The 127,210-nt window shown below is 42.9% G+C and overlaps 4 protein-coding genes and 2 long non-coding RNA genes across 15 annotated transcripts in view; 2 read left to right on the plus strand and 4 right to left on the minus strand.

The window, feature by feature from the left end:
- The window catches only part of ttll10 (tubulin tyrosine ligase-like family, member 10), a 23,132-nt gene extending 3,744 nt beyond the window's left edge, over nucleotides 1-19,388 (minus strand). For 2 of the 6 annotated variants that reach the window (XM_064300758.1, XM_064300757.1), the window contains exons 1-12: nucleotides 18,893-19,383; nucleotides 18,128-18,474; nucleotides 14,543-14,714; nucleotides 14,311-14,429; nucleotides 13,768-13,888; nucleotides 12,668-12,753; nucleotides 11,414-11,612; nucleotides 7,692-7,863; nucleotides 6,436-6,576; nucleotides 5,308-5,424; nucleotides 1,438-1,531; nucleotides 140-742 (exon numbers count right to left, since the gene is read on the minus strand). In XM_064300758.1, coding sequence (XP_064156828.1) covers nucleotides 147-742; nucleotides 1,438-1,531; nucleotides 5,308-5,424; nucleotides 6,436-6,576; nucleotides 7,692-7,863; nucleotides 11,414-11,612; nucleotides 12,668-12,753; nucleotides 13,768-13,888; nucleotides 14,311-14,429; nucleotides 14,543-14,714; nucleotides 18,128-18,311 — 2,001 coding nt within the window. In that variant the 5' untranslated portion in view covers nucleotides 18,312-18,474; nucleotides 18,893-19,383 and the 3' untranslated portion in view covers nucleotides 140-146. Of the gene's footprint in view, nucleotides 1-79; nucleotides 743-1,437; nucleotides 1,532-5,307; nucleotides 5,425-6,435; nucleotides 6,577-7,691; nucleotides 7,864-11,413; nucleotides 11,613-12,667; nucleotides 12,754-13,767; nucleotides 13,889-14,310; nucleotides 14,430-14,542; nucleotides 14,720-18,127; nucleotides 18,475-18,892 lie in introns of all 6 variants that reach the window. The other 4 variants (XM_064300759.1, XM_064300760.1, XM_064300756.1 and 1 more) reach the window with 4 other exon arrangements.
- Nucleotides 19,389-26,136: 6,748 nt separating this feature from the next.
- Nucleotides 26,137-37,796, minus strand: LOC135235343 (uncharacterized). Of its 2 annotated transcripts, none has more exons than XR_010324352.1 (2): nucleotides 28,433-37,796; nucleotides 26,137-27,761 (listed from the first exon to the last, which is right to left on the minus strand). It is a non-coding gene; the product is annotated as an uncharacterized LOC135235343 (long non-coding RNA). The 2 variants fall into 2 exon arrangements; XR_010324353.1 differs by having other exon boundaries at nucleotides 26,137-27,767.
- A 22,603-nt stretch (nucleotides 37,797-60,399) lies between these two features.
- LOC135235098 (uncharacterized) lies at nucleotides 60,400-63,762 on the plus strand. 2 transcript variants are annotated; one of them, XR_010324273.1, is made up of 3 exons: nucleotides 60,400-60,895; nucleotides 62,205-62,350; nucleotides 63,215-63,762. It is a non-coding gene; the product is annotated as an uncharacterized LOC135235098 (long non-coding RNA). The 2 variants fall into 2 exon arrangements; XR_010324271.1 differs by having other exon boundaries at nucleotides 60,409-60,895; nucleotides 62,220-62,350.
- An 8,939-nt stretch (nucleotides 63,763-72,701) lies between these two features.
- LOC135235335 (RING finger protein 223-like) lies at nucleotides 72,702-76,946 on the plus strand. Its single transcript, XM_064300730.1, has 2 exons — nucleotides 72,702-73,035; nucleotides 75,108-76,946. The coding sequence occupies exon 2, from the start codon at nucleotides 75,174-75,176 to the stop codon at nucleotides 75,852-75,854; it is 681 nt and encodes a 226-aa protein (XP_064156800.1). The 5' UTR covers nucleotides 72,702-73,035; nucleotides 75,108-75,173; the 3' UTR covers nucleotides 75,855-76,946.
- A 744-nt stretch (nucleotides 76,947-77,690) lies between these two features.
- Nucleotides 77,691-120,673, minus strand: LOC135235336 (tyrosine-protein phosphatase non-receptor type 11-like). Of its 3 annotated transcripts, none has more exons than XM_064300732.1 (16): nucleotides 120,508-120,672; nucleotides 104,598-104,720; nucleotides 94,065-94,259; nucleotides 87,994-88,186; nucleotides 87,338-87,454; nucleotides 86,763-86,876; nucleotides 85,980-86,076; nucleotides 85,331-85,410; nucleotides 84,867-85,022; nucleotides 84,300-84,431; nucleotides 83,772-83,926; nucleotides 83,459-83,526; nucleotides 82,860-83,011; nucleotides 82,401-82,504; nucleotides 81,528-81,652; nucleotides 77,691-81,132 (listed from the first exon to the last, which is right to left on the minus strand). In XM_064300732.1, exons 1-15 carry the CDS (start codon nucleotides 120,519-120,521, stop codon nucleotides 81,571-81,573), a joined length of 1,782 nt encoding a protein of 593 aa, XP_064156802.1. In that variant the 5' UTR covers nucleotides 120,522-120,672; the 3' UTR covers nucleotides 77,691-81,132; nucleotides 81,528-81,570. The 3 variants fall into 3 exon arrangements, with proteins under 3 accessions (XP_064156802.1, XP_064156801.1, XP_064156803.1); XM_064300731.1 differs by having other exon boundaries at nucleotides 77,691-81,138; nucleotides 81,532-81,652; nucleotides 120,508-120,671; XM_064300733.1 differs by lacking the exon at nucleotides 104,598-104,720 and having other exon boundaries at nucleotides 77,691-81,138; nucleotides 81,532-81,652; nucleotides 120,508-120,673.
- Nucleotides 120,674-123,035: 2,362 nt separating this feature from the next.
- The window catches only part of LOC135235342 (agrin-like), a 334,070-nt gene continuing 329,895 nt past the window's right edge, over nucleotides 123,036-127,210 (minus strand). The window contains exon 38 of the mRNA XM_064300761.1: nucleotides 123,036-125,999. Within this exon, the coding sequence (XP_064156831.1) occupies nucleotides 125,842-125,999 (158 nt within the window). The 3' untranslated portion in view covers nucleotides 123,036-125,841. The remainder of the gene's footprint in view (nucleotides 126,000-127,210) is intronic.

Genomic DNA, 127,210 nt, shown 5'->3' on the forward strand with positions numbered 1-127,210 from the left:
CAGAGTCACTACGAAAACCAGCCGACCCTGTAGCTCTCCAGGACCAGGGTTGGAGACCACTGCTCTATGGTGACATCACAGGTGAAAACACCCCAAAACCCGAATTACAGGTCCCCGGTCCTCACTCCCCGCTGCCCACCTCTGGGTCACTGCCGGTCTCCGTGCTGCTCCTCCTCGCAGGGTTGGGTCAGCTGACCCTGGTGCGCGTGCAGCTGTGTGGACTGCAGGCAGGCGCTGATGTGCTGCTGGTCCCTCAGCGGCGAGGTAGACCTCTCGGCTTGTGATTCGCCGCCCGGCCCGGGGGCGGAGAGCAGGGCGACGTTGCCCCTCCCCCCCCTGTTTTGGACGTTCGGCCGGTGGAGCCACGGGGCCTCCGAGGGGTACTCCCAGGGGCCCGTGTCCAGGTGCACGGATTTCGGGACGGGCAGCCAGGTTCCCCTGGGCTTGTGGACTTTCACCACCAGCGGCCTGCGGTTCTCCGCCCCTCTGCGCGGGTTTGGGGGCGGAGCCTGGGCCGAGGGGGCGGGCAGGCTCCTCCCCCCATCCGCGGCCTCATTGGCCGCTTTCTGGGTCCTGGGGGTCGCGGTGCTCTTTTGGGGGGGCACCCTGTGGCGCACAGCGTTCCAGCCCTGGTGTTCCGGGACATGGTCGCCCCCGAAAAGCAGAACGAAGTTCCTCTGGCTGGCCAGCGGCAGCAGCCTCGCCCCGCTCTGACACTTACTGAAGATCTCCAGCGTCAGGTCTGAGGACGGGAAGTGCTTATTAAACTCGACAGACCAAAGGCCGCGATAGACGATGCACACACTCTCATATACAAAACAAATACACACACACACACACACGCTAGAAGCAATGGATCACTTCTTTGTTTTAAGATAGTTATCTGAAGAAAATAGCGTTGCCCCTCTCAAGAAAACAAATTGAAGTCGTTTTCGTGTTTTCTTAAAAGACTTACAGTTGTTTACGCTTTCTGTAGGGGTTGAGAACTGATTTGTTTGGATAGCTGGAAATTAACCCACCACCCCCTTATCTTGAATTTTTTTTTTTGCAGTATAACACTTGGTATAAGGTTCAACTCTTTCAAAAGTTTATCAGGTGTAGCAGGTGCTGATTTAAAAAAAACGCAAAACATACAAACCGTATAATCTGCAAATGGATAATAAGCCCCAATAAGCCTCAACCCTGCAAAATTCAAACTAAGCACATGTGCATATATTTGATTATCCTTGATACAAATAATAAACCAGCCAACCAAACAAACAAACAAAACAGATCATAAAAGCAAACACTGACTATCCAAATCCAAGCATCGAATTAGTTACAGAGAGCTTCTATAAAGCAACGTGCTAAATCTATCTGCAGATGACTGCAGCTGTGATTTATAAAGTCCCAATTTATATACATGTCAAGTTTGTAACGGACATGTCGACGCCTCACCAAGAGTCTCATCGACTGTGCTGGGCACCACCTCCTTCAGCACCTGGCAGTTGGTGGTGAGAGCAGGGTTGCAGTTCATCTCCAGGAGCCACACCTGGTGTGGGAGAGAGAGGAGGACAGGAAATGACATCATATCCTGGATATGCAGTTCTAGGATAGCAATACTGGGGGTAACAGTTACTGGGCAGGGGTGCCTTAAGGGGGGGGGGGGGGCACTGGGGGACTGACAGGGACCCACAGAAAATATTAGAACATAGGATTTTCTGGGGTGGAGGGGGCCCAATGTAAGCTCTTTTCATGGGGCCCAGAATCCCTGGTGGTGCCCTTGGTTACTGGCTGGCCACGCTTCGCAGACTGCGCTGATCGTCAGAGAGAAATTTGCTTTTGAACTTACCACAATGTGTTCTCATATTCTGTCTTTTTTTTTTTTTTTTTTTAAGCAGCCAAATGGTCATTTTACCATCAGACCCATAGCTGCATCATTGGAAGAGAACATGTTACTGCCCAATTTAATATTGAGAGAAAATTTGCTGCATTCTCATTCTTTTCTTCCTCTCCTCTCTCGCTCTGCAACTTTTGATGACATTTTGACAAATGATGTTTTCCTTATTTTATGGAAAACAGATCCCCTTGAACCATTTTTATGCTATGGCATCTTACCTCTAGACCAGTAGTGACCAGCCCTGTTCCTGGAGATCTACCGTCCTGTTGGTTTTCATTTCAACCCTAATTTGGCACACCTGACTCTACTAATTAGTAGCTCAACAAGATCTCTAGCTGTTGAATGAATTGCACTTTGTTATGGTTGGAGTGAAAATCTACAGGACGGTAGATCTCCAGGAGCAGGGTTGGTTACCACTGCTCTAGACCATTGGTTTTAATACATGGTTTAATGGCAGGTCTTTTCTAAAATGTATGCATTTCTTCATTGTCACCATAAGAGGGAGCTCGTACCTTGCTGTGGCAGAGCTAGTGTTTGCCGTCTTTTTACAGGGTACTGTAGTTGACCTATCAAGCTGTTGCTCCACATTTTACCAATGCATGTACTCAGACTGGTCATATGTGTATGTCGGTCTGTGTGTGTGTGTGTGTGTGTTCATGCTTGTGTGTGTATAATTCATAACACAGTGACTGAAGAATGCCTCTCCTTTTAATCCCTGCTGTTAAATCCTGTTTACACAGCTGTCTCGTCCATATATGCTATCGTCATTTTGACTGGTGGCTTTGTGTTTTATGTCAGGTCCCCTTCATAAAAAATATGTCTCGAAATAAATAAATAACATATAAAAGCTGTAAATAACCACAAGAGAATATATATATATATTTTTAAATAGCACTTGTTACACCACTGTGCCTTGTAGTGGTTTTGCCAGAATTAATTCATAAAGCATGAAAGAAACCTTAATCAAATTTGTATTCTGATTTGAGACATTAGCTCTTCATTTTCAACGTTTAACACATTCAGTTATGCACCACCAGTTCCTATTACCATTGGTTTTAGTTCGTAGTGTGAATGACAGAAGCTATTTTCATGGTCCCTTGTTGCTTGAAAGAAATACTTATGCTGAATGTGCATTCTTAATTGAGTGAGTGTATTTGTGATGGGGCTCAGTGCTGTAAACAGCATTAATGGTGTGTCAAAGGTTCTACATTTTTATGGCATTTTTTTTTTTGTTCTCCGCATTTTTAAACAGACACCTGTCCCTCTGTGCACCGGCTACCCTGAGCAACAATCAAACATCACGGGTCAAAGTTCACACAAAATCCCCGCATCGTCTGTAGCAACGATGCAAAATCCGCAGTTCAAACGGTATAAAGTCCAAGTCGATTATAGCCTTGATATGTTGTGAGGGTCAACGGTGAGGAGAGTTCTGCAGTGAGGAGAAATGCTCTGGGTATCTCATTAGACACGAACAGCAGTGTGTCAGGCTGGCTGAGTAACTGTATTCATAAATGAACTTGCAAGACCCAAAGCTCAAGAGGAGCTCTGCCAGGGTTAGAGAATGTATTTAACCTGGATTGTGTATACATTTCCAGCTGTTAACAACCAGATGGTAAATACAAGAGAATTATATGTACTATATGACTGTGGATGACCAGAATTGTAATCTGATCAAAGGAGTGAAGTTCTTTATATAGTGTTGAATATTTCTTTTAGGGCTGCACATGTATGCTTCTTCAGACAACCACACCCCTTTCCTCCCCCTCATCCCTCATCAAATATCATTTCTTTTGTCCCCCCCCCTCCCCCCTCCCCCAAGCCCCACCCATCTGACCTATTTGTGTTTTCTTTGTGTGGAAGCCATTGTCCCCGCCGCCATTTTGTTTATTGTTCCAACTGTATTTGAATACGTCGGGGTGATGTAATCTGAAAACAGATGCCTCGGGGCCTGGTGACACTGTGTTCAGTGATGTCCCTTATGGTCTCGCTTAGCAACAGGGTGTCTCAGGGTGGCTGGGCCTCTCCAAAAAGAACTGGCACGCTCGAGTGCAGAGCCATCCATATTTTATACGATCCAAGAACAATAGCCGATGACTGGCCTGTTCACAGATCAGCAAATACAATTGAGTTATAGATTAATAAATGAAGCAATGGGGCTGGTTAGTACTGCAAATGTAATATGTTGTTTTCTCCCGATACTAACAAGAAAACCTATAAAAAAGTAGATGTACCAAAAACTTTATTCAAGTGGTGAAGGTGAAACTAAAGTTTGAGGAAATGGTACAGTCTGAACTGTATGCTGAGCCTCATAAGAAACTCAAGAATTGACTCATACCTGCAAAAAAATCATGATAATAATTTTAATTTGTAGTGTGAAATGGTCCCCCAAACATTCAGTCCGAATCCAAAATCACCGTATAGATTAAAAAAAGCAGGTTTATAAACTGAGAGCTCAGTTTCTTTGTGGCTCGATTTGCTAGTTCGATTTGAAGCAGGATAGTTTTATCCAGGAGGGTCCTTGGTTCCACTGGCTGCCTGTTATGGCTCGCATCAAATTTAAGTCCTTGGTGCTTGCATACCAGGCAGCTAAGGGGTCAGCACCAGGGTACATTCAGAGGATCATCAGACCCTACACACCAGCCAGACCTCTCCGTTCTGCCACCTCTGGACGCTTGGCACCTCCCCCTCTTCGCGTCTGCACTTCCCGCTCCCGTCTGCTGTCTGTCCTGGCCCCTCGCTGGTGGAATGACCTCCCCGTGATGGTCAGAACAGCAGAGAATCGCACCACTTTCAAACGCAGACTGAAGACTCATCTCTTCAGGCTGCACCTCTCCCCACCCCTCCCTAGCCTATAGTTCAGCTCATTGTACCTAGCTAGGATAATTTGATTATGTTAGTGTATCTGGTAGGATTGTTTTTGTATGATTATGTGATTCCAGTGCTAGTTTGTACTTTGTACTTGTAAGGATTCTTGCTGCTGAACAAGCTTACTCTACAGGGTTGGAGTCCTGATCGATGTGGTCACTTCTGGCACTACGATCCTTACTTCACTCTAGTGTTTCTTTTGCGCCTCTACATCTTGAAACCTATGCACTTGTTGTACGTCGCTCTGGATAAGAGCGTCTGCTAAATGCCTATAATGTAATGTAATGTAATGAAAACAGCACACAAGGGAGTTGCTTCTATCAGTTACAAACATTCGATGAAAATCGACTTCCACGAGAGATGACATGTTGAGGTAAATATGTAACATTTACAAACTAGTCCCAGAATGTGAATCTTGAAACCGCCTCACGTCTGCCTCTCTGACTTCCCTCTCCCTGTCCATCAAGGCTACGCACTCCCCTCCAAAAACAGTCGCAGAGGTGAGAAAGAGGGTTTTAAATGTTCCTGCCCCCCCCCCCGCCCCCCCCAAGTCCTCGTCTCACCTTGAAGTCTTCGTCGATCATGAAGTCGCAGCCAATGAGATCGAAGAGGCCCAGCTTGCGTTCCAGCTTGGCCCTCACCGCCAGGAAGCACTGCGTCATCACCACCTGCATTCTCTTCTGCTCCGCACAAAGGAAACGCACAGTAAGGAACGACATCTCCCTAATATAAATTATCTCTGCACTGCGTCATGACCACCTGCATTCTCTTCTGTTCCGCAAAAAGGAAACGCACAGTAAGGAACGACATCTCTCTAATGTAAATTATCTCTGCACCGCCTCTTTTATTGAAGTTCGTCTGCTTGGTGTGGGTTGGATGTGTTAATATCCAACACACCTTTTGTGCTACTATTTTTGTGTTACTTTCAGTACATTTTGTGTCAAAGCTGCTACTTTTGTGTTACAATATACAATTTACTTGTCACAAAGGGAGACTTTTTTAACATAGACACAGGTGTTGAAAGTAACACAAGATGTGTTGTCCTTAACTAGTCATAGAGGGGTATTAATAATGACATGTGTTGTTTTTTGACACACCTCTTTTGAGGTACACTTGAAATTGTGCTTGAAATGGTTACTTGAATTGTAAAAAATAAGCAGTGTGCTCATTAAACATTCAGGTCATGATTTCAAGTCCAAGTTGTGAGCTGACCACTGCTGTGGTCCCTTTAAGTGGGGCTGCTTCAGAAAAACATATCCAGACATACCAGCCGATAATTTATACAAACGTAAGCGTTTATAAATTATGAATAAGGATGTCTGCCATGTAAATAAATTATCACGATGAATAATTTGCCAACCAGGGCTCAGTTTTATTTTTTATTTTTTGCTATAGTAGTCAGATTAAATGGATGTAGAAAAATGCGGCGCTTGTTGCTTCAACGCTTAACTGTGGCCCTTAAATGCTGCCCTTTAATGCCCCGGGTAAATAGCGTTGCTATGACGACCTGGACTCTGCGTCAACCCGCGTGCCCGACTTCCTCCTTCGCCAACCACCTGACCGAGCTCTCTCGGGACACCTCTCGTCCAATCAGGGTGACCCAAACACACAGAAGGGCGAGGGGGGGGGGGGGGTGAGAGCTTTAATTAGCCCCCGTCTGGCTCTCCTTTCCCCCTTTGCATGCGACTCACCGCGAAAGCACAGAGCACCCAGTCCTGGGGGAGCGCCTTGGCCTCCCTGAACTGCTCGTTAACGTAGGCATTGAAGCGCTCCATGGACCACACGGTCTCCTCCTTCAGCTCGCTGTACCGCGGGTTCTTCTTCTGCATGTACTGCTCCCGGCACCGGCAAGGGGGGTGGGGGGGGGGGAGGTGAGGAGGAGGAGGGGGGGGTGGGGGGGGGGGGGGTGGGGACGGGGTTTTTGAGTATGGCAGGAAGGGGGGGGGGGGGGAGGTGAGGGGTGGAGGGGGGGTGAGGAGGGGGTGGGGGGAGAGGTGTGGGGACAGAAGAGAGTAATAATAGGAGAGAAAGTTAAGTGTAGAGAATGAAGAAATGTAGCACAAGAGGTAAGAAGGGGAAGGATAGAGAAAGCGTTACATTTTGACGTTTTTCTATCTTCAATACATCAACAAATAGCTCTATAGCGCCTTTTGACAGCGGTACTTAAACTGTAAATACTTTGGTTTCTGAAACCCGATTTTAGCTGAATGTTTATGGAAAAGTGCTCAATAAAAATTTATGAGGTGCTGAAGAGGGAAGACTATAATCCAGTGGCGTTACACTCTTTCTTCTTTTATTCCCCCTCTACCTGTCATGGAAGGATCTGCCATAGGCAAATTAAAAGAACATTCACATGCTTATGCTTTTTACCCAGAGAGCCAAAATAAAAAAAAATTTAAAATGATAAAATGAATTAACAGTGGAAAAAAAACTATGTTCACAGGCGACAATCGCTGTTCGCTGCTTTGTTGCGTTGTATCTGTCCCTTGTATCATCCTGATTTGTCTGGTTTATATTTGCATTTCGCCTCAGGGCAATACTATCACTCCGCAGAGCAAGTTGTTTTTTGAAAAGCAAAAAAATGAGAAGTTTACAAAGTAGAAACATGCACGCGCACATACACACGCACCCACTCACACACACACGAACACACACGCACATACACACAAACATATACACACACAATCCCTTTCCAAATTATCTTCTTGCCTCTTGGCAACATTATCACTCTACATAGCAAGTTGTTTTTTGAATAATAAAAACTGAGATGAAAGTTTACTAAATAAATACACACGCAAACATACACACACACACACACACACACACACACACACACATACACGTACACACACGTATGTTGCTGAAAAGGAGCATTGAACATCTGTCCCAGGTCATCAGTGACATTTCCCTACAGTAGACAGAACCATGCGGTGGCTACGGGACTCACCTGGTTGGTCAGATGGGCGGAGAGGTTGTTTGAGTTGGGATCGTAGAGGTCACAGGTCAGCCTGACGTAACCGTGGCGAAAGAACACCATGTACGGTGCGGTGCACGCGATGAGGAAGTAGGACCGCACATCGAATTTCCTGCCTTTCAGAAGCAGGGGGTTCTGGATATACCTGTTTAAACACAGCAGGAATTACTTACAGGTATTAACACACATTCAGCACGGCGTGGTTCAGTGTACCTTGGGCATACTTAATGCCGAATAAGCACAGTCGGAAGCAGAACGTTTGTTCGGCTGCCTGAATGCAGCAGACCTTGTCGGAAAGGTACAGAACAGCAAAAAAAACGTTGTGATAAACATGACCACTAGAGGGCAGTGTGGTTTTAGAAAAAAGGGGGTCGTGCAAACACGGGGAGATGATGCGAGCGGTTCTGTGTGCCCGGAGATGCTCGGAATGTTCCGACGCTCCGTCTGAGGCAGTAACGTTCCAAAGGGGGCTCTGCAGTGTCGAACCTGTGGTACTATATATAAAGAGGGCTCCAGGCTGCCGGAGAGCAGGTTTCAGAAGGCATCACACCAGTGCTCCCATCTGAGTAATGATGACACCCCTGGCCTTCCGTGCGTCAGTCTCTGGCTCAAATGAGGCCTCTCGGTGAGTGTAGCCGCACGGAAGAGGAAAACCTTTCTTTTTTTTTTGTGATCGAATGTCTTTATTTTATACTGTATAAATGATTACAAAGTCAAAAGACAAAGACAATAAATAAATAAAACGAAACATAAAAAAAACAAAACAAAAAACAGCAATGAAATCAAGCAAAGCAGGCAAAGCAGACTGACAAGTATGGTATCCCCCCCCCCCTTCCAACCCCCCATAGGACCTCAAAGAGAACTACAAAAGACCAGTGATGGTAGAATATACGTCAGACCAGAATTTTATATTGGATCCACTGGCCCTGAGGGAAATGTAGTTCATGTGCAGAGAGACATGCAGAGAGTCAGTTCACCGAGCGGGTCAAAATAATGGCGGTTTACACTGGGAGGAGCTTCTGACTTTACGCGGAACTTTGTTCTAACGCATTTCAATTAAACGGCTGTAAAAGAGTCTGGAAACAGAAATAAAATATGTATGATGAAGTGAAAAGACACAGGAGCACTTCAGCACAGCTAATGTATAGAGGAGAGAAAGAAAAAACAAGCACACATCAACCTACATATATTAGCACATTTAATGAGCAGGTCAAGAAGAGACTGACATTTCCACCAATATGACACCATCCTCAGGAAACAGGTTTTTTTTTTGTTTTTTTTTTACATTTCAGAAGCAGATATCTAAGGCATAAAAATAGTTGTCCTTTTGTCCTTTTCATTAAATTTGCTCATTAACACGAAATCAGTGCTGGCTCTCCTCATTCTTTGAGTTTTCAGTCTTTCTCTGAAGTCGACATACTGCAAGGAGTCCTTTTGGACTTTTTGAAGTGCCTACTCTGCAGGGGCAGAACTGGTCTCTGGACATTAGGTTCTCAGTTTGGATCAAGAGACTGATGTTGATTGGGCCCCTAGATAAAGATGAATTATTCCACCCTTCTCCTCCCTGTTTCCAATTCCCCTCTTCCACATCTTCCCCAACTTTCTACCTTATATTCCCCTATCCCCCCAAAAAGACATTTTCTCTATATTTCCTTCCACGTGATCGATTGATTTTGATCAATTTTATTTTTTGGGTTAAAAAAAAATGTACTGTACATTGTACAGCCCAGAGGATAACATGTTACAGTGTTCAACGCTTGTTTCCAACATGGTCCTCGATGGAATACCTTTCCTACCACAAGCTAGCTTCTAGTGACACAGGATTGCCTCTCGATGGAGTGTTATGGCCAGCCATTGCACCTCTCAGTAATCGCTAAATTGTCATATTGGTGATTGGCGGATGAAGGCCTTGTTTTCCCCTGTACTCACTGTAATTTTCTCTGGGTAAGACCGTCAGCTAAATGCCTAAAATGTGAATGTTAAATATTTTTTTGCTATAGCGTCATCTGGGGAGGGGAGGATTTAAGCTGCCAATTTTTGTCCCCTGCATGAGCACTCTGTCAGAAAATGGGCGGTACCCCAGCACAGACACCGCAGCACAGCACGCACATTACAGAGGGGAAAATCGTGACCACTGTCGATGCTTTTTTTATTTATTTATTTTTTTTTGAGGAGTTGCGTGCTGAAACTGGGTGTCACAAATTGGCATGAGATGATGCAACAGGGGGACAGCGACAAAAAAAAAACATGAGCACATCTAGATAACGTTTGCCCCGAAAGAAAGAACCCATCAAAGTGCAAAAACAGGTGTAACAGCATGTCTGAAAAGGGCACAGGGAGCAAGAAAATGTCAAATATCGCACGCAAAGTTTTGCTTCTTCATTAATGAGCAGACGGGCAACAACAGCTGACGTCTTCCACTTCTCTCATACCAGGGGCAACCATGTAATTATTACCGTTCTATGAATAATTCCATCTAGAATTTACCCACGGCCATCGCTTCTAAATCTTTCTCTTTCTACCATAAGAAGATGAGCCCAGCCTATCTGTCTGATAGAAGAGAGAGAGAGAGAGAGAGAGAGAGGGGGGGGAAATGGCCAAGTGACATCTTCAAAGAGAGGCCAGGACACACCTGAATGTCCTGATTCATAACCGGGTGAAAACGTGAGTGAGAAAACCTCTCTATCGATTGAAATTTCTCTCCTGAGGAACAGATGTCACCTCATTAGTACCCTTGATAAACGCAACCACAAAGGGCTATAAAACAAAACAAACAGTAACGTGCTGTTTTTTTATTCTGAACAAAATATGAGAAAAATATATTACCTCTTTCTGATAAACTGCTCAGAGAATTTGTTAACAGGCAATAATTTCATTTCCCCATAGATAGTTGTCAAAATTATTTCCAGTACTTCTCTCACTCTTCCTTTGCAAGGATGACACTGCTGAGTCTTCTTCTTCAGGGGTTACGAGCTGAGCGAGCCACAGTCATAAATGCTTTATTCAGTCTTTCAGGACCACAGCCACTCCTGGGGCGCACAATTCAAGTTGTTTTGAAAATGTTTGGGCACTTTTTGGGGCCACAACAGCAGCTAGGTCAGAGCCACAGAAACCCCAGGGCTGGCTCTGTTTAAATCGTGGCTGAATACATTGGATTTGGTCTTTGATCGTTCCTCAGAACACGAAATCTTTCAAGATCTCTCAGATCCTTTTCGGCTGTACTTCTGCGCTTCATTTCCAACTGCGGATTTTTTTTTTTTCGATCGGGCTCAAGTCTGGGAGCCTGAAATTTTTCCATTTCAAAAAACAGCAATTTTGTGGTTAGTTAAGCATTTCTTGGTTGAACGCTGAGTTTTGATTGGAACCGGGCTCTGGTGGCGGCACCAGGCGCTTTTCTCCACCCCCCCTGGAGGTGTCTGATGGGGAGCTGGGTCAATGCATGGAGGTGCTGATCATTCTTCTTTTTTTTTCTTATTGAAAAATGTAAAATTTTAATAAAATGCTTGGAGGGAGCTGTGTCGGCGCTATGCAGATTCATGATGGAGCCCCTTCTTGCCCCCCCCCCCACAAACCCCCCAAACTTTAGCCACTTCTGGGTACTATGAGGACAAAAAAGTTGTAGCGTAAGATATTGCGTATGCGCTAGACTGGAAAGCGGCGGGGGGGGGGGTAGCGAAATCAGCGCCGTTCCTCACCTCTGCACGATTCGGGCCTGGGGGGGACGGAGGGGGGGCCTCCTCCTGCGGTTCTGGTTCTCCTCGGTGCTCTGCAGCTGGGCCTGGAAGGCCCGTAGCTCCTCCTCCGTGCGCAGCAGGAAGATGCCCCGCCCCTGATTCAGGCCCGTGGGCTTGCAGATCCAGGCCTGGGAGCCGCCGACCCCGCCGCCCCCGGGCGCTGGGGGCAGCGGGAGCAGACCAGGTGAGCGAAAACACCAGCACGCATACACACACCGCCGCCACACACACTCACCAGCACCACACAGACACGACCACAGACAGCACACACCACACAACACATACCACACACACACGACACACACACACACACGCACACACACACACACACACACACACACACACGTACACATACACACAGTCCCGTACTGCTATCCTTGTGGGGACTTCCCATTGACTACATTCATTCCCTAACCTCTAACCCTAACCCTAACCCCAACCACTACATGCCTAACCTTAACTCTAACCTTAACCTAATTATAACCCTAACCCTAAGTCCTAACCCTAAAACAGCCTCTTGGCCTTGTGGGGACCAGCAAAAGGTGCCCACAAAGCATAATGTTCCTCATCTTTCTATCCTTGTGGGGACATTTGGTCCCCAGAAAGATAGTATTACAAGTTCACACAAACGCACACACACGCATGCACACACACACACTTCTTGTTGACCTCTCAGACAATTTCATGAAATTCATACTCAGCAGTGGAAATATTTTAATATTACTGGTGGTATATGTACATTCATCATCTGTATACATACTGTATCAAGCAATGTCATATATAGTTCAGAAACATGACATACATATAGTATATGTTGCACATACGTTAAAGGTATTTACAAGCACTGTCTTAATGTTATTACATTGCACAATGTCATACTTGATGTTATTGTAGCATGACATCGAAGGGGAATGACTGCAAATATGTAAAATGTAGATTCCTGAAATAGCTATAAAACATCGGTTTGCTCATCACTCTAAATTTCTATCATTTTGATAAACGTCTTGCGTTTGATTTAATTTCATTCAGATCTATTCGTATGAACACAGTGATCTGCATGATACATTGCCATTTACACGCTTTGCCTGGGGCTTGAAAGGACGCATTGGATCTGAAGCTTGAAATCGAAGTGGAAATGGTGAAGAAGAAAATGTGACCTTTTTTAAAAAACAGAAAATGTAACCCTGGTCCTTTATGAAGGTCAGCCGTGTTTACCGTTGTGCTGAGCGAAGAAGGCCTCTTTCTCATCTCTGACGTCCATGCGGAAGGTGTCAGGGAAAAAGTCCTCCATCTTCAGCCTCCTGTGTGACAGGGCGACACGATCGGAGCCAATCAGATAACATCGTCGCCTTTCCTGCCCTTTACCAAGCCTCATTTCGCTCTTTTAGGGGATGATGGGTGGTGGCGGGGGTGGTGGGGGGGGGGGGGGGGGGGGAGGAGAGGCGCCATGGGTTGATCTTCCAAATCTGTCCTTGTGTGTTGTGGTGTGGGGTTATCAAGGCCAAAGTCTCCCTCACAACTAACCCTTAGTTGTTCCGCTTCGTGTCAATTTTGCCATCTGATGGCACGTCCCTGATTCGGACTCAAAGGCATGTCTGTTTTTTTTTTTTGGGGGGTGCAAATGCAGTTTCTAGTTTATTTTGTTTTGAGGGGAGCGGAATGCGCGCAGTTAAGGATGAGCGTGGACTGAATCCAGGCCTCGAGTTCCTGTCATACAGGGCCATTTTTTGATGGTATATGTTGAAAATCAGGTGCGGTGGCCTTGGTGGGGGTGGCATGGGGGGGGGGGAGTGTTGGGATTACGATCATAGACTGGAAGGAGCAGGGGGGGGCTGTGATTGCAAAGGGCACCTGAGGTTTAAAAAACTAAAAACTGCTGCAGCCAAACGGCACTTTTGCTCTCTCATGGGGACAGGGGGACAGGGGGACGGGGGGACGGGGGTGGGGGGGGGGGTCATATGTTAGTGTCCGTCTGTGCATGTGCCTGCTGTCATGTGACCCTCACTCTCCAAGTCGACAGTGTAGTATAATGGGTAAGGAGCTGGTCTTATAACCTAAAAGTCACAGTTTTGATCCCCGAGTTGGGCACTGCCGTTGTACCCTTAAGCAAGGAACTTGCATTGCTTCAGTATATACCCAGCTGCATAAATGGATGATGCAATGTCAAATGCTATGTAAAAAGTTCTGTAAGTTGCTCTGGATAAGAACGTCTGCTAAATGCCTGTAATGTAATGTAATGTAATGTAAAGTCGGCTGTGCCCTCCCGGTGATGTCACTCATACTCAGAGCGGCTCTACGGCGGCGCGCTGTCTCACCTCAGGCCGCGGCCGTGGTTGACCTTGCTGCTGACGCGCTCGTACTCCCGCAGGCTGCACAGCAGCCCGATCTTAGTGGTCAGGACCTTGTTGCTGGGGATCTGGAACAGCAGCTGCTCCCCTTGGTGAATTAACGAGAGAAATTCCTCAAAATTTCGTACAAAAAAAGGTAAATTCAGTACAGACGTTAGGATTAGATTTTTTTCACGCAGACAGAGAGTAGTCAGTGTGTGGAATAGCCTGCCAGGTCACGTAGTAGAGGCCGAAACTCTCTATGGGATTTTCAAGACTAGGCTTCATACGGTGTTAGATACCAACTAGTCTGTAGGTAATCAGAGCGCTAATTTAGTCAGGAAAATAGCGAGCATTGTTGGGCTGAATGGCCTGTTCTCGTCATTATGTTATGTTATGTTTTGTGATGTTCGTTCATATTAACGGCTTCCATGATTTATCAGCTAACGGCTCGAATTACTTATTTATCTTTGCGTTTTTACAGAAAGCCTTCGTTAACGATCTCGATGGAATTTCCTTAAAAGCCGTTACCTTCCCTGAAGTTGTAGTAGGCGACTTTCGACTTGACCTCGCACCACTTCAGCTTGTAGTCGTCCCGCGTGTTGTCATGGATACGCCGCCACCCTCGGCTCTCGCAGTATGATGTCACTCTGTCGGAGGAGAAGGGCGACCGTTAGTACAGCACATTCAGGACGTTTGAAAACATGGCCGCCCGTTCGGCCTGTCGCACACGTCACGGACCGAGCAGGTCCCAAACACTCACATGGCGGCCCCGTTGCCCCCTCCGAAATAGAAGAAGGGTCCCGACCCCCGCGCCTCCTCTGATTTTCGGGCCCGGTCCCGCACACCCCCCTGCAGGGGCGCCTCCCCCCTCTGGGGTCTCGATGGAGACCGCCTGCATTCTCTCGGGAGTCCCTCATCCTGTGACCTGTGCACTGATCTCTCAAACGCAAACATGCAAACACGCACACGCACACACACACGCACACACACACACACACACACACACAAACATGCAAACACACACACGCATGCACACACACACACACACGCAAACACAAACGTGTAAACACATGTGCACACACACTCTCAAGCACACACACACACACACACACACACAGGTGCATGTAAACGCACACACACATAGACATGCACAAACATATACACACACACACACACACACAATCAGTTCCGCAGTCAAAGAAATTTCATTTAAGATTATTGAACTTGAAAAACATCTTGTAAGAATTATTCTGTGCTTTATTCTTGTATTCAATACAAAATCATCAGTTTCTGGCCAGCCTTCATGGAAAATTGATCAACTGTATTGAAAGCCTGCAAAATTGCAGCACGTCATTCCTATTATCCTATTAGTGTATGCTCTATTTATACTACAGAAGTTGGAGGGGGTGGGGAGATGGGGAGATGGGGGGGGGGGGGGGGGGGGGTTTAGTGTATGAGGGACAATACACAGACTGGACAATTGTCTCACAATAATAGTCTCAGAATAATTGGAATTGTTTAGGACAATCACACCGCCTGCATGCTCAGTGTGATTATGGGTCCATTGCAATTTGCCTGTTCTTTTCCGGGTAGACAGTGTCCCTGAGATAGCACGGAATAGATCAGGGGAGTCCAATCCGAAAATAAGAGCTGATGTAGGCACAGGTTGTTGTGATAGACGAGATAGACACCTGATTCTGCTCATCGAAGTGTTGATTGAAGTCCATGATTAGTTAATTAGTTGAATCAGGTGTCGTAGTGCTGGGCTTAAAACAAAGGCCTTCACCCACACCAGCCCTTTTTTTTTTGGATAACCATCCCTTGGTTTAGACATATTTTTGTCAAACAGCAAAATTTATTTATATTACTTGCTTGTGACCTGATCTTTAGTTTTTAACCCTGACCCTGGTGCACCCCATGGTCCCTAGTTTTCATTCTACCTTCATGCATTCCATCTCTGATGTATGAAGAGCTGGCACGTGTTAGTAATTTCAAACTTTTCAAATGGATGATTTACCCTTTTCATGCCGCATTATATCAGAAACATATATTCATGTTACAAAGAATGAATATTCTATATTGATTTAGGGATATTTAACCAGTCTGATCGGTCCTCAAATGATTAATGCTTTCATCTTCTGTGATACGATGTGTCCGTTGATTCAGTCTGAAAAAAGAATACATTTCAAATTGAATAATTGATAAACCTACAACTGAAATCAGTGAATTCCTTCACACTGAAAATGTGGTTTTAAAAGTAAGGATAATTTTTCATTTTTTTTAAGGAATTATGCAAACATTAAATGCATACTAAAATCGTGTTTCGTATTGTTGTTTGTTTTGTATTGTCCTAATCGTTCCTTGTAATTATTTTGAGCAGTTACCAGCCAGGTTCTTTTCTTTTAGAGGTGTTGTAGAACAATAGAGACGCTTAATTGGTGGTCAGGGGCGTGCGATTACCACGGTAATGAGCTCATTGTGTTTTTGACCAATGGGAGAGCAAGCTGGGGTCCAGCTCCCCTTTAAGTTGAGCTCAGATAGCTTTGTGTTTGGGGATTTGGGTTCTTCAGAAGCTTGGGGCTGTATAGTAGTTGTTTATAAATAGTAGGGCATATGGTTTTTGATTTATGTAGTGTCATTATAGTGCTTGTACCTATTGACTTCAAGCAAGATTATTTGCATGTCCCACTGACTTGTGGTGCCACAACTATTTGATTTCACTTATTTTGTTTTGTTCATACTGCATTTGGGTATTTTTTCCCCCACTTTTTATTTTGACAAAGACCTTCACTCCTCATCTACAGAGCGTTATGGAAAGCATTGTAGGGCTTTATTTGATGGAAGCTACTGTGTACGAACTGGTAGAGAGAAGCAGTGTGACGCCAGCGTGCAGAGAAACTTAAAACAGCAGGGGCGAATTCATCTGGCGAAAAAGCCGCAGGGATTTTTTGCAAGGGCTTATGGGAAAGCCGGGAGCTTGTCGAACACTTAAATCTCAAACCCTGGACGCTGAGTTTCATCACGCTCTCAAATTATGTAGCTTTTTGTCTATTGAATGTATCAAGGGGCGATGGCCTTGCTGATGCAATACTTTCGCTTTGCTTGCACACAAGTTCGGTGCGGTCCTACCACAATCGGATTAAAACTTCGACAATTAAACACTCCGTTTTAAAATTTTTTTTATAAAACACTATTCCCCCATGATCAAATGTGGTTGCAATTTTGACTGAATTTTTGCTGCGGGAACCTAGTGCTTTATTTTTGTAAGTGGAGTTTAATGTGCTCTGTTTGAGCTGTGTGATTCCTATGCATAACAAAGGATGGTTAAAAAGCTAATGAGGAGCCATTGTTGCCCCAACGCCCCGCGGCTCTTAATGGGCATAATTGGCATGCTGGTTGGCCTAATTGGGGGAGCATTAGTCTTTTGTCCCGCGTTTAGTTGGATAAAAGGAAACTTTTTTTTTTTGGCTCTGATGTACTCAGCAGCTGGGTACAGAGATGGATGGGGTGTTTTTTTTTTGGGGGGGGGGGGGATTATAGCTGCCAGCGCTTCTCCAGACAGGTCTGTCAGACGGACAGGGCTGGGCTGAGTTTGACTGCCAGCCCCCTCCAATGGGGTTCAGCTTTAAGATCAAACTCTGCTTTGACCCGCGTTAAAATGGCCGCAGGCCTTTCCGTGGGTGGCCTTAGCTTCAATTGATTTCCAATAAGACGTGTTCAGAGCAGCCGTTGGGTTCTGCTGCAATCTTCATGCACTTCTTTTTGACTTTGCTCTTTTTGCTCTCTTTCATTACGTTACATTTAGCAGACTCTCTTATCCAGAGCGACTTGTGCAACATTTTACAGAGCATTTACATCTATTTGTTTATTGCCTTGCTACTCTGTAAAGCGTCTTTGTGACAGTTCTCTGTAAAAAGTGCTTTACAAATAAAATTTAATTTAATTTAATTGAAATTGTCTTTACGGGTGACCCGATGATCCAGGTCAAAGGGAATCAATTTTTTCGGTTTATCGAAACTTGTGTTCCCATGGCGTGTATCAACACTCAATGAATGAAAATGGCAACAAAACTCAATTTCCTCATATAAGACACTATGAGACAAGAAAATGCCCGTTACATTAACAAAACAATTTTTATCTACCGTGACATAATTGCATGACTGTTCTCTATCAGTTTCTGCACACGCTTTTGTATTTTGTGCAACATCATTGTAATTTGCAGGTCCAGCTGATTGATTATAATACAAGGAGTTATATCCCGAGCTGTGGCTAACGATTGCTGCCAAACATGGCTTCGCCCCGGGTCATTATCCGGCAGATCGGATCGCATCTGTTCTGCACATACCTTGGCTTCCTCTCGTCGGTGACAACATCGCCCGTGACGTCTTCCGTTCCGGCGGTGAGCGCCATTTCCGTGGCGACAGACCCTCTTCCGCCGCTGTCCTCTCTCTTACCGCCTCCTGCTGTTCAGCCTTCGCTTCTGACGACAAGTCTGCCGCGTTGGAAGCGGCGAAGTCGCTGCTGCCCATGTTCTGTCACACCCCCCCCCCCCCCGGATTCTTCCTCCTTTCTTCCTCTCAGCTCAGATTGCTGGATTCAGCCCAGTCGTCTGGTGACATCACCGTCTGCTCGGAACGGACTTGCCATCGCGGCTGTCGTTGGGCACGCTTGTGTCTATGATCTCTGAAATGGCTAGAAACAAAATACAATCAATCGTGGCAGTCGTGTTTATGTATTTATTTTTTTGTACTTACTGTAAATCGGCGGAGGGGGGGGGTGGGGGGGAGGAGCGGGAGCTGAGGAGCTGAGGTGTGGTCAATAAACAAGCTAGAATTTTCCTTCAGCTGTAATTACATTTTGCACGTTTAATACCAGTTTTGTTATTTCCCATTTAACTGTCTCCGTTTCAGTGAAAGTTATACTGTTTGTTTCTTAGCAAAAAATACACACTGAATCAATGCACAGCCAAAGGTATTTTTACCCACTGATTTGTCTATAAATGTTGAAAGGGTGATATGGAAAAAGTACTCAAGAATCTTATGATTGCTAAACAGGAACAAATTGCAGCAAGTAAATATGCTAATTTTGCAAACAAATGATAAATTCAAACCTCTGTGTCTGCGGTACTGCTGGAAGCCTGGAGGACTGGGTTAAGTGTCAAGTTCACTCAAACATGCAGAAGTTCTAACTCCACAGCGGAAAGCAATGCTAGCTTTCTGTTGCAGATACACATTTCAAAAGGCTCTTTGCACATCCACTCGGAGCTCCCTTGAAAAAACAAAAAATGTAAAAACAAAAAAAAGAACTGTACCATAAGTATGTGAAATTCTTTCCATATATTGCCAGTCACTTCAGGCGCTCAGGTAGTCAAAGTCAATGCTGAAGAAAAAAAAAAAATCTGAGGAAGTGCAAACAACTGCTGGTTGCCTTAGATATGGTTTCCAGGACAACTGTTGCTAATTGTAGACTGAATGTTAGAACAATGCTACTTCAAGCCGTGCTCTTAGTCTCTCTGAGCATGCCCGACAAACCTCTAAATTTGGGGTCATTCAATTATAATGGCCATAAAGCTTGAGGTTTGAGCCCTGTGGTAATATGAGAATGCAAACGCAATCGAGACTGATTACTTTTTTTTTTCAAGGCATCGTGTAAAACAAAGCCATGAAGATATACTGGGAATAAGGTGTGACTCCAGCCTTTCTGTCGCCCTAGGCGAGATTGCGGATGCGCTGCTTTCTGTTTTTTTTTTTTCCTTCGTTTGGTGCCCCCCCCCCCCCCCTCTCCCCCTTCTCCCCCAAGACGGATGGCGCCCTGGGTGACCGCCCCTTGTCGCCTATGCCCAGAGTCAGCTCTGCTGGAAACGGGGAGGCCACGTTTCTCATTGTCATGTAAATGGAAACGTGGCCCTGCCTTTAAGCGGCATATCCAGTGTTGTTCCTTTTGTTCGAGAGCGCTAAGCGCGTGCTATCGGTTTCGACAAACCACGGGTCTTTCGCAGCGCTTCGAGAGCAGCATCCGTAATTACAGCCAGGGGATTAACTTCGACAAAAACACATTGGTGAAATACAAAACTCGAAGCTCTTTGTTTCCTGGAGAGGATCGTTGTATAAGCCCGCTGATAAAACTAAAGGTTTTGCCTGAGGTGTACGGTAAATGGTAGGACTCACCACTGAGACTTTGAGTTCTAATTCAGTCACATCCCTTGGTAATTTTTCGGTGCACACAAACACACAAACGGTTGCCGTGCAACCGATAGGACTCCTCCGTGTGTGAATGGGACACAGCGAGGGTGTAGCAGCAGCAGTGCGATTTGGATCGCGAAACCAGAACCACCCCCAGAATCTGTTCCAGAGCGACCCGACGGTACCAGAATGTGGGGGCATATATCGCTGTTCAGGTCTCTAGGGAAGGGGCTTTTTATTGGTGCTGTACAATGCACACGCTCCTCGCAGCACCAAGCTAAAGAACACAAAGTCCATCATAAAATACACAGAAAAGCAGAAGGCACACAATGAACACAATGGCCTGTGGAGCCCAATAAATTGCACTAGAGTGTGAAATGGACATATGGTATGCACCTGCTGAACTCTGGTACCTGATGCCCAAGTCTTTATGAATTCGATGTGGTAATTTTATTTATCCATAGGATTATGACACACACCGGTACAATGAAAACTTCGTGATCCACTGCCAACCCACGCCCCCTCCTCTGTATTGTGGGCCTGTCCCTACGCTGGTGGAGAAAAACTGTGGGGAGAGTGGGGGTGGGGGGTGGGGTGTGGGGGTGGGGGGCAGGGGAGCGGGGAGGGCATCACACCGGCAGTGAATCTGATTACTGTAAATGATTAGCATTATGTACACACCTAAGTTATGCATGTATTCTTCATGTATTTAATCAATGGCTGTCCTAATTTCAGTACCTTGCTTAAAAGAGAAACAAGCCTTTTGCTAAACTGTAGTTCTTTTTTTGTAAATCCAGTCGACGTCTTGCAGACTGGACTCTGATGAAGAGGCTGGGGGAGTTCATACTACGCTCTTGCATTAACTGACGTGTATATTAGTAAACAGAACAGGAAGGGGATCTTCAGTTTATCAGTAGTTGTGAAGTTGTAGGCCTATGCAGAAAATGATGAGACTCTAACTGTCCTGGTGGAAATTCCAGCCAAAAGCCAAAGATGGAATCTAGCCGGGACTAGCTTCTGCTCCCGCTGGACACCATTTTGATTTTGGTGATGGTATGTTGGCTTTACCAAACAGGCCTACCAACTCGACATGGTCTTTCCAGCTTGGTTGCTATCGCAACCATCTTCAAAACCCGTTTCAAACCAGCTGGTCCTGTTTAAAACCGGTCTGGAACCAAGCTGGAAATTTCCACCAGGCTGTGCAGTCTGAAGCAAAATGTTGCACAGGTGAGAATGGGGTTGCTATTAGAGCAATAGCGGACAGGGAAGGGGGGGGGGGATGTAGGAGGTTGACGGATGAAAAGCGGGGTGGGGGCAGAAATGCGTAGACCCCCCCCCCCCCCCGCCCCCTTCCCCCCAACACACACACACCACCCATGTCACCCAGGCTACAACCAGCAACTGAACCACAGCAATTGCATATTTGGATACTCAGACTATAAACCTCACATTTGTAAAGAGCGTAAAAAAAAAAACGAACAGTACTGTGCACTGCGGATTACTGAAGTGGCACCCACTGAACAGAAATAAGTAATTAGAACTTTTAGAGTTATCACACACTGGTGATAATTATGATAATTACAGCTGGATGGTGATCAGTCCCAATGTTACCCATGTTGTTTCTTTGTGTTTTGCTCTTTTTTAAAAGTGTGATTATGCTGTGAATGCCACACTCGAGATTAGAGAACTTCCCAGAAAACAAAATTAAATGCTCACCAAGAGGCCTCAACTGCAGCTGATACTCACTTCTGAGGTCAGGTAGTTATATATCCAGCCTCCAGGGTGAAATGGCTGTGCCCACGCACCGCATAAAAGCAATAATGGAGAAGATCTATTGAAAATAAATGTTTTCACCTCTTGACCCACGTACTTTCTGGGTTAAGGCTGTCTGTGATGGAGGCACAAGCCACACGTAGGTTCAGCGTGTAAATTATAGTTCTTTCAACATCACTGTATTTAATTTTAAAATCTGTAAAAAAAAAAAATAAATAAAGAAGAAGAAAGGGATTTAAAACTATTAAATTGGCTCCCAACAGCAATCAATAAGTCACTGAAGCTTCTTCTATTGCTGAAATGACTCCACAATGTCAGAGAATTAATTCGAATTTTTTTATTTCCCCAATGTCTCTTTTCATCATGTACCTGTGCATGAAATTTCATAATACTGGATTTATTGTACAATATTGAACAACAGCTTGAATTGTATCAACCTTTTAAAATTAACCATTGAAAAATAAAAGCAATTATTTTATTCACAGTTAAAATTAAAGGACTTCAGCTAGAGTGTGTCCTCTCGAACAGAACAGAACAACTTAACTTTTTCCCGAGGGTAATGTCAGGAGAAGTAGCTGGCATATAAGCAATTTTAATAAATACGAATTACATTAAGAAATAAAATTACAGAATTGCCAGGTGTTGCTTAAATTAGATGTAGTTAATGTAGTACCTACAATTCTAGCTATAATTGTAAAAAGAAATAGGGGATAGAAAAGTTATAGAAATGCTAAAAATGTAAGTACTGTAAATAGTAAGTACTGTAATTAGAAGCTTACAGTAATTCTGTGATTCAACATTCAGGAAAAAATGCTGTTTTCAGACTGGGCCATTGATTCTGGATATGTATTTATTTACAAGACACATTTATTTGCTTGTCAGTAGTAATGAGCACATAATATCTATTTTATTTTTTTCAAAATCCTCTTCTGGATTCCAAATCCTCAAGTGAAATCAAGATGTTAGGTAGTTTCAACAACAATAAAATTGCCTTAATGAAAAAAATTCTGGAACACTTTCATATGCTATAGACAATTTATATTTGACGGTGTTTTGCATGAGAAGTGGTCTCGGTATTGTTGCATTATTTTGTTGCAGTATTAGCATTTCGTTTATTTTCTCTGCAGTAAAAACTGGTCGGATTTGTTTGCTTTGGGCGCGTCCCTCCTGAGAAATCCTGTAATTACCCCTCTTCCCCTCCTGTCTGTCAGAGAGAGGGGGGGGGGGGGGGGTTGGGTGGGAGAGAGAGAGCCCACCCTGTGCAATGCTACCAATTCCCTTTAACCTGCACAAATATGTCATTAGAATGTCCTGAACTGAACATACTAAAGCTGCTGTAACAGTCGCTTCTGCTCGTTGAAAGCAATGGAAAGAAGAAAGAAAAAAAATCCAAATTACCTACTCTGCAAAGGGTTAATCTAACACTCCCTCAGAATTCACCACTTTAAGATGACTGGTTTCCCCACAAACACATACAGTTCTGAGCAACTGCTATTTTTAGCTGCCCGACTGAGAGAGGGAGCTAGACAGAGACGGTATCAGATTTGTGAGGTGTCTTGTTGCTTTCTAAATTAGAAGTGAGAATGTGCTCGTGTGTGTGTGTGTGTTTTTTCTTTTCTTGCAAAGATGTGAGGATTTATGCTCTTTGAACATCCAGCAGACAGCAGAAAGCCCCGACATGCATTACCTGTGCTGTCAGCCAGGACAGGAAGTAGAGGCAGATAATCATAGCTGCAGTGGGCTAATTGGCTGGCGGGTGCTGTTCTGTCCAAACAGCCTGCAGAGTAAAACTCAACGCTTTTCCTAGCCTTTGCTGAAAGACAGCTGCTTCATGATGGACGTCGGTTGACTGTAGATCACTTTGAGTCTGTGGATCTTAAAGGCACTGAACAAAGGAAGTTCCTAATTATATCTTTGTTATTATTACTTGGGCAGCAGACATAAACTGTTGTCTTGTACATTTTAAGTGCAGTGGCATGTAATTCAAAATAATAATAATAATAATAATAATAATAAGACAAAATTAAAATTTTTCACATGAGCATTGTATTGATTTGAAAATCTGAAAAGCCTTATTATTCTGGAATGAAGAAGATGTGTTGACTGCCTCTGAAAAGGAATTATAATTATGTAGTTATTAATTTTTAAACCTAAAACACTCCGTGCGTAATTATGCATTAACCGAAGATGGCGAACCAGATGAGGCATGCTGCCTTTGAAGTAGTTTGAAGTATTTAAAATTCATATTTGATGATGATATAAATGTACGGAAAACACCTGAAACTGAAACATGTGGGTAAGGCATTTGTTGACCTAATCAAACTACATTATTTTGGTTCATGACCTGGCGGCTTGGTATTGCTCTTTACCTTTCATATGATGAGGCGCCGTCTGGCACAAATTTTTCTATTTCTCCCTGCGTTAAGGAGGAAATAAACTATATTTTAGAGCAGTGGTACCATCCTATAGGTTTTCTTTTCAACCCTATTTTGCCACCCCTTGATTCTACTAATTAGCAGCTTATTGAGATCTCTAGCTGTTGTTTGTTAGGGCTGTAGTGTAAACCTGCAGGACGGTAGATCTCCAGGAACAGGGTTTGGTTCGGCCTTCTTGTAAAGGTATGGGGTTGAGTCCGACCAGGGAGGATGGGTTAGGTTACCACCAAAAGATAAACTCCATCCTAGGCCTTGTCACGGTTCTCATTCATGATCTTACCCAGTGAGGGAGGGGGCATGGGGGAGGGGGGGGGGGGAGCTCAGAGAATAAAGAGGTTCCTATACGTTGGAAGAGGAGGTGTCTCATTTGTTCCTCTTTTCTTCTGGAGAGATATTTGAGATGGGGATGGTCAGTCACCTGAGATTACTTCTTACACTTGACCCTCCTGGTGAGAATACAGACCAACAACTGATCCTTGATTCCTTCCATGTTTTTTTTTTTTTGCCTCTAAAAATTAAAGTAACATACATACATTTTAACAAAGAAGTAGTTAGATAGAGACAGCGGCAAAGTTTTTTTTAAATTCAGCGGCAATGTGTGGAATATCTGAGCATTACATTATTAACATTTGTCAGATGTTTAAATCCAGAGGGACCAGCACAACTGTTTTGCTTTATTTTACATGTTATCCATTTGTACGGCTGGATATCTGCGCAGGCGATGTAAATGAAGTACCTTTCTCTGGAGCACAATAAGCAGTGACATGATGTACCTGGGAGTCAAACCTGCAACCCAAGCCCAAGCCGAGTAGATCACAGGCCCAGTTCCTTACCCACAATGCTAAGCTGCTCCTGAATGTGCTGCCCCGGTGTCGATGCTGACCTCACCCCTGAGAAGCGGGACGAGAGTGCGACCGGTTCCCCTGAGCCGCGGGATTTTGTTTCTGCGGCACTGCGGCGGTCACTAAAGCGCGTTTCGTGCCATCGGAAGAGTAGGCCTGCCGTCTCAGAACGTGTCTGCGCGAATATAATCACGTATATCTGCAAAGGATATTCGACATTCAAACTGGCGCCCCGGACCAATATTGTAAAATGGCTTCCTCCTCTCCCCAGTGTGAGTGGTGAGGCGCAAAATGGCGTTTATGAAATGATTAATAATCGCTGCTTTCTGTGAGTCCACGTATTTCACGAACATAAAGCACCTGGCAAAATCTCTTGTGACCTCTGGTCTGTGCAGTTGATAGCATCATGTATTACGCTCACCCATGCAAATATTCCTGGATGTCTGCATGTTGCATTTTAGCTGCCAGTAGCCACATTATTCCACAGTATATTACCATTCATCTCCGCAGTATGTGACCATTTATCTATAAAGTACCTTGTTATTTTTTTTCACTTTATGTGTGTTACCATGAAGTGACTTTCCCTGAACTGGTGTACTGCAGGTGATTAGTCAAACTTGTGGAAGTAGCAGCACAAAATTATATGACTTTTTTTTACTTTTAGCTGCAATAGTTATAAGGTTTCATAAGGCTGTGAGCAATAACAACGTGGAATAAAAAACACAGTAGCAAGGTACAGTATTTATAACTTCACAGCTACTTGGTAAATAGCTCTGGATCATCACTTTATTTTTCTGTGGAGAAACATTTTAACCAGACAAATGTTTTTCTCACTATTTAACCCTTCTGCACCCTGTGTCCACAATGATCAGATGAGTGACTCCACACCACGAGGACAACTGAACGAAAGCAGCGATTAACATTCCAGTCTTAGAGGTGAGATGTCGATTATGTACCTCGCTGGCAAGCTACATTAATCCCACCATAACATTTAACTATAAATACAAAAATTATTTGTGGATATTTGTGGAAAAATAAATATAAATTACCAAATGCACATTCAGTATTATACACCACATAATAACACTTCAAAAGAATAAAAGAGACGTGGTGGAAAATATGTTCGCATAAAATCATTTTATTTTTTCTCTGACCACATTTATTTTACAGTACATACATAAATAATTTGTGGAAGGTAAATATGTTATAAATGACCAGATTCAAGCTTAGATATTTCAAACCATATAATAACTTGTTAAAAGTAGGGAATAAAATAGATGTAGTCAAAAACATGTTCTCATTAAATCGTATTTTATTGTTATCATTATTCACACATTTTCAGGTTATCTTTAGCTCGAGGAAGCTAGCTGGTCTGGACAAACCATCAGGTTAATATGCTTAAAAGTCAGTCAGATGGAAATGTATGATTTGGTAACATTTAGTGTACAGTAGCTCTGAGCATTGACTGCTATACTGCTGCCTTTGTTCCCATGTGGAAACTTGTAACCATGACAACACCAAGGGCTCATTGTCAGGCCTAGTCTTTCTGGAGAGAACCAGATAATGATTTACGGAGATCGCTTTGCAGAAAGGTTAATACCATTAGAATTAATGCTCAGCTGACAAGCTGTTTTAGTGCTCTGCTCTGACCTTTACTTTCTAATTAGACTCATTCACAATTGAATTAAGTTATTTGTAATGGATTATGAACAAAAGTTGACATCAAAACTTTGGCTCAATGGGAAAGAGCTTGTGTTAAAAGATGTGGCCTCAAATTATCACATGAACAGAAATATTCATATTCATATGTGACAACATGTTCACCAAATGATAAAAGCAAAACAAGCTAATTCCTCTTACCGAGGTACTTGCACCCACAAATGTGAAGGAATGCATTTGTTGGGGCAAATATCAAACTAATTGCGTACATACCAACCATGCTGTCATTGGCGCTTGGGCACAAAGCAAAAATAAGCACTGAACGAAAAATTAATTAATAAATAAAATATATTGAGAGAGTAGTAGTAGATCAGAAAGGAAAATCAGAAAGAAGAAAACAAAACAGAAAGGCATCACCACATGAACCTATGTACAATAATAACTATATGATGTTATGATTTTATTACAAACAACAAACAGTGCCTACTCTTCTAAATAACATCATAACATCATCAGACAGTGCGGTGTTATTGGGCAAGGGCAGATCGTGGGAAGTTAGTACAGTACACAGTGTATCGTGCTTATTGCATATTCAGAATTCTGCCACAGCTAAGATGCACTTCCCTTTATTACGCTTTCAGAATAAGGTTTCTGCGGGCTGGTTTGGAAACACTGCAGCGTTGTTTCGGGGCTAAACTCTGACACCAGGCACATGGAAGTCAGAGCGAATATGCCACTCTTCCAGCGCGTGGTTCATAGTTCATTCGGTCATTATCTTCAGCGCGCTCGCCGCGGTCGTCACCCCCCCCTAGCGCCAACTGTTTTCACTTCCAGGTTCGCCTGCATCACTGTGCTGTTACCGTGCGGAATTCCGTGCATCTTACCTGTCGCTCACCGCATGTAGCTAATAACTGATTGTGGACGGAGCCTTCAAAGGCGTAAGATCACAAGTATGAGATTAGAACGTTCTTCGCTGAACATTCCAACGCTGATGTAACCGTCACTACTGGCAAATGAAAGCAAGGGAGTTCTAGAACACTGACTTGGAATTTTGAAGAAAAAAAAAAAAACCACTCCAGAAAAACCTACTCTTACTTACATCATTTAGCAGACGCTTTATCCAAGCGACGTACAAAAGTGCATTTTTCATGATCGTAGACAACTGCTGAACACGGGTTCAGTAAGGTACAATTACTATTTGTAAAGCTATTCTAGCCGAGAACAAAGAACACTATCCTGGTCTAACATCTGCAAAGCCAAACTAGGCAGAAGAATAAGCATAGGTATTAGGACAATACATTTACCAAGAGTGAGGCGTGGGGCAACATGTAACAAGTGACAGGAAAAGGTTTTTTTTTTTTTTTTTTTTTTTTTTTTTTTTTTTAATATATATATACACAGCGTGGTAGTGGTTATTCTAGGTATAGTCTGAAGAGATGAGTCTTCAGGCCACGGCGGAAGATGGATAGTGAGGGGGAGGTTCGGAGAGGGACGGGGAGTTCGTTCCACCACTGGGGAGCTAGGGTGGAGAAGCTCTGTGATCCCTTTGGGCGGGTGGGAGGGGTTGCAAGACGCCCTGCTGCCGCAGAGCGGAGTGGTCGAGCAGGCACATAGAATTGAGTCATGTCCTGCAAGTAGATGGGGGCTGTCCTGTTGGCGGCAGTGTAGGCAAGGGTCAGGGCTTTGAATCGGATCCTGGCAGCGACCGGTAGCCAGTGAAGTGATCGCAGCAGGGGAGTGACGTGGGAGAATTTTTTACTCTTCACCGTGTCACACAGAAAGACAGAGAGACGAAGGAGGTCACGCCTTACAATGGGCGGCATTACCAGGCAGTATTAGACACAGATATCTAGATCTAACCATGTCTGGTAAGACACCAATCGTCAGGCTCGGTCGCACTCAAAGGGGTTGTGCGGGCTGTTCTGTGACCTTTGACCTACAGCACAAGTAAGACAGCAGAGGAGAAAAAGAGTTTTGCAGGCACGCATATGTCATGATATGTACAAGTATGTAAAATGTATAATATATATAAGATATATATATATCTTCTGCATCAGCTATTCTGTTCTTCATTTAGCTGTTAGTTTACCCTGTTTAAATATCATAGTAAACATTCAACTATGTAAGTATTCGTTTTTTTATCAATCTTTGTTCTTTGTTCTGTTCACAAACAGAGGTGTACTATGTTAATTCGGAAGATATATTACCAAGGCTAAACATGAACAGACAGCAAATTATGAATAAATACTGTAATACTTTGAAATTGATATTGGCTGGCTGCGATTGATTCAAAAAGTGACCCAACGGGAAAAGTGATAAAGGAAAAACAGCAAGTGAAGTGTTGACAGAAGAGTGAGAGGATGGACAGAATGTTCCGACCAGCAGGTTAGGTTGTACCCGAGGGCCCCAGGCCCCTCCCTCTCGCGGAACTCCTGTCGTAAAATTTCAACGAATTGCCTTTATTGGCGAACTACCGTGTTCCAACTCTCATCGGCATATGACACACTGTACAGTGTTTAACGAAAAAAAAAAAAGGTGGACTACCTCTGCAAATAAAGGTGTGGTGCAGCCGAGCACACGGTGGAGTCCCTCCTTAAACAAACATGCTAATGGCCACGTAGCTGCTTTATAGCCTGCCAGTGTGTCTGCCTTCAGATGGGAGCTTCGCTCGCATGATTGTGATACATTTCTGTATCGAAAAGAAAAAGAGGAAATAAAAGTTATTTTAGACGACTTTAAGACAGCAGGACCAGTGAGGTATAGCTCTGAAACGCTCTCACTAAAATCGCCGCTAACCAGGTTTTAAACTCGCAGCGGAACGACAGCCGTTGATAGGCACAGTCGTATCGTCCGTTAGGAACACATCGAAAGGACAGGGCGGAGTCAAAGGTGATGATGTCATACCTATTATTGTCACCAAAGGCTCATGTGCTCAGATGTCAGTTTCAGTACGTGCTAAGTGGGGGAACGGAGGGAAAATGGATCAACCACAGCCACACATCAAAGAGGCATGTGCCCGAGGGGGGGGGGGGGGGGTTTATGGGAAGAGGAAGTTCCTCCTAACTCCCCCCTCCCTCCCCCAGCTTCCTGAAACACCTTTCAGGAAGCTGGGGGACCAACCGTCAGCAGACTGGTGCTCTTTAGCCAAAGCAGGGTTGGGTAGAACGCCAATAAAAGAAGCAGAGAAGCAAATTATCTTACGGGACAAAGAAGTCACGCATACAGCCCCAAATCTCTCCCTCTCTGTCCCACCCCCTCTCCCTCTCTCTCTCTAGCCTTTCTCTTCACTGGGGCCAAAACCGGAGCCACGTCCTTCCTCTCGTTTTCTTCTATTTCAATACAAACAGAACTTAACGGCCATCATTTTAAGCTACTGAACTAATGTCAGTGCACTTGCTGACCTATTTCAATCTTGGATATATAATTCAAGACTTAAATAGCGCATGGATACATTTTTGTATTAAAATTAGGTGATAAAATCAGCTGTCAGGGAAGTAATTAGTTCCTGATAAGAACAAAGACTCCATGTTCTATCTTACTGGAGTCTAGATCCACTTTTGCATGCATTACAGACTGCAGGGTTGTACTGGAGCTATGAAAGTTCAATGAGAAACTAACAAAAGATATAATGGGCTGCCATTTGTCTTCAGTCCAATTTTCTGTAACTTAATTTTCTTTGCCTTTTTGCTTTTATTGTGTACTGTGGTTTGAAGGCTGTTATGCTATACTTCTCACTATCTCTTTGTCTTGTAACCTGAAATTATGTTACCCGTTATTGTTACCCAAGTGTGGGCAGTTTAAACTCCTTTCGAGTATTTAGCCTTTTAGAATTTATTACATTTACATTTGCCATTTTACTTCTCATAACCTGATCTCCAAAGAAAAAACTGGTATAAAAAAAAAATCTAACAAACATCACCAAGAAAAATTGTCGCAAACTCCTGACATTTGTGTAGACTATTGACATAAAGTCTATAGGAACAGACTTATGTGTCAGTCTGTTCCTGTTTCCATAGAGACAAGGCCTTGAGGAGGCTGCATATTGGCTGTATATTTATGAACTGGACAGAAATGAACATGCTTTGGACACCATAAAAATTTACATAAGGGCTTGTGCATTAACAACAGGCCCACCGCCCTACGGATACTATAGGAGAAATAATAATTCATTTCATGATTATAAAATGTTAAGGTTAGTTTTTTGACACACAGACATAATGTATAAAACACAAGAATGACCAGAGAAAACCCCAACCTTGTTAAACCTGCCATTGGCCACATTAGTTAAACTCCTGCTTTTCCCTGACTGTAGCAGTAAGTAGAGCAGACAAAAAAAGAAAAAATCAGAGCTGCATGGTGATCCGCTGATGTCACTGAGTGCAGGTGACACGGTCACACCTGACCAGTGACATCGAGCGCCGCCAGGTGAGCGCAGGCCAGGTGAACGGAGCCTCTCGCCGCCCGTAGGTCCCCCGGCGAACATCGTTACCAGACAGTGTTAGATCACACAGGTACAGTCCAGCACTGTCAGGTAAGATGGACGCAGGAAGCCAGTGTCAGGTGTTGGAGTCAAAGGCTGACGTCACAGGAGACAGACGCGCGCGAAAACAGTCCGTCTTCAGTAAACACGAACGCGTTCAAAAACAGTACGTGCTGAGCGAAGGGAGACCTGTCTCCAAGACCCCCTGTCTGTCTCGGTACCATACCTGTACGCGCCAAGGTCCATTTTAAAACGGGGCTGGCATTGTGTGCTGTGTCACGTTACCCTGAGTAAGACCGAATGAGAATAGGACCGTCGGCCCGAGCGGAGCTGTACTGGGTTGGGCAGCGTCCCGCCCTGCCGTCCCATCGAAGCCAGTGGAGGACTGTCGTCATCATTACCAGGCAGTATTAGAGAGAAGCATGCCATCAAATGCTGCCTCGTAAGATGGAGACAACCGTCCAATCACAGGGTGTCGACGTATTACATATGGACAATGCAATAAAAACAGACATTTACGATACAAATAAGATATGTGAACATTAGAACAACACAGAGCACGGCATTAAGTGTTTAACAATATAAAGAAAGTAAAATATTCTCCGAATCATGTTCCTACAGCTTCTGTTGGACTAGCCATAGAAACAGCTTTTGTGTTCCAATGTAGGATTTTGCTCAAGTGGAAGAAAGAAAAAAATCAAGTCTATAAGAAATCTTAGAAAGCACGAACACAGAGGTATGTCTGCAGTTATGTCCCTAGCAAAAATAAATAAATAATAGCTGTGCATTCTCTGCTGAAAAAGCTAGCATCTCCCTTAGTGAGTCACCAGTTCCAGGACAGGGGATTCACACAACACCCCCAAACCTCAGCCCCTGCAGCCTAGCCCTTTGATCCCCTCATCCCCACAATGCCCTTATTTTAATTCTCTCCATGTTTATCATATCAACAGCGTGCATCTTTCCTTGTCCGGACTCGCCGAACACAACATCCTGTTTTTTTTTTTTTTCTTTTTTTCAAAGAGCAGGATGAAACGCACGCCACGCAACAACACAGAGACACAGACGTCTCACACCTGTTTCAATAAGTCACCTGGCCTCGGGCTGAGAGAGAGCGGGCGCTGTGTACAAACACAGCCGACAATCGCCGCCGCTCGCCGCTGCGCTATGCTACGCTACGCTATGCTACACTATGCTATGTTAAGCTACGCTACGCTACGCTACGCTATGCTACGCTATGCTATGTTAAGCTACGCTACACTATGCTACATTAAGCTATGCTATGCTACGCTACGCTACGTGGGGCTCGGCGAGCTGAAAATAGACCTGGCGCTCGGCACGGCAGGCACACACGCAGCGTACGCGTGACTCCCTCCCGTCTTTGTTCCGCTTTGTTCGGCCTGACGCGGAGGCTGCAGAATCGCAGAGCAAAGCGGGGCTACGAGACTCTGTTAATTATTTGCCCCCGAACCTGATCTGACCGGTCTCCTTTTATGACACAGGCGAGGCCGGGGAGGCTAGGGCGGCTTCCCGCGCCCACGACAAAAGAACAACGCTCTCTCTCCGCGCGCCCTGCCCGTGAAATTTACCCTGTGGTGTCTAAGGGTAGCTCTTTCTGCGTTGTTTCGGGGATTAACGTCATCATTGTCTTACTGATAAAAGATGAATAACGCTTTCAGAATGCTGCACAAAGACACACGCGCCATTTTCACAGACAATAATTTGAAACACCAGCACTGCTTAGAAAAAAAAATCTAACCGTCTTTCGTTTCAAAACAAAACCGCTAAAACAGATGGGCCTTTTACTCCAACAACAACACAGCATATTTTCTTTCAGAGTTATACTGTCCAGAACACATTTATTCACTAATATTTGTTATCAATCAACTCATATGAAATGTTATTTCCCCGAATTGACAACAAAGAAAACTGCAGTTAGTATTTATAACCTTCAGCCCTCCCAGTCAGTATACGAAGGCGTTCTAAAAATCAGGCCTTTACCTCACAAAATTTATTTTTATTTTTATTTAACCATTATTTAACCAGGAAAAACCCCATTGAGACTGAAATCTCTTTTGCAAGGGGGACCTGACATGAAACACAGAGTTACAAGACTTACACCTAACAAAATGTACAAACATCAAATGGGGAATGAGACAGAGGTGTAACAATAATTAAAAGCAGAGAAAAGGTTAAAAGCAGGAGCATACTTCAGTCACAGAGTCATGAATTGCAAGTCCAGAATTGAAATGAATTTGTCGAGTTTAAAATTCTTTTGCAGACTGGTCCAACTATAATGTGCAAAATATCTGAAATCTTCACCTCTGTGCGTTTGTGGCGTGACAGAGGACTGATGGAATGTGTCCGAGCACAGAGAAAGAGGGTCACTTCACCGCGTACAGCTTACTGAGTAACCTCATAGGTACACGGGTGCCCAATATTAAACCACACGCGCAGTCTGCATGCACTCGAGTGCTATACACGAGTGTCGAAGAGCAAAACTTGCACAGACTAGAAACATTACAGAGTATGTTTTCAGAGAGTCTAAGCCCGCTTACTATATTTACATTGAAACGGTAGTGCATGTCCTCCATGCCACTGGTATGGTAACGTCGTCTTTTTGACATCGCAATGATTACTGTTTTAAGTTAATGGTTTTGGTCGTATTATTCCGATTGCTCTATCATCTAAATGCATTCTGCCTCAACCAGCAACCTACTCATCCAAACTCTGCAGTAAAAGCGCTTTAATTCGCCACCCGAAAATGATTGTTTCAGTCCTCATAACTGAATAACACACAAGCAATGTTATACAATTATCCGTCTCTTTTGAATCCTTTGTGAACTGGATTTGTGACATGGTTAAAGCTAGCACAGAATACAAACCTAGATGTGAGAGAGAGAGCAGCATGTGCGAATGGGGGAGCTAGTGGATTTTAGCAGTCATGCAAAAAAGCAAACCTGAGTGAGGCTGAAAGAAAGAAAGAGAGAGAGAGTGAAAGAAGGATAGGGAGGGAGAGAGAGAGAGAAAAGGTGGGAGGCAGGAGGGAGAGCCAAAAGGAGGAGAGGTTGAGAACGAGAGCTGAGAGAACACCTGTAACCTTACCGTTGTGAATAGAACCCAAGTAAAGAATGTAACAAAACAAAAAAAAGTGAGTGAGGGGGGAAAAAAGAAGAAAAAAAAATCTCAAATTTCCAGCAAGTGCCTGAGAACGCTCCTGCTTCCTCTGGGTCAGTCAGGACCTGTGAAATGGAAAACCCCAAAAGCAGACCTGCACTCCCAGACTGCAGCCCTCCTGTTAGTTAATCATCAGCATTATAAACCAGTGCTGCAGGCCTGAGAGAGGGAGAGAGAGGGAGAGGGAGAGGGAGAGAGAGTGACAGAGAAAGAGACAGAAAAAGAGATAGAAAGAGATTGAGACAGACATGAGAATAAATATCAAAGGAGGCAAAGGAGGCAAAATGGCTCCAATTGTTGCAGAGCACTATTTAGCTGAAAATATTACCTGACCTCTTGACACTGTGCTCTGTCCAATGGCATTTCTATTACTCTCTGCTCTCATCTGAATATGTGCATAGTGTCTGAATCTGTTTTCCTTTTTTAAGTATTTCAGGTGAAGGTTGACCCCTTCCACCATTTTATTTATTTTACTTTCTTTCTTTCTTTCTTTCTTTCTTTCTTTCTTTCTTTCCTGAGCTTTGTGTGGCTGGCGCTCATTGGAATGTGCCTCTGCTATGAAATGAACAAACTGTGAGATAAACCAAAATGCACCTTAATCGACAACGAGCAACTGCGAGAAGGAGAACGCAACAGAAACACCAAAACACCCTGTTTTATATCGGGTCTTATATTATTATCTTGGGTACTTATCTGACACATCTTAATTCCATCCACATGCCTTAATTCCATCCACTTGCCTGCATATTCTAGGTCTGTAGATGTATTTGCAGGTCTTTGATTAGATTTTTTTTAACGCTAAATATGTTTATTTGTAGCTATCATTCTTTTGTATATATTTTTCATTGGGTTTAATATATTATTAAATATATCATATTAAATAATATATTGTTGTATATATTTTTTCTTTCAAACTTTATTTCCTGTTGCTCACCCCTTGTCACCACTGTGTTTTCATTCCTTTCGCTTACTGGTTTGAATATATCATCTGGATGAATGAGCAGTAGCTCATTTGCATAGCAGGAATTTGAATATATTAAAAACATTTTAAAATCTGCACATTCCCTACTTTCCTTCATGTATCGGTGATGTGCAATCATTTCCTGAAAGAAAGGGAAGCGTGTAATTGCTCTGTTCCCCCTTTAATTTGAGATTTTCCACAGACAGTAACCTTCAGTGTGCACATTGTATTTTCTTTTATATATTTATTTAATATCTATGGTTATATTAAAAGCTAATTCAGACTGATGTTGTCCCCAAATTGCTTATTTGAAACTGATGTGTGAAATGACTTCCTCTTCTTCCATCTTTCAAAATTGTGAAAACATTCACTTATAAACTGACAGCTTTCAACTTTCCTTTTTTATCTGAACTCTGATCGAATGACAGTTCATAAATTGAGCTAAAGTTCAGTTTAGTTTAAACAAAAAAAAAGTTTTTTTTAACTTTTCACATACACATCCAGTTGTGACTAGGCTGTTTAGTCAGACTGATGAAATGGCTATCGTCAACCACACAAACCAATCCATGTAGGTATCTGACCTCTGACCCTAAAGCAGTAATTAAAGCAGCCTTTCCTTCTCTTTGACCTCATTGGGTTAAAAAAAACCCGGTGAGCTAACTAGCAGGTACATTCTCTCTGCATCAACAGGTTGCCACTGGAGTTTCAGCTGAAACAAACACATTTTTCCTCAAGCCAGTATTTGCACTATTATCGCGTAATGAATATACATTCTTTTCCAATGCCCCAGAAAATGCGAATTACATAATGCAACCATAAATAACGACCCAGTCGTCATTTTAGAATTCGTTAAAAAGAAAAGCGCATTCTTTTTTCTCCCTCCACCAATCAAAAGGCTCCACCTCGCCGCTCACTTCCAGAACTAGGAAAACGACACTCCATTTTACCCCAGCCAATAACAAAACATCAAATATCACACTCCCGATCTGTCTCGGGACAACGCTTCTCTCGGTATCGTGAGGGTTAGAACTCGCAACAACAAACGACGCTTCCAATCCTGACATCTCAATACAAGCCCCGAGGGATCTCCCAAGAAAATGGACGAGCCGACATTTTACCTCCACAGGCTTACGGCCGCAGTTTACAATTAACTTCCCCTTTTTTTCCACACATCAAACAGTAGGAAAAGCAGAGCTTATTTTGCCTAATTCCTTTCTAATCATTGTCAGAAGAAACGAGTAAGGGCAGGCCTGTCCAAAGTCTCTTTGTGACTGTCGACTTTTCAAGACGTAAAGCACAGCGGTCGAACGTAGCGCGAGGAAGTGAACGATACTCTCATTCAACACGTCCTTTAGCGAAAAAGCCAACAAACATATATTCAGCTGAAAGGATCATATGTCAAAATATACCATAATATACTACATATATTATATAATATAATCAGGTGGAACTGATTCTACTATTTTGGCTGGAAACAGTTCAACTTTTCAAAAAAAGTGAAAACGGTATTTACACATAACATTTCCTCAGCTTAATAATCATTCTGCTCTGAAATCTGAAAAGTTAAATTACATGAATTGAGCTATCATTTGTCAGGGTACTACTGTTGCCGTGACACTGTTGCGTTTTAATCGTCAGAACTGCAGAAGGAGGGCTCCACTCCTTATAGCCTTTGACAAGTCTGACTGTTTGCCTCTACCTGCCCAAACTGGTCTATCCAGTCAAGGAATGAACGTTTGCAAACTATTGTTTGTGCTTATTCTTTTATTTCTGTCCCTATTCCTGTTCAAATAGATCAAAAAACCTGATACGATTTTATTGTGCTGTTCCCATGGAGTTGCCCGACTTCCCTGAAACCGTGATCAGAATACATGCGATACCTACAGGTCTCACACAACCGGCCTGTTTTGTTCTCCATACGTGGTGTAGTTATGGCAGTTTTTTTCTTCAAGGTTAAATAAATAGTTAACACATCAACTTTACTTGCAAAGGCTGATCATGTAGCGGAGACAAAGAAACAACTGACCAGGCTGATCAATTCAGAATAATTCGTACAACTTACAACAAAAAAAGTTTTTTGGAAAAGTTTCGGAATAAGATTAAGTCTTGCGTTAGTGAGTTACCCCTAATCGTTCCCCTGGAGCGGTCGGCCAGCTTGAAGCCTCCGGACAAGAGACACCATTGTGCGCTGGTAGTGGAGGCGCAGGAACACACATCTTCCTCTTCCTCCTCCTCTCGTCGAAGGGGACGCGTGACATCTTGCGCGTCCGCGTTCAGCGTCGAACATCGCGGCGTTTTTATTCGGAGGTAGATCAGGCCGGGGGGACCGTTTCACCAAACCGGTCGGAAGCGAACGGAAGAGCGGAAAAGAACAGGCGGGTTTTAAGATGGAGGAGGTTCTGCCGTCGTAGGAGACATCCGTCTGCCGAAGAGGGCCGGCTGGAGAAGCAGCAACCTGGCTAAGCTCTTAATGCGAAGAGGTGGAATTTGTAATGGGCTCGGTTTACATGTACCCCCGCAGGCCCCGCCCCACGCAGGTGTAATTTCACCTTTGAGGCCAATCCCTTTAGCCTGTGGCTCTGACAGGTGTGTCCTCAGCCCTATGATAGGCGAGTCCAGGAAACCAGTCCTCCCCCCCTTCACCGCCTACTTTCCCCCCACCCCCCGCCCCCCCCCACCCACTTCCCTCCCGCCCTAGCCAACCACCAAAGGTAGTGTGTCTGGCTATGATGTCAGCTTCCCGTGCTACACTGGGACCCCTCCTCCCAAACCTCCAGCTCCGTTCCCCTGCTCTCAGTCCCAAGCCTACATGCCTTTTCCTTTGAATGACAGGTCTGACCATACATAAGCAAATAAATAAATTAATAAAAAAGTGGTTAGACGACAGTTTAGAATGTGGTCTCAGGTCAGCTTAGAGCAGTAGTAGCAGCAGCAGTAGTACTGATAGTAGTAGTAGTAGTAGCAGTAGTAGTAATAGCAGTAGTAGTAGTAGTAGTCGTAGTAGTAGTAAAAAAGTAACAGTAGTAGTAGCAGTAGTAGTAGTAGCAGCAGCAGTAGTTGCAGTTGCAGTTGTAGTAGTAGTAATAGTCACAGTAGTAGTAGCAGCAGCAGTAGTAGTAGGCGTAGTAGTAATAGTAACAGCAGTACTAGTAGTACTGTAGTAGTAGTAGGAATAGTAACAGTAATAGTAGTAGTGGTAGTAGTAGTACCATAGTAGTGGTAGTAGTAGTACTATAGGAGTAGTAGTAATAGCAGCAGCAGTAGTTGCAGTTGCAGTAGTAGTCGTAGTAATAGTAACAGTAGTATCAGTAGTACTGTAGTAGTAGTAGTAGCACTGTAGTAGTAGTAGTGTAGTTTATCGGGCAGAAACGTCTCTTCGCCCCGAGGGTCACATGCCTTTGCTCACTCTCCCATATCCAGGAGGCGCTGGCCACCCAGGCCTGGCCCACACAGCGATTCAGTCTGAAGCAGCAATGGCAAGCCCAGGCAGACAATGCAGAGATTGAGCCTGGTCAGCACAGCACTCAGGAGTCTGTACGACCGTTAGGAATCTGGCCTAGCGGGTTCTCCCCCAAATGGCGTCCCGTTTAATCTCGGTCTTTAAGTGCTGACGAGGACCTCAGTGAAACCGACACAGAACAGACTCAGGTGACTCAGGTGATTGGCTGACCCAGGGTAAAACAGCAGCTCCACTCCTGGCCTAAATGTGACAGTTTGGTAACCTGCCCACTAGTATCATTTAAAAAAAAAAAGATTTATTTAACCTTTAATTTACCTTTATTTAACCTTTATTTTACCAGGCATGTCAATTAAGACCCGAATCGTATGTACATTGATGGCCTATTTTATAAAGGACTCGTGTTTAAAATCGCACACAACTCAACTTAAATGGTTTAAGTGAGGATTTACTTGTTGGGTACAGTATGCCCTATGCGTCGGTTTTTTTACTGTGCTGCTATTGTCCAACACTCTGTGAGTCACCACGGTTAAAGGAAATCCAGAAACATGAGATGCTTAGTCACAATGGGAATAAATGGCGTGCAAAAAAATATTATGGGTTGTGCTGCCAAGCGAAATACTGTTTTGGTAGCCCTATTGAGCGTTGCCGTGTAGTCGTTATTAATCAATCTGAACAGAAAGAGTCACTGTATCCTTCTAACCTCGTGACAAGAGCATGTGATGATTTTGTCAAGTTAAACGAGGCAGCTTCTAGGTATCAAGTACTTTTTTGTGGCTCCACATCGCTATCACATAAATCATTAATGCAACCTGACTTGGTTAGGAATGTTTTTTTCTTTCTTTCTTTTCTTTACAGAGACAAAAACTTATTGGATCATTTCCACATACCATTTCAAGATACAAAATCTGCTACAAAGTATACTTTAATAGTACATACCCTAAATCATCAATGCAGTCTCTCCATCAACATATATAATGAAGATATTTTAATTGTGTATATCTCTTTTTGACTACCTATAAATTTCACAACCCTCTATTGTGGTGCATCTATGCTGTAGGGTCTCTGTCTCGGGCTTAAAAGTAGATTTGTTGTCAGCTCCATTCGAAGAATTCGGAAAAATACCTGACACATCCGTTTCACAAACAGGCAGAATTGTTCCTTTGTGTGTGTGTGTGTGTGTGTCTGTATGTGTCTGAATTTTGATTAGAGGAGAAGCAAAGCTAATTTACTAATGGAATAGATTTTTATTAGATCCTGTCACAATGTCGCTGCAAATATCTCTGTATGTAAATAACTAAACTAGCATCCTTGAACTGCACACCAAGCTGAACACCAACTGTACATCTTGTTGGATTATTAATGCATTAATACAGGGAAAATGTGAGTGCATTCAAACAGTTCTGTCCCATACATACGAACGTACTATAAAATGTATCATTCATTGGATGCTTTGTAGTTAAGTCATTGTAACTAGCGTTACCTCTACAAAAACGGTTAACCTGAAAAGTGAGAAAAGTGTTCCTTGTATTTGTTGAATTCGGGCCACCAGTGCTGCAGGTGTCACGCAACAAGGTCAAATTCTCCCTGGGAGTATGAATCTGCTTTCTACTGGTTACACATACAACCTTTGAGACTAACTTGCACTTCCACATTTGCACTTCAAAAAAAAAAAAAGAAAAAAGGAAAATTTTTTGTCTAAGTTCCTTTTGTGGAAGGGCGGGGGGGGGAGTGGTATATATTTGGAATGATGCCCTGTCAAGTTAAAGGTAAAAAAACTTCTCTTATCCAGCAGACTTCAAGCACACAGTAAATTGTTCAGTGTTAAATCAACTCTTCCAGAGCACATATGGACTCTGTTAATGTGTTCTGTTAAAGTTGAATTAACACTGGATAATTTCACTGTGTAGTCAGAGGAGTTTTGCTGCTTCCTGTGCAGGCTAGGCATTACAGAGGGATATTACAGAGGGATTTCTTACTGTGTACAACTGATTTTTTTTTATTTTTTTTTACTAAGGTGTGAGCTAGACAGCAGACGGCTGCCTCTCTACACAGAAGGCGATAATTATCGGAGGCTTTAGAGAGCTCTGTCCCACCAAATGAATGATGTGCAGATTTAAATGAGGGGCCCCCCTCTTCACGGGCTAACCTTTGGTTAGTCATTCACCGAGCTTTAAATGTTCCCTTCTCTCTTCTCTCCACTTGACCACTGAACCGCGCGCGTTCCCATTATAAGAGGCCCCCTTTTTTTTTTTTTTTTTGGAACGAGCGCCTCTTTAAGGTGTATTTTTCGACCCCAACGGCGCGACAAAATGGCCGCCAGCTCAAAAAAAAAAAACAGAACACGGGCAGGAAAATTCACCCCCCCTGGCTGACAGGGGTGCTTTGTTTTTGGGTATTTTCATTTGCATTCCAAATGAGGATGGGCGCAGAGAGCTGGGCCCGGGACCTCGGGCTCATTTGGGTACCGATGGGCATCGGGGCAGGCCGGTCATGCAAACGGGCGGGGCGGGGCGGGGCGGGGGGGCGATAGAGGGGGGGGAGGCGAAGGCAAATCTATTTCAGTCACCGAAATGTATTCAACAGCCAGCTGCGCCAGGATGGCACTTGCAGCGTTCTTGCATTGCAGGCCGTGAACCAGGTTGTTTGTTTGTTTTTTTTTTTAAAGTGCTTTGCATGGCCCTCGTGAATTATCTGAGAAGGAGAACATCACGACCTAGGCCAACGACAACGATCTCTCACGCCGAGCCGTGCAAACCTTTGGGGGTTTTTTGACAAAATGATGATGGGCCAAACATTTTAAGCCTTGAACCAATATTATTTAATAACGAGAGCAAACAGACAAGCGCTGCTCAAAGTCTTTTCATGACATATTAGCACGACAAAAAAATTCAACGGTAGCGTCAGTTGCGGTTCGCCTTAACCAGGACGCGTGTCACACAATACGTGTTCCCAGAAAAAAAGATTAGCCATTGTTTTGGCAGTGGAAACTCTCTTGACATTATGCAAATCAGCCTATCAGTCTAATCATCTGAGCAAAATTCCCTGAAGCTATGCCCTCTAATCTTTTATCAATGGTTATATGCACGTGCTCCCAGAACATTCTGCACACAACACACCCCATTCCACGGTCAGGCCGCTCAACCCTATTGTTCTAATCTCAAGTCTTGCATTTGTTACGATGAAACTGTCCCAAGATCACCGTAGGGAGAAATAGTATATACACACATACTGTATGGATTGCTGACTATAAAAACTAAAGGCTGTTTTCTTAAGTACTTGCCGTAGTAGCAGTAGTAGCAGCAGTAGTAGTAGCAGCAGTACTAGCAGCAGTAGCAGTAGCAATAGCAGCAGTAGTAGTAGCAGTAGCAATATCAGTAGCACTAGCAGCAGCAGTAGTAGTAGCACTAGCAGTAGTAGTAGCAGTAGCAGTAGCAGCAGTAGCAGTAGTAGTAGCACTAGCAGCAGTAGCAGTAGTAGTAGCAGTAGCGCAGTAGCAGTAGTAGCAGTAGCACTAGCAGCAGTAGCAGTAGTTAGCATCAGCAGTAGCAGTAGTAGTAGCAACTAGTGACAGCAGTAGCAGTAGTAGCAGTAGCAGCAGTACTAGCAGCAGTAGCAGTAGTAGCAGCAGTAGTAGTAGCAGCAGTACTAGCAGCAGTGGTAGCAGCATGTCCTAGCAGCAGTAGCAGTAGTAGAAGCAGTACTAGCAGCAGTAGTAGCAGTAGCAGTAGCAGTAGCAGCAGCAGTAGTAGTAGCACTAGCAGCAGTAGCAGTAGTAGCAGTAGCAGTAGCAGTAGTAGTAGCACTAGCAGCAGTAGCAGTAGTAGTAGTAGCAGTAGCAGAAGCAGTATCAGCAGCAGAAACAGTAGGTTAATCAGCCTACATAAGAAGTGAGCTCAACTGGGGGAAAAAGTGACGCCACCATTTTCTCAGGGGTGCTGTTGAGGCGTTACGTCCAGCACGATCTGATGTACCGACGGCCTCCGCTGTCGGCTACCGTTAGCGGCACTGAGGAATTCTTAGCATTTTTAGCCCGCTGAACTCCCAGGCCTGCCCACTTGGCAGTTGCTTCACTGCCCCCTTCTCCAAACTCACACAGAGAAAGCGTACTGATGGGTTATGTAAGGAGGAGGGGACTGTAAAATGAGCCAACGCTGCTCATTTCTCCTGGTCGTGTCCTGAAGAAGGCTATGTTGCTGCTATACACAAGTAGCCTAAATACATAAATAAACAAAAGAGACCAGCCATTTCCTGTCATTGTCACAAGTCAATTCAATGAAGGAGCTTTGGAATAAATATATTGAATGGATCCAGAATAAGGCCTTTTTAAAAAAAATTATTTCTAGGGAAGTTGAATAAATGATTCGCAAATGTCTTTTTTATTTTTTAACACATACACGAAATGTGGCAGAAACACAATGTGCACCTTCATTTTGCAGGAAACAGGAAACAATTCTCAGGTTCTCTCCATCTGTATTTTTCTCCCGCTCTAACAGAGTTGGATTACAGTGCAGTGTTTTATTTCAGTTTAACAGGTTATGCTAGGTTGCGGGATCCATGGCTACGTGGGCTATTGCTTTATCCCAAACGGATAATAATTTCTAACAATTAGTAACTTCCTGCCTCTCACACAGTGCATGCTGGGATAGGTTCCAACACCCCCCCCTGACCCTGACCAAGACAAGCTTGTATAGATAATGGATGGATTGATGATTAGTAACTAGTCTAAGAAAAAAAAAATCTACTAAAATTGATAGTAAAGAAACAACCACTAAAACTATTACTGCCACAAGGAAGCCAACCCAGTCTGACTGGTTACGGTTGAGTGGTACAGACAGAACAGGTTTGCTTTCTCCCCAATTAAAAATGCTAAATCTGGAATGCTAGTTGGCCTAAGCCTGGTGTATAACAACCCAGGATTCCCCCCCCGCCTCCTCTCAGTCTACGAACACGCATCGTTAGGAAATTAATAGTTTGTTGTTGGGGCCTGTTAATCAACAAAAATCTGCCATTTCATGCCATTTCTCACAGTGAACCCATTCCTGCAGTGTATGATACATTTCATTGATTTAGAAGAAACTTTTATCCATCCATCCATCCATCCATCCATCCATCCATTATCTATACCTGCTCATCCTGGTCAGGGTCGCGGGAGGTGCTGGAACCCATCCCAACATGCATTTGGGAGAGTGCACGGCAGGAAAACACCCTGGACAGGCCGCCAATCTATTGCAGGGCACCCGCACTTTTATCCAGAGTAAATGACGAAACCCGGAGGAAAAAATGATGTACCAAACTGATTGATAGGACCAGACCTGGTTGCCGACATTCCCAGACCAGTGTACCCGTGCAGCGGTGCCATTGGCCGTTATTTTTTACTTGGCCAAAACAAACGCCCGCAATAATAATAATAATAGTACGGTGCCAGTGACAATTCCAGCGCCCGTTACTGCTACCGTTCAACCAGTTTTGTTATCATGCCACGGGCCCAGAGCTACTCATTCAGTATTTTTTTTATTTATTTATTTTTGTAGCTTGCATCAGCATTTGCTGTTTTTTTTTTTTTGTCACCTGTCGTCTCTTTGTATTGTCCTGTATTCCTTCCTTATTGCCTGCCTCTTTTCCGTTCAGGTGACTCATGCAATTAGCATGCGCTAAACAGTCTTTGCAGGTAATTAGAGGTTGTGCCACAGGTGTAATTACTGAGGGGGAACCCATTAAAGTAATTTGCTGCAAAACTCCTTGCAATGACCCCCAAGTGAAAATGTTATTTCTCCCTTTTTGATTTAAGTCAGCATAAGATCCAAAAGACAGGGATCAATTTATAACCCTTACTGGAGACATTATGTGTCAGCCATGATGACTACTGAGAAATCTGGAAACTCTCCAAATATCTCATGAAATGACAACGACATTTGAGTAACTTTGAGTAACTTTAGTACACTTATTGTGCGAGATATGTAGGATTTACATGATCCTGCTAGATTTAGGGTGCATATTCTTAATTTACTAATATACTAATGATTAGTTAATCTAGAGCTATCAATCATCTGATCAGTAAATGCAATTTTATTTTATACAGAGCTCCTTGAATTAAAATGATCACAGGAAGCCTTTATGGTTCACCCTTTCCAAATATGAAAAACTTCAGAGAAAAAAAAGTATTTTGAAAAAAATATATCAACACATTTACAAGCGGCAGTAATTAATGTCAAATTCATTGATTTTATGTAACTAACTTTATTTAACCAGGTAACCCTCACTGAGATTAAAAATCTCTTTTTCAAGTGTCCTCTTATATATAACATAGGTAAACACTGGAGATCTTGATCTTACAGTGTATGAATACCGCAGAATGCTACGTTTTGTTCCTTCAGTGGTAACGCCGAGTTTATTCTATGCATGTTATCACACTTAAGAACATAGTATTCTCGATTTATGAGGCTCTTCATTCTCTGCTTATGCTCAGGAGGTAAGACCGATTGTCTGGCAGTCGGAGGGTTGCCGGTTCAAACCCCGCCCTGGGCATGTTGAAGTGTCCTTGAGCAAGACACCTAACCCCTAACCCCTAACTGCTCTGGCGATTGAGAGGCATCAATTGTAAAGAGCTTTGGATAAAAGCGTTATATAAATGCAGTCCATTTACCATGTATAAGGACTATGAGAGAGAGAGAGAGAGAGAGAGAGTAATAGTGAGCTGAGCTTTTCCATCTGGTTTTGCCAGGGGAGTGCAGCCTAACAACCGAGGCTGTGCTTTGACTTGCCCCAGGTAATTGGCCCCAGAGGGGGGGGGGGTGCGGTGGTGTAAGGATGGTGTCAGATGGTCGTCCTACGAGGGGGAAGATCTTCTAGGGAAGATGTTGGGGGGGGGGGAGGGGTTGAAGGAAAGAGGGGTATCAAACATAGCAATTACCGAATGACCTTATTGCATAGCGCACCTGTTCGCTCGTTCCACGACAGCTTGCGGAACCTGTGCCGAAATGGCGACAAACAAATAGAATAGTCAACTGCCGCTATGTGCCGTGTCTGTTCACGCTAACGCATCGCATACAGGAAAGCACACGCTGTAGAGCGCGTACGTAATACCCAAGACAAAAAGCGTCTTTGAGACTATGAAATGCGCTATATGAAATAAATTTATTATTATTATTATTATTATTATTATTATTATTATTATTATAAAAATAGCTCTGTGATGTTATTCATGCCAAAACAGGGTACAGCATGTGCTTCAATGTGTGCTGTTTGTCTGCTTCAAAATGCAGTTTTTCATAAAAAGAAACGTGAAATGCAAATTCATGTCGGACCGTGAAGTCCCAAGTTCCTTGTGATTTCAGAACAAAGAAATAGTGCCATTTGAACATGATCACAGTTGTATGTGACTTCCAGTGCATGAATGCTTCCAGTAAAACTGCATCAAAACCCTGAAGTGGAACAATGATTAATTGTCTAAGGAGAAGTAAAGCTAACAACAACAACAACTGTGAAATTTTCCGTAAACTAAAAAAAAAAAAAATTGGAAGTGGCCACAAATCGAGAGAGTTTATCATCCATTCAACAATTCTCTTTCATGGTAGAAAAACTAATTCATATAAAGCAATTATTAATCATTGAAATTGCCTTATAAATCAAACTGAAATTGATTTACCAAATTGAATCTGAAAACAGCGTCATTTTAGGGAAATTGGATTTTCTCAGAAATCCCTGAATCGGCAAGGAGCCAAGTTTTTATTGTTATTACGTCTTTTTTTTTTTGTTTCACAAGAAACAATAATTGCAGGAATTAAAGCCCTATTGTATTGTAAATTTAATCTGTGGTAGTGAAACTAATAGAAAAGTGCTTGTCTTCCAGCTTTCTTCAAAAAAAACAATTCAAGGAAGTGGAAATATTCAACATTTGGATCAAAATGTGTGCACAGTGTTTAGGGAAAAAAGTACTGCTTTATCCTTCTTTCTTTATATCTGTAAATAATCTTGAAATCAGCTTATGAACCTGCTGAAGGAAAGACAGTGACTTTCTGGACGTATTTTCACATCGGGTTTGTGAAGAAGCTGATTGGCGTTATTAAACACAAATTTTCTTGCTCTCGGGATTTACGGTCTCGTAAATACGGGCCTCCGATATTTTTGCAATAACAACGCCCGCGTTTGCTTTCTGTGGGACAGACCGAAAGAAGAAAATCTGACTGGTTCACCTGAGACCGGCGATCCCACCCTCTCTGTCATTGTCTCACTGCGTGGAGTCACACGCAAACACTCTCTTCCTTACGACCGAACCGCCAACTGTCAGTCAAATACACCTGGGCCTGTTTTTTTTTTTTTTTTTTTTTTGTGTGTGTGTGTGCAGGCTTTTAATGATGGGAAAGGGAAACAATGGCAGGTGTAGTTTGTTTGGGAAATGAAGATGAAAGTTGACCTCCAGGTCTCTTCCTTCTTTGTTCCCCATTCAAATAGGCAAGTCTGATTCACTGCTGTCTGCTGGATGTTTTTTGGGGGGTATTTGTTGAGCTATGCGTGGCTTTGCTGTTTAAATATTTTTTTTTGACTCGTAAATTTTGTGGGCGGTGGGTGGGGGGCGGGGGTGGGGGGTGGTCGGGTGGGGCGTACGGTATGTTTTTCTGAAAATTGTGATAATGCGGGATGCTGGATGTTTTGAAGCACAGCTGTTCATCTCGGGTGAAGCCAAGAAAGATTATTGTTATTAAACAAACATTCTTTCTATGTACGCAACATGGCAGGGTTGCATTAAACAGTCTGGAAATGTTTTTCATCCTGATCTGGCCTCTGTTGCTCGTATAACTAAAGTGGTTGCACTTACAAAAATTGCCCTCCAAAATTCACACCCTTTATAAAAATGAGTAAAGAAGAATGCAAATGCCATACTGATAATGAGCTATTCAATATCGTTTGCACAAAAAAATAGGAAAATGTGTCAGAATTACTTAAGTTGTTTTCAATACATTGTGCACCCTTTACAAGAAATATCACTAATGACGCATCTCCTATAGTGTTTTATGAGACATGGTGGACATATTGATGGGATTCCTGACCATTCCTCCCTACAGAATCTTCCTTTTTGTCTGCAATCTTCCCAAGGGTCAGCAGAGATAAAAATGTAGAAACCAAACTGCAAATATCCCCCACCATAATTCACTTTCTCTTCAACATTTTTGTTATGCTGCCAAAGCCTCCATTGGTGTGCATGGTAAAAAAAATAAAATAAAATCTATTTTGGTCTCATCTGACAGTAACACCCAGTTTCGATCAAAGTGCAATTGAGGTCAATGGAATCATGAACTACAACAAATTCCAAGACCTTTTGGCCAAAAAAAACAAACAGGTAGTCCTTCAACCAGGAACTTGGTTATACATGGATCCTTCGGCAAGACAATGGTCCCAAGTATGTCTCAAAATGAACCAAGAAATTGGTAACTGTTTTTCTACGACAGTCTCAATGTCCAGACTTCAACCCAGTGGAAAATTTGTGGTTTGTACAGACCAAATAATCTTTACAGCTTTTGTATGGAGGAATTGTCAAAGACCCCCAATACGTTTACCAATCTGAAAAAGCACAATAGAAGATTCATTAGTGTTAACTTTGAGAATGGACGGTGTGTGTGTTTGTGTGTGCGTGCTGGTGTGTGGTGTGTGTGCTGCTGTGTGTGTTGTGTGTTTGGTGATGCCTGTGTGTGTGTATGTGTCTTGTACTTTTGATATGTGCGTTTGTGTGTGCACGTGTTTGCGTACGTACTGTACATGTGTGTATTTCTGTCTGTGCTGATGAGGAGGTATCACCATGGAAGGGGCCCCCCCAGGGGGCAGTTTTGTCAGGGTGGCAGCAGCCTTTCAGACACGCTGAGTTTGGATGTTCGACCGAAGAGTCTCCGACTCTCTCATCCCTTTCCTGTTCCTGCTCCCAATTCCCCATGTAACATGCACGTAGCATCTACAAGAAAAATGAGAATGTCTTTAAGAATCTCTCTTTAAGAAATGTCTTTATAAGCATCACGGTGTGCCACACGGTGAACTACAGCTTTTTGTTTCACCAGGTTTCAGATTTAAAGAATGAACATGAACGATTCCTTGTCCTCTGCCTGGAACAAGGCACAACTATACATTGCATTCTGGGAAAATGAGGCAATGTGTAAAAGGATGGTCTACTTTTAGCATCACTGAAATAGGTTGTGTACAATATACTCAGTATTCAGAAAAACATATATCTTACACATTGCCTCATTTTCCCAGAATGCAATGTACAGTTTTTTGCCTTGTTCCTGGCAGAGGACAAGGAATAATTGGATGTTAATTTCATTTGACTGTTTATTTTCACTTGAATAACACCAATATCTGCAAAATACGCATATACCATGACATTAATGCTACAGTAAAGACAAAGGACAACATTGAATGTTGTTCTTTGTCTTTAACTGAATCTTCACTTCCAAATCACCTCTCTCACTATTTGGGTAACATAGCACCTGAAAGTACCATGCTTTGTCATGAAGGATCAATTGATTAAATGAACTGCAAAACAAATTAATCATATTAAATACCTGTATCTTTAAAAAAAAAATGAAAGCACACATATGTAGATACATGGAATGATAAGTATATGCTTGTTGGGTATTGTTGTAGTTAATAAAAGGATACCATCTTCACATTCATCCCTAAAGCAGTGTTTAATTTCATGTTCTCCACCCCCGCAGCCTCGTTCTCCACTAATTTTCTAAAGAGTTCTCCGGAGGCCAGCGATGGTGTGAGGAGCCAGCCATGTCTCTCACTGAACATGAACTCCAATGCCTTTGCGTTGCCGGTGTGTTTGTTTGTTTCCATGGAGACACGGCCAGAAGCACCTTTGTGTTTGCCGGTACGCCCGTGGTTCTTGGCAAAGCAGTGCCACCGTCCCATTCCTTAGAGGTCACATGGTGTCCTTCCCACTGATATTTGCATGCAGTATATATATATTATATATATATATAATATATATATATAGACAGCAGCAATGGACTCAAGAAAGTCCTGCACAGAGCTGATCTGTAGGAAAGGTAGAAGCCACCGACAGGGCTGCCATATGGGCTGGGGGGTGGGGGTTAGGGGGGGGGATTGTTCTGGGGGGAGGGGGGAGGGGGGGGGTGTTTGGAGGATTCTAAGGGTCCTGTCTGAAAGGGGCCTTCAAAACACTGTGATGTAATTGTTCAGGGATGGGGAGGCCCTGGGGTGGTGGAGCCCAATGTGAGATCTGTTCATTGGGGGTTGGCAGAATCCCTGGTGGCATCCCTGGCCACCAATCTGGCATATTTTTGGAGCTGAGTTAACCATTGTATTTAGTACAGTTTTATTACAATTGCTGGGCATCTGGTTTTATGAACACCTGATGTTGCTGTGTACCTCCCTGTGTAAGTCTCTCTGCCAGAGATGAAAACGTACAATCCAGGCACTCCTCTCACCTCAAAATAATCCACATCACTGTCAAGGGAAATGGTAATATTCCAATTCCAAGCAATTTATATGTAAACCCTGGTCCACATATTTAAGCATCAGGCTGCAGACAGAAGTGCCAAAAAAAGAGAAGGTTGTTTTTTAATCCTTGCATAATTAAGAGAGCGGTTGCGAATAGTTGCAGAACAAAATAACACCAAGGGCAGCGGTGTAGTATAACGGGTAAGGAGCTGGTCTCGTAACCTGCTGGTCACAGGCTCAATTCCCCGATAAGACTCTGCCGTAGTGCCCTTGAACAAGGTGCTTAACCTGCATTGCATCAGTATATATCCAGCTGTATAAGTGGACGCAATGTAAAATGCTGTGTAAAAAAAAATGTTGTGTAAGTCGCTCTGGATAAGAGCGTCTGCTTTATAATGTAATGGGATTTTTCCCCCCCTGCCTACTGCTACTGTAGCCATGTCATCACTTCAGTAGTTTATTATTATAATTTTTAAATTTTAAATTATTATTTTTTGGTTGCTGGGATATGGGGTCGCGTGACACGACCCAGGCAGCCGTGGCGTCTGCGGCGCTCGACCCGCCTCTCTCTCTCTCTCCACGTGTCGCGGGGCTGCAAACCGGTCTTTCCGGACCGGCTGCCCGCCGAGCCATGGAAACGGCCGCGGGCTCGGCTTGTTTACCCCCTCAACCCTGGCACTGCCAACCGCATCGCGGGCGGACCGCGCGCGAGTAAAGCGGATTCTTTAATAAGACTTACGGTACGTTGCAGGCATTTAGCGGACGTTCTTATCCAGAGCGACTTACACAACCTTTTACTTAGCTTTCTTTTTTTTTTTTTTTTTACGTTGTATCCAATTACACAGCTGGATATGTACTGAAGCAATGCAGGTTAAGTACCTTGCTCAGTGGTACAACAGCAGTGTCCCAACAGCAGTGTCCTACCAGGGATTTGAACCTATGTCCTTTCAGTTACAAGATCAACTCCTAACCCATTACACTACGCGATAAACCTTTCTTGATTCGGTGAAGGTCTTGCATATTATTAATGTATTCAGGTGTTCAAGACCAGGTTGACGTAGCATGAAAAAGCCAATATATCATCTGGATTAAGCAAAATAGGTTAAATATATTAACAGCAAAGTCTACTGTATGTCGTTGATAACTAAGCAAATATCACTTAGCTTAAATTAATGAAATATATTCCATTCTGGGATGGCATGGTAATGTTTTGACTGCCTCCTGCTTTCTTTGTGGTCATATTTCAAACATAAATTATCAGATAGGTTAGAGAGCATAAGCATCTCAATAAACAATGTAAATAATTCTCAAAAAAGAGGAAACAATTTCTCATACAAAAAAAACATTAATGCTGTTTATTTCCAAATCCATTTTACGGAATATGAAAGTCTGGGGTATTTTGACATCATTTCTTCATTACTCCAGATTTGAGTTTTTTTCCCCCCTTATTTCGTTTTTTCTCTCAGCTGCCATTGCTGTTATGTTCTAATCCATGGCTTCCGTTGCCATTTGCATCACATGGAAATAAGCTTGAATCTTTATGAGAGAGAGTGAGAGTAAGAGGGGGAGGGAGAGGGAGAGAAAGAATCGTGTTTTGTCACTATAGAGGGTACAGTATGTAATAGTTTGAGGTCACTGCTTTTAATTACCTCCTATGTTGGGACTGTAAACAGAGAATGTGTTTGAATACATATATATATATATATATATATATGTACTGTATATATATTGCACACCTCTGTTCATTGATATCTGTTGATGATACACACATAATTTAGTTTCATACCTTAGGGGTAAAAACAAAGTTCTGCTTCATTTTACACCACAGTAATTATTGAACCATACAATATGTTAGAGAGAGAGAGAGGGGGGGAGGAAGGAGAGAGAGAGAGAGAGAGAGAGAGAGAGAGAGATAGGTAGGTTGTGGCTTTTCGAATACTACACAATCAGAAATGTGTTTTTGAGAGCATATTCCGTACCCCATTAATCCCAGACGCCCAGGGAATTTCCAGCTCATTATCATGCGCGCGCACAAATGCGGTCTCACATTAGCGAAGCCCCCGTCTGAGAACCCAAACGAGCCCAGTTCGCATTCAGCATTCTGAATCGCGTCGAGTCGGGTCCGAGTTGAAGGGTGAGTTAGAATGTTAATGGTAGGTGAAGACACGGAAGGTCATGCACTCATTTTCCTACACAAATAGATTTGTGTGTGTGTGATCAGGTTGGGTGAGTGGTGGCGGGGGGTGGGGGGGGGGGTGGTGGTGGATGTAGGAGGGAGTAGGGGGGAGGTGGGGGCCTCTGCATCATGTGACTCCAGATGGGGATATGACCAATATGCAAAGTTCCCTAAATTGCATCCCTGAACTCCGTGTCACATGTGTCTCCTATGTAGTACACCTGCTGCACTTGCCTGTCATACAGTATCTTCCTGAGCAATTGCACAAACATTTTGAACAGGTCACACAAATCACTATATGACCCTGTTGCACCTTTAGGGTTGTTTTATAATGTGCTGTGGTTACTGTAAAGGATAGTGAAATACTGAACCGTTTCCTGTGAGTATATCTGTTTGTGGAAGAGTGGCCTTTTAGCCTTGTATCTGAAATTAAACTGAAAACATGGCAAAGCAATATTGTCTTCTCCCCCCAGTTTCTCTGGGCTATCCAATCATTGAGGAATTCAGAACTCTTGTAATAAATGTCCGGTTGTAGGAAGTACTACTTCGGCTGGGAGCGCAATTGAGGTTTCTCGTTTCCTGTCCTTGTTTTTTTTTTTTCTTTCTTTCAGGAGCTGTAGGTTTCTTCATTAAATGAGCAACAAAACAATCGTGTATTGCAACCACTGCAACAAGCTTCTTTTTCAATGTACAAGTTATTACATTTTTACTCTTATTACTCTTACGGGAGCATGTTAACAAGGAGACAGGAGAAAAAGAAATTGTAAACTGAATGCAGAGAAGTTTATGCTCTGAGCTGGAGGAGCTTTCTTACAATTGACGGACACCACTTTTCCCAAATGTGTGAGAATGATGCAACTTTAATGTGAGTTTGTTAAACCATGCTTATCTGCCAGCTGGTCTTGAGCATTTTATAGTTTTAGGAATCAATTTAGCAACTCTTTATGGACAGAGCAAAGTCCATCATTGTAACTGACCACAAACTTCCCAAGTGGGAATACCTACTGTAGGTAATGAAGGTACAATGGTTGATACTTTTTTAAGTGTATGTGTCTGTGTGCCTGTGTGCCTGTGTGCATGTGCATGCTTGTGCTAGTGTGTGTGTGTGTGTGTGTGTGTGTGTGTGTGTTTGTGCACGTGTCTGACTGCTTGTGTGAGTGTGCATGCCTGAGTATGTGTGTGAGATTCAAACATATACTAAGACACAATGAAGTTAAATAGTATCAAATACGTCACACTTCTGTGAACCAAGATGTTGCACTCACGTCTAAGCTTTCTTATCAGTGCTAAAGTAATCGGTCTTGAGATGTGGCAGTCTGAGTCTAGGATCTAACAAATCTTTATTTTGGCTATTTCCCTCCTTATTTGAACAAGAAAAGCATATAATTTAAATATAATTATAAAATTATAAAAAACAATAATTGCAGTATTACCTTTACTCTGTAATTATTAAAATATACTCACAGGGACAATGCACGGAAATATACAGACTCATTTGCAATACCATTTGAAATTTTGAATTCGGAACACACAAACAGTGTCTGGAAAGAATCGGTTCATCACGTCTCGATTGATTTCAGATTTTGTGGAGCAACTTCCTCGCAGTTTGTCCTTTACGTCTCACCTCTGGAAGCATTCTATGCTTTGTAACCCCACTGAGAAACACAATTTCTGACTATGGTTCAATTTTGTTTGTCTGCATCCCTTCGATCCCCACAAAACAAACTCCTGTGATGGGAAGTATGAGAGTTCGTAAAACCCAAAATGGCTTAAGCTATTCTGCGCCATCGATGACTCATGACTGACATGAACCAATCATTGTGTTTTCCCATTGAGATCAAAGTCTTTTCTGTTTCGGTTCGCATACATCAGTGCCTGGGAACACACAGCGACTGTGCCCAATGGGCTATCCCATGATGCATCAGTCTTGCACATCACCGCCCAGCAACTAATTTCACACAATAATACAAAGTCAATAAATGCTGTACAGCATTCAATATCACGCAGTAAAAATAGCTCAGAGTTAAATCAACTCTTACAGAGTACACATTGGACTGATAATCTCCTCTGTTAGAGTTGAACTAACACAGGACATTTTATTGTGCACAGATTTATATTTATGATACAGCTTATGCAGTTATGCTCGGGTTTGATTCTTGAGGGTTTTCTCCCCACTGGGAAATTTTTTTTTACCTCATGCTATTTGGGGGTTGGCCTGGTGTTCGCTCTGTTTGCGCTCTTTGCTCTGTATCTTGTCTTGCTACTAAAGTAAAGTGTCTTTGTGACACTTTGTGTTCTCTGTAAAAAGCGCTATACAAATAGAAGTGAATTGAGTTGAATAGAAAAATGCTGTTTGCAAGCCAGCGCTCCTCTCCTCCAGGCGAGGAGGAGGTGTACAGGTGCAGACGGAAGGTGGCGGGAGTCAGGTGACTGTCCCAGAGGCTCAGAGTTTGGCAGTGTGACTCTGCGCGGGGGGGAGACAGGCCCGTGAGGAGTGAGGGATACTGGGAAGGATTGCATCAGAGAGGGGGGCCTCTGCTATGGCAACGGGCTCCTCTCCGCTCTCCTCCAGGGGACGGGGAGCGGCAGAAAAACAAGGCCTCCTTCGCCCCTCCTCCTGCTCCTCCTCGTCCTCCTCCTCCTCCTCTTCCTCACCGCATCACCGCGAGCCGCCGCTCTGAATTCAGGCCAGTCCCACATGTCCTCAAAAGGAAAGTCAACCAAATCCTTCCAACAAGGTAAACAAGTTGACTTAGGATATTCTTTGCCTGAAGTGATCAGTCGATCAGCTGACTTCTACAGTACCTAATAAAAATAGCCTCAACAACAACAAAAAAAAAATACTGTGATTATACATTTTCCAAACGGACGAAAAATATATATGTATTTTTTATATGAAAGTGTCAATATTCAAAATGTGATTTAAAAAATCTAAACCTGATAGTGTGTTAAGTGAATAAAGGATGTGCCAATAACCATGGGGACACAACCTGCTTTTAGATGAACAATGAAGCCTCGTGCTTTTTATTTATTTTTTCTACTTGTGTCTCCTTTCACTTGTGTACAAATTTCTATAGTTTATCGGAATGCAAATGTGAAGACAAGATCCCATTCAAAACCAAATCCAGAGTAGGTTATTACACGTTTAAAGCTAGATTATGACAGAAACCCTAGGACCCTCAACACAGAAAACATGGTTCCCCCATTTTAAAATCCATTCACCATGCTAAATTTCATCCATAATTTATTTGTATCCATGCATCACAGACAGACAAATGCACCTGGATGCGCGGGGGCGATTAAGCATATAATTGATTAAGCATATCAATAGAATGCATCACAAAAAATTACGTTCGCGACAACCGCGTGTCTCCTGATTGGCTGAGCCGTTTGTCTCGGAGAGTAATTTAGACGTTCTAACAAAAATGAAACTCGCCCCCTTGTGGACACTAGGGAGAAATGCAACTGAATCCATAATGCTTCATGGTCGTCATTAAACACATGTATCATCCTTATTGTATATTATTCTTACATTATTTCGCTACTGACTGCATTGTTGTACAATAGTCTCCTCTGTTTGCTGCTGACCTACCCGACTTTAATGTTGTATTTTTCACATTCAGATTCACCCGTAGCTGAAGTATTTGGAGAGATACAGTAGTTCCCAACCAGATCATTTACAGACCTCATGTTTCAAAACACTGCTTGCTGTCACTAGGCTGCGGCAACACATCGAGACAACAATTAAGAAAGGGTTAGCAAATGGCAGCGGTGTCATGCAGTCACTTTATATTCTCCTGGTATATTTAGTAGCACTTTGATTTAACACTGAGTTCCCAGTGGTTGTGAAATGCATCTCTGCTTTGGCTGTTATTTTCAGCTATATCAGGATCTGGCTATTATTTTAGTGGGTGACATTATTTGGCTTCTGTGAGGCCTCAATACCAATAGATTCTGCAACAACTGGCGTGACTGAATCTGCAACTTTGCCATTGTCTGTGATTTGCTTATTTCTCTCTTGATCCACCAGTTAGCATATTGATTATGTGCCTGTTACAGGGTGAGTTATTGAATTTTGTATTCAGCCTCAGTCCCACTGATATTGACATCTCTTTTGCAAGTGAGCCCTGGAGCACAAACGTCTATGTATCGTGGGAGGAAATCGGAGTACCCGGAAAAAAACCCACGCAAACACAGAGTGAGAACATACAAAATCTATATACAGAGAAGATCCGGTCGGGCTGGGAGGTAAACGTAGTGAAGCAGCAGTGCTAACCACGGCACCACCATAACTTAACGAACCGTGGATGAAGGTGTGCTGGTGTTGATGGCAGTGATTTGTTCCAGAATGGGAAGTGATTGTGTTCCAGAATGGGAAGTGATTGTGTTCCAGAATGGGAAGTGATTGTGTTCCAGAATGGGCAGTGATTGTCTTTCAGAATGGACGGGGATTGTGTTATAGAATGTCATGGAACGTGGAAGTGTTCCAATAAGGTCATGCAGTGCTTCCTAGTGTCACACTCTAAGCCGGTGGTTCTCAAAACTCTGTGGCATGTAGACTAGGGGATCCATGAAAAATTAGATGGAGATTTTTTTAAAATTAATTAAATATATTTAATATACATTTATTAAAATCATATAAAATATGAATGACAAACTCCTAGCCTATGTGTGAGAAATAGGCCTAATATGAAATCATTTTTTCGATATGAATGTGAGGTGGTCCCTGAAAAGTCTTGGCCCATGAAAGGGGACCTTGGTGGAAAGAAAAGTTTGAGAACCCCTGCTCTAAGCCATCAAAAGGAACTCTGGACGCTTGATCTTCTGTTGTCACAGAGCTCCAGTCTGATATATGTGCGCCCTCCTTTATCCATCACAACCAGGTCTTCTCTATCCACTTGAGGTGACAGATCCTAAATAAATCGCCGAGTGACAGCTTGGTAATGCGAAAGGCAACAGCGCCTTGACTGCGTGAGATCTATCACACCCACATGTACACACGTTTTAAGCAATTTGTCTCAGAAACTGCATGCCTGCTCCAGCTCAGTTGGTAAGCTGAAGGCATCCTTTAAAATACTCTGATGTCACAGAGTCATTTAGATGGGTAACTGATGGTGAATCAGTCATTGCTATTTAGCTGTTTGTTTAGTTATTTGGTTTATTAAGTAAATACCGAATATAGCTATGATGCTCTGTAGTGGAATTTATGCAGACTTCTACTCATGTAAAGAAAAGGGGGGAATTGTTTTGTATTAATACAGATATGCAGACGGACACATTTTACACAAGGTGAGAATTTAATGCTTAACGTGTGTTCTATCAAGTGACACTACGTAAGCTTTAGTTTTAGTTTGTGAATGTGGTAGTTAAAATAAATCTCCTGCTTATGACAGTACGTGAATGATTCCAGTACATGAACATGTAAATGTTTCCACGGCGATAGCTGTATGTATGCTGTTTGTTTATTGAGGTTCTTCTGCACCTGACCCTTTAAGGATAAATTATTTAACTCCTAATGTTCTTAGTGACAAAGACCTTAGGTGCCAGGTGTCTGTGGTTTACTGGCTGTGTGCTGTCTGCCCAAATGCTATCTGCATTAACTGTTATTGTTGGTGTAATATGTTTACATGGGAAACAGCAGTGTAGTATAATGGTTAGAGAACTGTGCTCGCAAATCAAAGGTTGTGCGGCTGATTCTACAGTGGGGCACTGCCATTGTACCCTTGAGAAAGGCACTTAACATGAATTGTTTCAGCCCAAATATTGTTTCCTGCTGCACATAGAGATTGTATAAAAATTTAATCTGTCTAAGAGTGCCTGCTACATAACAAAATGTAGTGATATCTTTATTCTTAAAAATCGAAGCTAAAGCTTTTGACTATACCTCAGATTTCAGGGAAAGGCATTATACCAACTGAGCCTGCCATTACTATACCACACCAGCAGAGGGTGCACTCTTGCCTTGTATCACTTTTGTACTACAACACATTTTTGTAGTATTGTCATTTGCTGTTGTCCTGTGTTTTGTGCATACTTTAAAATTCTTCCCACATCTGCTGCCTTAATTTTACTGAACCCAGAAATAATGTAAGAGCGTATAAAATGGGGATTTTATTACCTGTATTCTTATCTGTCTACTTGGATGACTTTAAACAAGCTTATTTCATTGTTGTTGTAAAATCTGTGCAATACTGCAGTGTTAAGGATTTTATATTGTTACTTTGAATGAAGACTGGTTTAAGTTACTCTCCAATTAAACCATGATTTAACTGTACAATATTGTACCAAAATATTGTGTTGTAACTGAACTGATAGTACAAAAAATAATATTTCCATTTCAGCATGACCATTTCTTCAAACTGTTTATGTTTCATTTATAAACTGGCACAATCGCATAGCAAGTGTTAAATGGGAAGCACTAAAACTGAATTCTTCATTCATTCCTGAATATTAATAATATGTGTTTGTGCCATTTAGCTCTAACATGGCTGCTGTATCCTGTGCCCTTCTGTTCAGGTTTCGGTTGATGAGGATAAGGTCAGAACAGGCTTGAATTTAATAAACTACCTCCTGAAAAAAATACATCCTACTAGAAATCTGAACTTGTGCCAAGCACTTAATGAGTTGGTACACAGCCTCCAAGAAGCCAAAGTGCAACATCTAACATCTCTGCTGAAGTTTTTTTAGTTTTTATTTTATTTTACAGCCACTGGGGGAATTCCGAATAACAATTGGTAAAAGAAACTGTTGGCAAGTAGACTAAAGTAGCCTCAATCGCAAGGCTCTCCAGTGTGGTTTAACCCTCATCATAACTTTGGGAATGTGCTTTGGGTATGGCCAATTAGGCCTACTAGTTCTGAAAAGTTCTGATCTCCTGTTAGCAGAATATAGATTGCAGGTCATAAAAAACTCCTGGGCCAGAGACTGATGCTTTTCTTAGTGAGCTATCACCACAGGGCCTGAAATGAGTTGTGCGTAGGTTTTTCTCCTTTTCTCTTACCCCTTTTTTCTGCTGATTCGCCCCCAAGGTCTCCTGTGATTGGTCCAGTCATCTGACACTCTTAATTAACCTATTGACCCCGTCCCGCCCTGTTTCCTGGTTCAGCCAATCACCAGCGTTGACCTCAGGATATAAAGCCCACCTGAAACAGCCTGGATCTCTTTGCTTTCTGGTGATTGGTTGGTTGTTGAATCCTGTCTGCTTTGTGATTCTGTGCTCCATTCTCCATTTTGTTTATTTTTAGTTGTTCTGTCTTTTATGTTTTTTTTTTTTTTTTGCCTTTTCCTCAGGGAGAGGGGCTAGCTAAGTTTGGGGTACCCTGTACATCGCACATGTAGGTTGGTGGTTTGTCGGTGGTTGCCATCCACAGTATTTTTGTTTGGTTAGAGTAGGTCTGTTTTTGTTTGATTTATTTTGGCAGACTTGAGTTAAAAGGCCTAGTCAGCTGTGTTTTGTTTTATTGATTTCTTTCCTTTGGCAACACCTAGAGTCTTTTTCTCTAAAATTCTTTTTTGTACCTGTTGTGCTGCCTGTCATCTTTGTTGTAAATTGAATCGTATATCGACACTTCTATGTTCGCCACACTTGTGCACCTATGTAAATAAACACTGTTGCACACTTAATGACTATCTTGTCCCCTTCCATCCATTTTTATTCAGTTGGTTTTGTGCTGCCCACCCTGTAGCCCAAGGTCTATTTAAGGGAGGTTTATCAGAAGAACGATCATCTCTGGGTAATTTATCCATGACAAATTGCATCCAATAAGGCAGGTTTGATGGGTCAGATTTACTTGCCATATTGTTTTAGCAGGTAGGTAAGTCATCCTGTTTCAAAATGATTGTTTCAACAACAAATTGTTGTAGTGGCTTCAAAGCTAATGCAATTAATTTCATATAACCTCTTCAACAGAGAAGTGTGACAATTATACTGGCATCAATAGTGTCTCTGTGTGTGTGCTGTTTTATTCCCTCTTCCTGTTATGCATATTGGAGGTTTTGTCAATGCCCTGTGAAATTTAGTTTTTAATTGCTGTGAGCATTTCCTGAATTTCTGGTTTCACATTTGCTGCATTTCACGCTGTGTTTTTTTTTTTTTTGAATCTGTCACTCATTATTTCGATTTCTATTTTAGGCATTTTTATGTTTCCCAATGCTCCCGTGTGTTTCCCTGGGGGGGATTTCCTTATGTGGCTGAAAGTCTCGTTTGCCTGCAGCTGTGTTTCACTGAGCAATCATTGCCTTGTGGGAATGCAGGAGCAAGGAGCGTGGCAATTGGTCAATTTTTGGGAGCCTGGGGGTTTTAACCTTTTAAGGAGGCCTATAGGTTTTTTTGGAATGCCTTTTGGATACTCCAACTCAGTGTTCTAGAACTCCATTGCTTTCAGTCGCCAGTGGCAATTGTTACATCAGCATTGGAAGGTTCAGTCAAGGTTGTGTTTGTCATGACCTTATTACACATTAAACTAATGGGCTAAAAGCTGGTTTTGAGAGACCGTTGGGAGCTTGTTCTTGTGGGTGAGTGGCTTCAGGCTGGAAGAAAAATGCTATTCGGGATGTGAAACATTCTTGGAGTGGAGCAAGGTGTAGGACCAGTTCCAGGAATCCTGAGAACAGGCAGTGGAAAAAAGCACCAAGGGCAAATTGGTTATTGTGCATGCTGATGTAGTGTGGTCTGGTCTGGTTTACTCAGGACAATTTAAGTTCAATGACGACCAATCAGAATTCTGTATGTCTGTAGAGACCAATTTGATGAAATAACATGGATGCAACAACAGTTTGTAAAAATTATGTTTTATTGGCTATTATATACATGAATATATGAATTGGCTAACTGAAAAAATGTGCATAATTATGAAGAATATTGTACAATTCTTAAACAAAGGAAATTATAATTCTGTGATGGATAAACCTAGAGGTTAACGGTACTACCATTTAACAGGTTAATTCATGTTATGGGTTAGTGACATAGCTACTCTATAGCTACTCTATATTATGTGGTTAGTTGGTTTAATAGCCTCATAACATTTAACAAGGTAAAACAACAAGGTCATGGAACTGGCTATTCCAGCAAAATAAACGCAACAAACCGCAGTGAAATGATCCAATCGGATTTCACAAGTTGTATGCTATCTTTTTGTTTGATGTCTGTATTGAATAAACTGCGTTTAAATACTTAACGGCAATAAAAAGGGAGGCCCGTCATTAATTCCGTTAGGTGATGTGTCGGCTGGTTGGCTGGTCCAAGGTCACAGCAGGGGCGTGGACTTCTGGGAAACCTGTTTTTGTGAAGTTAGGGTCATGACGGGGTTTCAGTCCAGATGACCTGGATGTGCACAGATCTTCCACTTGGGTCTGGCCGCAAGGGAGATATTGGAGGAAAAGTCTGGAGATACTTGTTTCTAAAAATAGCTGTCAATGGGAAATTAATCATTTTGGTTGATCTCGCAAACAGTAGCAGGTCAACTCTGTCTACGCGATCGAGTGAGATGTGGGTTGGGGCATGCGATGAAGTCCGTCATGGTCCTAAAGGGGCTGTGTCTGGCCTGTTAGACAAGAGTCTTTACCCTTCTAGAAAAGTTACGTTTTTTGCTCACAAAGTCACTGACATGCAGGAGCCCTAGGTGCATTCCCTGGAAACACTGGTAGGTTATTTTGGGCAGCCGAACATTTGAATGGCTCATTGTATTGGAGCTGTTGATCAAACATTAACTGCCTCTTTAATGTTTAAAGGGTATTAAACCGGATTCTCCATTTTGTTCCCAAAGGGGGAGGGGGGAGGGGGGGGTGATTCCTTCCCCAAACTGGTTTCTAATCAATCAAGCAGTGAGTTTTGTTGCAGGGTCACAGGAGGATGGGGACAGGCACGTCATTTTTGCCTCGGCTGACCAGAGATGTAAATCGTGAAAGTTACTCAGAGGAGGGCCAGTCACGTGATCCGGTACCCCAGAGGCCACAAACGTTCTATGTATAGTTACGTAATTGCACGGGCTAATCGGAACGCACTTTGAGGTGAACGCTGGGCCTTTCTGCGAGGTGTGCTGGTCTTTAACATGTACTGAGTGTGTGCCGTTTACGTGCACGTTCTGACTAACCGTGTTCTCGTCCACCAGCACCACTCGGAGATGTCGACCGTGATCTTGACGGTTTTCATTATACCCTTGAATACTGCTCACGACTTCACACAGGCGTGTGACCTTGTACACAACTGACACTCCACACCAGTGGTCTCCAACCCTGCTCCTGGAGAGCTACAGGGTCCGCTGGTTTTCATGGTGACTCTGCACTTCATGAATCAATTAGAGCGGTTGATCACACAGTTAACTCAACTCAACCTGGTGTCTTGGGTCTCAATTGCGTGCTGATTTTTAAGGTGAAAACAAAAAACAGCAGACCCTGTAGCTCTCCAGGACCAGGGTTGGAGACCACTGCTCTACACTCTATTTGATTCCAGGTAGAAGTGGGCTATGATGTGAGGATGTTGACCTCATCTCTGTCACATAAATAAAGGAGAGAGAGGTGTAAGTTTTCCTCACTGCCAAATGCACACCTGTTTTGTTGGGTCGCTTTGCATTTTGCTGTTTCAGATAAAGTCTGTCTCGTTGAGTTTTGCGAAGTGCCAACTTGTCTTTGTTACATTTTCTTGTTTTGAAAAACCTACTACAATTGGTTGGGTGTACTCTTTAAAGTGATGTTGTTGGCGAGGAAGGTCTGCTATAATGAAATTTCTCAGTGACTAGAACAGCAGATAGGCTATGTGTTTTACTGGTGTCAATAGATATCAGATCTATCTTTAATGTTATCCTAACTTTTCCTGTTGTGTGTCTGTGTTCATAGATGACACCCTGCAACCATTTTGCGATCCAAACAAGTACACCCCAAGCAGCATACAACGTGTGAACACTTTGAAGTCCGAGGAATGGAAGTCGGCCAATCATTTCTCCCATGTGATGTGAATGCAATGAATCCCATGTGACGTGAATGCTGATAGGCCAGCTTGAAGCCTACAGAAGAGACCTTCTCCCTGTCTGCTCTGTCTCTCATTCCTGACAAAAGGCACCACAGTTGTTCATGCATTGTTTGTATTGGCTCTGTTATTGTAATTTTTCTTTCCTTGTAAATATAAAACTTTTGTTGGCACAAATGAATCAGAATTAATTTTTTTAAATGCCATTGTCTTCTTGGACATAAGGCTGTAGTACAATGTATTTTGCTGTTATCCTCTAAGAGTCATGTATTATATATTAGTTCAAAATTACATTCATTTATTTAACCTGGCCTGTTTTTGTACAGCACTTTGAGTTGCTTTTTGCATGAAAGGTGCAATATAAATATAAATAAACTTGAAACTTGTTAAATTAGGAAGTCTTCCTGTTTGTTTGAATAAAAAAATGACACTGAAAACGATTTTGTGTCACCTTTTGCACACAAGACTATAAATGATAAATGGACTGTATTTATATTGTGCTTTTTATCCAAAGCGCTTTACAATTGATGCCTCTCATTCACCCATTCACCCATTCACACATACACTCACACCCCAACAGTGAAAGGCTGCCATTCAAGGTACCAATCAGCTCGTTGGGAGCAATTAGGGGTTAGGTGTCTTGCTCAGGGACACTTTGACACGCCCAGGGTGGGGGATTGAACCGGCAGCCCTCCAACATTTGCAATGAATTTAAATCATAAAAAGTATTTAAATAATTTAAAAATAATTTTTACATTTTTCAATATTTGGAAATAAGTCTGTTTAATGACTTTCACTAATTTCCACAAATATACATATTTCCTCAAGATTTTCTTCAAACACATTTCTATTAATTTATGTTACCATTATTATTAAATTAAAAACCTTTGCAATGCTTTTAAATAATAAAAAGGTTTTTTTTAATTTTTTAATTTTTATTTTTTTAATATTTGGAGGTAAGCCTATAGTCCTATGACTTTCACTAATTTTCACTGATATACATATTTCCTCATGATTTTCTTCAAACACATTTCTATCAATTTATTTCACCACGATTATTAAGTTAAGAATATTTCAAATGAATTTAAATCATAAAAAGTATTTAAATAATTTTATTAATTCAGCACTTTTTGGAAATAAGCCTTGTGTCTTATGTCTTTCATTGACTTCCCCTGAAATAAATATTTTCTCAGGATTTTCAGAAAACACATTTCTATTAATTAATTTCACCATTATTATAAAATTAAGAACATTTGCAATGAATTTAAGTCATAAAAAATACATAAATAATTTTAAAATGTTTCAATATTTGTAGGTAAGCCTAGAAAGACATAGTCTTATGTCTTTCACTCATTTTCACTGATATACATATTTCCTCATGATTTTTTTCAAACACATTTCTATTAATTTAATAATAATTTTGAAATGAACTAAGAACATTTGCAGTGAATTTAAATCATAAAAAGTATTTAAATAATTTTATTAATTTTTCACTTTTTGGATTTAAGCCTGTAGTCTTATGTCTTTCATACATTTTCATTGATATACATATTTCCTCATAATTTTTTTCAAACGCATTTCTATTAATTTATTTTACCATTATTATTAAATTAAGAACCTTTTCAATGCTTTTAAATAATAAAAAGGCATTTAAATTTTATTTTATTTTTTAAAATATTTGGAGGTAAGCCCATGGTCTTATGACTTTCATTAATTTCCACTGAAATAAATATTTCCTCATGATTTTTTCAAACACATTTTATTAATTTAATAATCATTCTGAAATGAATTAAGAACATTTGCAGTGAATTTAAATCATAAAAAGTATTTAAATAATTTTATTAATTATTCACTTTTTGGATTTAAGCCTGTAGGCTTATGTCTTTCATAAATTTTCATTGATATACATATTTCCTCATAATTTTTTTCAAACGCATTTCTATTAATTTATTTTACCATTATTATTAAATTAAGAACCTTTGCAATGCTTTTAAATAATAAAAATATTTTTAATTTTTCAATATTTGGAGGTAAGCCTATAGTCTTATTACTTACACTAATTTTCACTGATATACATATTTCCTCATGATTTTTTTCAAACACATTTCTATTAATTTAATAATCATTCTGAAATGAATTAAGAACATTTGCAGTGAATTTAAATCATAAAAAGTATTTAAATAATTTTATTAATTATTCACTTTTTGGATTTAAGCCTGTAGGCTTATGTCTTTCATAAATTTTCATTGATATACATATTTCCTCATAATTTGTTTCAAACGCATTTCTATTATTTTATTTTACCATTATTATTAAATTAAGAACCTTTGCAATGCTTTTAAATAATAAAAATATTTTTAATTTTTCAATATTTGGAGATAAGCCTATAGTCTTATTACTTACACTAATTTTCACTGATATACTACTTCTCATGATTTTTCAAACGCATTCCTATTAATTTAATAATCATTCTGAAATGAATTAAGAACATTTGCAGTAATTTAAATCATAAAAGTATTTAAATAATTTTATTAATTATTCACTTTTTGGATTTAAGCCTGTAGGCTTATGTCTTTCATAAATTTTCATTGATATACATATTTCCTCATATTTAATTTTAAACGCATTTCTATTAATTTATTTTACCATTATTATTAAATTAAGAACCTTTGCAATGCTTTTAAATAATAAAAATATTTTTAATTTTTCAATATTTGGAGATAAGCCTATAGTCTTATTACTTACACTAATTTTCACTGATATACATATTTCCTCATGATTTTTTTCAAACACATTTCTATTAATTTAATAATCATTCTGAAATGAATTAAGAACATTTGCAGTGAATTTAAATCATAAAAAGTATTTAAATAATTTTATTAATTATTCACTTTTTGGATTTAAGCCTGTAGGCTTATGTCTTTCATAAATTTTCATTGATATACATATTTCCTCATAATTTTTTTCAAACGCAATCTATTAATTTATTTTACCATTATTATTAAATTAAGAACCTTTGCAATGCTTTTAAATAATAAAAATATTTTTAATTTTTCAATATTTGGAGATAAGCCTATAGTCTTATTACTTACACTAATTTTCACTGATATACATACTTCCTCATGATTTTTTTCAAACACATTTCTATTAATTTAATAATCATTCTGAAATGAATTAAGAACATTTGCAGTGAATTTAAATCATAAAAAGTATTTAAATAATTTTATTAATTATTCACTTTTTGGATTTAAGCCTGTAGGCTTATGTCTTTCATAAATTTTCATTGATATACATATTTCCTCATAATTTTTTTCAAACGCATTTCTATTAATTTATTTTACCATTATTATTAAATTAAGAACCTTTGCAATGCTTTTAAATAATAAAAATATTTTTAATTTTTCAATATTTGGAGATAAGCCTATAGTCTTATTACTTACACTAATTTTCACTGATATACATATTTCCTCATGATTTTTTTCAAACACATTTCTATTAATTTAATAATCATTCTGAAATGAATTAAGAACATTTGCAGTGAATTTAAATCATAAAAAGTATTTAAATAATTTTATTAATTATTCACTTTTTGGATTTAAGCCTGTAGGCTTATGTCTTTCATAAATTTTCATTGATATACATATTTCCTCATAATTTTTTTCAAACGCATTTCTATTAATTTATTTTACCATTATTATTAAATTAAGAACCTTTGCAATGCTTTTAAATAATAAAAATATTTTTAATTTTTCAATATTTGGGGCCTATGGTCTTATGGCTTTCACTGATATATATATATATTTCCTCAGGATTTTCACATTTCTATTAATTTATTTCAGCATGATTATTAAATTAAGAACATTTGCAATTAATTTAAGTCTTAAAGAGGTATTCAAGTAATTCCTTTATTTTTTCACTTTTTTCAGGCAAGCTTATTGTCTTATGTCTTTCACTGGTATACATTTTTATTCATGAATATTTCAAACACATTTCTATTAATTTATTTCACCATGATTGTTTAATAGGAACAACTGCAATGACTTTAAACTATAAAAATGTATTAACATTTTTTATTAAAATTTTTCTTTTGGAGGTAAGCCCATAGTCTCATGCCTTTAAAAGGTCTAAGGGTTGTCCCTTACAACATGCTTAGGCAACACTTGGGCTCAATATTACCAACTTATTTTTTTCTAAAGGGTTCCCTTAATTTAATTTAAAGGCCAAATTAGCATTAGAAGTTTGAACGGAGGCAGTTGAAAATAAAAGAATACAAGAATTGCATACAACGCAGTCTGAAGCAGATTAATCCAGTTAAACCCTGAACTTGTCTCAGCCCTGATACTTCCTGTTTACCTAACCATAACTCTACCCTCACCCTAACCATAATAAACCTGCTGCCCCCCCCCAACCACCAATGATGCAGTGTGTCGTCACCTCTGATTTCATTGGATGGGGGGCAATTAGCTTACGTGATGACTGAGAAGTGAAATAACAACCATGACTCTGTTAAATAGATGCATATCCTGTCTAACATTTACTGCTGCTAGTTGCATTTGAAGTAGGAAAGATAAAAACACAACACCCAGGAATTTTCAAAGGAAGTAGAAATTTTACCAATATTTTATTTTAAACAAAAATCACTCAAGAGCCAAACAGAAAGCATAACTGCAAGTTGTGTTTATTTCAACCAAGAGTAAATGCTCTGCAATAGTATATCAAGTTAATAGATTTTACACTTATAAAATGGCCACTTATTGTATCACTTACAATGCAGCAAAATTTTAAAATAATTATGTATCCAACAACAATCGGGGCTGTGTGGAACCCCCCAATAATAATAATAATAATAATAATAATAATAATAATAATAATATTAATCAAAGCAATTTAGTACATGTTAACATTTAGTACATTTCAGACATTTTAACTTGGGTTTGAATTGGTAATGATGAGAAAAGACTGTTTCTTCTGCAGATTCACAGTTTAACCAGATGGTAATACAGGACATTTTCAGGAAATTAGACATCACATTCCTTTACCCTGTATCTTCAGATGTCACTATTAACCATACAGCATATACATACCTGGAATTATGCAATAGCATCGTATTCAGACATCTTATATAAATACATTAACATTTAACAATGTCTGTGATTATGATGTATTCCTATACAAGCATGATCTTTTTTTGTGTGGCAATCACATTTCTTATCTGTTTTCAAAATGACATTACTGACAGTACACACATTTACTACTGAATCAAAGTAAAAGTAATAATAATGAAAGACATGAAGTATGGCAGACAGAAGTCAAGTTGAACAGTGGAATCTATGTGCCTTTGAAGAAGCTCCCTGTAGAAAACATGGAGCTCCTGACAAGAAAGAATAACCATAAGCAAGGCAAAAACAAACAAACAAACAAACCATACCAGGAATTATGATGAACTCAACATTAACATAAGGGAATTGTGTCACAGGAATTGCATCCTGTCCAATTTATTTTTTCTAAGAAATATAATAATCATGAACCATCATTACACCATAAATAACAAACTAGGAGTGATTTATAGATTTAAGAAGGCAGTAAAGCATTGGCAGTGGCTACTCCCACTTTTCCCAAACAAACCACTTTCCTGGTTCCTGGTTCTCCCTCCGATATCTCAGGTGGCCATCAGAGATTTTGTCGCCATTAACTGGCATTAGACCATAAACAACGAAAACTTGCAGACTACGCTTTGAACATTGTCCGCCGAAGATAATAAAGTGATAATATTATCTAACCATGTGGCAGGCCCACAGGCCTTAACACCAAAAAAAAAAAAAAAAAAAAAATAGCAGGGGTGCACGTTTTTTCGTTGTTTATTACCTAATGCAACATTTAGACTCCAGCTGGGATGCCATATAAGTCTATACGTCTGTTCTTTTTTTTAATCATTCATGGAAAGTAGAGATGGGATCATTACAGTTTATTTTTTTTTTTTTACAGGCATTTAGCAAATGCTCGTATGCAGAGTGAATTACAGAATTTTTCACATAGCATTTACATTGCATCCATTTATACAGCTGGATATATACTGAAGCCACACAGGTTTAGTACCTTGCTCAAAGGTACAAAAAGCTGTAAAGACAGCCAGGAGTCGAACCTACAGATGTGTCATCCATTGCACCACAGGCTCACAGGGACCACCACCCCCCCCCCCCCCCCACCCCCCACCCCCCCCCCCCACCCAGAGCTGGTCCAGAGGCCCAGAGCTGGCCGCCATATCAACCGACTATATTTTTCATATTCCAACTGTAAAATACTCTTTATTTCATCACTGGACCTGACAGGCCATGGTATTACTGCACAAATAAGCTCCTCTGTCTCAGTACGGACATACTGAATATTGGGCAGATGGTGACAATGATTTTCCTACCCACCCTCGTATCAGTCAAACTCAAACCCAGTCCGTACCTCTCGTGAAATACAAAAACAATGACGTTTGGGCTCGGCCCAACTCCAGACCAGCACAGGTACTGCTATTGTTCAGAAGGAAGGGCAAAGTGCGGTGGTAAAAAAAAAAAAAAAACGTCACTAGCCCCTCGGTTGCTAGCCATAAAAAAACGGCAGGATTCTGCCCGTAACTGCAGATAACGATATCAACAGACTGTAACAAAACAACAGCATCGCCACCAAGGTCTCTTTTCTCAGTGGGAAAAAGTGAACCGAGCAATGCACCCACAGCACAGTCTATTGCCGTTTTTTGTCCTTATTCCATGATTTAACATTGCTAGACTTGCTGTGTCAGAGCGTTGCGACAAACCACTCTGACACAGCACTGTGTTTTTCGCACCTTCAGTTGAACACTGGCTCAGTAAGTTGCAGAAACACACTGGATTCCGAGCGTGCATTGCTGAAATTAACCAACCCAAAGCCTAAACGTCTTGTACGCAATCCACTCCTCCAAGCAGCAGATTCTCTGGGATGTTTGGTTACAACTGCCTTAAGAGCTGGCTCCTGATAAAGACTCAAACAATCTTTGACAAAACTGCAATATCATTCCTCACCCGTAGTAATGGTCCCTTCCACACCCCATTGATTCAAAACATATATTGATCACGTGGCCCCTTATCAAGGAAGTCATTTCCAGTATAAATAAATATTGTTGCACTCTTACTATACAAACAGTTATACTGATATGGAAATGATTTTATAGTGCCAAATCATTGCCATTATTCCCGGTTGACCCAACCCTTCCCAAACCTGTTGACACCATAGCCAATCGTGAGTCACCCGGTATGGCTGCCGGCTGCAGCCGGCACGGGCACGGCCAGGATCCGATCCGACTGTGTGGCTCACCTGCGCACAAGAACAGCGCCTTAACAAGACACGCCACTCAGCAGCTCTGCTATACCACCTATGACATGATTCAGTGAGATTCTCTCTTAAGAGTTTAGACTATTTTCATGCACAACATTTTCATTAAAGAAATTTTTTTTTAAAACCTGATAAAAAATTAATTGCAGTTTAATATTTTTTAAAAATCTATAATGTTGATTTCAGAAACTAAGAAAAGATACAGAGTGACATGGCTGATGCCAAGGGACAGGCACAGGAGCACTTAAAAATTAAATGAAAGAGTAAATAAGCACTTTTTGCATGCACTTTTTCGAAAGCATGTGCACATCCTGCTTGTGTGATGACAAATCAACTGACAAACAAAGACTTTCCACAGTTGTTATCCTTATCTCCCAAACAAAGGGCAGGTTCAGGGTTAAACATGAACCGTTTTTTAGGGCTTACTCACGTTCCAGGAAAGAACGGCGTTTATTTCCTCGAACGCACCCTTGTCCAGTCGACGCGACGTGTTAATATGTCACAGCAACCTGTTTATTTAGCTGGTAATCAGCGTGCTAAATGTAGGTTCTGCTATCATCGCCTGCCCAGGGCAGAGCAATAGCACTGATCGAGGAGAGAAATGGGGCATTGTAAACCAGGAAAAGCAACATTTACAGTACTGTAAAAGAAGATTTACAGTAATTTCACGTGAAGAGGATAGTAAAGATCTGTTTTTCGATTATTATTTTTCCCCTCGTGATAAAAGACGTCTGCTTTGTTTTCGCGAAGTCTTGTCAAACAAATGCTTTTGTTTTGTTTCAAATTTCAGTTCCAAGTGGGGGTGTGGAGTTGCTGACTCCTTTGGCATTAAGTTCCAGAGGTTTTCTATTCTATTCTATTCTATTCTATTGAACTCTACTCCACTCTAATCTACTCTATTAATCTACTCTATTGAGGTCTCTACTCTACTCTAATCTACTCTATTGAGGTCTCACTGGCTATACTTGATTGAGGACATTCTGTGGGTTTGTGCAAAGGTTAGAAGCCAAAAAATATATATCCAAAGCCCACCCATGTTCACCCTACCCTGCAATGCTCAACAGTTTTATAGTGCAGTGAAATTATTATACTTAAGTGCACAGAAAGAAGTTGTGAAATTGTGGAACAAACAGATGCAATTCAGAAAAAAAAGCCTTTTTAAACCTAAACACATGCACGAACAGAGCAGCAGTGTACTGGCCTTGAAAACCTAAAGGTTGCAGGTTCAATTCTGGGGTGGGACACTGCTGTTGTACCCTTGAGCAATGTACTTAACCTGCATCGCTTCAGTACATATCCAGCTGTACAAACGGATGCAAAGTGAAAAGCTGTGTAAGTCGGTCTGGATAAGAGCATCTGCTAAACGCCTGCAATGTAATGTAATGTGTCTGCAGTAAATCCCTCCAGTCCTCACCGGGGAGTCCCCAGTCAACCAATTAAACTGAGCCGATTTCTCGCCGTCCAGCTTTTATTTGATTTAGAGGCCACGCTATTACACAAGTGAGGGAGTAAGATGCACGTTTGGCCCCAAATGCCTTGTTCAGTGAAGAGTAACAAAAAAAAAAAACCCAGAGGACAGTCTGGAGGACAGCCAGATCAATTAACTTTTTTTTTTTTTTTTTTTCCAAGGGTGTAGAGTAGACAAAGGGCACATGAGCAAACACCGCCAAAGGGGCCTCTGTTAAAGGGTCTGCCCGAAAAAAAAAGGCGAATTCTTTTCCTTCGGCCTGTTCAGTCCAAGAAAAAAAAGACCTTGGGCAGCACGCATACGTGACTGGTCTCACTCCAGGTGCGGCCTCAGTCCACATCAAACATCACGTCATGAGCCAAGCGGTCAAAAAATCGAGACAGGCCAGGAATGATTGTGGGTTAGTGTTTTTTTTTTTGGGAGGGGGGGGGACACACACACACGTGCTTCTCATTCCACCTCAAGACACATTTTCCCTTCCTCCTCCCTTTCTCCCTCCCGCCCTCCCTCCCTCCCTCCACGTGTTTTTTTTTTTTTCCTCTGCTTATCACCTTTCCTTATCGCACCGAGTGCTGAAAAGCCAGTGGGAACGGGCGGACAGGTAAGACTTGACAACGGACAGTCGAGAGGGAAAGATCACAGCCGCTGCTGCCGCTCGGTCAGTCAAACCTGTTCTCTCACACCTCAAAGACTCTGTAGTTTCACCTGGGGAGGCAGGAAGGGTAGGAGGCTTACCTGGCAGAACCCCCGTTTGCTACTGCACCAAGAAGACGGATTTGGGATTGACTCAGACTGCCTCAACTCTGTGAGCTATACCACAGGGGACAGAACAGAGGAATTAGTGCACAATTTGCCAACAAATAACAGGTAAGCGTTACTCCATTTTTGTCCTGCATTGTTGGGGTTCACAGCGCATCAAACCAATTTTATGTTTAACCTGCTTTCTTTCATTGCAACATGTGTCTAATAATAAGTTCTTCCATACATCATTTTTTCCATGTGATGCAGTTCAATTGTTCAATTTCAGAAGAAATAGAGCTTGTGGTGGTATTTTTCTTAAAAAACAGCATATAGCCCTCGATTTTGTTAGTACAATAGACAATTTCTTTATAGTGCTAAATAGCAGGTTAATGTAAAATATCTAATATTTATTGTTAATCTAACATGGAGAACCTGTGTGAGAAATGCAGTTCTACGACCTTTTGCTAAATATATTTAAAGTGTCAGAAAATAGTCTTTCTCTTTAGACAGTACAAAATAGCCAACACATTTTGATTACAAAAAACAGGTATTTGCAATGGTTATAAATAGCAGGTCAGATACTGACAGTACAACATAGCATGCTCAAACTTCACAGCACTCTCTGATGAGACACCAGTCGGCCCATTGTTCTTACTACAGCTGTATCTGCTAAACGTGCTGGACTCACGTTCTGGACAGTACAACACACAGACCTGCTGAGAAAGACTGGGTCATGTACCAGTGATCAACAACTATTTATACCAGAGAGAAATAAACGTTTAATATATAGTTTTTCTGAACTTAAAGACAGATATTAGTAAAAAAGGATACTGAATTTCTTACACATTTCTTTGTTCATTTCGTCATGTTAAATGAACAACACATTTTAAATATTGAATGTTAGCCTGCTTTTTAGCACTATATTGTCTATTGCACAAACAAAATTGCCTCTCATTGCAATAGTCACATGCACAGTTGTCATGAGCACTGCAATTAAATGCTGTGCCAACACTCCAGTAAAATCCAGGGTTCCAATGAGAGGGAGTACAAGCAGAAACTTTGTACCACCATAAAGTTCTAGACAGTGAGACGAAGGAGGCTGAACTCATTGAGTGCCCCAAGGTGAAACAGCTCTCTCCTGCTTTCCCTCCAAGTCACAGGGCACAAGCGTTCCTTTGCAAACCTAGTTTCACTCAACCTTGATGAGGTGAACCACACTGGATTCAACTCTCTCCCCAAATCAGCAGCACTGAGCAAAGAAGCTACTGTTGTAGATGCAGGTGTACAAGGGGAACCACTGGTTTCACCCTTTGAAGTGCTGGTTCTTCTGGAATGTTTTTTCCAACATTCTAAGTCAGTGTTCTAGAACTCCACTGCTTTCAATTACCACTAGCAATTGTTACAAGACCATTAGAATGTTCAATTAAGAACACTCTATTCACACATTTGTGATCTAACCACTTAAATGGTGAAACCCCATTGGTTTTTTCAGCTGCCAACCTTTGGTTTCATTTTTGTTTTATATTTCAAAAACAAGTTGGACACATCTTCTTCATTTTGTGCGTAGCTGTGACTCCACTGTCGACTTCTTAACTAGCGGAAGGCTGTTTCTTTTGTTTTTTTTTTGTTTTTTTTTAAACCAAAGCAGCGTTCAGTCGTTATGAGTCACAGCCAGAAAATGCAGATGAGGGCCTACCCCCCATAAGCGCCGGTTCCTGCAGCCTCGCTCCGGTTTTAACCGGCACTGAACGCAGGTCTTATCAGCACCAGCCTCCCAGCACCTTATCAGCCCCGTGCCCTGTATCACATCAGGTCAGCTGAGCACCGTCCTGTGAGACAGCAGCCTCTGTGACCGCTCAGACCTGCTCACAGACGACGTTCCTGTCGAAATGTTTGGAAGAAAAAAAAAAAAAACATTTGAACAGAGCCCCTCTGTTAATCTGCCCAGCGCACACAGGGAATAATTGTTACGTCTGTTTCAGGAACAACAGTGTCATTCGACGGCAATTTGTCAGCCGTGTGGGAACAATATGCCAGCATTGTTGTTCCTTAAAGCCCATTATGAGCTTAAAAATGACAGGTAGCAAACTTGGCAAGGCCCTGTGGTTTAAATCTGAAAAAACAACGCGGAAAACAGCCAGTGACTACAGCAATGACAACAATAAACAATCTTTTTTGTCTTTTTTTTCTCGTCTTAGGCTCTGACACCAAGGGAAAAAAAGAGAGTAGAAGAAAAAGGAGAGGAAGTGGAAGCTCTGAAGAAGATGGCTCAGACCACGGAGGTGTGGCACACGCAGGCTCCGCCCCAGGAAGAGGAGGAGGGGGAGGAGCCGGAGAAGGGCCCCGCCCAGCCCGAGTGCTCCATCTGCTACAACACCTACGACAACGTCTTCAAGACGCCCAAGCTGCTGGACTGCACGCACACCTTCTGCCTGGAGTGCCTGACGCGGCTCATGGCCACCGGCGGCGAGGGCGAGATCTCCTGCCCCTTCTGCCGCCGGCCCACCGCCGTGCCGCAGAGCGGGCCGCCGGCGCTGGCCACCAGCCGGGAGGTGCTGTGCAAGCTGCCCACGCACCAGCAGCAGGAGGAGAGCGTGTGGCTGGAGGGCGAGCGGCTGTGCTACAAGCTGCCGCCCAACCCGGAGAGCCCGGCCTTCTGCGTCTGCATCGACATCGGCGCCGCCAAGCAGGCCGCCGGCCCCGACGCGCAGGCCGGTCCCGGCCGGGCCGGGGGGAGGGGCGCGCTGGCCCGGCTGTCCGACTGGAAGCGGCTGGTGCTCTTCGTGGTGCTGACGGCGCTGCTGGTCGTGGTGGTGCTGTGGCCCCTGCAGTGCATCTTCAGAACGGGGACCCTGCGGTGCGTGCGTCGCGGGATGCCCGACATGGGCGGGCCCCTCAGCACCGCCGCCGCCACCATCAGCACCCTGGAGCCGCCCCACCACTAGCCCCGCCTTGTCCCCACACCCCCGCCGGGGAGGGGACAAGGCGCACAGTCCCCCCCCCCCCCCCAAACCCCAAAAAAAAAACAAAAAAAAGAAGAGAAATGGAATGACGAAGGAGGTTTGACAAACTGTGACGATCTCAAACGACACGGGACGGTCCCCTTTAAGGCTCCAGGACATTACTGAACTGTACCCCCCTCGTCTGAGTGGAGGGGAACGAGGACAGAGGACACGGGGATCTGAGACATGCGACAGCCCCGGTGGTCATGGAGACCGGATGCAGCCGCACAGCAGCTGTAACGTCCATCTTTCTGAAGCCGTCTTCAAAAGCATGGCGTTTTGTTTCGTCCTCATACTGTAAAGATGCCGATGCAAAAGTTTCAGCAGAGAGGAGAAAGAAAAAAAACCAAAAGGAGGAAATCCATTCTGATGGGAGATTGGAACCAACTGGATCAAAATTTTACATCATAACACGACTGACGCTTTGACAGCACGGACATCAACTGCTCAGGGTTTACCGATAAACATTTTTTTTTAAATACGAAAAATGAAACAGAAAAATAAGAGAAAAATGTTGCACTAATTGATTCTTTTGAAACAGGATTTTCTTGACCAAAATCAATTACCTGTATTAGCACTTTCTAAAAAAATAAGAAAAAGCTTCTCTTTCTTGTGTTAAACGAAAAAGTACACAAAAAAATGTAGTCCAACAAAGTCATTGCGAAGCCATTCGTCACAGGTATGGGACAGGAAATCCCAAAATGGCATCCGTAAGAGAGCATTCTTACAACATTACACAGTGTTTCTGTCCTGCATACACAAGCACATACAAACGAACAAAGAACAAATTAATCTATGCAGGGGGTATTTTTGTGTGTTCAGCGCCATATCAAACACGCACTGCGATAGCTAGCATATCTGCAGCTCAGGTGAATTACCTGCTTCTACGAAACAATGAATTTTCGCCAACCGATATGATGCTATTTTTGTACATTTTTGTACCCTGTAAATTATAATGTTCTACATGTAAATTTTGCACTTTCTAATAATATATTTTGGTTACAAAATTTAAATAAAAGTGTACAGTTTAATTTATTTAAGTAAAAGTGTCATATTTTCAAATGGTCTTTTTCTTTCCCAAAACAAAAATTTTCTTAGATTAAATTAGCATGTCCCATAGGTATGAGAGTGAGAGTGAAAGGTGAGGGAATGGTGTGTGTGCCCTGCGATAGATTGGCGACCTGTCAAGGGTGTATTCCTGCCTCTCGCTCAATGCATGCTGGGATAGCCCCACCCCACCCCCCCGGGACCCTGCCCAGGATAAGCGGTTATAGATGATGGATTTATGGATGGTAAAATGGGCTGTATATTTGTGAAAATACAATTACATGCACATTCATGTATAGTTGATAGCAAGAATTTATGCCTGGTCTTAATCTACAGTCAATCGCTTAGTAGCCTATTTAAAAGCATGCTACCACAACTGTTGCTGTATTGTAGACCAAATTCTATATTTAATAGTATTGGTTTTAGTATTGGGCAACTCATAAACCAGTTATGCTGACACCCATCAAAAAATAATAGATTAGAAAAACTGATGGAGGCAAAATTACAGAGAAAATAGGCTTTTTTTTTTCTTTCATGAAAATACCGGAAGTATTAACTCATTCTTCCCAATTTATTTTTGTTATATTCTTCAACAGTTAAATTCAACATCCAAAATACGGATCCAAGTAATTGATTATTAAATCATCACCTAGTTCAATCTGAATAACTGAATATTTAGTTTAACCACTACAAGAGTAAAAAAAACAAAAAAAAAAACAGCCATTCAAATGATTATATTTAAAATTTTCATTCAAATTTTATTTTTTTCCTCATTTAATTATTCATTGTCACTTGTGCCACAAAGCCATTGCATGTCTTCCATTACAGAAGGCGGTTCAAGCGAAACCAGTGCAAGGAGGGAACCATCATATTGAAAAAGGAGGACAGTCAGTACACCACATCGCCAATCAAGCATAATGCAACAAAGGAACAAGGATTTTAAAAAAAACAATCAATCAAACAAAAAAATAAACATAATATCAACATACTGCAATGTTCAAGTAAATTTGAATGAATTAACATAAATAAATTAAGTTGGTTCTTTTAGTTATGGGTTCTTAAACAATTCTTAAATACACAATGCATGATTGATGATAACAATAATAATAATAATAATAATAATCACAACATTCTTACAGCATACAAAATGTATGACATACAATTTAAAAAATGCAATACACAAACACTTCAGCAAAACAAGAAAAATGCTAAAAATGAAACATGGACAGCATACAGCTAGTGGACAAGTAAAAGTTATAATTTTTTTTACAACCTACAGGCATTCTGGTATCTACAGTGTAGATTAAAAACTGAAGCTGTGGTTCAGCAGTTTAAAAACATATTTCAAGTATTTAAGTCCCAGTAAATGATCTATTCTAATGTATTGAAAAGCAGACCTCAAAAAGAGGCAAGTTGTAACACAATAAAAGTAATTAGCGTAGTGACCTTCAAGCTCAGAGATGGAAAATTATGCCATTAAAATATTTTAGTGAATCAATTACAGGATGGGAAGGAGACTGCAGGTAGGATGACTTCATCACTTAAGAGTGCTTTACGTTCTTTCTACATGGACACTGGATACACCTGTGAATTTGGTGCATCCGGTTGATATACTGCTCTGGCAGGTCTTCACCAGTTTACAGTTTACAAAACTAGTGTATATCGGTCAGACGTTACACTGACATTTCTTGCTAGAGCAAATCCAGATCTTGGCTACATTTATTCAGTCCTGATTGAACGTCTGACGGAGGTGTACATGGTCCTTTTTTTGAGTGCAATAATAATAATAATGTAGCGAGAGTTAGAGTAAGAGTTGGTTTCTCCCTGATATATTTTCATTGTCAAGAGTTCAGGGGTGGCTTAAAGAAGAATATTCTGCCAGAACGGGGAAAAAAAATTAAAAGTTTAAATCGCCAATAAAAAAACAAAACAAAAACAAAAGAATGAAACAAAGTGCACCGTGGACTGGATCTGAGCAGCATTCCTAAGCAGCTATCTGCATATGAAAGAACATGACATATGGTATGCCTGACAAATACCTGTAGTGGCAGACTAGGATTTCACACCAGCAGCAAATGGCAGGCACCAAACCGACCTCTCTTCACAGATCAGATCCCTTAAGACCACAACACAGAGTCAATCTGAGCCCAGCTCCACACAGAGTCCTGTACCCCTGCCCCGTACACACACCTGGCCTGCTGGTACTGTGACATCACAGTTACAGTATCGTCTGGTGCCAGAAGGAGGATTACGGTCTACTTCTCACAGGCTGAACTAACAGACGTCATACCCCTGAGCTGAGGGAGAATATCAAAAAATCCCCTCAATCAAAAACTCTGGGGAGGGGGAGGGGCTTGCGTAACCGCAGTCAGACGAATCCAGTTGTGCTCTACATCACCGCGAAGAGCGAATTCCTTCTGACATCATCAGTGACGTCTGCTTACTCCTCCCCCTGCGCTCATCATGTCTGGATTACGGCCTACTGGCAAATTAATTTTTTTTTTTTTTTTACTTCTTACGCAAATCTGCTCTATAATCCTGGACTGGGGGGGCCATCTGGTGCGGCAATGTTGCACTGGAGATTTTTTTTTTTTTATTTCCAGTTGAGACCGCACACGTAACAGGCCTAGCCGAGGTTAGTGTTGAGCCTGGTGGGCAGATGTTTGACCACATCGAGCCTTCCAATTAGATGACATCATCGGGAGGATTCCACAGGGTCACTGTGAGCTACTGCAACTGCAACTGTCCACCATTAATGAAGCCCTACTACCCAACGCAGTCATGCGGACTGAACGTCGCAGCCACACACATCCCCTTCGTATATTTTTATGTTGCATATCGTTGGCTTCGCTGCAAAAGGAACTATATGGATTTCACGGCTAAAATAGCAAGGGGACCGGAGTGTAGCATCTGTTTTCTCATTTCCATGACACGGACGACTGCACTGCACTGTGGACAACAACTCAGTCTCTTTGATGTGGAGTTAGATATTCCAAAAAACAAAAAACTTAAAAAAAAAAAAAAAAAAAAATCCCTAATGTGAATATAAAATGGAAAAAAAAAACCTTTTTCACATCGAAGATAATGAATGGGGGAAAAGTGAAGAGAGTTGTAAAATAACTAAATGAAAACAAGTTGAAACAGTGGAATAAGCCTTAATAAAAATGTACACGAGTTTAAATGGTAAATGGACTGCATTTATATAGTTTAGTTGTCGTTTGCTGCGGTAGGGAAAGCCTCAACCCACGGACAGTCCAGCATGAGAAAAGGCAGTTAGGTGTGGGCACAGAGACAGCCTTCAGGCAGTTTACAACTTCCTGTCCTGACAGGAAGTAGGCCGCACAGCACACTGGAAAAGCTCGGCCAGGTGGCATGAGAGCACCAGATGACCAGAGCAGTGTGAGATTTCACACATTCGTTACATTTATCTCACTTTTTAGAAATAGAAGAGCAATTTTCAGTTTGCACTATTCAACGTCATTGGCTTTGACGGCAAACTTGCTGACACCTGCTGAAAAATATCCTGGCAACAAGACTGAACAGCGGGAACTGCTCTGGTGATCAGTCAGCATTTTTGCTCTCAGGTGTGTTACGTGGTAAACACTTGCCCTGATACACATCAGCCCACCCCACTGAACCACTCCTGATCGCAATGAAAACTGAAACCAAATAAGACAGAGGTCTTTGGTTACATTAAAGTAGATGCATCCAGTAGCCAGAACAGCAGCGGATAACCCTTTGCTTCCTATTTCCAGTAACACAATAAATATGTTTTAAATATCTGCACTATTACATGAATCTTATCATTTCTGTGTTAGCCTATTACACAACTAGGGGAGGCAGATCATGTCAGTGTGGATTGGACAGAGTTTAGCTTATACAGGCTCAGCTGTGGAAGAGGCACTTTTGTACGCGAACGCAAGCTGGTAAGGGCATGAGATAGAGACAGGAGAGAGGGTGAGAGAAGGAGAGTTAGAGGGAGAGAGAGAGAGAGAGGGAAAGGGGGAGAGAGAGAGAGAGAGAGAGAGAGAAAGACTAAGAGGTCACCACACACTTTTCTGTGGTGGGAGTCTTCAGCATTTCAGCAGGCATCTCCATAGCATCTTCAGATCTTCAGCCCCAGGGGGCGTGTCCTCGGCAGACCACACTGTCCAGTTGACAAACGACGCTTCTGCTGCAGCTACACACACACACACACACACACACACATAAAACAAAGCCCCTGACGTTAAATGACACATTAAACAAACAGAACCTGTACAGATTTCCATGGCAACACTGTAGCCAGCATGCAGCTATCAGGAGAACACGCAAGGCCACCTGCTCTCTGCTGAACAAGCCGGCCCATTGTGCTCAGACAGAGAGAGCCACTCGAGCAGAGACACTGCTGGAATTCAAATTCTGTCAAGACGGTTCACCAGAAGGATTCGTATCACATCGCTGGAAAAATAAACGATACACTCTTTCTTTCTTTCCTCCGCTTTTTCTCCCTCCTTGTCCCTTTCCTCCACTCCGCTGAGTCCTATTTAACGCCCGTCCTGGCTGCAGTTTGACTGTGTGAAGACGTACTTACGGAGAGGAGTGGGGAAAGACGGGGGGGCATCCACGGCCCTTATCTCCTGCTGTTGACGCTCCCAGACTTCTTTGGGCTTTTGATGTTTAGGTTCTCGTACACGGACGCAGAGTCGTCAGTCCTGAAAAGCACAGTTTTCCAGATGAAAATAATATATTTTTTCCCCCTCACTCAAGAACATTCATAATAAGCATCAGGGACAAGTGTACACTACGCAGGAGCAAGCGTACATTAAAGAGAAACGGGTTCATAAGAATTTCAGGATTCCAACGGCAATTCACCCAACCAGCCTCAATACTTCAGACCAGAGTAATGGTGTTTTACAGGGAATCTTTTACAGGGAATAAGTAAGAAAACTTGCTCTAACATCCACATCACTGCTCAAATGCCTGCAACTGTACAAAAAAAAATAGCATATAAATACTAGTCATTCAAAGTCCACTTCAACTACCTCATCCTTTGTGCTCGCAAATGCTACGTAAAATTATAGATTCTGCCTGGAAAAATACTCTAGGAAAGCCAATATATGCACCAGACTTTCAAGGGTGTTCAACAAACTAAAAGTGGATAAACACAGGAAATTTCACTGAAATGGACGGTATGTGGATACTCTGTCAATGGACATAACACTCAGTAGGCAGTTCCCGGAGTATAAGAACACTTCATTATATGTCTGAATGTGTGGTAGAAAGGTCACAGGTTCAATTCCTGGGTAGGACACTGCTGTTGTACCCTTAAGCAAGGTGCTTAACCTGCATTGCTTCCGTATACATATCCAGCCGTATAAATGGATGCAATGTAAATGCTATGTAAAAGTTGCTCTGGGTAGGAGCGTCTGCTAAACGGCAGTAATGTAATGTTGTACTCACACGGAAGAAGAGGACCGCGAGATGGTGATGCTCGTCGTCTGCCTGGAGTTTGTCACCGGGGGATACTTAATGTTGGAGTACTCTCTCTCCATCATCTTATTCCTCTGCCAAGCAACAAGGGCGGAGAGACACACGACACACATGTATAACAGTGTATTCCTTTTCTATACCAAACACTATGACCAGCTGCTACACAGATTTGATAGACAAAGTGGTCATACTTCCAAATAATTCTGGCCCTTGTCATCTTACCATAAGCCCCTTAAAACTCAAGACTGCTGGCAGAGCTGCATGTAGGATATAGTTGACATAGGCAATTACATACGCCCCCCATCTTTCTGGAGGCCGCAACTGACCACAACTGTAAAATCCCCACCCCCTCAAAAGGGGGCCTCCAAACATAATTTTGCCAGGGGCCTCCAAAAGTTCAAAGCTGGACTGGACTGGACTGTTGGGTACCTGCTCCTCCTCCAGCCTCTTCTGCGCAGTGTCGATGTACTGCTGCACCGCCATGTAGATGAACTTGTACTGGGCCTCCGTCTGCACCATCCCCGACCGCTGCCGACGCACCATCTGGATGGTCTTGGGGATGTCGATGTCACAGTCCAGCCCTGGACACGACGAGGAGAGAGCGGTGTGTGTGTGTGTGTTTGAGTGTGGGTGTGTGTGTGTGTGAGGAGACCAAGAGGGAGGTGATCCAGGAGGTGCTACTGTCCCCAAAAATCGAAATCTTCTCAACCTCTACTTTCACAAGAGACCAAAATGTGTGTGTGTGTGTGTCTGTGTCTGTGAGAGAGGAGACAGGGGCGGCACACTCTGCAAGAGGGAGGTGATCCAGGAGGTGCCACTCTCCCCAAAAACCGGAAATATCTCAACCTCTGTTTTCACAAGGGGCCAAAATGGTAGTGTGTGTCTTGGTGTGTTGTGTGTGTGCGAAGCAGCACCCTGTTCTTCCCTTCAACAGTTCCAAACACTTCAAGGTTAATTTCAGGTCTTGCAGAGCCCGAAACCATCTCAAAGAGAGGGACAGTGTTGAATCACTGAGAGACATTCCTCACCTTGCCTATTAATGATGTCGATGAGAAGGTCTATCACGATGATGGTTCCAGTTCGTCCAATCCCTGCACTGGAAAGCAGAGAGGAAGCAGGAGAAAAGCCACGGTCAGGGCCCTATGCTGGCCTAAGCTCAAAGGCTTCATCTCAATGGTAGTGACTGTGGACAAACCCCGAATCCTCCCCCTCAACCAACCACGTCACTGTCAACACTTAAGAGTCACGGCACTTCGACACGGCGTGTGATTTGAGAAGGGGAAGCACAGAAACCATTCTGAGGAAGAGCACTAAGTGCGAAGGTAAGCTGGTGGCTCCCACCTGCAGTGGACCACAATGGGCCCGGCCTGGGAGAAGGCGCCCTGGGCCCGGTTCACCTGGTCCAGGAAGCTCAGGACTCCCCCGGGCTCATTCGGGACTCCGTGGTCAGGCCAGCTCAGGTACTGGTAGTGCCAGATGTACCTGGGAGGATCACTCTGGGAGCGGAACGAGAAACGAAACTCAGAACTGTGCTCCAGTGCAGGATGGACAGATCAGGACTTTGTTCCACAGTCTAAGGATCACTCTTAATAAATTTTTTCCCAAAACATCTGGACCAAAACAACAGTTATTTCACAAACTGCTACACAAAATTTCTGACCACAAAAAAATTGATCGATGAGTTCAATGGGCATCAAGCTCTTTTGCACTCAACATGTGCAGTAGAGGGTGTTTCCCGTTACTTCCTAGGCTTCACCGCCTGGCACCTCCTACCCTCTCCAGTTCCTACATACACTCTATGGCGCAAAGCCAGGAGACCCACAGGTGCCCCCGTGATGATGACATTTTGGGGGGAAATGGCGCCCTCACCCTGTCCAGCCGGGTGACCTCCAGCTCCCGCAGAATGTAGTCCTGTGCTGGCCGCTCCTCAACGTTCTTCACCCTCACTTTCCCAAAATCCTTTGTGCACTTGAGGTCTGGCCAGTAGCGCACACACTTGTTCTGTTCAGGAAAAAAATTTCAGTCAAGTGCCAAAAAAAGTAATTAAAAAAAAAAAACCTGAGGGGGAATTTTCAACAGCTGTAAATATGAAGAGACAGTCAGGTTCAATAACAGATTAGATGATGATAATATCCTGATCTGCTGATAATCATAATGGGTCAGTTTCAAAAACAGACTAGACAATAATAATATCCTGATCTGCTGATGATCATAATGGGTCAGTTTCAAAATCAGATTAGACAATAATAATATCCTGATTTGCTGATGATCATAATGGGTCAGTTTCAAAATCAGATTAGATAATAATAATATCCTGATTTGCTGATGGTCATGGTGGTCAGGTTCAATACCAGATTAAACAATAATAATATCCTGATCTGCTGATGATCATAATGGGCAGGTTCCATAACAGAACGGTACAGACGCAAGCCCTACCCGACCCCGCTCCATCTCCTTGGTTGTCATGACGATGACGTGCGTGTTCTCCTGGTACACCATCTTCCAGAAGTCCACAATGGTGTTCTGCAGGCAGCCCTGGGTGGCGATGAACACTTTGCCCTCGTCCACACAGTGCCCTTCCTCATTCAAGCTCTGCAACGGTGAAAATGAATGGACGCAATACCCAAAAAGAGATGAACAATAGCAAGGCAATAGTTCCATATGGTAATACAGCAGGAAAAGGGTTAAAAAAAATCAGGGCTCTATGCTTACAATTTTTCAAAGGAGCACATGAGCTCCTAAGTTGAAATTGAAAAATTTAGGAGCAGACTAATACATCCCATTAGATTAGTGCTCCTAAATTATTTTCAGTCAGCACACAATGATTTTCAGGAGCATGAAAGCACAACTTCTTTTTTTCCTGACAGACACAAAGAAAACAGCTTGCAGACTGAACTCACATGGATGTAGTTGGCGTTGATGTAGTCAGAGCCAGGCTTCTCTGCCTCCACGTCCTTCAGCTCCACCCGAGTGGTGTCAACTGGGGCATAGACAGAGGGACATGGACAATGGAACATGGGCAGAGGGACATGGGCAGAGGGAGATGGGCAGAGAGATGTCAGTCAGAAGACAACTGCTAACTCACAGGCTTCTCATCTACTCCTGCCTCTCCTCGAGGTCATTTCTCTTTGTCCTTGTAGCAGACAGCACTTCTGCCTCACAACAAGAAGGTCTTGGGTTAAAATCCCATGTTTTACCCCCATGTAGGTATGAGTGTGTGAGTGAATGGTGGGTTGGTCCCATGAAAATTGGTCCCATGGTTGATCATGAAAATGCACTTTTGTACGTCGCTTTGGATAAAAGCGTCTGCTAAATGAATGTAATGTAATGTAATGTAATGTAATGGTTGGCCCAGCAATGCACTGGCAATCTGTCCAGGGTGAATTCTTGCCCTACGCATGCTTGAATAGGCTCCAGACGCCACCTCCCCACCCCTGACCAGGAATAAGCAGGTTAGATAACAGATGTATGGATGGATGGATGGATGGATGGATGGACAGTCCCCGTATCACACTGTGGTAATCCAAGAGCTTGAAAATGGCCACTCACAGGGAAGGATGTTCTTGTATCTGTTTTTGCTCTTGTTCTCCGGCCTCTGTCCCTCTTTCCTGGGGTACAGGAGCTTACATTCCTGCTGTTGCAGCACCTAGAAAAACAGGGGGACGGAATCCAGTGATCACACAGTACAGGGAACGAAAAAAAAAAAAAAATCCCTATTGCAGACCAAATTCTGATTGGTTGTTTCCCAGAGAAAGCTGTGGAACTGCTGCTCTGGGTGCTAAGCTCTGTGGAAGCCGCATCCTGCATGCCAGAGTTAATGTGCCACCCCAGCACCCCCTAGAGGAACCTAACATGCACAGCAGGGATGATGACATACACTGTGAACCGTGGTCAGGATGGAGCACACGGGAGCGGAGAGCCACGGGATCTGGATCATTTCTCACATTAAAATTTGCTATTAAAACTAATCAACTTGGCAAGTGACTTCACTCACATGGACAGTGAAGGTCTAGAGTACCATGGCATTTAAACAGAGGAGTAGTCTCCATCAGTTGAAATAAAAACCACTGGTTCACCCACAGGTAAGGAAGAAGAATGGGATCTTGGAACTAGATTACCTTTTAACCCTTTGAAATGTAGGTTTTTAAATGTTTCAAGTCAGTGTTCTAGAACTCCATTGCTTTCAATTACCAATAGTGATTGTTACATCAGCATTGGAATGTTCGGTTAATAACGTTCTGATCACATATTTGAGTTCTCACACCTTAGTGGTTTAAATACAAACGCAATGGTCCAGAAATACTGTAAGCCTTTTGTCAGTGACAGACCCACCTCAAACTCCTCCCAGAATCCTTGTTTCGGCTTCTCCGAACTGTCGGCCACTTTGTTCAGCTCTCGTACCCTGTTCTCAATGTTGGCTGCGTTTATCCTGGTGGCGTTGAAGGGCTTCAATTCAGAAAAAGGATATTAATTAAACGTGACCACAGACTCAGCCATTCATGTTACGGACAACCACACATATTAGCTACAGAAATCCAAAGACATCAATAGCCCAAGCTCTACAGACGAAAATGAGCCTCCTTGGTTAATTCTGGCAAATTTACAGAAATGTTATTAATGTGCATTGACCTTGTCAAATAAACTAACAAATTAAAACCTGATGAAGCAGTAGAACTGTTTATTAGCAGATAACGTCATAATGCTGACTGCAGAGCTACTGTATGTATTCAATACAGAAGGCATTTCCTTTGGATCTCTGTGGGGGAGGCGATATAATCATAATGACAGGGGTAATTTAAATCAGTTAAACGCAACAACGGGTAAAGATATGGTATTTCAATGATGCATTTTCTTATGTGGCTGAAGTATTGTTACAAAGTCAGAGGTGAACCACAGCCCTTTCTCACCTGTTTGAGGTGCACCACAATCCCACTCTTCTCAACCATGGGGTTCTTCTTGTAGTGCTCCACCAGGTCTGCCAGGGAGTCAAACCTCTCCCCTCCACCCACGTCATATTTCCCATCCTTTTAGTTTACAAAACAGCAACAAAAAAAAAAGAAAAAGAAAATCCATCTCTATAGCATCCAGCTGTATGAATGACAGCTTAAATTTTATTTACACACGATCCAAAGTCATTTTGAAAAAAAGAACGTCTACAAATGTAAATGTAAAGACATCTTCATTCTGACGTCCAAACCTGATAGCAGATCATGACGTGCACGACTATACTGGACAGCGGGTCGTGACATAAGTAATAACTGATCATGACGTGTGTCTATATCTGATAGAAGATAATGATATCTGTATCAGATAGCTTATCATGATATGTACATCAGCATCCAACAGTGAACCATGACATGCATGTCCATACCTGACAGCGAATCATGACGTGCTTGTCCATACCCGACAGCAAATCATGACGTGCTTGTCCGTATCTGACAGCGAATCACGACGTGCTTGTCCGTACCAGACAGCGAATCACGACGTGCTTGTCAGTACCTGACAGCAAATCACGACGTGCTTGACCGTACCTGACAGCGAATCACGACGTGCTTGTCCGTACCTGACAGCGAATCATGACGTGCGTGACCTTGGTCCGGCGGTCCATGTTCTCCTGCTTCTCCTCGTTGGTGAGGACGGACAGGACGAAGTCGCCCGGCTTGCTCTGGCTCTCCCGCACCAGGAAGCTGCCCGGCTTGCCCTTGTCCATCAGCAGCTTCTCCGCGTCACGCCCTGACAGATGCCCGTGGTACCATCTGGAAACCCGGGGGGGGGGGGGGGGGGGGGGAGGAAGGGGGAGGGGGTGTCAGGAGATTGGCGGGACCAGACAGAGCATCACACCCTGGCCTCTAATAAAATTACACACCCTAGCCTATAATACAATTATCACTGTTTATCCTTCAAAATTCAGTTATGACTACAAAAAGCAGGCAGAGCCATACAGCACAGATAAACAGAAGCTAAGATAGTTGGCAATGTCATCAGCCAAAAATGGCTGGAGGTCAGCAGTGGCCATATATACGACCGAGTACACATCGTCATGAGTAGGGTCAGTTTAATTCAGCAGCCGTTACCCCTGAATTAGCTCCACCCATCTCTGAACCAGGAGCCCACAGGCTACCGGCTGCCAGTGAGACACATCCCCAGCTTCCCAAACCATTTTGCGGCCATTTTGTGAAGCTGAATGGCTTTCTGCATGGGTGCTGCAGTGTTGCCTGAATACGCACCTCTGGGCTATTGTGAAAGCAATCACACAAAAAGGACAGAATGTCTAAAATACATCTTCAGCCTCAATTTAGGAAACTAAGAAACTGACTGCGCCAAAGCAAAATGCTCAAGGCCTGTCCCACGTACAATTCAAGCTGAACCCTTCCCCCGAACTTAGCAAGGATGCAGTGTATTAGTAAAGACCATGTGTCTTGGGAGTATTGCATGGAACCACAAGAAGAACCACATGGTGGAGGTGGGTAGAATTGTGCTGCACCTTTAACGCATTAACGCTAGTTGTGAGGTACAAGCAGGTGCATCAAGCGGTAAATTAGAAAAATAAACAAACACGGTTAAAGACCATAATATGAACACTACTTGTAAGTATACTTGGTCGGAAAATACCTTATTTTGGCTTAACGTCAGTTGCTTGGGTAAGCTCAATTAAAATCCAGAGACTGAATTGATAAATTACCCACATCTTTCCCAGAACTCTCACAGAGTTTATGGTTCTTCATTATTGTAGTGCCACAGTAAAATTAAGCCTCTTTTGATTTGTCAGTATAACACTGGTGGTGTGCTGATAAAGCATGCACTGGTTGTAGTGATATAGAGCAGTCTCTAGGTGGCGCTTATGCACAGCATTGTGGTTTCCTTACTGAAACACAATCAGACCTAGAACACAAGCTAATTCCAAAATGCTAATGCACAAACTTAAAAATACGCAGAAAACTCAGCTTAAATGTTATCGCGATCGGTCTGGAGAGACATACTGTAAGTGTGCAAGGGTCTGGGGGGTTTCCAAGCAACACACAGCATCCGCTGGCCGCAGCATCAGCATCAGCACCAGCTGGGGGCTCCAGCTGAGCAAACCGCCATTATGTCACCGTTTAAGATCCAGATCTCTGATTCTCGGGCACCGGAGAGAGGAATGAAGTCTTACAAGCTGTCGGCTACCAGAGATTTCACTGTGGAATTAAGGTCATTCGCGGTCTTGTCACTATGGTTACCAACATGAATGAATTTATGCAGTCGTTTATGTCAGGTAGTTTGTTGACCGATCCTGTAACCATGTGGTCTCTCTCCCAGGAAACTTTCTTTTAGCATGTATATTGAACTAGACCCCATATACCAGCTCGAGATGTGGGAGTCCCACACTATTCTATGAATGAAGTCTTCATAACGCCAACACATGGCCAATCAGCAGGAGGAGACTTTTGATTCATATCCATCTGTGGTGTAGGATTTCATACTTTTTCCATTGACACAATGTTACCATAGCAACACAATGCATTACCCTAAACTCTCAAATCCCATTTTTAATTGTAGCCAAGATAAATTTGATATCCCCTCTGGACAAAATCAACTTTTTTCAAGGAAGACTGATTTTTTTTGTTGTCATTTTCAATATTTATCTACCATGCAGTTAAATTAATTCTATTGAACACTCATGCACACACAAACACAGACACATGCACATACATACACTGACACACAGTAAACACACACACGTACAGTACAAACGCACGCTTGCACACACACACACACACACAACACACACACACTCAGACATATCCCTGTGTTTGAAAAAAAAAAAAAAAACAACTAAAACCTGAAGTATGGGCAACTGACATTTTTCTGTCAACACTTAAGAAATCATATTACTAACAATTACAGGAGAAACAAACAACAACACACGTACTTATAATTTCATATCACTTGTCATAATAAAAGTAAAACAAATCCGTGGTGCGCTGCCACGCCTCTTCAGAGGCCGGTGAATCTTTGCAGAAAACGAAGGCGGCAGATTCTGTTTTTTTTTTTTCCAGCAGAATGCACACCCACCTCATCGCTCTCATTCTGTTCCGACAACCTCGTCTGCCAAGCTCACTCAATTTGGCCCGGCTGTCAGAGTCATTTGGGGGGTGGTGGGGGGGGTGGGGGGTGGGAACAGGAAACTGACACAGCAATACACATTCATTACTCTGCCATTACTGCGTTTGGATCCAACGCACGGCTATTCCAGACTCCAAAAAAATCTTAGAAATGAATCCCGCCCCTGGACCTGATGCTTTATGGGATTTTATAAATCTGCCACGGGAAGGTCAACTAGTACAGATACATACAAAAGAACAACACTGAATTTAATTCGCTCAGATAAAGAATGGTAGATGGGTTATTGCAAAATGTGATATACATTATGATTATATATATATATATTCACCTTACTAGCCCAAGATTCATGCTCACAGTTTTATATTATATATGTATGCTGTCCAAAACAAACTAGGTTCAGACTTATGGTAAATGTATTATTAGGGGAGACTACTACCTGGGGCTTGAGCCTTCAATAGATAAAGTTACAAAGAATGATAGTTCATGATACTCTGCTGACACTAGGTTGTTTCTCTAAATACCTATAGTGGATATGCATAAACTGGGATGTACGAGAATATAAAATTCATGATGGGACAATATAAACCCTATGAGAAAATGTACTTTTCCACTCTGTTCAGTGGTGATAAGAATGATCATAATAATAATCTGCATTTGCCAGTGGAGGACATTCATAAACTATACAATGCAACCTGCTGATACATAAAAATAAGGCACAGTTATAAAACAGCCTTGACTTGAAGTATAATAGACTCAATAAAAACTGTTGGTAAGGTGGTATTATTTTTGATGAATTAAGATGCCGGAGCTATTTCAGCAGGGATGGCCAGTATTCAATCGATTTGTCCTTAGCTTTGACTTTCACAGATTTTTAATTGTTTTTTACTAACTCAATTTGGTGAGTTAGTTTTAGTGGTTGTTGAACCTTCCAAACGGTTTGAAAAAAAAAAATTTATATATATTCTTGCTTTTCACAGTCGAGGTCAAGGACAAATATTTATTGAATTGTGTTTAAAAACAGATACACGAGGCAGATATTTTATTCATAATATATCCCATCTCATTCAGCTTTCATGTAAGCACATGCATTTTGTGGATACACTTGTTAACTTTAAAATTAAACCTTAAAAATCTTAATTGACTGCCACACAAATGTAATGCTGCTACTGACCTATTGGGGGTTTACAGTACATCAATGAGCTCATCCACCCATCCATCCATCCATTATCTATACCCGCAAAATTCCAGGTTAGTGATACGGGAGGTGCTGGAGACTATCCCAGCATGCATTGGGTGAGAGGAAGGAATACACCCTTGTAGATAGTTCACCAGCCCATCGCAGGGCAAACACACCATTCACTCACGCACTCACACACTCATATCTATGGGCAATTAAGAGTCTCCGATTAGCCTAACCTGCATGTCTTTGGACTGTGGGAGGAAGACTGATTACCCAGAGGAAACCCAAGCGGACACGGGGAGAACACGCAAACTCCACACAGAAAGGCCCCAAGCCGAGAATTCGAACCAAGAACCTCAGCGAGCTCACATGGATGTAAATTATCGCTATATGCAGAACGGTGCCTCATTGAGCTAAATAATATAACCTGCCACATCTTTCCTGCAGCCATTTAAAATATTGAAACATTACAGCCGGATATTAGGCTATTAAATTACAAAAAAGTAATGTCCTTGAAGTTGCAATGTCCCTCCCTCAACACCCAACAATTATTATGTCATTTTAAATGGGTCCATGTAACAAATAATTCATATCAATTCAATAATTTTCACGAAAGCGATTCTACACCCCACAGATTACATCACTGCGCCCACGATGTATCAGCTAAGTGCCCTAGATGCACGTTGGAAATAGGGGACTTCATACAAATGATCCAACGATGTCAAAAACTGAAACCTTACTGGAATGATGAATTATTCAAAACGGCAGAAAGATCAGCCTCCAGAGCCTCATACTGGATATCCATTAACTAAATTTTATGACTGCAATAAAAAAAAAAAATCATAATTGAGCTTCTTCCTCAATTAAACAGTGGATGGGATTTTTACCTTACTGTACTCTGGAGAAAAATGTACTCCATTTGGAAACATTCTGGGGACGTCTTATTGACCATATACCAAATATAGTAGGTGATCTAGAGTCGATTAAGTAATCAATAGAAAGATTTATGATTTCGATAAATATTAATAAAAAATGTATATTCGATAAAGTTTCAGGAAAACAGGAAATATATTTATTCTTGTTTCAATTTAATTGACCAATTAGCAACATATATACGTATGTGCACACACACACACGCATATTTGAAGGTCAGGTGTATTTTGCATCGTGGCTATTGATGGAAGGGAAGGAGATGGAAATGTGTGGAATAGTAACGTGTGAATTTGTAACCACTCACTATTGAAGGTACACGAAACCCCCCCCCCCCCAATAAAATTAACTAAAATAAAAAAAACTACTAAAAAACTAAACAAGAAAATGATGAGCACTGTGCACAGAACATGCACCCAAGCGCTCCCTGCTCACAAATAACAGAGCACACAAATTGACTTTAATCCAGCTAATGACTATGTGCCTCAATAAACCGATCCTAAACCAAAAGGTATTAGCGGCTCAATTATGTTTCCATAAAACCAAATTAAACACCCTAATGAACACGGTTTCTGCCCCGTACAGCAAGGAGCCTTTATTGCACGTTTTTACTTTTCTCAGTGTGAACAATATTTGGAACGCTTTTCCAAACTGAAACACAGCAGCACCGACTCCACTGCCTTCAGGCAGAAACATTCAGAGACTTAAACGAGCTGAAGGTTGTTGGTTTGTAATAAAATTCTCGATAGGGGTGGTTTTCGACATCTCCATAACTGTCATTACATCTCTTAAATTATGAGATTTTAATGTTTCGTAGTAGCTTGAAAAGAACTGAACTGAATGGAATTTCATTCCTGACATCCATATGGTCCAAAAGTCATTGATTTCTACAGCCTTGATCAATAGGATTGGGGAGTACTTTTAATGTACTGTATAGTAGATGGCAGGATTGGCTTAGCCCTAAGTCTGTCCACTGAGCTTAGAGTTGGGAGTCCATACATTCTCTATGGAGATCACTAGAAGACAGTTCCTCACTAGTCCACCAGTCCCTCTGGCCTAAAGCCCTGAAGCCAGGTGCCCGGGGGGGTTGACTGTACCTCTCGGAGGTGGGGTCCTTGCAGTTGAGGGGGATGGGGGTGGGTACCTCTCAGAGGTGGGTCCTTGCAGTTTAGGGGGTTGGGGGTGGCACCGTACCTCTTGGAGGTGGGGTCCTTGCAGTTGAGGGGGTGAGGGGGGTTAAGGGGGGTCGGCTGTACCTCTCAGAGGTGGGGTCCTTGCAGTTGAAGGGGTTAGGGGGGGGTCGACAGTACCTCTTGGAGGTGGGGTCCTTGCAGTTGAGGGGATTAGGGGGGGTCGACAGTACCTCTCGGAGGTGGGGTCCTTGCAGTTGAGGGGGTTAGGGGAGGGGAGGGGGGTCGTACCTCTCGGAGGTGGGGTCCTTGCAGTTGAGGGGGTACTTGAGCTCGATGACGTCGCCGTTCTTCTCCCGCAGGAGGCCGTGCTGCTCGGTGTAGTACTGCACCAGCTCCGCCAGCGTGGCGAACTTCTCCCCGCCGTACAGGTCGTAGTAGTCCCCCGAGTTCTGGATCTTAATGTGGGTGACCTCATCGTTCCTCCTACCGGGGAGGGGGAGACAGGATTGAGGGGAGGGGGGGGGCAGACAAAATGATCAGCAGTGGGTCAAGCTAACAGGCAAACAGCAGGACTCTGAAGGACATGCATACGAAGATAATGACCCGGATTCAATTAACACTTCTCGTTAATCAGTACTTACAAATGCTTGAAGTGTTTCCAGTTTCCCCCCCCCATCGTTGTTTGCACAACTAATGGTTTTCATTTGTGTTAAGCACATATGTTGACACAGTGTTCAGTGTCGCTCATTTCCAGGCGACCCAGAGAGCTAATCGAGCCCCGTTAGAGTAGATATTAACGGGAAATGTAAATCACCACTACCACGCAAATAATGTCCCTGCCTTTCTCTACGTGCATTCTGGGACTGTGGGGGGTCACAGCTCGGTCGAATCAGTATGCCAGCTGCCCATCACCTGAGCTCGTTAATTTTCGGTACAGTATGTACTACGCCTGTGTTCACGCCAGCTCAACGATTACTGTAATTTAAATCAACTCAGCAGGAAATGCTTCTGAATGAATTTACAGCATACTGTTCCATCGTAACTTCATGTGACATCAGAGGCTCCAGTGACTGCGCATTTCACCTGTAGTTTTTAGGATATACAGGTAGTGTGGAATGCACTACTTACAGACAAAGATGAGCCATAAAACTACATAAGCATGGGCAGGGTAAATCTGTAACATCAAAGATGGTATACTGTCACAGTATGACAGTAAATGGAAATATTTTATTGTACAGCTTCAATTAATCAATGAATTTTATTTTAAATTATCCTTTTCCTAATGCATGCACAGCGCATACGTGCGTTCACACACACACACACACACACAACACCAGTACACCAGTACTCCAGTTATCCTAGAATAATAAAAAGCTGATCTGTGAGTCTGGCTGATCGATTCTACTCATGGACATGACGGAGGATGCAAACTACATGAAAAGTAAACTAATTTCTGTTGACATGTTGATATCATAGCCAGCGCCCCCAACCACGAGCACACCAGCTGTGAGACAAAATCAATGCTGACAGCAGTACACACACACACACAGACACCCACACGCACACACACACACACACTCGTACACATGCATACACACACACACGCACACACATATGCATGCACAAACACACACACACAAATATGCACTAATCTGTTTCGACCTCACTCAGACACTCACTGTGGGGAAACCGTGTCACAGTCCTAACTCGTGAATAATGCCAGGCTTGCCAGCATACACCAGAAATTTTGGGCCCATGAACCAAGACATGACAGCCTCCTTGACCTGAGGGCAGAACCTTACACAACGGGCCTTTTTTGCCCACAACACCAAGACAAAATATGTGCCATGGTCCCAAAACTTTTGCATTTTTACTTGTACATGCATGTCTTTCAGCAAAAATACAACTGCACATAATCAGATTTTCTACGGTGATAATGAGACAGAAAATAATGTCTGTCCATCCGGATGCAAGGAGCTATACACTCCAACCAGTCATGACAACAAACACACACACACAGAACACATCAGGAAGTGAAATACATCACAACACTCCTTTCTCTCTCCTCCTCTCTCTTTCCTCTCTCCCTCCTTCTCTCTCTCACCCTCTCTCTTTCTCTCTCCCCCCCTCACTCTCTCACCCCCCCTCACCCTGTCTTCTTCTTCCCTCTCCCTCTCTCTCTCTCACCCTCTCTCTTTCTTCCCTCTCCCCCCCTCTCTCTCACCCTCTCTCCCCCCCCCCCCCCTCATAATTCTGCGCTCACTCCTAACTCTGTAATTGCATTATCCATGTTCCGGGCGGGGTGGAAGACAGAGCCTCTCATCGGTGTAATGTAATGACCGGCGGAGCTATGGCGGAACGGCTGTTTGTGCTGTTCGCAGAAGGCTGTAATGCAATTCTGTAAAACACAACGAGAGTTACACACTCCACTGGGTTTACATTACAATATTTTTTTTTGTGTGTGTTTGTTTTATATTTATTCTCTCACTCTCTCTCATTCGCTCTCTTCCCGTCCCTCTGTTTCCATGGAGATCTTAGCTTGCTTGTTGGTGGACCGTTAGAACTGTTTAGGGCCTCCGTTTCAACTTGCTTGCATTGAATGGGCCTATATGAATGTGTGAAATGTAAAGACATCCTCTGTTAGTCTCACGGTCGTGCCTTCGCGGCTATTGCAATCGCCCCCCAATCTCATGCATCATCCTTTGGCTACAGAAGAGCAAATACGGAAAATGAAAAATTGCAGGATGCCAAAGTGTTATTCAAAAAAAAAATAAAAAAATGCACTCGGTGATTCACTGCAAACGAACAACGTTTCAACCCACAAGATCGCGTTGCATAACATCACATCCACACCCATTCCAAGCCCCGCCCCCCAGCAACCCACCCACCAATCATGCTCCATCAGCACGGTCTCCTTATTGGCAGTTCACACACACACCCTGGCTGGTCTTCCCCCTCAGATGGACACATGGCAGCCAAATGAGAGCAGAACTGAACAACTCCCTCTGCCTTGCCTGACATTTTTACCTCATTTGCATATTTCTATCACGTTTTCTAGAACATCACCTTGTTTACCCCAGTAGTACGAGGGCAGAGAGGAGGGTCACATCTGGGCAATTTGACTGAATCGGTTTTGCTCCAGGATGCCTCTTGCTCATTTTTTAATCTTTAGAACAGCATGAGTTCATCACCAATTTCACTGCCAAAGCAATGTTCTTTAGAAGCTGGAAAAAAAAAAACCCACGCACAATTGCCCTATTGAGTCTACTGCAGAATGCATTTTAACTGTTTCCTTCCAGTGCCTAGGACAGTTCTGTAAGAGCCTGATCTCCAAGATTAGGGCTGCTCAGTTATGTTCCTCGAGATCTACCATCCTATTGGTTTTCATTTCAACCCCAATTTGACACACCTAATTCTACTAATTGGCGAGCCTCTAGCCATTGAATGAGGAGTGGTTTTGTTAGGGTTAGAGTGAAAAACAACAGGACGGTAGATCTCCAAAAACAGGGTTGGACAGGCCTGAGCTATACGCACCAGATACACCACTCCAGCTCCTACCCAGTCAAAATTTAAATTAAAGGACCCCTCCACATTCTGAGCAAAGGTCATTTTAGCACCGGCTATTAGTCACGGGAATTGTGAAGATCTACATAGAAGAGCCAGCCTGCATTCTGGGCATTTAATAGGTTAAGTGAGTCAACTGCAGTGCATAAGGGTGGAAAATCTATACACACTGCTGGACAATGGACATTTCCATTTCATCCCCAGGGCTTAGACTACCCTTAAATAGCCAGGGAGGCCCAGTTCTGCAGTGGGGGGTGGGGATCAGATTTTATGAAAACCTCATCCCCTTAACAATGAAGTTTTAAATACCTGAAATTCCAGGGGCAGTCATCCCAACACAAAGTGGAAAAAATATTACCTGGCAATTGAAGGCCCACTCTGTAATTTCAGTTACTAATAAAATGCTAATGGCTTACAACTAGCAAAAATTTGAAGATATGGCACAATAGTATATAATTATTCTCCTAATAAAAAATAACGATCAAGATTCCCATGTGAAGCACTTCAAAAGGAAAAATAAGTATTTAAAATAAGTGTCTGACCAACACAACTTCCTTGTTCATCTTCAGTCTTCCGCCTTTCATTCTTCTTCTTTGTTTTTGATGTCTGAGCATTCTTGGAGTCTTATGCAGCTCATCACCATGGTAACTAACTCATCACTAATCCATCAGGTGAGATATTGAAAGGAATAGTTAGCTAAAATTTTACTAAATAAACCATGTCTAACGACCTCAGATGTACTTGACCATTGCAACATGAACATGACTTGACATCTGAACATTCTAATGCTGATGTAACAATCACTACTGGTAACAGAGAGTAGTAGAATTCTAAAACATCAACTTGGACTTTTGAATAAAAAAAAAAAAAAAAACCATCTCCATGCCTGGGAAACCAAACCAGTTCACAGGGTTTGGACCGGTTTTTTCAGCTCCATCCAGCAAAATGGCCGATAAGAGAGGGAGAAGCAGGGGGAGATGAGGTAACGAGATGAGGGAGCCTCTTTGTTTGCATGTTACACAGCACAGCGGAGCACCGAGCCTGGGAACAAACAGAGAGAGAGCCTTATCTAAACCGGGCCGCTTGTTTGAGGAGACAACGGCATCTTTCTTAATGGCTCTGCCGTCGTTTCTGCATCCCTCTCTTATCCCCATCCCCACTCAGATTCGAGAGGGTGCTCTAACGCGCACTGGAGCCTGTTCTCAATTAATCTATAATGGACCTACGGGCGCCAGACCCTCAGCCGTTGGACAGGAGTATCGACTCAGGGAGACTAGTATTTGTGTTTTAGTGATAGAGGTTAATAGAGGGAATGCAATGATTCCTAATGGAATGAAAAAGGGGTAAGAGGAACAGAACCTCTGGGGCCTTTTTTTGGTCAGTCCATTCTATCCAGAAAGCCCTGTCAGCCATTGGACAAAGCTGGCGAATCGGCAGGATTACAATCTCCCACTAACTGCTACTGATGCTGATGTAGTACCCTTCGTTGATCACTTGGGTTAGGTAGGGGGGGAAAAAAAAGACTTTGTGATAGAAACTTAAGTTCACGTATTTTACTTTAGGGTAACAAAAGGGGAGAGAGTTTCAGAACAAGATCAGTCAGTGCCAGGCTGACTTCAAATACTACAGTCTGTGTTAGCTCTGGGTGAGATGCTTTTGTTTGACCCGGATAACCTATCACACTTCACTGTGGATGAGAACAGAATAGGTTTTTACATTGAGTCACCACAAAATATCTAAGACTGAAGCTTGTCTGACTCACTAATCCTTGCAACCACCAGACCATAACATTCAATACACCTGAAACAACTCTACCAAGAAAACTGAATATTATTTCCTTTTACTGTATTATGTCCTCCACCATAAAGTTGTGCGATCAAGGCAAATATTACAATGTTCCATAGTGTCATTTGTCTTGATTGCACATCACGTGGTAATGAATACACAGTACCGAAATCTTAACTATGGACAAGATTATCGAGGTTTTGCCAGTCGCCATGGCAATATCAATCAGACCAGGAAAAGTAATGCTGAAAGAACATGAAATTGGAGAACTGAATCAAATCAAATCAAATCATTTGATTCATTGTCATCTGATTGTTTAAAGTCAGAGTGGATAGCAACCTATGAGTCTTCATATGCAGGTTTTTCATTTTGGATGGAAATCAGAATAAACAAAAATGAATAAATAAATAAATATTCAGTGATGGCGCTCCGGTCATCGGTGGTGGATTCAGATCCAGCTCAGTTCGCAGCTCCAGCTGGACAGAGGCGCCGCGGGACAGAGGGGAAGAGTCCAGGCCTGGCAGTCGCTCCTGGGATTCCCCCAGCATTCCCCCAGCATTCCCTCAGCATTCCCAGAGCATTCCCCAGCGTTCCCCAGCATCCCCAGCGTTCCCCAGCGTTCCCCCAGCGTCTTTCCCCCAGCTTAGCTCCCCAGCATCCCCAGCGTTCCCCAGCTTTCCCCCAGCATCCCCCAGCGTTCCCAGCTTTCCCCCAGCATCCCCCAGCGTTCCCCAGCTTTCCCCCAGCATCCCCCAGCGTTCCCCAGCTTTCCCCCAGCATCCCCCAGCGTTCCCCAGCGTTCCCCCAGCATCCCCCAGCGTTCCCCAGCTTTCCCCCAGCATCCCCAGCGTTCCCAGCGTTCCCCAGCTTTCCCCAGCGTTCCCCAGCGTTCCCCCAGCCTTCCCCGAGCATTCCCCAGCGTTCCCCAGCTTTCCCAGCATCCCCCAGTGTTCCCCAGCTTTCCCCAGCATCCCCCAGCGTTCCCCGAGCATTCCCCAGCGTTCCCCAGCTTTCCCCCACCATTCCCCAGCGTTCCCCCAGCATTCCCCAGCGTTCCCCCAGCGTTCCCCGAGCATTCCCCAGCGTTCCCCAGCTTTCCCCCACCATTCCCCAGCGTTCCCCCACCATTCCCCAGCATCCCCCAGCGTTCCCCCAGCATTCCCCAGCCTTCCCCCAGCCTTCCCCAGTGTTCCCTGAGCATTCCCCAGCGTTCCCCAGCGTCCCACCAGCATTCCCCAGCGTTCCCCCAGCATTCCCCAGCATTCCCCAGCGTTCCCCAGCATTCCCCAGCGTTCCCCAGTGTCCCCCCAGCATTCCCCAGCCTTCCCCAGCATCCCCCCAGCGTTCCCCAGCATGCCCCCAGCGTTCCCCTAGCATTCCCCAGCGTTCCCCCAGCATGCCCCAGCGTTCCCCCAGCATGCCCCCAGCGTTCCCCAACTTTCCCCCAGCATTCCCCCAGCGTTCCCCCAGCATTCCCCAGCGTTCCCCAGCATTCCCCCAGCGTTCCCCAGCATCCCCCAACATTCCCCCAGCGTTCCCCCAGCCTTCCCCGAGCATTCCCCAGCGTTCCCCAGCCTTCCCCCAGCGTTCCCCCAGCGTTCCCCCAGCGTCCCACCAGCATTCCCCCAGCGTCCCCCAGCATTACTCCAGCATTCCCCCAACATGCCCGGCACCACGCTAAGGTCTCTGTAATCAGAGCAGGCCGGGTGGCGGCGGGCCGGGATGCCGGTGGTCAGGCGCTGGTAAATAGCCAGGCACTGTCACAGGGGGAGAGGAGCGCGGACAGAGAGCATTAACAGTACCGACACAGACTCAGAATCAGGGCTCTGTATTAGCAATCAAACCTGCTGCCTCTGTCTGCTTCTCATTCACATGCACAAGCACACACACACTCTGAAAACACAACACACACACACACACACTCTGAAAACACAACACAAACAGACACACACTCTATAAACACAAACACACTCTACACACTATAAACACAGAACACACACACGCACACTCTATAAACACAACACACCCCCACACACACACACACACTATAAACACAACACACACTCACACTCTATAAGCAACACACATGCACATATACTCCATAAACACAACCCACACACACACATACACACACACACACTCAATAAACAACCACACACACACACACACACACTAAATAAACAACCACACACACACACACACACACACACTCTATAAACACTCATTTCACTCTCTGCCTCTCTCTCACCCTTTCTAGACCACAATGTGTAAAACAGCAAGCTAAAAAACAGCAGATTACTTTTTCAGCACCACCTGAACAAAGTGTAGGTTGTGTGTGTGTGCTCATGCACCGAGAAATAAATGATAGATATTCTGATAGGACAGGCAGAGAGAATCACAAAGGCATGCAAGTATAATTCAGCTGGAAATCCAATGTGAGCAAAAAGATACTGAGCGCCAGAGAGGGAGAAGGGCTTCCATGATGAAGATAAACTGGCAGGGAGGGGGAGGGGCTCCGTGTTTGGGCTTCCCGGTACAGCAGCTCTGGGCTCGCAAACACTCCTAATGAAAAGCGACACCCTCTTTTAAAAACACAGATATCCCCGCACTGTCATCACCGGGGGGCGTCTGGGGCATAATGTCATTAGCGGGCGGGGCAGAGGCCCTGCGGGGGGGTTGGGGGGGGGGGGGTGCTGGCGGGGCGGGGGGGAAGCTCCCTAACCCTCTCAGAGTGTTGGGCCCCCCCCCCTGCACCCCCGGCACCCCCGGCAGCTGCCGTGAGCCGTCAGAGGGGTCAAACACAGGTGCGCGGTCAGACAGGGCCATGGGAAGACGATACGCGTTGGGACGCGTCGGCTCGGCACGCAAACACTTCCAGCCACGGGGGGACGGGGGGGGACGGAGGGTGATCTACATCTTTATCATGATTCGGAGGCGAGGGAAAACAGCTCGGTACACAGAGCCATACACGTGCCACGAAAAAGTGCCTGCCCCCTTCCTGCGCTTTCCTCTGTTACTGCCCATCTGTCACGCCGTTTCAGATCTCAGATCACAATTTCAAAGCTTTAGAAAAAAATGTCATATTAGACAAAGGGAAACGGAGTAAACACAAAACACATTTTTAAAAATAATTTCAGTTTTTTAATGAAAAAAGTGCTAACAGTGTGTGAAAAAGTATGAAATGTGTTTTACTCAGGTTCCCTCTGTCTAATATTACACTTTTTCTAAACATCTGAAATCATTCAGCAAAAAGGGCAAATACTTTTTTTTTTACAGCACTGTATATCATTTTTTTCCCCAGTCTTTTTTCCTCCATCTTGTTTTCCTCCCATGTGCATCTTTACCCAATTTCCCCTCTCAAGTGTAGCACACACATTGGTCACAGTCCATGAATACAAGGGAGTGCAAAACACGCTTACTGTACGGTGCCTCGAGGTAAAATATAACATCCTGAGAAAAACGTAATAAACATCAACTCGTTCAGCTAATGTCGGTGCCGTTTCTCAAACATCGTCTCTTAACTCTCTCCGGCAAAGAAAATAAAAATATATTTTTAAAAAAGTCTGGCCACAATTTTTAAGAGCTGCGCTTAGAGCAGCCATTAGATATTTTCCAGCTCATGAAGTTTACGTGAAGACAGGCTACAGGGTGAATTTTAAGCTGAGCCACTGAGGCATTCGTTTCTGTTTCTGTCAGTCCTTCAAAGGCTACTCCCTCACAGCCATGTGCCTGTGCAGTACCGAGGGCGGGGTCAAGGGTCACCGGTGCCACCAATGGCGGGGTAAAGGTGTCACTGGTGCCAACAGGAGTCTGAGATTTCACAGTGTCTGCGCTGACAGGTCCCTGCATGAGGGCTGAACGCGATTAGCCGCTAACGCTGACACCCGCCATTCCTGTCGTTCCCTGAAGCTGCTCTTCAATCCTGTCGGTTCCATATCCTACATTGCACCGCCCCCCCCCAACGTGACTCCGCCTCCAGTCCTTCAGTTTGCTTTAAAGACCCCAGCTAGCCCACACACCTGACCCAACTGCCCCCCCCCCCACCAAACATCCCACAAATCCTTACAACACCCCCCCCACCCCTCCCCAGCCCCACAAGATGTCGCATTCCAAGATAACACAACTGCTAAATGTGGCGTGTCAACCTTTTGAGCTGGCAAATTCCTGACCAATCACAGCTAATGTTACTTCCATCGGTATGACAACAGGGGCTAAACACTACCGTTTCTCATTGGGTAGGGGTTAATTGAGAGTTTCTTCTTAAATATGCATCCAAGCCACCTACTCCAGGCGCTAGGGCTATCCATTGCACCTGTGTAAATCAAAGAGCTAACACGGAAATGGTGACTTCTGGGACGGAATGAAAGAAGTTCCAAAAAAAAAAAAAAGCTCCTTGTTTCTAACCATCATAACCAGTCTCATTTTTCAGCCTGCGTCTTCAGACGGTTTCAGGCCATACCAACATCTGCAGAAATACGTTCATCCAAACAGATTGGCCACCACTGCAAACATTCACCATAATTAGAGGCTGAGCAATTGGTAGCCTATATCCTTAACTCCCTACAGTGAGTGACCTTTAAGAAAAGGCAGACTGAGAGTGCGATTCACAGATTTGTCCATTAGTTGTGTGTTCTTCTAAGGAATAGTAAAGGTCGATTCAATATTGTGCACATTTCACATGGAAGAAATCCAGCAAGCTAAATCTTAACAAACCCAATACAAAAGACAGGATATCAAGTGCTTTGGTTGAATAAGTCGGAAAACACTCAATTTCCACACAATCAAAGCCTTTTCTCTCATACTCATTAAGCAGCATTTATTTATTTTTTTACAAGCTGTGATTCTGCATTCTGTTCAATTAAGGCTATAATTACGCTCATTTCAAGCAGGTCATGGAGGTCTCTGCAGAAAAACAGAAAGTCAAAGGAACTGATTATACTGCGTATCAGGAATTAGCTTTGTTTAAACAGGAAGCAGAGCAAACAGACAGCTCATCCAGTTCACACAAACACAAATAAGAGTCCTCATCACGAAGCAAATTCAGACACAGGGAGGTGCACTGCTGAACAGAAACACGACCTTGCACACACACACACACACACACACACACACACACATACAAATACTCACAAAATGAAAAAGTCTTCATTTCATTTTTATTTCTGCCTGACAATCAGCGCCAGCAGACCAGCGACTCAACAAATGAGAAGTTACATAATAAGTGACAGGAAAATATTTCCCAAAGTTAAACAGAAAGCGTGCTGCAGTTAGACTGAATGCACCCCACTGTTCAACCCTTAAAAGGTGCGCAAGATCACAAACATGTGATCAGAGTGTCCTTACAGCAACTGAGCATTCTAATGCTGATGCGACAATCACTGCCGGGAACTGAATGCAGTGGAGTTCTAGAACAACGACAAAAACATTACAAAAAAAATAAAATAAAATCTACTCCACCCACCCCTGCCCTACCTGACGGACAGCGTGAAGTCCCCGGGGTTGCTCTTGCTCGGCCGGGCCAGGAAGCTGCCATGGACCCCGCGCGTCAGCAGGATCTGCTCCGCCTCCGTCCCAGTGATGTTGGGGTGGAACCACCTTCAAAATCAAAAATCAAAATTTAAAAAATGCATTTTATTCGCATAGCGCTTTGTTTATTTACAGAGGGCTGTCAGAAAAACGCTTTACAAAAAAAACACCAGGCCTGAACCCCCCACAAAGCAAGAAAGTGAAGTAAAAAACTTCCCAGCGGGGAGAAAAACACTCAAACACTGAGGATAAAAAAAAAACTCCCCAAAGGGAAGAAATCTCAGGAGGAAACGGCAACAGAGGTAGAGGGGAGCCCATCTTCCACGGGCTGGTCCCAGGTAAAGTCAGGGTAGGATGGATGGTAACAGAAACGGAATGAGGCCCCGTGACACACAGAACAGAAACGCTAAAACACACTGCGCTTTCACACAAAGATCCCAAAAAACACCCTGATCTCACGTGCGCTGCTACCAGGACCTGTGTTTTCAGAAGAGTCCCACAGACAGCACAGATCTGAGGTCAGCTTCTACAGCGCATGCTTTCTGCAAGGAAGTAGCATTACCCATTTCAAGTGCATTTCAAAGGCACTCAGCAAGGGTCGAAACTAAGCGCTCCGTGAAACAAACAAAATCAAATCACAGAAACCTCGGCTTGGCTGCATTGTGTGTGTAGTGGTGACTGGGGAACTTGACTCGATAACAGAAGGTTGTGAGTGGGAGTGTAGCTGCGTAGTGTGGCCAGAGCTACACGTAACTACGTTATGCAAGTAAGCAACACGATAGCACAACAACAGTAAAGCAAGGACTTCACAAAATGTCACACCACGGCCATTGTGTTTTACACAATACTAAACTAGCCTCAGACAAGTGTTCAAAAAAAAACGTCCCAGGAACCCTATTCATTTTAACATAAGTCCAATCCATTTTGGATGCATTAATCAGATATTTATACAATATTTCCCAGGGTCACATGACAGCTGAATATGACTACGCCCACCCATCTGCTTCTGATTATTGAGACGTCGAAGCCGGCAAAAACTTAAGAAAACTGCATGAACCATTAATTTTCATTTTCAGACCTGTAATTCATCTTCACATCTCACACTCTGTAAATCCGTAATCAGAGCGGTAATGTTCCGCAAGATCACAGGATTCAGCAGGGCGCACTTAAAAAACGGTGAAATAAAGATGAAAATGTTTTAAAAGTTGAGTAGAAATGAAAGGCCTTTTATTATCCCAGGCAAATTGTAGGGGCCAGAAGGTTAATCCGGCTTAACCCAGTGATCTGACCAGGATCCCCCCCGGGGCAGGGCCCTGCTTTCTGAGATTATGGCTTTATCTTGTGCCCCCCCACCCTAACCCCCCTCCCCCCCCCCCCCCCACGTTCCGAATACCGCCGCAACAGCCGCCATATTTACGTCTGGGGGCGGGACCGCGCGCTGGGTCACACGCCTAAGGGTAGAAAGCAAAGCGATGGAACTCCCGCCATTTTTAATATGCCTACAAATTGGGGAGGGTGGAAGAAAAAAAAAAAAACTTGACAAATCTAATATACATTACATTACATTTATTTGGCATACGCTTTTCACCCAAAGCGACGTACGAAAGTGCATACCAAGGTCTTTGGAGAAACTACAAAACACAGGTTCGATAAGGTACAATGCTCATTTCGTACAGTTATTCATAGCCAAGTAAAGAATATAAAGAAATATGGTTGCAACTGCCTTGAAATTTAAAAAAAGGCCAGTTGGACGACATTGTGGTGAATGTGGAATCGTAAGCGAGACTGACAGGCGAACCTTCCCGTCCCATCGAAACTGTCGACCCGTCTCATCAAAACCGTCTCGCCCAATGGGATGCTCCCAAAACAGAGCAGGTGACAAGACAGCAGGGAAAGGCTGTTTAACAGCACCTTGGGCTGCATGAAGGGGAGAATGGGGACATCATGAGATAGGATTTATCTCTTTTTCCAGACCACTGGAGCATGTCCACCCTGTACAAACAGACATGTGAGGAATTGACAGTGTGGCTATTTTTCCAGTGCCCCTGTAGATGAGATTACTGCCTTAGGCACACTATCAGAATCAGTCCTACAAGTCCACTAATAGAGAGAGCAGGCTAATGCTGTGGGGGTCCGGACACAAAGAACCCTGACACATTATATATATATATACATATATAGTAACATATATATATATATATATATGCACAGATCAGAACAAACATCCTGTCGTACCAAGAAAATAAAAGTGGGGATGGCCACAGACAGATTCTCCCCAAGACAGACACGAGCAATCCCACACCAACAAAGGAGCCCAACCCTCCAGACAGAGTGGCAAGTCATGAAGAGCTGCCACCCCCCCCCCAACCCCCAAATCTGCCATTGGCTGCTCTGTGGGGTGATTAGTTTGACCGGGTTGGGTCTGGAGTTTTAAGAGATCACGGCACGGGTGAAACCCGGATCGGTCCAGAGCAGAGTGCGCTTCTGAGGTTCGCAACGACACAGCCTGAGCAAGAGATAGTGTCCCGCCAGACACCCTCACTTTTGTTCCAGAAGACATACAGCAGATCCACACAGCAAAATACAAAGGCAAAGACCCCGGCAAAGACCCATACACAAAACTGTATAATGCACATAAATTAATTCATTTTGAAAAAATCATCAAATGATTGCGAAACCCTATATTAAATTATTTGTATTTTTCTTAATTCTCTATTCAGCCCACAGCACACTGGTGGTAATCCATACGCAACTAAATTCTGACTAAATCCCTCAATTTTTTACTAAATCCTCCCAAAATATAGATTTTTACCTTGAGCATCAACAAATCAAGGATTATACAGCTGGAACCATAATTGAGGCATAATTAATAAGGTTATGCACATTGCCTATGGGCATAACTGTGTCCTATTGGACCTTTCTTATGACTAAGCCTAATTGTCATTGGGCCAAAAGTATAGAATACATGCAGTAGTAGCATGAGCATTCTGAAAAAAAAATAAATAAATACATGGCATTCTACAAATACTTCACCAGGACATTTACTTTATTACAACAGCTACGGTTCATAATTTAAACACCCATGGTCATTCAAATAAATATCAGTTATCCATCAATCAAACTGTATAACAGAAACGGTCTCCTCCAGCATACAGTATGTTACCGTCCACACATTAGACAGGTGCAGGGCCCATTTTCGACCCCAAGGCTGTTTCATGGCACCCCATATCTTTTCATATCGTCCGTGTTCTGGGGGGGGGTTACTATCCAGTTAATTCCTTAGTAAGACAGCATCCTTACATAAATCTCAGCCGAAAGGATCGGTGACAACATCTGCCCGCTGAGCAGGGAGTACAGTTATCAATCCACAGACCAGAGCAATCGATCATGAATTAACACATCGGCCTACAGGGGAGATCAGCCTGAATGGAGATATTACTCTCTGTCACGCCCGTTAAGAGTCAAGAAAAAGGTCAGCATATTTGGAGTTATTTGATGTCATAAAGAGTTAGAAACATCCTTTTTCCTTTTTTCCTTCTGTCATTTTGTGAAAAAAAAAACATACCTACTATCAGTCAGGAATGAATACATTTGAGGTTATTCTCAGCAAGGAAAGAAAATCAACTATGAATCACACTGACCTCGGAAAGCCTTGTATAGCATTGCACATTTTTTGAAAATTAGGTAAAACAGTGTATAAAAATGACCTGATGCAAATGTGACTTTTCATATTGCATAAATAAACAATATTCACAGAAGCCAAATGTGAATATTATTTATTTATGAAATAGGAAAATGAAGTAAAACAGAGACTGAAAATGATCATATTCACAGTAGCCAAACGTGCTAAATTAACTAGTGAATCTCATTGTCAGCCCTCAATGAGTCAACTTGTGTGGGAAATATTTGACTTTCAACATTAAGATTAAGTGGTGAGTCATGCAAAACGTGAATATACTACACCACATTATCAAAACTTAAGTGAATTCTGATGCCCCGAGATCAAATATGCAATATGAAGCATTAGATGGTGAGTGCACAGATTGACATAGATAATAAATATGAACAACAGAATCCAGGGCCACCAAATTTGTACAATTGTACAATATTACATCGACCTGTTGAGGTAAACACTGAGGTGGCGGTCAGCAAAGTTACCTTTTAAAGAAATTACAATACGGTGTAATGAGCCAAAATATAGGTAAACTGTATAAAAAGCAAAACTAAATAAATAAAAGCGAAAATATGTGAAAAGTGCAAGCACAAGTGAGTGAACTGGAGAACATTCGACCCTGAGCATTGACACAGTGTTCCTGAATTCAGACTGGCTCTGAAGGAACAGTCAGGACAAACATGTCAGCACACCTCCAGCACAGCTCGAAGAGTTTGAGACAGCAAATTAGATAAACCAGCAAATTAGGTTTCCACCAGTGTCCTGGCTAAATTCGAGGGTAGGGAGGGGCTTCAGGTGAACAGTGGGAGAGTAATTACGGACGGACGTGGCTGGGGAGGGGCTTCAGGTGAACAGGGGGAGAGTAATTATGGACGGACGTGGCTGGGGAGGAACTTCAGGTGAACAGGGGGAGAGTAATAACAGACGGACGTGGCTGGGGAGGGGAGCAGCGTCAGGTGAACAGGGGAGGTAATAATAGACGGAGTGGCTGGGGAGGAACTTCAGGTGAACAGGGGGACAGTAATTACGGACGGACGTGGCTGGGGAGGAACTTCAGGTGAACAGAGGGAGAGTAATTACGGACGGACGTGGCTGGGGAGGGGAGCAGCTTCAGGTGAACACGGGGATCGTAATTACAGACGGACGGGCGTGGGGGGGGAGGACAGCTGGGTCCAGCGCCAGCTCCCTGATCCACCCCCTGCGCGTCGCCGATTCTCATTCCCCACGAGAGAGAGATTAGGAAAATAACTTTTCAAACGCCGCCAACTGAGCCGGATTACTGCCGGGCCTCACCAGGAGATTAGATAGGGGAACATGTGGAAGGGGGAGGCGCGGGAACGTCCACGGAATACCGTCACGAAAATGAGAATACGCGGATTTACAAGGAGAAACTGACGCAGAGATGTTACCAAGCGCTCTTCCAGCTGCTCTTCTCGAGGATACAAGCTGGAACGCAGACTAGACACTGAAATTGAATTTTGTCCCACCTGAAACACAAAGAAGATACTGCTCCGGCACCTACTTCCGAATGCTGAAGATAAGAATTCATAATTAAACTTTTATCATTAGAATTCACTTGAGATAACCGTCCACAAAAAAGAAAAAAAAACATAAATCACATTTCTGCCACTGATTTGATTTAAATTGGACAGCATGAGCATAACCTGGAAAAGCTGAAGAACAGTCAGCTTCTCCTGGTTATGTATCTGACGTGGATACGCTGTTTGTATCCACCTCAGATGCAAACAGTGAGAGCCCAAGCAACAAGCTACTGTACGTAAACAAGGTCAATAACCTGAAAAAGCTGAAGAACGGTCACGTTTACGTGCTCATTCCACCACGGATACAAACAGCAAGAGCTCACAGGTGACATATCCAGCTCAAAAACAGCTTCTCGGCACAGAGAGTATATGTCGAGCTGTGGTATTGGGTCAAATCAATGCGAGACCTTGACCGCGACCTGAAGTCCTACAGGGTGGCACGTGATTGGCCCCCAGCGCTGCCCAGAAGAGTATGGGCATCGGCTGGCACGGTAACCAACATCCCCGCGATGATAATCCCTCGGGCTTTATTCAGGCTAACTTCAGGCGGCCCGTGCCAGCCTATGCAAGAGGAACCGCCACGCACCGGCCGTGTAGCCGAGCTGGTACAACAAGATAAGAACAGATGCTACAAACCGACATTATGAACCTAACTCGCTGTTCATTTATAATAATATGAAATGAATCCTCCCGTGCATGCAGGTCAAAGAGGCTTTGTTCTGAATGCATACATACTGAATGACCTTACATAAGGCCGGTATACAACAACTGTTACAGCATAAATGCTGCCCTTTTCTATGCCACTTTCACTGCACTGTATGAAACCGGATAAAGCAAGGCTGCGTAAGCACTGCAGGTACAACAACATCTCCCCACAAAACACGAATGTATATTACTCCATGCTAAATGATGCATCAATATTACACGTACAGTATGTACACAAACATGTGTGTGTTGCCATACGCAGGTACACACACACACAGACACGCGCGTACATGCACACACACACGCGTACATGCACATGCACACACACATACACACACACATGAACATACACACACATGCACGCACACACACACACACAGGACTTCATAATGACTGCGTTATTTTCACGATCACTGAGGGCCACAGGAAGCATAAAGAGAGCCATGTGTGGTTCCAGAGCCACAGCCTGAACATCACAATATTACACAGCCTGCTTGTGGCCCTCCCATTCCTCACAGTCATAGGCTAGATACTCCCCCTTTCCCCCTTATTCCATAATGTTATATAGCTAGGAAAAGTGTCCTATGAAGATGTGGAGATAGGAACATGATTTACTAATCCCTCTGACAAACTGTCCACAGGCAATGAAAAGGAGGGCAGAATAAGTTATTCTATTAAAAACATTTTTTACACCACCACAGCAACAGATCTACCAGTCCAGGCCATGGACAGGCCTGTGCGGAGACAGCGGCTAGGATCTGACCCAGAGCGCGCCAGCCAGAGTTGCTTTGTTTAATAGATAAACCGGTTAGTTGCCAAACCAGCGAACGGCAGCAGCGTTCAAGTTTTATAAGTATTGCTCTATTACGCATTATTGCACAAACGGGAACGTATGCTCACAGCAAATGAATCAGACTAATTATTCAACTGTTCAATAATGCTCTGCTCGCCGTAAAAATTAGTGCCACCATCACAACATTTTTATTGGATTCTGTATGTAATTGCCCTAATAAGCCAATACTGAGCTTGTATTTCTGTCTCTCGGTAGTGATAACAGTGGTAGTTAAATCAGCTATTCAGGGTAAGGGACATGAGAAACTATGCAAGAGACAACAAAGTTGAAACATTTCACGTTTTGTGTTGTTGTTGTTGTTGCTGTTGTTGGAACCAAGAATAAGGCGACAAGGTTCACATAAGGTTCACAAGTTCCGCCTTCTGTTTTCTTCCTCTGAAAGGGGTTATTCAGTTCACTCTGTCATGGGCTATATTCATTTCCCTACATTAACATTAAATGGTAAATGGACTGCATTTATATAGCGCTTTTATCCAAAGCGCTTTACAATTGATGCCTCTCATTCGCCAGAGCAGTTAGGGGTTAGGGGTTAGGTGTCTTGCTCAAGGACACTTCGACACGCCCAGGGCGGGGTTTGAACCGGCAACCCTCCGACTGCCAGACAATCGGTCTTACCTCCTGAGCTATGTCGCCCCCCCGATTAAAATCGGTCGCTGCAAAACTCATGCCACACGCATGCCACACGCAAACAGGCCAGTCTCAGTTACTGTCACCTCAGTCAGTGTCATATCTGGAGAGGAGAAACTACATGTCAAACAAAATATAAGTGTGCCAATCATTACATCTTATTGATACCACAAGAAAAGGCACAATTCACTGTAGCATTTAAATTTCTCCTCTCCTCGGCTACATCTCTCCATTTACCACAGACTCATTCTGTAACATCTCTAGATGTCTGACGGTCTCAAATCTACACCCCATGGTAATTTTGGCATTGCTTAAATTGCAGTAAGAGAAATTGCACTTGTCAGTTAATTCACACTTGTCTGTATGTGCAACTCTTTGATAGCACCAATGAAATTCTCAAGAAATTCATATGCAAGTGCTTTAATTATCTTGTAGTTCCAAATGGGGACTTCCAAACACAACGTCAGTGAAAGCATGCAAGTGTAAATGCATTTTAAAACACCTGAATAATGAATCAATGAATAATTTGCAGAGTGCACATATTTATCAATGAAGATTAATAAAGTTATGCAGTTCATAGAACAGGATCAAACAACCAACCAGTACTGTACGAGAACATCAGACAGTGACCAAAGTTGCATGGTTCTCTCTACAGGTGCAAATCTGTACATGGGGAAGCGCAGCAAGAAGACAAGTGACTCAATTTAATCCCCCCCCCCCCCCCCCCCCACCACTCAAGCACTTCAGCATTTGCGCCGACCCCAGTGCGTCTGCACCCCGTGACCACGTGGCAGAATCCCGCCCCCTGCCCGCCTCACTTCCTGTGGTGACACGGTGGAAATCTCAGCAGGGTGAACAGAGAAGAAACAAGAGCTCCAAGGCCGCCTCCCAACGCTCACCAGAGTGGATCAGTCATGGTCACAAACCAATGCCATTCCTCAACAATGATCTAAAATGCATCACCCGATCTAAAAAAATTATAATAAATAATTATTTAATAAAATAATAAATAATAAAATAACAGCATAAATACACCCAGACAGCAAAAATTGAAATTCTTAAGGAGGTTTTTTTCTGGAGTGGGATGAGAAGAAAACAAACACAGCCTAACTGCCAACAGTAGGGAAAGAAATTTCTCCTACCTCACCATTCTGGTCGGAGCTAGTCTGAGCACCTAGCCGCCTCAGAGCTTGGTAATCCACGATCAGTGCAGTTACACAAGGAAGGGGGGTGGGGGGGGGAGGGGCAGGGACTGTAGGAGAGCTCACTGCAGGCATAGGCAGGCCTAGGGTGGGACGAGGGGGGGGTGGGGCCATGGGGGTAAGGGTTGGGAGGGGGGGATGGAGGGGCAGGGGTTGTAGGAGTTCTCTGAGCAGTCGAAGGCAGGGCGGGGGGGGGGGGGGGGGGGGGGTTAATGAGCGTTGGGAGGGGGAGGGTGCAGGGCCCGGGACTGTAGGAGTGCTCAGCGCTGGCGAAGGCAGGGCGGGGCTGTTTAATCTGGGATTTGGATGAGTGTGAGTCGTCCTGATAGGAGCACCAGCCAGTGCAATCAGCCTCTAAGCTATCCGCCTCGTCTCCCCCCACACCCCCACCCCCCCAGACAGGGACGCGATACGGCGTCACCAAAAAAATAAATAAAAAACGTTATCTGAAACGAGTGCCAGCAGATGTTGTATTAAAAACAAACACTTCCAGACACAAAATAGCCCAGAAAACTTAGGCTAAATGTGGCAAAGGACAGGAAAGCTAAGCTTTGGAAAGGGTCTCAATGGATTCATACAGTCAGGCATTTGACCTTACAAAAAAGACAGGACAAAGTAAGCCAAATTTAGTGAAAAAGGGAGTTTTCACAAACAACCATGTTTAAATGTACTCTTGTACCCTTAACGCCAATGCTATCCACTACATTAAAAATGTGGACGTAAAAGCTTCTTATTTTTTTGTTCAATCCATGCTGTTCATTACAGAGCTGTTGATACTAGTCCCTGGAGAGATGATTGGAGGAAAATTGACCATACTGTAGGTACAGCACATATCGATCAGTTGTATAATACACCGGCCCACTGATGCAATGGTTCAGCATTTCAATTTCCACACCCAAAAACAAGCATGGCTTCCCCAGAATCACATTTGCTGAAGTACCAGTGTGGTACCAGTACCCCCCCCCCCCCCCCACATGACAAGTTTCTTGGCACGACCATGAAAAAGACAACCTTGAGGCCTTGCCGATTCAATATTACATACACAGACAAGACATTTTACCGCAACCATCAAGCATCCTGTGTAATTATCATGGAGAATATGTAGCCTACTCATATGGATTTTTGAATTTGAGCCAAAATATTGTGCTGAAATCGGAAGAGGTCCAGTACTACCAATGTCCGATTTAAGAGCAGTGAAATGTGAATTATATATTTATTGACAAAAAAAAAGGGAGCTATGATTTAAGATGCAGGCACCAGAGCAAAAAAATCCCCAGAGTGAAAAAGATGATGTTAGGGGAGTCCTCATTATTTTGTTAAAATTTTCAATGGATACTGACAGCACATTTATCTAATCAATTGCTTGCGCCCGCTCCATATGTTATAATTGAAGAGGTCCAATGAAGGACGACGTGTGGCTTTGTGGTCTTTACCTCTACATCAGCTTTTGATGACTGCACTGACTCCAGAAACACCACTAACACACGATAGCTTATGCTTAGAGATGTGAACATTATCAAAGGTGAAACACAACACTGAACAAATCTGTACACCTGTTGCATCAGTAGAACGTTGAGGTGTTCCTCAGGTAAATCTGGCGAGTTTGCTAGCTTCGTTTTGCGTAGACACTGACAATAAAATCAATATCATTGGTGGAGTTAAAATAAAAATTTCAGAATTACATCACAGAGTGGGTGTGGCAGCCTCAGTGCCATTGAAGAACAGATGGATATAGAGAAAATTATTACTTTTAAAAAAGGTTTTTATTCTTTGACTATTCATTACTGACTGACAGATAATACCATCCTCTTTTAACACACTGTGCCATTGGCCCTTTAAATTGAATGCCAGACTCATTGTGGGTTTCAGTGGTTGCCATTCAGATCTAACCAAAAATGAAGCATAACTGGATTACATCAGAAAAGTAAATATTTTATTAAATGCCCCTGTCGGTAGCGGACTGTGGTCAGAAGCCTGATCATATCGGGCTTCGTTTCCATTATTGATAGAGTGGGTTTGCGTCGGTCAGAAGTCCCTCTCAGATCACCGCTGCATAATTTATTTATCTACCTGGTGTTTTATTATTTTACTAGCATTTTTTAAACCCACTGAGATTAAAATACTTTTTCAAAGGGGGCCTGACCCGACCTGACCACAAGCTACAGGCTGCTATCAGTAAGAGATGTGCTGCAAAGGTTTGCAGGTTCGATTCCACGATGGGGGCACTGCTGTTGTATGCTTTAGCAATGAGTGTTTAACTAAATTGCCTCAGTGTGCTGTATATCAGGTTTATAAATGTAAAATACTGTGTAAAATAAAATGCAAAAAAAAATAAATAAGAAAAGCAGTGTAAGTTTCTCTGGACAAAAGTATCTGCTAAATGCCTGTAATGCAATGTAATGCCCACTAATTGGGGCTGGGTTTTATGTGCACTGAGTGCTCTATGAGGAAAACAGCTGAAGGGAGAGGGGATCTGAGGCCCAATCAGCTGCAGTGCACTTTTGCATTGGAGGCCAATGGCATGGCACAATGGTGACTTGAGAAGCACAATTAGCAATCCCAACTAGGGGGAGGGAGAGGGCAGAAACGGAAATTTTTAAATAAATTATTAAATGGTCAGACGCTGTTCAGCATTTTAAACATGTTTTAAAGATCCAATTTCCAGGGCATGCAATTAAAGCCCAAATTCCAGCTCCATCAGGAAACTGATGTTCATATCTTGTCAATCAACGATGTTTAAAAATCTGATGCGTTGATGGATCGAAGCATTTGTGTCAGCCTCAGCATTTATCCTTGGCTAAACTCCCAACCAGCCACTCTCATTCTGCAATCTACTCACCACCACCCCCCCCCCCCCGCCCCCACTCCCCCCCCCATCCCCCCCCTCCTTGCATTCACTAATCTAATCTTTGCCTGGCCTTTAAAGTGTATAATGACAATTCTACTGTCAATTCTATGGGAATAACGCAGCTGCATACCCATAATCATTATGGTCACTCAAATGCGTATCCTTCTAAATGTAGCACTGTAAATTTAACCCCATCCATCCGTTTGACGACGTACAAGACCGCAAACTTTCAATACTGCATTGCGTACATCAATACAATAGATTTTTGAACATGCTGTTCATACACGCAGGATACTTCAGTTCCAGTTCCAGCGCTCAGATGATTTTGCCTACAGATACTTTAACTGTACGGGAGTCGCTACACTAGTTAAGTGCATCTGAGAATGCAGTTAAAGCACATCTCCCATGTACTCCGCTCTCAGGCTGTCAGCTGAATGATTCATCCTCTGGCATCCAACCCATGTATTTTAAAAGTGGCCTCCCCTCAACCAGGCAATAGATGCAGGGGCTGTCCAAGTAACCGGCGTGTTCCGGTTACTACTGACCACCAGGTATTGTTTATGAATACGACCGCGTGGGGCACAGGTAGCCAGGATGGGTCACAGCCACTGAAATAGCAATCCCCTTTACCTGGGCTGCACCAGCACACCTGATTGTGAGTCCCACCTGGGTCCTAGACAGGGCCGTAACTGCCACTGAGGACACTGAGGTCACGTCCTCAGTATTTTTTCTTTTTTTCCCCGTGTCCACTTCCAAAGCCTAATATTTAATTTCATTCTTTAGTGATAAAAACAGCTGCAATTCACTTAGGACTGGAATGAATGGGCTTTAATACCTTCTGAAATTAAAGCCTAATCTAGGGCCAAATGTACGGCATTTACACCCTAGAATTCATCCTCCATGAAATGAGAAAATTGAGGGGAAAATGAGCATAACCAGCCAATCTTCTGACCTCAGTATTTTTTTAGGTCCTGATTACACCCCTGGTCCTAAGCAGTCCTGGCCCACCTAGCTCTGTGCAGACCCAGCTATATGAATATTTCTGGCTGGTGGACGCTCGACTGCATGAAGAACATAAACCAGAGGATTACGATCTGGAACAGATTCCAACGGCCCCATCCCTGGGCAATGCTGGAGACAACTGTGTGTGTCATCCAGCAGGGCAGCAGGCCACAGTTGGCACTGGCACGGGCCAGAGTAGAATAGACTGCGGTGCCCATACATGCACTAGAACACTACATTAACAGGATGAGCCACCCAGCAGCCCTGTGTGAAGAAATTCTAAAGCAGAGCGTGCATCTAACGAAATATTTTTAGCCCATGACTTCATGGATATATGCTGTAAGCCCCGATTTAGAATTTAATGAAAGAATTAAGCATACGTTACTTCTTTTTTTATTTCCATTACTACACCAGATTAAGTGGCTTGCAATATTCAGGTGAAATACTCAGGGTAATAATTATGTTAGGTAGAGATTACTTGAGACAAGTTTCTGCAGGGCTAGCAGCCTAGATTTCAGAATTCTCCCTAACGACAGTGGGTACTGGCTACTGATTGGTGCGTCAGGAGTTACCGTTTACTGGACAAACACTCTCAGGGTAACTGTGCACTGAAGAAAGTAGCTAACATCTTCAGTCATTTTCCAGTAGTTTGTGAGAGCTGTCCTTGACATGTTAACCCAGTGAAACTCTTAAGTGCTACTTCCTGCCTGAAACCCCCCGATTAGGCCTTCCTGCTTGCCTGGAACGACAGCCTGAGGAACTCTGAGTTTGTACTGTTCATGTTCTTGTCCTGAGATACACCACTCCACCCCACCCCCTCCCCACCCCCACCCCCCTCCTCCTGTCCTCATCCAAAACCTCCCTGCTCTGAGGCATTGGTGCAAAGCCATCTCACATGGGTGCACTGGCATCAGAAATTGTTTTTTTTTTTTTTGTTTTTTGGCTTTCATGCAAGAATTGCATTTTTTATGCCCCAATGATGAATTTGAGAGGCAGTTCATGTCTTGGGGCTTTACTTACAGGATTCCATCATTCAGTGCGTCTGCAAAGAAATTGATTTCCAGTCTCCAGCTGCCTGTTATACATGGATTTGGTTTGTTTTATGAAATATAATAAAAACAAACGAGATCTTCGCTGCTTCCCAAGAGCCCTGCTGATTGGTTTTCAGGTTGAAAGGTCCCAGACTGCAGTGGAAAGTCCCAGGGATCCTTGATACAGTAAGTCGGATTTCCAGTCACCAAGTAGGCCAACGGTCAAGCGTTCTAATGAAACCTGGCAAGTGTATTTTGTCTCAACCATTCTCCAAATCCCCCCCTGGGACTTTGACCCAGGACCCAACAAGGTCAAAGTCAAAAAGGCTCTTAAGACTTCCATCTCCAACTAAAGCACTTCTGCGTGGATTAGACTGAAATCACATGCAAGCTCTCCTCGTTTTTCCCCTCCCAACTCTCTTATTACCCGTCCTTCTGCAATTCTCCTTCAACCAATCCACAACCCGTCCGTTTGTTCTGAATTCTTGCAATGTTTTCACACAATAAACACCTGTCCTGCACCTCAATACAAGAAACTCTATTTAAAATTTCAGGGTCTACTCTGTACTGCATGTGCAGGTGGATATGCACCCATCCACCAAAGGCTGTGACTTCAGACCAATCAGATGTAGCTTATGATTTACTTGCGGTTCACATTAAAGCTTGGCCTTCGTCTTTCTTTCAAACTGAGATCAAAGTGAATTAATTTTACGAGTTGTCAACAGAACCTCCCATACAGTTCATAAGCTACAAACATGTATGCTTGTATCGTATCCTGAAGTCAACTGGATTTTGGCCTAACACTCATATTTTCTTGACAACGTCGACACAAAACAGGCACACATACTCACTCCAAAGCTCATCTAGATTCTCACATCTTCTTTCAGCCTCTCTCTGGCTGTAACATGCACACACATATTCACATACACACACACACACACACACACACACACACAGACACACACAGACAGACATGCATACATACACACACACACACACACACACACACACTAGACACCTTCTTCTCTCTCCCTCAGCTGTTTGGTCCCGTCAGAAAAGAGCCACCTGTATAAACAGCAGCATTTTATAGGCCCTGACCAGCACGCTGGCCAACAGATCCCATCCCTACAGTGCACACAGACATACCCATGATTTATACATTTAGTATGTTTATCCATTAAACTCTACAGGGCATATAATGAATGTAGTTTATCAGGCGATTTGAATTACCAACCGTCACAGACACTAACACTGTAGTTTAAGTGCTTTTAATTTGTCCTCCCCAAAAAATGCTCTGTGGACATTTCATCAGGGTAGCAAACACTTCACCATATCCCAGCCTGATATATCTGTGAGGATGCTTCCTTAAGCCCAAAGTAAAGTCAAAATGGCTACAATATGTTGAAGATACGTGCCAACATGCAAAACAGATCATTTGCAACATAAAGGTCTACAGAACGGTGGCTGATGTAATCTGTCAAAGTGATGTAATATATCACTGGTGGTTAACCCCGAACAAAAACTACACAGTAAAAATGTAATTGTACATACGAGGCCTGCCGCTGACACAAGCCAACGTCAATAACCATCACACACGGTATTTATATTCCACTCAATTCACATTAAGTTGTATAACACCAAAACTTGGTTACTTTTCTAAGCGTAAACCTGTGGAGATGTAAACACGTTCTGTTAACATATTACTGCTGAGTGTGCGCTTCAAAAAACCACAGATAGTCAATTTATATCAAAGTTAATGATGGTATTATTGCAAGTGTCATGCAGGCCTGATACATATGCGCGACGCTCTTTAAACCAGTCTTGCACTTGGTTCATTCATAAATTCACACACCAAGAAAAACCACGAACACAACTCCGCACGTGTACAGCAAAGTTCCACAAAACAACGGTAGGAAGCCAGCATAGTTTGTGTACAGCGCGCTCAGCTGAGATCAGTCGGCCAGCTAACCAGCCAGCAGGCATACCATTAACAGATCAAATGTCTTAAACGGAGTAAAAAGGAATTGCATCTTGTCACTGGTATACGCGCGTGACATTCATGCCATAATACTCGATAGCTACCACTGCTAGCAGTATGACTGACCAAAAGAGAATCAATTAGACAAAATCGCAAACGAAAAAATCCCACACACATTACGCAGCAAACACAGCATGCACGCGATGTAATTCTTAGAGATGATAGTGTGTTTGAAAGCAGCGAGAGAGTGTATAAATATTGGTTTAAACAGCTTGCGCCACTGGAAAACACGCGCCTCGAGTAACCCTTGTCCACAGAGCAGGTCTGATCTCCGCTTAAGTCCGTAAAAAACGTTCGAAGTTCGACAGACCACATCCAATCACCTCACTGACTTACCTGCGAGACGTCATTGCAGTCTCCCAAAGCTGTCAAATTCCTGAGATGGGGGAAAATCGGAAGAAAGTACAGTCCTCCCCCCTCTCTCAACCGAGTCCGCCTTTTATGTTTGAGCGGGTGTTGAACAATGCACAACTCCGATAACCTACCACAATCATAGACCCCGCCTCCAACGTCCACCGCAGAGAATTTAAACAGACAGCACTGCGCGCGACGGCGTGTTAAATTTGCGGGATGAAGTGCATACTTTGAATTAGTAGCATGGCGTGTGTGATAAAGTTTCACCTGCGCGTCAAACAACTCAGAGCGCTGATTTGATCAGGAACTTGATACAGTAAGTAATCGTCAGGTAACTTTAAATAGATAGCGCGAATGTGCAATGCATTACGCACAAAACGTTCACATGTTTAGATTTCACGTTGACCTGCACAAAGTGATGAATGGCTCTGTTAAAATTACAGCGACATTTTCAACAGGTAATATATATTCTGAACAAATACTGTACGTTCCACGTAATTCATGCTGCTGCGCTCTCGGTGGACAGTTACGCACTTAAGAGTAGGCTACAATCTCACTGGTTTTAACATCCTTGGCATACGTTTGAAAACGTTTGTATGATGTGTACTTAAAGTAGCCTACTTGGCATGACATGTCACGTGGTACATCTGGTTGGGAGGCATGCTACAGGTGGGTGGGCATGCCTCGTATCTGTAGAGTTGAAAGGGTACATCCCACACCAGAGCGGAGAGTTTGGCACTTTTCAGGATTTTCCTAAGAAATAATTAAAAGGACAACAAATTCATTCTTTACAAGAATATGAACATTAATGTGGACCCTCTGACGTCAAGTAAGTACACAATATTAAGAACTTCGCACAACTGCACAGTGAAGCTCCTAACTTGGGTTACATTCGAAAAGCACACTTACTCGACATCTACAGAAAACACAATTCATAACTGTATAACTTATAGCTTTATATGATAAGGCTGTATGATCAGTTACGGCCTGTCCCATATGCAAGATACGCACAGTTTGCATAAGCAGATCTTGGAAATTCTGCTTAAATTAGTCAAAATTGTTTGCAACTTAGGGGAGAAGAGCTGTTTGGGAAGGAGAATCATGTATACCCATTAATAATCTCAGTAATTTGAAGAAGTCAAATGGTGAATGTTATTCTGTGTGTTCCTGTATATTTAATAAAGGGAAAATTCAAACTGATGTTTCTAAGGTCATGTCGTTCTGTACAGTTGGCCATTTCCAGTGCAGGGTTTATTTTATTTATACATTCATTTTTATTTATTTTTTTATATTTTGGTAATTGTTATATGTCATTGTTTGTGGATGCGTACAAATACAACGGGCTGTTTTTTTGTTTGTTTTTTTGTCCTTACAAAACATTTACCCACCAGCGCGAAGGCAATTTTCATTCGGCATCCGCTCAGCGAGCGCGCGTATGTGATGATAGCGCGCGCATGGCTCGAGCTTCACCGCAACGATTTCACGGATGCATTGACGTCACGGTTCTCTGGTAATCAGCAGAGGTTAATCTGCCAGGGGGCGGGGTTATGCAATTGTCTGAAACAGGGCTTGGGGGGGGGGGGGGGGGGGTTGAGCTGTGGAATTATGGCATCGACTTCCATCTACTATACTGAGCGTGGAACAAATGAACGCAACAGCAAATAAACATTGCATCAGTCACCAAATATTGTGGAATTGACTTGTGTTATATTCGGTATCAGCACACGTAAGAGTCTTATACCTTCACCGAGCTAAATGCTATTATGACTTGGCTACTGCCAACTGTGCTACTTAGTGTGGACGCCCACTTTTATGATCTTCAGAAACATTTCCTATAGTTTTCTGTAGGAACTCAAATTTTTTATTTTATTTGTTTGCATTATAGGCTGATAGAATAGGTCTGTCTGACTGGTACCTGGCTCATAAACTGAAATGAGAAACCCAGCAAACTTTACAAACGCTACTGGATGCATCATTTGTCATTCATCGATTTGTTTCGGAGAACATTTTTCCCCTCTCTGCAGGGGAAGCACTAGGGTGGCGGAAAAGATAAACGGCAGTTTTTCCTGGTGGGATTTTTACACCACTGCAGTCTCTAGAGTTTACAGAAAATGGTGCAATAAACAAAAAAAAACATGCAGTGAGTAGCAGTTCTGTGGCTGAAAACATCTTGTTAATGAGAGAGGTCAGAGGAGAATGGGAAGACTTTCAAACTAATGGCCACAAATACTCAAAAAACAGCTGTTTACAGCAGTGGTGTGCAGAAGGGCATCTACAAAGGTCCTAACAAGGTACTAGATAGGTGTACCTAATAAAGTGACTGAGTGTGTGTGTATACACGCGTGTGCACGTGTGTGTGTGTGCATGCGGGAATGGGTGTACGTGTGTGTGTGTGTGTGTGTGTGCACACGCATGCAGGCATGTGTGTGTGTACGGGCGTGTGGGATATATTAACATTTGGGATCAGGTAGAAGCCACAGATTGGGGGGGGGGGGGAAGAAGACAAAGGCTGGATTTCTTTACATTTTATTTCATGGTGGTTGGAACACAAGACACAAGTAATAAAGTTAGTAATGGAGATGTCATGCCACATTTGTCCTGTGCACTGTCCTTCAGGTACGTTTCAATCGCTATTAGTTTACATGTACAAAGGCCAGGCAGGGAAATCCACTGGGAGACACAAATTAGAAAGAGAGAAAAAAAAAAAGTGTGGCATTCTGTCTTTGTCCACAAGGGTGACCTCACAGACACTCTGAGCTTATTCATTATTAACATAAATATTACCATTATGTATTATTTTACATTATGTGAATGAAACCAATATACAGTCTAAAGTAAGAGCACAGACATGTGTGGGCACAACTGTCGCCCGTGTCTGGTGATCTGTAGGTTTTAAGGCAAATTCTTTAGTTTTTCATCCAGACATTGTTTTTATTTTGTTGTTGTTGCTCGTTTTGTCTCTATTCTTGTCTGGTTCTTTTCGAAAACCCAAGTGGATTTGCTGATTTGTTATCAGATCCAAATAGCCTTCAAAAACGCACATAGAAATGTCAATTTATGCACAGCTATTTCAGTCACGAGAGGAAAAAACAAAAAAAAAAAACAAAAAAAAATATGTGTAAAAAATAATTAAATTAGGTTTAGCTACATTTTCTAGCCTGTAATGCTGCTTTTTTTTAAGTGTACATGTGTACAGGTGAGTGCCGGGGTAGTGACAGGCTCCTTGGCTAACATTAGACTGGCAAATGAGAACACCCCCCCCCCCCCCCAATAACACTCAAAATATAGATACATAAATATATTTTATCCCTCCCCCCTCCACTGAGACATAGAAACATTAAAGTAAGAGTAAGCTTAAGTGTATTCTCCAGGACAAGTTAGACTTTGTTCCAGTGTATAATACTAAAAAAAAAAGACCTCCACAATTACACATTGCTAATTTACACTTCAAATTGCAGGGCTGTACAAAATGATCTCTCGTGGGGGGGAAATAAAAAATATACTTCATAATAAAACATGAATACCCTTTACAGGACCATTGATTCTACTACATACAAGCATGTGTCTTTTTTTTTTGTTGTCTTTCACTGTTAGAATATTACTTTGAAAATCAACCTGAATGCGTATTTCAGTCATAAAGCACACTTTGGGCCAACAGAACACATTCCATTGCATTTATATTCATACAAGTTATAAAATCATCATCTCCACAATACAAACCCATGCATTGTTATTTTATTGTGTTGTAATCATTATCAGTTTGACTATATTCACACTGTTTTTAGGGCCCAGATTGGAGGATGCAAGGAGTCTAGCTATAGTGAAACCTCACTTTACTTCTAAAGAGAGTGCTTTTAAAATTCAGATGTCTCATAAATAAATTTAAAAAATGTGGACAGTTTTAAAAAATGTGGCAACTGTGACCAATCCAACATTGTCAGTATCTCATTCCTATTCTTTTTTTCCCCCTTCTGAAGTTCTGAACATCACAGTTTCTTCCTCTCATTTCTTTCCTCTTCAAACTGTGCTACAGCACCTCCTTGTGGTGTGAGGGTATAATAACTTTTGGCACAATTTAATGAAAAATAAAAAACCAAACGTTAAGAAAAATAGAAATAAGAAAAACAATGTCTCCTTGCTTGAATATGGTGTCAGGCATGCAGATAAAATGCCATAAATGTCATATATTTAAAAATACACAATGTTTCCTTTGAAATGTATGCCACCACATAGTTACATCTTTTCTCAGAAAAAAAAGACAATTTGAAACTGCACTATTCAGAGAAAGAAAATCAAGACCCAATTAACATGAATTCTAAGAGCAGCATGCAACAAGTGATCAGTACTGTATCTGATTTTTTCCCCCCTATTTGTAAAACATAACACGCAAAATATCAGCGACGAAGTTCCTAAAACAAACGGCACGTAACCTGTTCACAGTTTCAGGTATTTTCATTATAGTCAATACATTATTTTTTTTTTAATTGCAAAATGATGAATAGAAGATGAATGCATATTTTCTGATATGTAATTCCTTTAACAGATTCTTGCTGGAATGGTTTCCATTTTAGCTTTAAAGATCTATAACGCACTGGATTCAAAAGACGCATAAAAATATATACTGTATTTATAGATATTTATAAGTTAAATTATGCGGATAAATAGGAGGGGCGTGATCGCTATACGTGGTGTGTGGGTACGTATGTCATGGGGGCATCCATTGCAAGAAAGCTCAGTCTTCTGCTACAGCTAAGGTACCTCTTTGTCCTTTCCTCTGGGGAACACAAATCCCCAAAAAAAAACACTTCTAAGATTGTTACTAAGTGATGCCTTATTTTCTTGCTGCAAAGTTGAGGTCGAAACATTAGTCTGCAGCGCATGATCTCAAAGTGGAGTTTTGATATCTCTTCTGCAGCACCTGCTCACAGTGTAGTACGTGGAGGCTGTGGTCACAGAAGCCGAAAGAACCTATGGCACCAGGCGAAGGCAAAATGGACGACACCGGCACCAATGTCTTTCGCCACAATTCAAGTAATGAGCATGGTTTTCTTGAAGACGACGAAAATAATGTACATAACGTTTTTTTTTTTTGTTTGTTTCTCGACACCATGTGTTATACATTTGGAGAAGGATTTCATGTCAGGAGGGATGGGTGAAAAAAAACAAAAAACAAAACAAAATATATAAAACAAAACAAAACAAAACAAAAAAAACCCAACAATGTATTTTTCAATACAAAAAGCAATGAAAAGTATACAAAAATAGAAAATAATTACAGCAGTAGACATGGTGGGTTGGTGGGTAGACGGCTCCAGGCTATTTGGCGGAACAGTGTAGTATTGTGGGATTGTTTAAGGCGTCCTCCACCAGGTGTAGCTCCACGCCGTCCACGGTCACGTCCTTCACGCAGCCCACGAAACCCGTGCTGTACGCCTTCGGCAGCCTGCGCGCCACCGACGATTCCTCCAGGCCACCTGGGGGCGACAGAGCGCAGAAAACTTTTTTTTTTTAACGGACACTGGCGGCTAGTTCGACAGGCAGAACATTCCGTAACATTTTTACGGTTCCGCGGGTCGGACGGGAAGTTCTCCCGGCTCGCTACGTTTCGCAGCGGTCCTCGACATTGCCGGCGCCTGGTTGGTGGTCGGGGAAAAGCTGAAGTATGTAATTGGGCACAGTATGAAGGTCTCACGCAATTGCCTTCACTGTCTCCAATGCTCCCCTGCAATGTTCTGCCTGCGAATGTTCAGTTCCGTGCCACTCCTGATCTAAAAAAGATTGCGTAATGTTTCGGTGTTGTGGAATATACCCGGGGACACAAGTCGGAGTACAACAAAGGCGGCTACGGTTTAAAAATCCATGCGCTCAGGTGCAGGGAGACAGCAGAAGTACTCTAGGCCATCGCCATCCAAAGAGGGTTGAAGTTGAGGCTGAGCCTGTGGGTGCTGGAAGGCATTGGACACGCACAGGCCGCTGCGCCATTCCTTTTACCACCAGACAAAGCGATAAAGACACACGCTCACGCCCACCCTACTCCTGGGAGCCACTCTCCGACACACACACACACACACACACACACACACACACGCACACACACACTCACACCCACGCACGCACGCACGCACGCACACACGCACGCACACACAGACACACACACACACACGCACACACTCACACTCACACGCACACACGGAGCGCCAAAACACTGCGTCTCACACGGAGATCCCTGTCACTGGATATTTCAACTGTCTAAATCACTCTCTCTCATTCACTCTCTCTGTCTCTCCTTTATTTCTCTCTCTCGGACGCGAAATTCAAACTCAAGTCGCTTTATTGGCATAAATAACTATAATTTACAGTTAATTTATCGTAAATTATATCATATATATAAATATTATGTTAAATAATAATACAATTCAATGAATAATAATATGAAAATAATAATAATCAAGTTAATTTTTATCATTGTAAAATAATTTTAAATGATCTCTCTCCTGCAGCGTGTGGATGTTTTTTTTCTTCTGAAATCAGGCACAGACAGCTCGTGTTCTCGTCCTTTTCATCCTCGCTCTCTCTCCCTTAATGGGGGACGCGTGCCGGGGACTCTGGGAGCGGCAGGGCTCATTTGAGCAGGGGGGTCAGAGCGGAATACGTAAATAAATAATGAGATATGAAGAGGCCATTG

The sequence above is a fragment of the Anguilla rostrata genome, chromosome 11, assembly GCF_018555375.3.
Source record: "Anguilla rostrata isolate EN2019 chromosome 11, ASM1855537v3, whole genome shotgun sequence".
Taxonomy (NCBI): domain Eukaryota; kingdom Metazoa; phylum Chordata; class Actinopteri; order Anguilliformes; family Anguillidae; genus Anguilla; species Anguilla rostrata.

Coding starts and splice junctions, on each gene's coding strand:
- LOC135235336 (XM_064300732.1), bottom strand. Junction 83,927..84,299: donor AGGTCACCCGGCTGGACAGG/GTGAGGGCGCCA, acceptor TTCCGCTCCCAG/AGTGATCCTCCCAGGTACAT. Junction 83,012..83,458: donor CGACATCATTAATAGGCAAG/GTGAGGAATGTC, acceptor CGTCGTGTCCAG/GGCTGGACTGTGACATCGAC.
- LOC135235335 (XM_064300730.1), top strand. CDS start 75,174: ATGGCTCAGACCACGGAGGTGTGGCACACGCAGGCTCCGCCCCAGGAA.